The sequence below is a fragment of the Perca flavescens genome, chromosome 8, assembly GCF_004354835.1.
Source record: "Perca flavescens isolate YP-PL-M2 chromosome 8, PFLA_1.0, whole genome shotgun sequence".
Taxonomy (NCBI): domain Eukaryota; kingdom Metazoa; phylum Chordata; class Actinopteri; order Perciformes; family Percidae; genus Perca; species Perca flavescens.
In genome coordinates, this window is record NC_041338.1 from 14934226 (window position 1) to 15066548 (window position 132323).

The 132323-nt window shown below is 42.4% G+C and overlaps 1 protein-coding gene across 1 annotated transcript; it reads right to left on the reverse strand.

The window, feature by feature from the left end:
* Window positions 1-34459: 34459 nt before the first annotated feature.
* On the reverse strand, window positions 34460-115115 carry ldlrad3 (low density lipoprotein receptor class A domain containing 3). Its single transcript, XM_028586372.1, has 6 exons — window positions 114530-115115; window positions 86105-86251; window positions 75718-75843; window positions 73362-73496; window positions 37600-37996; window positions 34460-36754 (listed from the first exon to the last, which is right to left on the reverse strand). The coding sequence occupies exons 1-6, from the start codon at window positions 114582-114584 to the stop codon at window positions 36568-36570; spliced, it is 1047 nt and encodes a 348-aa protein (XP_028442173.1). The 5' UTR covers window positions 114585-115115; the 3' UTR covers window positions 34460-36567.
* Between the last annotated feature and the right edge of the window lie 17208 nt (window positions 115116-132323).

Consider the following 132323-nt stretch of genomic DNA (forward strand, 5'->3'; position numbering starts at 1 on the left):
AAGAGATTGCTAAATAATTCATTTTAACCACATCTTAAAACTAATTGTTTAGACAAATGCCAACTGCATTTACATGTGACTGTAGTGACTGAGATGATGAGTTCTGTGTGAGCACTTATCCCCATGTTGAGGGCAGCCTCTGTGAGCCGTGACATGCTGTGATTGACAGGTAACCTGCAGGGGAGAGGGCCAGGTATGCACACGGCTCTTCCCTCCATCTCCACATGTGTGAACACCTGATAGCTAGTGACAGGCAAACCACACAGCCCAAACTGAGTTCTTTGTGTGTGTGTGTGTGTGTGTGTGTGCGTGTGAGTGTGTGTAGGTGAAGACCAACAACAACCACCACAGCAGCAGATATCTGTCTTTTTTCAGTCATCTTAACTTTTACTATATGTAGGAACACAGTGATCAGTTGGAGCCTCTGGAAGTGTCTTCATTGGTTTAGCTAATGATTTGTCATTATGGCAAGAATAGCTGTGGGCCTTGTAATCCTGACATCCCGTTACAAGCCATTACCTCTTACATGCCAATCTCCAAGACAACGTGAAAAAGTTCACACACACACACACACACACACACACACACACACACACACACACACACACACACACACACTCACCATTTGACATAGGGAGCATGAGAGTGAGCAACAATGAGTGTGTGAGACAGTGTGTGTATAATTTACTGTTTGCCTCCCTGTGTTGACAGGGTATTTTGTGTTGACAGATGGATGTCTCTAAGTCTGTTTATGTTACAAACAAGTGTGCGTGTGCACACAACAACACACACACTACTACTGCCGTTAACAGCTTTACTTTAAGTGTGTGCTTACAGGCACTGAAGGAATGGGAGGCAGTTATAGAGAGAAACAACAGGGAAGGAGGAAAGATGATGACAGGTATAAAGAAAGTTCAAGCCTGGCTCTTTCGTGTGTGAATGTGTGTGTGTGTGTGTGTGTGTGTGTGTGTGTGTGTGTGTGTGTGTGTGTGTGTGTGTGAATGAGAGTCACGTTGACTGTAAAGCAGAAAGAAAAAAAAACACATCAGAATTAACTCTCCTCTCTGTTATTTCTGTTTCACCTAAATCATTCACATTTCCTGTATTCCCATGGTATTGTGCTATTTTAGTATATTCGAGATTAGACATGGGACACATGTGTCTTTACCTCTTTGTGCAGACCCAGACAGATGAGTAAGACTTTAACAAGACAAAGACAACAGATATGTGGCTATATTGTGATTTTTGTGCTTTTCTGCTTAAAAATGACATAGATCCATATTGAGTCAATATCTGAAAACAGAGTTAGAATATCTCAGCTGCAATACTTTAGTGTGTTTGTCTGTGTGTGTGTGTGTGTGTGTGTGTGTGTGTGTGTGTGTGTGTGTGTGTGTGTGTGTGTGTGTGTGTGTGTGTGTGAGTGTGTTTGTGTTTAGTGTGTGTGTGTGTGTGTGTGTGTGTGTGTGTGTGTGTGTGTGTGTGTGTGTGTGTTGTACCCAATAATTCAATTATGCTATAAAGGGGACATTGTGAATTGAATGACAGACAGCAGTAATGTATAATTTTGCACATAGATCACAGAGCTGTGAGAATGAGCTAAGTGAAGTTTGTTTGGGAAGAACAGTCTTTCTGAGCTCCTCCCTGAGGGGTGAATCTGCTGCACAGCTCAGTGTTTTTAAACCCCAGAGAAAGGGAGGCTTTATTAGTTTTTTGTCTGCCTTGCACTTTGTAAGGTTGGTTTCTCCAGAAACAAAAAAGTAAAGTAAAAGAGTTTGGGAAACATTTACTCTTTGAAATATTGCTCACTATGTTCTAACAAGCAGAATACTTGCTCCCTATCCCGAGCCATACAATATATAATGAAGACAAGATCACTGTAAAAAGAAAAGTACATTTTTCAGGGGATGAATGACCTTTTTCATAGCAGACGTTGTGGCACGTTGCAGTAGGAAAAGCACAGGTGTAAATACTACAACTTACAGTTATGATGGCTGTATTCCATTCAGCTGCTTCAGTGTCAGGGTGCTGGCATTGTGCATGCTGACTCACTGTGTTTTTTCCTACAATGATGTCTGCTTTGAAAAGGGCCAGTGAGGTGACAAATGTGTACATATGGAGAAGTTCCAAATGAATTATGGGGTACAGTGATCGAATTATGAGGAGACAAACCCCATATGACATGGAAAACAATATTGCAACTAGGCTACTGGCTAATTAATAGAGGGCTCATCACATCTTCACAGTATCATGGAGGTTTAAGCCTCCTGTATATGTATGTAATTGGGGTATTAGGTATGCAACCCTGTCTGTATATTAAAATTGTCCACCCTATGACATGAAGCAGGGTTTGGACTTTCTCACAGCAGTTCTGGGGTCGATGCTAATGATGCCCCACCCAAAATACAGGTACATCGACTGTTAAACAGCGTTTTTCTAAACTTTCTGTTAGGGATGTGCAGATCAGGTCAAGTCAGGCATACATACTAAATTATGATTGGATGTCTGTTACAGTAACTTTTCTACAATATAAAAACAACAATAAAACAATGTGAGTTAGAGGTTAAACCGAAAGCAACACATGCTGTCTTATTGTTTCTTTGATGTTCATGCACCTTCGGGTGTTATTTATGACTGTGGTGTACATAATAGGGATTCAATTCCCTTAATGAATTGTTCTTTTGAATGACTCAGTCCTCAGGTGTCCTACTTCAATACTGTGCCCACGCTGCTTTTTTCTCACAGAGGGTCTGAGTTTGTGAATATGTGAAAATATGATCCGCAGATGTATTAAGTGTGTCAAATGGATTCTACTGAGATTGCAAATACGTGAATAAGGTCTACTTAGAATGCATAAGATCGTTATAAATTATTCATATCTATACACTACATCAGCTATATTTTCAGCATGTAAGGTAAAACATTATAGAGGGATTCTCTCAAGCAAATAAGATAACAGGACTTAATCGCAGAGTTACTCAATTCTAAGGTGGACTTCAGTTGAAATGTGATTTTTATGGGTTTCCCCTCCACTCTGTGTGCCATATTAACTTTTCCCGCTGCTTCTTATCTCTTGTTTCCGTTTTGTTTGTGAGGCCACAGTTGTCTGACCTCAGGCAAAACTCTTTTTTACTGCAGCATTATTAGGTCACACACCACAATGGCTAACCTCTAACCACACAGTTGTTGACTTTTAAAATGTTGTGGACCATTGTGATACAGAGTGGTTTTCCCCTAACGGAGACTTTGATACCCTGCCAACTTCAGTTGGTTTGAAGCAGATAAAAAAAAAAATGCCAGCCACTCCTTAGAAACACAGGCTCCATTTCTAAGATGTAGGCAAATGAGATGACGGGAAGAAGAACACACCTTTTCATTTCGCTGTAGATGCTCCTCGGTCGGTGAATAGATTGAGCCACTTTGAACTTTCATTAAGGAGGATGTGTAAGAAGCAGACTGTGACAGATGATTACACACATTAAGAGATGTTGTTAATGCTTCTGAACCCAGACATGCCCCAAGAAGAATATAATTACTGTAGCACAGGTTATATAACAGTGATTCATCACCATTAATTTCAAACGGATCACTTGTATGTGCATGGTGTCGACATGAGGTACATTAGCATGTCCATATTCTCTCTCTTCATCTCTCTAACTTTGCTCTCTCGCTCTCTGTGGTTGATGGAGGTGATGTGAAAGTAGACAGATGGGGTTGGCAGCCAGACAACAGGCTGTTGTCCTCTGCCTCTGTTACTGGGCTCTCTTTCCTCGCTCCAGTGTATCCCATGTGCCCCCTCTCCCACACCTCCTCATAGCCTTGTTCTCTCTTTGCGTCTGTTTGAAACCTTTTCTCACCAACATTGCTCAACCTACCTACCCTTTTAAACGTTTTACCATTCCAATGACAACATGTTTCCCCATATTTCTTCCTATCCCTCTATGTCACCCCCGTCCCCCTGTCTCCATTCTTTTACCCAGTGCCATTATGGCCCCACGCTAACGGAGGCCTTCATTAAATGTCAATTATACACCAGAGACCACACAGTGGAAGGAGAGGACACAATGATTTCTGACCCCAAAAGGTCGACATGCTTATGGGCATTCAGCTCTTGTTGAAGAACAGTCTGTTTACTCTGAGATCTTAGTAGACCCCAAACCCAACTATCCAATATGTTAAAAAAAAGTTTGCTGTTTGGGAAATACTTCATTACACTAATATTTATATATATTATACACAATGAACACATCCATCCATCCATCCATCTTCGTCCGCTTATCCGGTATCGGGTCGCAGGGGGAGCAGCTCCAGCAGGGGATCCCAAACTTCCCTTTCCCGAGCAACATTAACCAGCTCTGATTGGGGGATCCCGAGGCGTTCCCAGGCCAGTTTGGAGATATAATCCCTCTCCACCTAGTCCTGGGTCACAATGAACACATGCTGATAAAAATAGAAACTTCATAACAGCAAAAGGGGCTGGGTTTTTAAGTGCCAATTTCCTACCAAAAATTATAAAAATCCCAGCGTCTCCATTTGTGCACGAGCATGGGAATATTTTGATCACACATCTGTGCAGTCCCTAGCGTGCTGCTGAGCGTGGGGTCTCATACAGCGAAGAGGACTAGGCCAGATGGTGGGGGGGGGGGGAGAGAGTGGGGAACGCCACATGTTGTGAGTCTCCATTCAGACAAGCTGTGTAGTGTGGACATGTCCCCAGCTCTAAATAAACCTGTGGCAGCACCTAGGGTGGAGCCTATAGCACAGAGAGCCGTTGGTAGGAGTGTGAGATGGAGGATAAAGTGTGTGAAGGGATTTCACCGGGAAACGCATAACAAGAGCACTGTTTGTTGTTTTGGTTGCATACTGTGCACCGTCACATATTTTGTCCTGAGCTCCACGTCAGGCTTTGTATAGCGTTTACCCTAACTGTACATGACGCAGCTCTACATGGACTGGACTTCTACATAACTGACCCCGTGTGAACCAAATTGTCTGTTATGCATCCAAATGACTTATATTGATTATTTGCACAAAACTTTATGTGTGTGTGAGACAGAGACATGAGGGATAATGGTGTGCATTTGCAGGAACAGACTGTGAGACAATAAATGTGAGGGAGCGATAGATAGATAGATAGATAGATAGATAGATAGATAGATAGATAGATAGATAGATAGATAGATAGATAGATAGAGAGCTATATGGCAATTTTTAGCTGGCTGCTATTAAAAAAAAGGGGGGCATTCGGAAGGATATTGTGCCTTAGTTTCTGCCAGAGCAGGCTGTATATAGATAAGAGCACCTCTATCACAGGAAAGATGTACCATTGGGAGATTTGTGGAGAAATTTCCTGGGGCACATGCAAACCCACCGGCACAGCAGTTTTTATCTTTTTCCCTTCTTTCCAGGGATGTACTCCCAGATTACTAATGCATCTCCCTGTCAGCAAGGGCTGAAAATAGGTGAGCGCTGACCCATTTAATCAGACTTGTACTGACCCCTAACTAAGGTGATAGCAAACGTTTGGTCAGGAGCTCCAGGAGCGGCTCAGATCATGCGCACCCTGCGGTCTTTCATCTGAAATTAAAGTGAGTTGAGAATTACAGGTAATGGAGCTGGTTGACTTTGGGATAATCTAATGTTTCAACACAGAGGTCATGGTATCCCTGTTGCAACACTTTCCCACCCTCCCTTTTACGTTTAAAGGTAAGATACCCAACTCTGGATCACAGATTGTTTGTCCAGCTAACTGGTTTAGTGCTTTCTGAAAGGTGGAAAGAAGTGACAGAGGGTAGATTCTCGTGGGAGACTGATGGTTAAGTTCAGCTAGCTCGTTGACCCACGTCCACCCTCTTTATCTTTCTCTCTGTCCTTTTAGTTGCCCTTTTGTGGACCCTGGTCACCACCTCTGGTCCTGTGGCCCCTGACGTCCACCCCCAGTGTGCTCTTGTCCACCCACTGCGCCCCCTCAAAAAGACCCGGGGTCAAAGCAGCAGCGGTGAAGGTGAAAATGCATCTCTTCCCTGGCCCGTCTGTTCAAGGCTGCCATTATGCTTATGTGTGATCAAGCAACCAAGTTCAGCTCCAAGATAAACCGACCCCCCCTTTCACCCTCTCCTCGCTCTGTATCCGTAGGGAGATGTACCCCGAGGCAGAGTGTCTTCTCTCTTTCATTGCACCCCATCTCTGGCAGAGGACCTGCTCCCTGTTTATCCTCTTTTCAATACCCCCTCTTTTGTATCCTCCTTCTTTTTGGTCTTTCACTATCACGCTTGTGCTCGACTCTTTCTCATAACCCTTACCCATTTTTTAATTCTTCTTCCTCCACTTTCCCTCTTCTTGCTCCCTACTTTTATTTCGGCATTGCCTCTTTATTCCCATCTCATCTTTTCCCCTCTCTTTTATCTTTAATCTTCTGTCTCTCCATCTCCTCTCTGATCTTCTTTCCTCCTTCCATCTCTCTTTCAGTGTGGCCTAGACACCCTGTAGTCTGGAAACTGGCCCATCCCGGCCCTGCCCCTAAGGCCCTCCGCACAGCCCCGTGGGTAATGGGCATTGTGTATTCCCACTGATCCCTGACGGGGCCATATTGTGCCTCGGCGGGATGTCAGGAGCACAAAGCCAACCGGCCTGCCACATTGTCTCACACTCCAAATGAAGAAGTTCCTCCTCTGGCTCCCAACACAGCCTTGAAATGTCAGCAGAGAGGGAGGAGGTGTAGGGGTGTGTGTGTGTGTGTGTGTGTGTGTGTGTGTGTGTGTGTGTGTGTGTGTGTGTGTGTGTGTGTGTGTGTGTGTGTGTGTGTGTGTGTGTGTGTGTGTGGTTGTTAGGATTGGGGTGTTTTTCTGGGTTTTTTTTAAGATAATGGATGTGTGTGTTGGGAGTTATTGTTGGAGATGAGGGTTGTGTGTTACTCATTAATGCATCACCACTCCACTCATTTGGATCTAAATCCCACAGGCAACGCCACACACACACACACACACACACACACACACACACACACACACACACACACACACACACATGTTGGGCTTGGATTCCAGCTGGGAAAAACAAATTTATGAATGGGAGCTGTTTTGCTTTGGAAATGTTCTTGTTTCCACCAGCAATCAAAATAACATAAATGTCAGAGCCAACAGTCACAATACAATGCTGCATTATCTTCCACACAGGCCTTCCTTTGAACTTGATCACAAGTTCACTGGCAGTATATCTTCTCAGTCATGTCGCACTTACACACCATTACTATCAAAGGTATAATTCAGATGCTGCTGATGTGCAGCTAGATAAATAAAGATAAGGAGCTTCACAGGCAGGTCTTTACCTTCACAGCTATCACAAGGCAGGAGTGATGGTTAAGAGACGTGCCGTTTAGAGCTCTCTGTCTGCCCCTGTCTGTCTCATAGAAGTCAATATTAACTGTCTGGAGATAAACTTCAACACGGCCCCAGCTTCTAATTTCCTGTAGCATTTTATATACGTCTGTCGGTTTGACCTTGAATTGATTGATTTGAAATTTCTTGTTGCTTTACCTCTATAGCTAAGTGTGGCAGTATTTCTTTTTTTTACTTTGATAAACAGACTTTATGGTAAGCAGTATTTCTTTGATCACTAAAGGGCTGGTGATTAAATGTCGCCATTATTACCTGGGGTGAAGGGATGGGTGTACAAAGAGGGGAGACTGTGGTTCATGGCAATCGGTCCCTAATTTTCAACTAATTTTAGTACATTAACCACAAGAGTAGTACATCACGACTTGTTGGGTTATTTATAACTGTTGTGGATCGGTGTCTGTCTCCCTGTCCCTGCCTGTTTTCCTGTTCCCCTTTCCCTTGTGTGTGTGTGTGTTGTCTGTGTTTGTCTCCACCGGCTGTTACATGTCACTCAAGAGGATCTAGGTCTAGGGGCGTGGCCACTCTCACCTGCTCTGCTCCAGCCAGCTGCAGATCATTCCAGTACTCAACCAACAGCCAGCTGCAGCTCATTCCAGTACCAACCAACAGTCATCAACCCGGGCTGTTCACCTCTTCAGCGCCAGTTTGTTGCAACCATTCTCGTGGTAACGTGGCTCTACTCTGAGCTCGAGAGAATTATTCCTGTTTTCTCTGTTTCCAGTTTGGTTGTTGCCTCATTTGTACTCTGGCTCACGCATTCCTTCTCTGCTCAGATTCTGCCTCTGGACCCGCTGCTCATCAGCTTTCATCTGCCTCCTCGCTGACTACTCACCTCGCCGCTCTGCTCTCAACCAGCCATTCCACCCAGCCATCATCTTCGCTGCCTGGCCGGCTTTGACCCTACCTGGAGCAGCTATCCTGGCCACCTCCCTCCTCCACTATCAAACATTGTTTCTAATAAACACTGTAAACTGCTCATCTGTGTTCGTGTGCCTGTGTCTCAGTTCCGGGTCTGACTGGAGCCTAACGATAACAGGAATGCTCATTTAGTGGTATCGAGATCATGTAAAGTAGACTGGGTAAACCCAGTAGATGTCCGGAGACATCCACCACTTACTGTCTCATGATATATGGACACTTTTGGGTTGGTCTAGCAATATTTTAGCATTAGCATCCATCTATAAATGTTCTTGCAGTGTTATGGCTGGGATTAGTTAAAGAAGAACATGTCAAAATCTGTCTAAAATACAAGTCAAATTCATTGATTTAAAAAAAAATTATTTTGATGTTATCTATTTTCATCCCATTTTATCTTATATATTGTAGGTTATGTAGATTATGACATAAACCTCTGAGTTGCTAGCTTAAATCCCTATATTTTGCTTCCTGTCTCAGACATATATGGTTCACTGCCATTTAAATTCCATGCATTATTAGAGAGGGAGGATTAACCTGTGAATGGAGCTTCATTTGGTTTACTTTCTCTAAGTGCAAAAACAGCAAAGCAGCCACTTAATCAAATTATCCCTGTCTGCTTACATTGCACTCTGCACTGGAATGTTGATCTCACTCAAACATACTTACTGCCATCACATTCCATTAATTTGAATTTGTCAGTTAACAAGGATGGTATTTGTGTTACACTTACATTTCTGTGTGTACATACGTTCCTTGTGTAAGTTTACTCAAGCCTTACAGAAATCCCAGTAGTAGTTGAATGTGAATGAATGAATGAATGCGTGTTTTTATTTACGTTGCGCTTCCTCTACAAACCGCTTCCACCACAGTATTTTAAGAAGCCTAATGAAGTGGTGTTTGGGACCTGCCAGCTGGAACAGCAGGTCAACAGGACGTCTGAGGGTATAGGCTGCAGGTTGAGCAAACTGCCCCCTGTGAATTCAATGTATGAGCTGTTGACACTGAGCACAGTTAGATTGGCTGTGGCTATAATACAGACATGGCCTGGGTATAAGGGGCTTGGCTAGGGGTCGATCCCCGCTCTGCCCAGTTGTACAGACGCCTCGGAGAGAGGCTGTCTGCATGCCTAAGCTGAAGAGTGCTAATCCTTGTAGCACCGGCACCGGCAGGGCCCACTCAAAAATGTCCAAATTGTAAAGTGACGGCGAAATGTCTTTTCTTCCTTCTGTGTTTCTCTGCTCACTTCTTGGATCCTGTATGTTTTTTTCTATCATGGTAATGACACTTCTGTCTCCTTTCATATAAGTCCTCTGTGAGAATTTGCACTTATTGTTTAGAAAGGTTTACTTTTAATCAGTAGCGTACCGTGGGCTTTCAGTCAGGGCCTTCCGTAACGACTGTTTGGCCTCTAGCTGCGCTCGGCTGTCCCGCGGCATCCTTGGTCTTCTCATAGATGGCATCAAATTTTCCACGCTCACCTTCAAGACTCTGGCAAAAATCCCCAATTCTGGCGAGACTGAACTGCACGTCTAAGCTCTTATTTTGCAGTATTCTGAAGAGCACATCAGCAAAGTCAAAAATTCCGATGAAAGCAAAGAGAAAAAAACAGAACTCAAAGCTTTTCAACTGTGACAAGTGTCCTGATGCACAATGTACCGTTTCACGGTCAAAATCCTCCGCGTGATCGAGGATGTGGTGGAAAAGCTCGACCAGCTCAGCTCTTTTGTCGTGGACCGTGCCCACCAACCTGGAGTTGAAGTTCCATCTCACCTGAGAGACCCGCGGCAGCCGCCTCTCGCAAAACTCATCCAGCAGTTTTGTTCGCTTGGGAGAACGTGTAAAAAATGCAGACAATCCTCCCAGATTCGCAAAAAAAATCTTGCAGTCTTTTATTTTTGATGCTCCCTGAGACATCACCAGATTTAATGTTTGTGCGTAACAGTGCACAAACAGAGCCTGAGGGATTTCTTCTTTTACACACGCCTGTACGCCATTAAGTCCCGATGCCATTACAGCGGCTCCGTCATAACACTGTGCCACTAACTTTGTTTTGCAATCGTAGCTGCCCAACACTTCAAGTACTGAAGCTGCTAGATCATGAGCTCGTTTTCTTTCTGTGACATCCTCAAACTTTAAAAATCTCTCTTTTACTCCGGTGTCAGGAACGTACCGAAGTACAAATGACAGCTGTGCAGTGTTGCTGAAATCTGTGGTCTCATCTAACATAACTGCGACAAACTTGGGGTTGTTGATCTCTTTTTTGATGGCATCATTTAGCACCTCAGCAACAGCATTTATGATGTCATTTTGAATTTTCCCAGATGTTCCCGTAAAAACGGTGGCCGTGGCAAGGTGGTGTCGCAAGTCAGCATCATATTCTGATAGCAGAGATAATAGCTCCAAATAATTACCTCAATTCAGGGACTCTTTCCCCTCGTCATGTGCCCTGAAAGACAATTCTTGCTGTCCCAAAAAGATGACACAATCAACGAGGCGCTTCAGTATGTCCCGGTTTTTTCTCACTCTCTCATTGTGCAGTCTTGTCTCTCGTCTCCGCTGCTCATCCAGCTGCAAATCCACCCTGGACTCACCAAAGGTCTTCAAATGTACCACCGCTGTGAGGTGTCGCTCAGATGCCTGATGTTTGATAGCTGCCTTGGTGAAGCTATTAAGGCTGTTAAAACCTGTGGTGTTCCATGTTCCCTCACTGGTATTAAAAAGTAAACACGGCCAGCAAAATAGCTTGTTCCGCTCGGTGCTAGCTGCCAGTCATAGCGGTCGTAGTTACCCTCAGTGAAGTGCCGCACAAAACCTTTGCCAGCCTTGGTCAGCCCATCCAGCTTAGGTGTAGGTCTTCCTCTTAAAATTATTTCTTTCTTCTCTCCAAACGATCGCCTTGAAAAAGGCACATGAAGGAGATCGGAAACAGGATTGTTAGGAGATATGAAGGCAGCGGCCATAGTTAACTCCTGGTTCACTCACAACCCCCTAAAAGGTTCAAACTTTGTTGATGACATCAGCGAGGGCTAGCGTCGACACAACGCTGGGCCCCTGGGGCGTTCTGTCACTACACATCAAAATTTGATTGGCTGAAGACACACGTCAGTCAAAGTTATAATCTAATTGGAAATGGCAGTTTCAACGAAAGGCTAGCAATGCTACTAGTGCTGGTCCACAGAGCTGTGATGCATTTAGATGACATGGAAAATCCAGTTACTCAGAAAAAATAACCTATTGTTTCTGGAAATATAGTAACGTAATGAAAAAGTAATTGATTTTTAGACACACATTAATTTAATTATGAAAAAAATATATTTTTGATTTTGACAGGGCCAGCAGAGAAGGCCCTGATGGCCCTGACAGCCCACCACTGCTTTTAATCAAATACACAGATGATATTGAAGGATAATTTCTATTACAACATGGATCATATATCTTTTGTAGTTTTGACCATCATTTCTTTTGGTTATGATCACATTTTACAAACCAAAGTAATTGCTGAGAATTTGAAACATAATGACATCACTACAACAGCTAATGGAACTGTTTTGGATGTAATACTGAAAATGAGCACACCTGAAATATCGTTATTAACAAGCAGTGGGGGAAAAAATCGATACAGCGATATAGTATCGCAATATTTTCCATGGTAATATTGTATCGATACAAAGTTTCCTTTTGGGGACATAATTTGAAATTGGGAAAATCTTAAATTGGAAAAAAGGTAATAAATTGCAATATCGCAGAATATTACAATATGTTTAAAAACGCAATAATATCGTGTCGTAGTAGTAGTAGTTTATTTGAACATGTAAAAAATAAAAAATTAAAAATAAAAAAATATATATATATACATACATAAATATATAAAATTAAAATGACAGATAAATAAGGACATGTACTTCTCAGCACAATCTACCAAAATTATTATAAGTAATTCAAATAAGAAATTCAAAAAGGAGTAGGAAGAAGTTCATAAACAAACTTTTCTAGTCCTAGCCCAATCTCTATTTTTATCCTTTAGTTAAATACAAAACAATTCAACACAATTCTTCTTTACATACACGTACACTGTATATCTACCTAACATAACTATCGTGATGATATCATATCGTGAGGCTTCTGGTGATTCCTACCCCTGGTAATAACCCCCTCTGCCCACCCAGTCTTCAAGAAATGACATTTTTACACAGCTAGTTTGCAAATGTAAATACATTTTGGATGTATGGATGGCCCGCCATCGTACAGTACAGCGTAGAATACATACATGTAGCAATTCCCACACTAAAAAAATTGCCAGGGAACATAATCCAGGATCCGTTTCCTCAAAACGTTATTGGAAAAAAAGAAAGTAAAATTTTGAGGATTCAGACTCATTGTTGCACAGAAAAACTAGGCGTGCAAACTACTTTACATAATGGTAGTTTTATTCAGAAAGCTATTCTGTAGTCTTGTGAGTGCAATATGAGTGGTATCAATTTATTCAGTGGAATATTACACAATGTGCTGTAAGACTTTCCTGCTTATTTCCACTCCTTGCTCAAGTCACTGACCGTCAGTACCCACCAGGTACCCACCCTCTTCTGGCAGTCTGTACTTATACACCTCTTCAGTCAAATTCACACCATCTCTCTGTATCGCATTTCAACTGTCCCTGTACTCTCTGTCTCTCTGACCCTTCTGTCCCTCTCCCTCTCTCCCCCTCCTCTCTTCCCTTCTCCTTTCTCTGACTTATCTTTCCATTCTGCAGTAATGAGCGTGCTGTAACTGCAGGCCTGTCTGTGCTCTGTGTTAATCCTTCCTTTCAGCTGGAGGGCCATTTAGAGCACAAGCACCCAGAGCCTGTTCCAGAATTTAATTAAACATTCTTGGTGTCGCTGTGTTACCTTGCGCTCGCTGTCTTTCTCTCTTTCAGACATGCACGCTCACGCACACGCATACACACACCTACACTTTTTGTTTTTTAAACTCAAGACAATCCCCACTCCCCAACTTTTTGTGAAGGCATTAGGTCTCTCCCATGTCAGTGTGTACTCTTTACCCCCAGCAGCCAACTGGTGGAATAATGCACAATATGTTTACCCTCTAACCTGGCTGTGGCTGTGCTTCATACCTGTCTGCATGGTTGATAAATTCCATCATCCATCAAACTCAACTGTTTAAAGGAACACGCCGACTTATTGGAGCCAGTTACCTCCAGGATCTGTGCTAAGCTAGGCTAGCGGTGGGTGCGTCAGACAGAGTTACGACATGCTCGGAGATGAGAAGGGTATGTATGGACTTATCTAACTCTGGGGGTTACGGTGAATAAGCTAAAGTCCCAATAAGTTGGCGTGTTCCTTTAAATTTTGATGACATAGAAAATATTAATTCAAAATCAAATGAACTGGCAAAGCAGCAACAGTCAGTGATGCAGATCAGGTCATGAGAATATGTGCGAGTCATTCACTCACTTGTTGTTTTACTGTTCTCTGAGTGACACCTTACAGGTGCAATTGAAAGAGCTTCACCTTATGACTCAATTCAGACAAGATAAAGCATTGCAAAATGTCTGTGTTATTCTTCTACTTAGAGATTAGAGCAGGGTATCTTACAATTTATTTGACTGCGAGGAATTTGCTTCAGGCGCCTCTGCAACCTCATACTGTATGGCTGATAAAATCTGAAATCCATAAATCAAATCAGCCACCATCAAAACACCTCAACCTTCGTTCCCCTCTTGTATTGTGTGCTACGAAACAACCCGCGTGCACACACGTTTGTGTACACATGTCGGACACGACCACAAAACAATTTTCTCCAGTAATGGAAATTGCTCTGAGTGGCATTTTAGTTGTTGCCATTCAGTTTTGGTGATTTGGCTTCTGTGTATGTGTTGTTTGTGGCTTGGCTCTGGCTCCTCTGTCTTTCTGCAAGCCTGGTTCAAGTCTGGCAGGTTGTCATGGCTTAATGACCAAACTCTCTGAGCTCTAAACCTAATCAGGAGGTAGCAGAGGGCTTTTCATTTCTGTCACACATACACATATAAGGATGCATACACGTATGTATGCAGGCTCGGTGCACATAAAAACACACCATTAAAGCGTCTACAATGGCACCATGAAACGGTTGGACAGGTGTACAACAGTCTCCGGTCAGTTATGCTTATCTGTCAATCAGGACAGCGAGTCGGTCAAGATAAATCATTTCTCGCCAATCAGATGTTGAGGAGGGCCAGAATAAACAGCGCTACTTCCCCCTCACTATGAGGAGTGAGTGTGTGTTATCTTCCCTGGACTAACAGAGGCCCTCATTCATACTCAGGTCTTTATAACTGGCCAAAGAAAGACTAATTTGGGTGGAGGTTTTTTTGGCGGAGGGGGCAGTATGGGGGAGCTGTATTGTTTGCCTAATCCGCAGTGACTGGGAAGTTGTACGCTGTGCAAATAGCGCATATTTGAGCAGCTCTGCTCCGAAGTAAAGCCCCTTCTGCCCCAAACGTTGAGATAAGCATTGGGCTTGGTTTTATTCAGGGAGCAATGTCTTAACGGTCAATTTTTTTGGCTCTCTCTCAAGCCAATTTGTTTTCCATCAGAGCTGCATAACACCTCAAATAACATTGGGTATACTGGCATCGGGAATTATTAGAATGCTGTTGCAGCGACAATTGTGGAATTCTTATCTTACAGCAATTTAGCTTATCGGCACCTTTATCTGCAGAGAGATAGGGTGGGAAGAGTTATGACATTTCTTCTTTTATTGGAAGGAAATTTGAAGACAGTTAGTGACAGAAGAGATGCTGTAGAATGATGGAAAACACTGGCTGCAGTCCCTTTTGAAATGTCTTCCCCTCTCTCTTTGTACCTTTTTCTCCTTCCCCTCTACCCAAGCTACATGTTTGAGAGAATCGTTCGGATGAAAGTTCAGAAAAGCACTCCTCTGATTAATTTAGTGTCCCCAAAATGTCCTGTGTGGTTACATGCGGGATGCTTTGATTTATAACTTAAATCTGAAGACCATCTGTGAACAGAGTAGTCAGTCAGCAAGTCAGCAAATCAGCATGTCATCCATCCATCGTTGCATTAAAACCAAACCAACCAACAGGCCAGTTACTCACCAGGTCATCCAGACCAGTCAGCTAAACAACCTGCTAACATGTCAGGTAAACAACCAACTAGTCTGTTGTGCTTGAGCAATATATCCATGAGTATATCCATGAGTTTAATTGCTTATCAAATGACAAAACACTGCCGTTTATAATACTCTAGATACTCTAGATACTGACACTAGATATTACAACTCTGGAAAGGAGAGACAGTGGTTTATTCTCTGACAGTAAAAGGAACTACACCGAATGCACCAAATCCAGGATTCGGGTTTGGATTTGGCCGAATATTGGGCTTTTTGACGGGGTTCGGTTTCTGCTGAACCTTAACGTAAGGTGTTTACATAGGTGGACTGTTCAATGCGCAGCAACCCCAGGTACGGCAAAGGAAGGACAGTCACAGCTAAAAACTTGTGTTAACCAGACAGTGTGTCTCCCGGGCTGTCAGCTGTTCTCTCGGCAAATGAGTCTCCCTACAGTGGGAGCGTAGCAACCAAACGGCCGGCTGCTGCTCGTTAGCTAACGCTAACGAGGTAGCTTTCTAATTTCACCCACCCAGCATGCCTTCATCATACACTGGTTAGCGAAAATTTTACCCTAACAAAATTGTCACTCATCTGGTGATAGCGATGTGCTTTCCTACGGTGTGAAAAGAGCGTGTGAATTCAAAATTAAGTTGTTAACTATTTTAGAGGCTGTGGACATTGTTTACTTCATTAATGTGTTTACTGTGTTAATGGTCTGAGGATGGGAGTAGGATTCAGTATTCGGTTTCGGATTCAGCAGAATCATAAATGTCCCATGGCATGAAAATTTCACTTTGTGAGGTTCTTTAACATTAGCCTGCCTATGGTCCCCCAGTGGCTAGAAATGGCGATAGGTGTAAACCGAGCTCTGGGTATCCTGCTCTGCCTTTGAGACCTTTGAGAGAGGGCCGATCTGGAATCTCTTCCTTAGACCGGTTACACACTGCCTGCGTGGCTTGAGCGTGGCGTTTCTGCTGCGTGGATTTTTTACTAGTGTCTTTACACACTAGAAATGTGTCTGACGCGGTGCTGCTGCTGCTAGCCTTGTCTGGACACATGTATGTTTCCCATTGATAAAATGAAATACCATGTTAAACATAAATATATACTGATGTGATTACAGCAAAGACAACGTCGGCAGTATTGACGGCAAAATAGGCTACAGAATATTTCATTCTGTATTGACAGGTGCATTACATTTATATATGCATTTATATCAAAACCTAGAGACTTTCAAACATCAACATGTAATTTATTAATATGTATTCGTGTGTAAACGACATATGAACATCTTTTCCTATTCTATTTTGCCTGGAAACGCTTCCAACAAGCTTGCGTGTCACGTGAAAAATAGGCGTCGGTTATATTTCTAGCAGGCGCATGTCACGCAGGCAGTGTGTAAGCTCTAACCTGTTAACATGGGAGCCAAAATATAAACGGACACGCCACGCAGCTGACATGCTCGCGCAACGCATCCAGTGTGTAACCGGCCTTATGAGGTCATAAGGAGCAAGGTTACCTCCCCTTTCTCTGCTTTGCCCGCCCAGAGAATTTGGCCCACCCATGAGAAAGAGAGAGGCATCATGGCTTGCAAACAAGCAAAGTGGCAGTTGGTCAAGGCCACATTCCCACCCTCCACCTTGCCCCCCCTCTTTCATCTTCAATAGCATTTAGAGCTACAGACACAGAAATGGCACATTCTAAGGAAAGCTCATTGTGGGACTGGCTCTAGTGGCTGTAATTCTGCACTAAGGCTGAATTTCAGGGAAAGAGACTTAAGATACAGTATAAGGGGACCACTAAGGCCTATATAAAATCATCCAAAAAGCAGCATGTCATAGAACCTTTAACCAGTGGATTTGGTATTCGGCCGAACCCCAAAAATCTGGATTCAGTGCATCCCTAAAAGGAACACATGGGCTCTGCACTGTGCGTGTGTGTGTATGAGTGGGACAGTCATGTGTTTGTGTGTGTGACAGTTAGTTAGCATGGTCAGGCCTCGGTGAAATGTTTCACCTTGTTTGATGTGGAGCAGCCAGTCTTGTACCAGAGCCCGGGGCTGCATGTGGAGTGTTTTGACGATGCGTCAGTGTAAATCAAACTACCTGACACACTGCTTTCCCCACAACTTCAGTTTCTTTTCACACGGCCCAAGGCTGACTTTACTATCCTGCCCACTATTTGACTTTCAAATCAGTCAATCTATTACATTACCATAGCGCTGGTTTTCAAACACTGCAGTGTTCTGGCTTGGAGCACATAAGTCAAACAGAGTGCACCGAAAGGTTTGATAAGGAGTATGGGCCCAACAGCTAAATCCGCTGTTTATTCTATAGCGTTTCAAGGCTCAATAAATTCAGACAGCTGCAGCAGTTAGTTCCATTGTGTTACCTTTTGAATTATTGTGATAGATCTCTGTATCAGAACTTTGAAGGCCTTGTGTAGTCCAGGCCTTTCCTAATCTCCCGTCATCTGCATAGAACTGCATAAAACTACCGCTCACAATGGCAGCACAGATCAACACCAACAAGGCGAACTTGTCCAACAAAGTGCTGCTTTATTTCAGCCACCCTTTAAAACACACAAGCTATAATCTATGAGGGGAGTGTTTGGATTTGAGGCCTGAATCTCTCAAAAGCAGTGCTGCCCTTTCTTCCCTTTTTGCTGTAGTTAGGAATTCCCTTATCTTGCCCCACCAGTGGCGCAGCACAGAAAAGAGCAGGCCGCTCTATTGTCAGACCCTTAGAGTTCCAGTCTTGTTTGATAGTGTTTTCTGCGGGTCACTTGACACCCCCCTCCTTCTTTTTCCAACACCTCCCTCATGCCCCCTCATTGTTGGCCTCTTCTATTATTCCCGTAACCAGATTCAGAGTGGGGATGGGTGGATATTGAGAGGTGGATGAAGGGAGGATAGGGAAGTTTGTCATCGAGTTTGAAACAGTGAAAGGCCTCAGTCTGCTAGCAGCCAGTCAGGGTGAACCAAAAAGCCATGGAACCATATGGAGCCTCCAGACAATCAAATTACTTTTTTTCTCCTCTCTTCTCCCCCCCACCCCATTGTCTTTCTTTCTTTCCATTTCTTAAATAAATTATCGCAGACCTTTGCATTTGCAACCCCAAGGAAGGCATGGCATAAGTGGAAGATGTGACCAAATTCCACCGCTCCAAATAAGTTAATGAAATAATGAGATTGTCCCTTGTCAATCACGCCTGAAAGAATTCTGGGGGAAATTCCTTGCTCTAAAGGTGAAGACCATTGGGGGGTCACATAATCAAGACCTCCATATAAAAACTTGAATATAATATATTATATATCTATATGAAAACTAATTTCAAATTAAATGAAGCACATTCAAGTAAAATTGCCTGCACTGCATGGGTATTTTCAGTTAAAGCTGCTGACAGAATTATAGCTGATGTGAAGGACGACTATTTTTACACCTGTGGCAAAATTATTTCCCCATCTCCTCTTGGAGTTGCTTCCATTTGCCATGGTAACAAGCTTCACCCCCCCAATCATTTAAATGGCAAGGTGAGTGGAGAATAGCCAGGGTGTATTTCATGGGACCGAGGGACATGCACGTGTTTTGGGGTAGAACTCAAGCCAGAGTCAATGCCTGGGTGGCCAATTAGCAAAAAGGATAAGAAAAGACCCTGTGCCATCAACCAATGACGGCTGGGGGAGCAGAGAAGGGGGACGTTTTTTGTGTGTGTCTGTTTTCCTCTCATTTTCCTCCCTCCCTCTGTTCCTCTTTTACTCTCTCACTCTGTCTGTCTACTTGGTGTCCACAGCAAAACTCCGTCAGAATACGCAATGAGGATTACTAGACTGGAAGCAGTGGGATTTCTAGAGTTGTATGCATTTGTGTGTGGTTATGTATGTATGCGTCGCTGTGTGTGTGTGTGTGTGTGTGTGTGTGTGTGTGTGTGTGTTACTTGTTTGTGGAACAAAAATGTCCTAGTGTGTCCCTAGACAGACATTTGGCTGTGTCCCATTGGCTATAGAGGATTACAAACCCTCTCTTTGCCTCTTCACACTGGCCCACAGTGCTCCACTCCCCCTGGCTAATGACCCAGTGAGACACATTCATTCCTTCAAATAGACCTCAGATCTGGGCTCATCCCTGATATTTCCTCTGCATAAAACATTTGAACACCAGAGGCTGATTACCACAAAATCAAGGAAATTCACAAATTACACCCTTGAATTTTTTTTTGCTCTTCCTTATTAATACTTTCCGGACTTTAGACTCAAGTTTAAGTTGCAGAAAGCGGTTGCCTAAAAAAAGGCTTTTGTTGGCTTTGCTGAGCAACGTTCATGTATTCTGAGCAATCCTGTGTAGGATTTCTAAAGCACCACAGAGATGAGACTCTTTTTTTAGTTTTTGTTATCTCGAAAGTTAGTGGCTCGCAGGCTAATGTTGATGCTAAAGGCCTGGACACAGACCACAGAGCTCCAGTTGCTGTTTGGCGCTGTGTGCAACTGGCTGCTCTAATGCTTCAAGAGATCAACAAGGTGGTGGCTTAAGTACTGTTAGCTGCGTTCCTCCCAGGCCTGCTCATTAATGATTCGGGAGTAGATGGAGCGTAAGAGAGACCTGTGGGAGCCTGCTTCAGCCTTCATCTTCTTGCTCTGCCCCTGCAGATATTCCACTGAGTTGATCCTTCCTGACGCTACGCCAAGCCCTGAGCATGTTACTCCCCTTCCAGCGATACAGCCTATTTATACACATCAGGGTTATTGAGAGTGGAACGCTGCCAATGGTGGGAGAAGCTAAGTGCTGCAAAAATGAGTTTTGATCAAAGAAGGATCATTTTAATGTAGACTGTGAATGTTTGGATTTTTTGTATGCATACTTTGAACAAACGATCATTTGTTGGTACTGAAAGAACCCGGAGAGGCTTACTGCTGCATGTTAGTGGTCACGTAATAATATAATGCTGCAAATGATCTCCTATGATGCCTTTTTGTCTTACTGCTGCCTTTTTGTCTTACTGCTGCCTTTTTGTCTTACTGCTGCAAGGCAGTGTTGCTTCGTGGCACAAGTGAATCTAACGTTAGCTGTCTTGCAATATCCCAATTAACTTTTCCTAAATGCATTCAAATGTACTGCTGCTTGTTTTTGGGTATACACAGAGCATGTGCATGTGTGTATGAGAACGAGCGTGCCTGTGCTTTTGAACAAGCAGCATGTTTTAATGACTCCAGGCCTCGCTGTAGAAATTGAGAATAACTAATGAGTGTGTGTCGGTGGGTGTGCACGCATTTCTGTGCAAGCATGCGTTTTTGTGCGCGTCTGCGCGTACGGGTGTGTGTTGAGGAGCGCAGGCCTGGAGTGGGGTGCTGCTACTGCATTTGGGTCTTTGTGGCTCTCTGTGAAGCGGGGTCGACCTTGTGGGGCTCTCCTCTGGGGCCCAGACAATGCCAGTGCAGGATTATCCACCCCGGGACAAAGTGTGTGATTACCATGAGAAAACAGCCAGCTCCAGCCTCATAGCCGAGGACTGCCAGGCCTGCTGGAGAGGTGGGCTGCCACTCATTAGCTGCAGGGAGATGCTGAATGCAGGCGCACACTCACCGCCTTACACGAACACACATGAAACACAATGACACACACGCACATGGTGACATGCATGCTCATACTGATACACGTGCACGTACGCACAAATGCAATTTGTAGCTCATGCGCAGACATACATACAAAATTATTAACCTTTTAGAATTTACGCAAATGTGAGCCTGTTCTAACAGGGAATTGTAATTTTTGTGATAAGTACTAAGAACTGGAGCCAGTTTAGGCTGAATCTGGCCTTTTATACGAAGACAAACGTGCAAAAACTGAAAATGCTGTACCCTAACCATAACCAAAGGTAATCATTTTATCAAACATTAACATAAAAAGTGTGAGCCAAAATTTGACCAAATAGATGTCAGGGCATTTTCACTATTAACTCCATTAATTTACAGATTTGTATTAATGTTATGACGAAATGTGTCACTTTATGAACAATATAATGATAATTTGTGCTTTGTGTACAAAACTATACCGACCAAAATGAGTATATGTCAATTAGGGCTGTGTGGTAATTCTATATTATTGTATATCTACTTGAGTATTCTAAAAGTATACCATTGTATACTGACAATATGATTCAATTGTGTTATTGTTCTACAAAATCCAGTTGTCCAAATCAATGATTCAGATGTAATTGCTCGCAAAAAATGAACAAGATGAATGAATGAATGTATTACTGTATGTTGCAACATATAGGCAGTGTTGCTATGTTAAAGTGTGTATTTGCATCCCTTTGATTCAAGTATGCTGCGCGGTTGTAGCAAGAGTGTGTGCTTCACAATGCACGGACAGAGATTGGTATCCCATCCTGCTGCGATGACCTCAAAGAGAGCCACAGGTCTATTGTAGAGTTTTCATCTTAAGCCCCTGATCAGTGGATTTCCCACCTCTTCACTGAAGAGTCTCTCTGTCTACCCTGGATTAAAGGGATGAGCTGATACTCCTCTATCTCCTCATCCATCCCTCTGTCTCCTCGGAGGAGGATGAGAAGAAGATGCCTTTTGTTGGAGGGAGGCAACCCCACTCGAGTCGAGCTGGAGAGGGTCTGCGATGGAGGAGGTCTGGGGGAGGAGAGGAGCAGACGGGAGGGAGGATGGGAGGCATGATTATTGATGAAGGTGACATTTTTAAAAGACGCCTACCAGGAGGTGTCTCAATCCATAGGCACTCAAAGACAAGCACACACACACACACACACACACACACACACACACACACACACACACACACACACACACACACACAGTGAGAGAGAGGGAGAGATTATGAACGTATTGTTTCAACTGGGTGGCAGCTCTCGGTCATAGGGGAGGTCAAGAGTTCGGCCCTTTGCTACTTTGACCCCCTCACAGTTACAACATCTTTTTTTGTGTGTGAAGGCACTCTTTTATATTTCTTTGTCTTTTACAACTCTGTGCTATTTTACGATCTCTTTGTTTCCTCTTTGTTGGGAGCGGTAGAAGTAGCAGTGGACAGGATGGATTAAACTGGTGGGGAAATGTTTGCCGCAGACACATGTTACTTCTCTTGGTTTTGTTTGACACTATCATTGTTTTTTTCACTATTATCTGATCATGTCCAATCTTTTTTTTTTCTTTCTCTTCTTCACTGTCATTTATTCTTATGAGGCACTTCTCCTCCACACTTATTTCCCTCTTTCAATTAATCTCTTCTCCCTTCCTGTTCCTTCTTTCCCTCTCCAGGGTGGGAGACAGGTCACAGCTGTAGGGGGACGGCGAGCCTGTCACGTGTTGCTTTGTCTCAGCCTTCACCAAAACATACCGCCACAAGGTACCCTGGCAACTGCCTTTCCTTTTAACCACCCTACTGTAGTTTGGAGGAAATGGCAGCTTTCCTCCTCCGGACAGTATTCTCCAGTGACTCCCAGAAAGGTCACTTTGACTTTTAATTTCCCTCCTCTGGGTATGATTCATGATTTCCTCTCTTATATAGGCCAGTTGGTGTTAATATTTGACTTCTAGAAGAGCTAAAATAAATTCAGATCTGATTGGACACTCAGCTATTTATCTACCTGGAGATGGCTGCCAAAACGCTATTCGCTGAAGCAGGAGTTAGTGAAATGCCACGGGAGAGAAATGAATCCTGGTGTGTAGCTCTATAAATATTTGACTCTCCTTCCTCGAGCCCTCACCGTGAGAAGAGGCTCTGCCTATTCCTGCTCTCCTTACCAGAGGGAACAGGGTGGCAAGTCGTCTGATTAATTGACTTAAAGAGAACATAGATCATGTTTTTTGGGAGACCTAGAAAAAGTTTGGGCCTATCCTCTGTATCCTACAGAATATCTTATTCAGCAATAAATTTGAGCCTGTTATCAGTGAAACATTACGCTGCTAAAGCCTGCCCTGCTTCTTCCCACATTCCTTTGGATTCTCTGTATGGCTGTAAAAACACATTCTCTCTCACTGTATTCCCACCTCTCTGTCTCTTTTCTATTTATAGCTAGTACTAGTTCAAAGGAAATTTGGGTATTTTTCAACTTGGGTCTCAACTTTGTTCTGACTGTGTGGGTCATGCTAAGCATCCCTGTGCTGTTAGCTACAATAGCTAATGCACAAGGCTGTGTTCTGTGTTTACTGTCGTAAAGATTGAGGAAACACAATCCAGACAAAACAGTGTGATTCAGAGAATGTGGGGTGAGCCTCCCAAAGCTTTCCAAATAAACTTAGATTTTACATAAATCACTTCAAACTCGGAGTCGGACTAAAAATAAACAGAAAGCAAGATTAGCAATTGTAGCTTACTGTCAGGACAACTTGTCGGCTAACCAATCTAGTCACGTATTCTCGGATCCCTATAACAGAGGTGGTGAGTGCAAAGTTAGCATGAACAATAATCTGAATTGCCACAATAATGTGAATAAGACTTTAGACAGGTTGAAAAATATCCAAAATGTCCTAAAAACAGAGACTCCAATTTAGAAAGTAGGTTGTCAGATTTCTTGGAGTTTTGGCACCACTGTCACATATAGTTGGGAAATCTGTGAATATATTGCTTGTCCTTGCACTGTGGTGTCCCAGGGGGATAGATTTCATTTGAGTGCGAGTGCGTGTGTGTTTTAGGCATGCACACCATGAGATCATATGTGAGTATCACAGATGGCCTGGGGTCCCTTTGCCGACATTACTCTCATTTATAACCATCAGGGGTGGATGCTGCAGCCTTGCCTCTTCTCTACCAAGCTCATTCTCCTTCTCCCTCTGTCTGTTAGACACACACACACACACACACACACACACACACACACACACACACACACACACACACACACACACAAACTATGGACTAGTGCACTCTACCTAGCAACGCTCGGCACTGAATGGCATCACACTGCTCCGTGGTCCATCTCTATAGTCAGCGGAATCAATAGACGGCTGATGTTTGAGGATCTGGCTGCTGTCCACAAGAGGGACTGTTTGTCTTTGCTGCTCTATCATCCCAAAGTTGCATAATTCATTATCTTTAAACTGTAATCTGTACATTTTTGTTTTGGCATTAAATGCATAAAAAATTGAGACCAAATAGAATATTCTTTTGGAAACTGATCCTTTTCTCTAATCAACAGTTACTATGAATTTTTGAATTCCCCAAGTAAGGGAACTCAACAAGCTGTTACACATACCCCCCCGCCTTCCTATCAATCCACACAGCAACCAGTGCTCATTGAAGAAAAAGCTCCTTCTGGTGTGTTCCCTCGGCCCGTTTAGCATAGGTCCCCACCCTGGGGCCTTTGGGCATGGCTCTGTGCCCTGACACCGGAGTCTGGGGGAATGCACACCCTGCTGAATGCTTTCTAATGGCTTAGAATGGTCTTAATGAGCTTGAAGATGCAGTGTGCCGTATGGCGTTGTTCACCTGGGAAAATCACAATCTGTGCACCCGAGGACCGGACACCGGCCAACGTATATACACACACACACACACAGACATATAGATGGTCGGCCCATACACACACACAGAAACACACATTCAACTGGCTTTTTGCAGCCTCAGCACACTATTGTCCTTTTAGTGAATAGAGTTGGAACGTGGTCAGTCACGGCTCCATTAGGGTCCATTAGGAACTGATGTGTGCTTATGCGTGTGTGTGTGTGTGTGTGTGTGTGTGTGTGTGTGTGTTGTTTTTGTGTTACTACGACTACTGTTGTGCTTGTCTTCTCCAGTCTTGCAGTTATTCCCTATTATTCTGTCTAACATCTTCAAAGAATAAATAGTGTATGTATTTAATTACTAATATTGTCAATAATAGAAAAACATAGAATATATAAGATGCAATGGCCCCCACCTCTCTTCATGCTGGTGCTCGGTGCTAATTAACAATAGTGGTGCCACATATAACCCCATTTGTTCCCTCTCTCCACCCCTCCAGCCCCCTCTCATTCCACCAGTCCTACTATCTGCCTCACAAGTCTCTGGGGTCCTATAAACTAGCACACGGAATCTGGACAATCCAAACACGGGCTTTGTTTCCCCCCAACCGAGGTTTCTCCTCATTAACAATTTCCCTGTTTTATAACCTTTGCATAAACCTTTTCCTCGACAGTTTTCAAGGTTTGCTTCAGTTGTTCTTAATATATTTACAGTTTTTTCCGATTGCTAAACGACAGTGGGCACAACTGGAGTCACATGTGCAAAGCTCTAACTACAGTCTCCACAGCAGCAGTTCATGTGGACCAAACTCTAGTTTGTTTTTCATTGCTTGAACACAGTTTTCAAAACTCTACACACTTATCCCATGACTTTAACCACAATGTGCACAACACTGTAGATTTACAGCACTTTGTTCAAATGCTAACACACTGCTGTCAAAACTGTTAACCACACATTCAAAACAGAATAGATTTCAGTCTGGTGCCTATCAAACACTGCTGATTGCAATTTTAGCTGAAAGCCTAAGCAAGTGTCTTATTTTAGACTAGTTAGTTCACATATATGGTATTTATACAGAGAAAGCTTAGAAAGTCTTTTTTTGTATACAAACACCAAATACAGTTTTTTCCGATTGCTAAACGACAGTGGGCACAACTGGAGTCACGTGCAAAACTCAAAATACAGTCTGCACTACCAACAGTCACCTGAGCTAAACAGTTCACATCACCTGCAAAACAGGCTCAGTGCAGCCAAACACTATGCACAAGCCTCACTGAGATAACACACACTGTCACTCAGAACACACTGAGGGTAAAAACAGTAGCATCAAACACCAATACAGAAACAACAACAACAACAATTTGAGTGACTTGACACTACTCAACAGTTTATTTAAGGAAAAAATATAGATTGTATAGCATACCAATTTTTACATAAGGTAAACAAGAAGGAATGAAAATCAGCAGTTTTCTTCAATAAAGTATTTTGTCTCTAGTAATTTATGGAATTACTGGGGGAAAAAAACTAAAGGTACATACGCAACAGTAACAAAGAATAGTGTGACTAATCCTGCCTCTCTCCAGCATCATGTGGCAAGTTTTCTTCATCACATTGGATGTCTGCATCATCTCTAAATAAAAATGAATGTGGTGTTTCTATTGCTTTCACCGCCATTACTTTCTGAAAAACAGTAAGAACACAGTTTTACTGTTTTTCACTTTTTTTTATAGCTGTGTACATAACCTCAGACATCTTACCTGGACATATTGGTATCTTTGATATTTTACCTGTTTCTCTCAAACGGTACAGTGTATAATTGTTTCATTCTTATTTGGTGTTTGTATACAAAAAAAGGCTTTCTGAGCTTTCTCTGTATAAATACCATATATGTATATAACAGTTTTGACAGCAGTGTGTTAGCATTTGAACAAAGTGCTGTAAATCTACAGTGTTGTGAACGTTGTGGTTAAAGTCATGGGATAAGTGTGTAGAGTTTTGAAAACTGTGTTCCAGCAATGAAAAACAAACTAGAGTTTGGTCCACATGAACTGCTGCTGTGGAGACTGTAGTTAGAGTTTTGCACATGTGAGTTGTGCCCACTGTCGTTTAGCAATTGGAAAAAAACTGTAAGAATGAAACAATTCTACACTGTACTGTTTGAGAGAAACGGGTAAAAGAGCAAAGATACCAACATGTCCAGGTAAGATGTCTGAGGTTATGTACACCACTATAAAAAAAGTGAAAAACACTATATCTTTACAATAGTAAAACTGCGTTCTTACTGTTTTTCAGAAAGTAATGGAGGTGAAAGCAATAGAAACACCACATTCATTAGTATTTAGAGATGATGCAGACCTCCAATGTGATGAAGAAAACTTGCCACATGATGCTGGAGAGAGGCAGGATTAGTCAGACTATTCTTTGGTACTGTTACGTACTTTTTTTTCCCAGTAATTCCATAAATTACTAGAGACAAAATACTTTATTGAAGAAAACTGCTGATTTTCATTCCTTCTTGTTTACCTTGTTTATGTAAAAATTGGTATGCTATACAATCTATATTTTTTCCTTAAATAAACTGTTGAGTAGTGTCAAGTCACTCAAATTGTTCAAACTTTAAAGATGAGAAAGTTTGTAATTTCTGTATTGGTGTTTGATGCTAGTGTTTTTACCCTCAGTGTGTTCTGAGTGACGGTGTGTGTTATCTCAGTGAGGCTTGTGCATAGTGTTTGAGACGTGTGTTAAGAGTTGTGTTGATTTGAATGAGTTTTGCAGGTGATGTGAACTGTTTAGCCCAGGTGACTGTTGGTAGTGCAGACTGTAGTTTGAGTTTTGCACATGTGACTCCAGTTGTGCCCACTGTCGTTTAGCAATCGGAAAAAACGGTAAACTGTTCTATGTGTTTTATTCCACTCCTGTCCTTTATTCCTCTATAATAATATAAATCAAGGATGTTTAGTGTTTTTTTTTTTTAACTTGTCTTCTTTTGACTTTCTTGCCTTCTTCATCCTCTTCTTAAATCCATCTTTTATACTCTGTTTTTGTGTCTGCTCCTGTCCCATCTCTCTCTGCCTCACTGTCCGTCTCTCTCCTGTCACCTCCATTTGTTTCCATGACCAGCAGTGAGAGGTGCTCGATCAGGAGAGGGTGTGAACGTGACCAAGCGGGAACTTCCCTCTCTTCCTTGGGCCACAAAGGCAGGATGGTCTGCAACACAACATCAGCACAAACAGAAAGGCACCCGCTTTTGTTTGCACTTAATGGACGCTGCCCATTCACTTATACACTCCCCTCCTCAATCTCAGCTCTTTTTATTCTTTCTTTCTTTCTTTCTTTCTTTCTTTCTTTCTTTCTTTCTTTCTTTTTGTGCTATCAGAAAGCAAATCTGTGCTCCATTAGCATTATTGAGTACGCACATCACACAAAAGTCAAAGGTGTCTTGTATGTAAATCTCCTACTTTATCCATCTTTCTTTAAAGGATCCTTACAGATGTGCACTCAGCCCCCCTCCACACCTGAGTTTTACTGTTCCACTTCACAGAGCATCAGTGGTCAGTTCAGCAGAGCACGGTGAGCCTCGGCCGGCGGGCCCCTGAGTCAGAAGTTCTGGGCCCCTACTGCCCCCCAGAGGGAGTGCCCGTGGACGCAAGGGGAGGGCCAGGGCGGCCCTGTTTGACAGCTCAACACACAGGGTCTGCTGGTGACCAAGGGGCCATCGAGGGGGCCAAACTATACTGCTTTGGTTAGCACCACACCCCGGTTCCATCCCCCAAGCCTCCGGGCCGTTGTTCCCTCGGAGAAGAGGGTGTGTTTGCAGGAGAGACCAGGCGAGGAGAGGCAGGGCCCGGGACAAAAGACGCTCCTCCGGCCAGCACTGTTCTGCATGGTAGCGGCTGTATTCTTCTCCCCTTTTTTTTGCCTTTTCTTTTCTTTGGGTTTGCTGCCTTTGTGGGGACGTGATGGAGACCGGGGGGCAGATATGATGGATGGAACTGGGGGGCATAGAGAAGTTGGGGGGGGCCCACAGGGACGGTGATGGAGCGGCCCAGTGTCGTGCTCCCTGTCTGAGAGGAACGTGCGAGGCATGGGGTGGCCCTGGGTGGGAGGCGGACTTTGGGCCTGCGGGGTGGGGGGTGGGTGGTTCTATGTTGTGTGTATTTCATTTTCAAGGAGTGTGGATGGAAATGGGGGGTGCAAGCCTTGGTGAAAAGGAGTGCAGGGGTCCATGCAGTATCTATAGATGAGGACATATGAGTGAAGAAGGATGTTGCTGCGGACGGGGAATTGTTGGGGTTAGGTTATGCTGAAAAATAAGAATATCGTATTAGCATTGTGGGGGATCCAGGAAAGTCCACCACCAGTTGATAAATATTGGCCACTATTGCAAAAATGATGTCTATGATGCACAATTAAACATCTTCATGATATATAATTTTCTTCAGATTAGCATACATGTGAAAGGTGTACGCTGCATGTTTAATACAGTCAATACTTGATATATTTAATAGGGAGAGAGTAGAGACTGCCTGAATGTGTGTGTGTGTGTGTGTGTGTGTGTGTGTGTTTTGTGTGTGTGTGTGTGTGTGTGTGTGTGTGTGTGTGTGTGTGTGTGTGTGTGTGTGTGCGTGTGTGCATGCAGGCATGTGTGCCCGTAGTGTATGGGTGCTGAAATATGTGGAGCTCAGTTCTCTGGGGGGGTGAAAAGACAGATGAGGGTACAGAGTTGGGATGAGCGTACAATATTTCATCATAGACAGTACAGAACCAGGCCTGGATAAATTGTTTAAAATAATCATCATGTGTCTATCCGTTGGCCAACAACATATAATACCACACACATCGCACAAGATGTTGTTATCGATTTTGGAGCGTCACCCTGCTCTTCTGTGCTCGTGTATCTTGTGTAATCCACAAAGCATCTTCTTTTTTCTTTTCGTCCGGTCATAAGGATTAGGGATAGTAGGATAACCCTCCTCCTATGCCCTCCTTACTGCACCTTGCGCCGTGGAATGTCCCCTCAGCAAATCAATGACAGCCAGCTTCTCGAACCGCTTCCCTCTCCCGCTGTCCACCTTGCAGTGTGGAATGCTCTAATCCATAGATATACATGAACAAGAGTTTACAACCACAGGAACACTTTTTAGTAATTTGCATAAAATGAAACTGCCATTCCTGAACGCATGACTCATGACTGATGACTCCATTCAAATTCAGAACGTCTTGTCATTTGACAAGTAATTGCAAAAACTACATTTAATGTCAAGGACCGCTTTTTATCGAGAGCAGAATCTGCTGTTGCTGCTCCTTTAGCTCGTAAACCTGAGTATTTGTTTTCAAAACTTGTTTGAAATGCTTCAGGTTGCTCTAAGACAAAAGTAGCAACCTCATACCACTCCCTCTGTACTCTATCAGATTGAGTGGAGGTTCTTTGTTGACACATACAGACCACCTGCTGCATGACAATATGCCCTTACACCACACTTTCACTTTCCTCGCATCAAGGAAGATAGCAAACCTCCTCCTGGTGCATTACTGACAGGAAACACACAAAAAGAAACCAGGACAGACGCCAATCTTCCGGCCATCAGATACCAATCAGGGCCCGGCAACCTGCTGGCATCCCTCTGGAGGACTGAGATCAGTATCTGGCAACATGCTGGTTGTCCAGTAGCCGGCAGCCTGGTGGCTGTCACCCGGTGCCCAGAGAGAGACATCCTCCTAGGGCTGGGACAAAGGTGGCCGGTCCTCAGGGATTACCCATTAGCATGCTAGTCTGTGTGTTTAATACTGGCCTGAATGGAAAGGACAAGAGCCAGCACCTTGGTCTATTCTTAAGCAGGGAAGTGTTACTGTTTCAGCTGCTGATGCCAGTCTGACTTATGCATATATAGGCATACATGCATATATATGAGAGGGATTTCTGTTTCTATCGGTATGCTGACTGACGTAATGACAGCTCTACTGTTTGAGGTGAAATTTGACACGGTTGGCGCCCAGATAGCTCAGTTGGTAGAGCGGGCGGCCATGTGTAGAGGTTTACACCTCGACGCAGCGGACCCGGGTTCGATTCCAGCCTGCGGACCTTTGCTGCATGTCATTCCCCCTCTCTCTCCCCTTTCACTTCTTCAGCTGTCCTATAATTAAAGGCCTAAAATGCCCAAAAAAATAATCTTAAAAAAAAAAAAAAAAAAAAAAAAGAAATTTGACGCGGTTAAAGTAGCATTGCAAAAATAATATAACTCACTATTTATTTAATAACCAGTTATTTTCTCCATTATTCCCTAAACAAATGAAGTTTTTTAAGTCATGTATTAGGCTTTAAAGCTTAAATTTCATGAACCTTTCCGTGACTTCCTCTTAACAATGTGGTTGGCTGGCCTTTTGAACTTGTATTGGTCCTTTCGTGGTTATCAGACTGTGTCATTCACTGAGCAAAATACATTTTGTTTGTTGTCAGATGTGCAGAATCAGTGTGATTGGTGCCTTTATGGTGTCAAAGAACGGCACGAATTGCATAGAGAGGCCAGATGAATCGCAGAGAGAGGCCGGATGAATGCATCTGTCCCATTTTGGGATTCTTGCTAAAGTTTGAACATGGACAACACAAGGAAGTTGAAACCAGGTGGTAGCTGAAATTATTGCTGACTTATTTATTCAGTGAATTTCTCAATGGTTATTTAGCTATCTGTGTGTTGGGGTGACCATAGTCTTTCATTTTCTCTCTCTGTGTGTGCGTGTTAGCCTAATGATGTGTAAAGACGCCTGTATGGAAATGTGTATTTGTAAATCTTTGTGACTGTGTGTATGTGTGTCCGCGATTGTGTGAAATGCTTCTCTTTTCGTGCTGCTGTGTGTGTGATTATGTGCTCAGACTTGCTGGCTGGTGGCTGATAATGACACAAGAGGCTGTGTGTTTGTGGATCTCTTAGCTGAGGAGATTCCCACCGTGCTCAGCGTGTCTAGGCTCTGTGTGTTTTTGAGGTTGCACGCGTGACTCCGCCAGCTGTTCTATTCTCCTGTTGGCCCCTCAACCCTACCGAGCCCTCATCCCTCGTCCCTTGCCGACCCCTCCTTCCCCCAGAGGCCTGCTCTTCATCTGATAAGGGTCGCGCTGGCCAAACCCTCAGCAGAGCTCCTCAGTGCTGCTCCATGTTAACAATGCACCCTCCTTCCCGTCCACGCTCACTCCATTTACATGTGAAAACACTTGGTCTTATCTCCAGCTCACTGGAGCTCTGGCACTGGCCAAGTGAGCGTGCAAGCTCGTATATGTGTGAGCAGAAGTGGCCTTAAGAGAGACCTGCATGAGTGTAAGCAAGTGAACACTTATGCGGCTAAATCTATATTTATAGCCCTACTTGAGCTTTATATCTCTTCCTTTTGCCAGTAGAGAAACATTATCAGAAACTGAATGAGAATATTAAATATACAGTAACCTCAAGAGTCTCATTTAGCACTAGTTAAAATAAGGTCTTTATTGTCAGTGGGATATTAGGCAGCTTTATCGCACTTGCGCTGTATCCAATAATGCCAAATGAAAGACCCCCAAGAGAGGAAAAGTAGTCTGTCTCTTCTCCGTCACCTTGGAATATTGCCATGGTGTCTGTTAACAATAATCCTCATCTGCATGAACATGAAAACCACCACTTTCCTCACTACTACCTCATCCTTATTGTCATTATTTGCGTCATCGTTACTGATCTCTGCATCATTGCCCACTGAGGGTCCATTGACTTAAGAATAATGGGGTTCTATGTTGTGTGTATTTCATTTTCAAGGAGTGTGGATGGAAACGGGGGGATGCAAGACTTGGTGAAAAGGAGTGCAAGGGTCTATGCAGTATCCTAGATGAGGACATATGAGTGAAGAAGGATGTTGCTGCGGACGGGGAATTGTTGGGGTTCGGGTGCATGCTGAAAAATAAGAATAGCCTATTAGCAACGTGGGGGATCCAGCTTCCCTGATGAATCTGCAAGGAAAGTCCACCACAAGCAGATCTGTTCTCAAGTTGATAAATATTGGCCACTACTGCAAAAATGATGTCTATGATCCACTTATTGCCATTATTTGCGTCATCTTTACTGTTCTCTGCATCATTGCCCACTGAGGGTCCAGTGACTTAAGAGTAATGGGGCTTGGTCTCATCTCCTGTGGGGCATAACTCAGGGTACAGCATACTCTGGTCCAGCAGCATACTATTTTACAGCATATTATGCTGCCAATTCACCAGCTGCCGGGCAGCCAGAGACAGAACAGACAGCAAAAGACAAGCGTGCAGGCTTTTAATTAAAGTCTGTGTAGTTAAGGGCTCGGGCTAAGCAAACATGGGCCTCCGCCATCAGAGTTTAAGATGAGGTAAAGGAGAGCGGGGCGATGAGAGAAAAGTTCCTAACATTGGAGGAGGGGCGAAGGGAGTGAAAATGAGAGATGTATGAGTGCGGGCAGATAAAAGATGAGCAGGACTATCAGGAAGCAAGGGGCAGGTAGAGCAGTGGGAAGGACAGGAGAGGGGGATTGGTGTGTGCTGTCAGAGATGGTATCACGTTATCTGATTTCTCATAATGTGATGTGGATATTGGGGTGGGAGAGGCAAGATGAGATGCAGGGTTTTTGGGGGACATTACAATGAAAATAGGGGGCGACTGTTGAGATAATATTCATAATATTCATGTATTCAGTGAACTTGGTGTCAGAAGAGATGTAGATAGTTGCCATGAATCTAAGATTTATGCAAATCTGAGCTTAAACATTTGTAAGTGTCAATAGCTTCTTTGAAAGAAGCTACATTTGACATATTAGATTACAACAATGTAGCAGGACAGAGATGAAGAGTTTCGGTTTTGCACATTGGACGATTCTGCGCTGAGCTTCGTCCATTATGGTGACACGGTGACCTCTGTTGGTGGAAGTGTAGAACTGCAGGGCTCGGTCCAGCTGCCACTATAATAAAACAATGACGCATGGAGGGAAAATATGGATACTAGAGGCCGGACTCAAGAGCTTCCCAGCTAAATGATAATTTTGTTTTTTTCACTTGAGCACAATTGTGAGGTACTTGTTTGAGCATTTCTATTTTATGCTACTTAATGCTTGTACTCCACTGCAGTTCAGAGATCAACATTGTACTGTTTGCTCCACTATATTTATTTGACAGCTAGTGTAACTACTTAGCAGATTAAGATTTTAGATACAAAAGCATAAAAGCTTATAAAATACAACACATTTTTAAAGATTGAAATGGATTCCAAACTCTATGACTTGTGACCCCTTGCAAGAAAACACAGTGATTTAATTTGAGTATTTTTACATTATGGTATGGTACGTTTGCTTTAGTAAGGGATGTGAATGCTTCCACCAGTTTCATTCTTTCCGCCTACAGTGTACATTTGATAGCATTCCTGCTACCAAATCTTTATTATTTGGGGAACTGAACTACGATCTAAGGTTTGTCTGTCTCGGAGCACAGGCTGGCGGTAAAGCGCCAGACTTTGCAATAAACACATTTTGACAATACATTAAGTTGCTAAGGAAATGTAATATTAGAGCTCCAGGAAGACCCACACACACACAATATCTGAACCAGAATTTCATATTACTTTCAATACACAGAATACAAGGGATAAAAAGATCATGATGGGCAACATCACACATACGTAAATAAATCTCATAAGATCAAATCAGAACAAAAAAAGGAATTTGATCTTAAACATTCCTAGATATAAACAACAGACAGACTGGTATCAATTTAGTCCTGAGAAATATTTTCCAGTTTTACAGCAAATAACAGGAATTCTGTTTTACTAAATAAGCCTTTGCACATTTTAATATAATAAATGTACAAACAGCTGTGACACATAATCATTCCTTTGGAGGGTAATATCCTTGGGTTAAGGTTAATAATGATTCTCTTTGGTTTGATTGTTTTTCTTGTGCCTGCATTATCAGTGCTGGCTCTGCAGGAAAAGAAAGATGCAAAGGACGACATTTACACAATCATCTCGCACTTTACACTCTACTTTTAAATATATTTCTATGCTTCCCCTATCTCCTATGTACAGTGTTGAACACTAAGTTTGACATGAACGAACAAAGGTCAAAAGACAATAGTACAATTATAAACACAGATCCTTCAGATATGGATTTCATCAGTCATTGTCGAATACTACTGAGGATGATTCTCTAGAATGACACAGAGTTATATACATTAAACAATCTCAAGCAAAATTTGAACAATCTGATCTAAAGCATGATATTCTTAAATGTGTGTGTCATCATGTGAGCTTATCACGCGGCTGTTTTTAGAGGTACTAAATAGGCCATTTGTGCCCACAAACATATCACATACAAAGGCACTAAGGGCCAAACTGGCACCCAATAAGGCCTCAACAAAATCATTTGGATTTATTTTGTGTCTACATAAAAACATTATTGGTCTTCAAACAGAACTGTAATTAAAAACAAAAAGTTATCTTTGCCAACAGAGGTGATTTTTCTGCTTACAGGAATGATTTATGAAACTCAATTGGTAAGGATATATACTTAGCATTATTTAAAAAAAGAAATCTCTATGGTCCTCTTCACATTTTTTACCTTGAATTTAAACAAATAACAAGACATATTGTGGAAAATACTGTGAAAAAGGCACAAGACCTCAAGTGCTCATCTAGAAATATATCTGAACTTCTTCTCAACACTTCACTGATCTGGGTTTAGTTTTAAGTACCACTACAGAAGTTACAAAATGTTATTTCTTTTTTTACTTTAACCAGTCCACTGTAGCCATATAATCAGGTCCTTGTTCATATCAACACTATCAAAACTGATTTTTTTTTAGTACCTCTGTAAGAGCTGCTCTTGTATATCACAACTGTATGTGTTTCTGTTAAACTATTAAAAATTACACATCACTACTGTTTCCTCTTCATTTATCGACTTAAAAGTGTTTCGACTTCAGTAAGAATTAAGGCATCAACATGTCATTGCTAAAACTGATATAAGTACTGTAAGTCATCAAATGTAGCAGTAATCATCAACAGTACAGAATTTGATCTAGCGTTCGGGTATTTCACAATTTGAACACAATACAGATTTCTTATACACCCCATCCTTTAAAATGTAGGTGTGAAATGTGAAATACAGTGAGGAGTACTGCCTCATGGGGCATGACTTTGACTCAATGCTGTCAAAGTGTTACACAAAGAAGAATAACATCACTCTATCATGATTATACAATAACACAATGAACATTTCAGGTGCCACATTTTGCTATCATCAAGATATGTTAATGCATATGTTAATGAACGTATGTTAACGTCTCTGGAGATGCAGGTTGTGGTCACTGTTAGGTATCGTGTACAGTATTTATTCAAAGGAAGCACAGTTCAACTGAACTTAGCTTGTTGTAAAATGAATGAATGTGTAACTGATTAAGGTGTAGTGCAGCCATGGCCCCAGCAGGGGGAGCCAGCATACAAGATCAGTCTAGCAGGAAGAGCTCGTCAGTAGGCCAGTGAGTAGGCAGCAGGTTTAGGACATTGTTACGTCTACAGTCCCTTAGTCCCTGGTGGCTCTCCTCGGCAGGTCTTTGCTGTGGACTGTCCTGGCTTCACATGGCCCTGCAGCCTGGTCCTTCGGTCCTGCAGTCTCTTTGAGTTCTAACTAGTTCTACTACGAGAGAGAGGCTACAGCTGGTCCGACTCCTCTCTGGAGCTTGGACTCGGCTGCGTGCCTAAGGCCACAGTTCTGGGTGTGGCGGGTGGAGAGGGATGCGCTGTCGGGGGGCTCAAAGGGTCTTGGGGGCCCTCGTATTGAGGCAGCTCCCCATCTGAGAGGTATGGGGGAGGAGGGAGATCAAACCAGGGAGGCCGACTAGAGGAAATAAACAAAAGAAACAGACAGAGGAAGAATGTAATGTCAGGGCCATGAGCTATTACATAAGGACTGTACAATAAACATGTCTTGACTGGGAGCAGCAGCTAGCAGAGACTCAGTATGAACACCCCTGTCTGAGAAATGAATGTTATTATGTTAGAACCTGTCATTATTTAAGGACACCTTTGAGATTCTCATTCCCATATTATGATTTTTTCCCCCATTTATTTTGACCAACTGGAAAAAAAAAAGTTGCACATAATGATGAAAAAGGAATGAATTAAATCTTTATTTTTCGAAAGAATGATTAAAAAGAATAAAATACAAAATGTATCATTCTGGAGCTGGTAACAGCGAGCAAAGGGATGTTTTTAATCACAATAACATTCTCTACATCAATGTTCACTATATTTTATTGGAGTTATTTATGATCCGATTTGTAAACAGCACTAATCCTCTATTAAATGTTTTTTATATAATGAAATAAATAATATATAATAGTAAATGAGTTAAGAGTTAATTGATTGTGCATTTAAAAGCACATACAAGCACCACTGGGACAGATGCTAACAGATATTTCTGATAGCATCCTTTACAACGGATGTGTTGGAAATTGACTGTATGAGAAGAATTAGCGAACGAGTAAATCAAATTGCAGTTTTATTATGTTGCACTAAAATTATACACTAAATTAGATTTGACTGTGCTGGAGAGACAACTTTGAGCGCCACTATTTCTGCTTTTTGGTTCAGGCATGGATTGCAGTGCAAAGCTAGCTTTATGGATACAGACAATCCGATTATTAACTTCCATACAGCTGTTAGAATCACTCTTCCTCTCACCTGACATCCAGAACAGCTTGTGAGTATGATGGAGGGGAGTCCATGGAGAGTCCAGAGGGATACAGGGTCCCAGAGAGCAGCTGCAGTGCCTGAGGAGTTGAGCTGTACGGGCCCGCTGTGGTGGGAGAGCCGGGGGAGAGACCCTGACCGCCGGGGTGGACGTGGCCCCGGTCCAAAATGACCAGACGGGACAGCAGCAGGGGCTGGTGGTGGTGGTGCGAGCTCCCTCTTACGCCTCTGGGCAGCAGGACACTCCGCTTCCTCTGGTGATGGAGCACCAAGGCCAGCAACGCAACCACCAGGACGAAGATAACGGCGCTGCCGATGACGGCGTAGGTGATGCTCGGGTAGTAGCGCAGACGATAGTCCAGTGTCACAAAGTCTTGCCCCGGCGCTTCTGTGGGGGAGAGGGACGGAGATAAAGGGCAAATTGAGGTTGGGGGACAAGGGAAGATGAGTGGTGGCGAGGGAGACAAAGAGGGTAATAGAGGAAATAGTGATGGAGAGGGAAACTATTTAAGGGTAGGTGTTTAAAGTGTAACTCTCGCCAAAATGCAACCTAGGGTCTTTTTGTGAATGTACCTGAGTCAAACGTTCGTTTAAAAGCATATTTAGGATGGAATCGCCACTTTTAAGATTTACCGTATTTTCGTTTTTCGGTCAAATGGCCTTTTGAATGGGAGTGCTAGGGGCACTTTTACGCTAGCCTCAAAACAGCTATTTTTAAAATACTAAGAAGGCTCAACACAACATGAAACTTTGCTATTATTATTATATATTTGCTAGTATCAACAGGGGCTCTACACCTTAACGAAAGCGTTGACAACACTGTTTGTGTACCCAGAGTTTACTAAAAAGAAAGGTTTTGAACAACTCACATGAAAGTTTGACTCGGGTACATTCACAAAAAGACCCTAGGTTGCATTTTGGCGAGAGTTACGCTTTAAGGAGACAAGAGGATAAGTGGCGGAGTTGCAGACAGGAAAACGGAGCAGGGAGTGAGGGAGACGGACATGAATATGAAGCAGGACATTGTTTTCAGGTTCATTCTGAAATGAGTTCTGTGTGATTCGATAGAGGCCGCCTCTCTTGGAGATCAAGAGAGCGTTGCATAATAAGCACAACAGCAGTCAAAGCTTCAAGAGACGAGGAGAACAAATGGAGCAGTATGTTCAGAGGTCAGGTTTGAGCCCACTGTACACAAGTAGGGACCTCGTTCATGATTGTGAAGAAAGAGAAAGAACAGAGAGGCTAAATAATGCTTTGTGAGGACAAAACCGCTTACAGCAGTTTTAGATAAAAACACGACTCGAGTTGCTCGGCACGGAAGATGAGAGAAGGCAGAGGAACACGAGTGGCCGTCACACATTAACGTGTTTATCACAGGGAAAGGGGGCGTCTGAAAACTACTCAGGAGTCCAAGGGAACTTAACGTTTGTGATGAGAGCCGTGGCCAGTGGTAAGATATGCAGAGCAGCCAACTTGCTGCCTGAAATGAGTAGAGGGAGCACTGTAATGCCAGCGAGCACTGCAGCTTATTATTCCAGATGGGATGAGGGAATAGCACTTAAACGTTTCCGCTGACTGATATTACAGTGTGAGAATTTCAATCAGGCACTCGGGGTGAGGCTCATGTAAATGGTGCTTCTGCTGCTTACCGGCAGACAGTACTGTTGAACTAAGGGGAGAGGTATGGAGAGTGGAAGGAATCCTATTTATTACGGAGCTGCAGTACGGCTACGCTAATGACAAATGAGCTCCATAAAATTATTTTACAGTTGCTGTTTCGGTTCAAATTACACTAATGCCTCAGGGGGCTGTAAACATCAAACCTCCATGTGCCTCATAAAAAGTTCAAAACAGCCTTTGGAATACTTTCTCTGCTCTGTGTTCGAGGTTTCTGTGTTGCTGCTTAACAGATTGTGTGTATTGACGCCCAATGTACACTTAAAAGTGACTCACATCTCTGTCCGCTAGCCATCATGCCGACAGTTGAGGATGCTTCCCAGAGAGCTTGCCAGGAAATGACCATTGCAAGATCTCTCAAGGTTGAATCAATAGTCCAAAAATGCTTTTATCTGTGAGGAGCAACTGCAAAGCAGGCACTCTGGGCTTATATAGACTTACAGGCTCTCTGGAGATATTGTATTTAGCACAGGGTAAAGATTCCCTACACATGTACAAGCTGGAGCTACAGGGCCTCAGATCATTCAATACAATGTGCAGAACTCCATAAAAAGTCAACCAGTGTGAATAGTTCCACATTTTGGGTAATATGCTCTTTTGCTTTCTTGCCCAGTTAGGTGAGAAGATTGATACGGCTCTGTACAGCAGGCCTACGTATATACAAAGCTACAGTCAGCAGCCGGCTAGCTTAGCTTAGCATAGAGAATGTAAACAGGACAGGGGGAAACAGCTAGTCTGGCTCTTTGTTGAATCTGTACAGAAAAAACAACATCAAAACAAGTTTTGCCTTCACTTTTGGGGGTTATGTGCCATTTCTTGACTGGGCACAGGGACTTCCTGGAGTCTCTACCGGTTGCCTGGCAACCTTGCAACGACGACAAGACTCCAAGAATTGACTGTGCCTTTCCAAGGAATAGAGGGGCACATATTCCCCGTAATATTACAATGTGTTTTTATACTTTTTTTTTTGTTTTGTACAAATTTAACAAACAAGATACATTGTGTTAATGAGTGAGCTTTAGAGGTCCTCATATGTTACCGTCTGACAGATCAAGGCTAGCTGTTTCCCCCTGTTTCCAGTCTTTATGCTTCACTAGGTTTACGGCTGCTGGCTTCGTATTTAACTGGCAGATATGAAAACTAACTCTCTGCAAGAAAGCGAGTAAGTGGATTTCCCAAAATGTCAAACTATTCCTTTAAGAAAAAGGTGCATTTGGGTTGGAGAGACTATCAAAGCTCAATATTTGTCAGAGCATTTGTGTGGACAAAGCTATCATCAGAAGAGTTTTTTGAGCTTGTTTTCTCATTCGAGACATCATGCTGCATGTTTCCTCTGTCTACCTGACCTTGAAGGCCTGAGGGAGCCTTCAGCAGCGTGTGTGTGTGTGTGTGTGTGTGTGTGTGTGTGTGTGTGTGTGTGTGTGTGTGTGTGTGTGTGTGTTTGTGCACACATGTTGTTAAATTCCCAACAACAACCAGCCTGGCATACAGCCTATTTATGTACCAGTGTGTAGTCAGGGGCCCCATGCCTTAATTAAATCTAATCTAATTCAGATGCTCCCCCCGCCCCCTGCCCCAACCAGGCACCAGCCAATAAAACAAGCCCCCTCGACCCCTCCCTTGTGATTTAAAATTGGCCAGTCTTTCACGCTACCAATTAATTATGAACTGGACTCTCAGCAGAGAAAGGCCAAAACAAAGAAGAATTATTTCCATAATTACCTAGTAAAGAAAAAACACAAATAAAGAGATCCCACCGCTGCCGCCCTATGCTGCCTATCAGGTTTCAGTGCAGTCCTCTGGGAGCAAGGAGAAACACACACAAAAGGAACTCATAATGCTGTAACATTAACAATGGGAGCCTTTTCGGTACATTAGTGATAGAGGCCTGAAGGGCTGTTTCAAATCACACAGGAGATGAAAAGACATAGAGAAAAAGAAAGAGAGACTGAAGCAAGTCCCCCCCCCTACTGTGTGCGTGATTGAGCTCTGCATTCTGTGTTTCACCATTTTGAGTAGTTAGTTGTAGTAACTGTACAAAGAAGGTGTGATTACCACATTAAAAGATAGGTGTGTGTGTGTGTGTGTGTGTGTGTGTGTGTGTGTGGGGGAGGTGAATCACAATAACAATGCTAATTCAGATTCAAATGAAAAGAGTCCTTATCCCACACTGGTACCTAACGATCACATGTACACACTTTATGTCCCGTGATGGCAGAAATTTCATTTCTATGACGTATGGATCAAAGTCCTGCATAGCTGAACCAGGGCCAGATGTTGCGTTTAAGGTACATCAAAGGAAAAAGGCACACACTCACGACTAAATCTTTACATTTTTAATTCTGTGGATGAACATTTCTGAACATATTGTTTTCTTTCAGATAAATTATAATATAATATTAGGTTCCAAACAGGTACATTCAAATCAATGAACTTCATTGTGTTTTACTGGATCTCAAACTTTTACAGTCACCCAAATGTTTTGTGATTGGTGTGCTCACTACTCGTACTTCCTGGTCCTGCTAGTCTCTCTGACAGCGCTACTTTGTACCAAGATTATTCAAGTTGAACATCAAAGTTCACTACGGGCTTTCCTGTCTCGTCTCGTCAAACTTGACATGAAAGTCTCAATAGGCTCCATCTGTGCTGTCGACCAACGGCAAAGCTGCTTGGACACTGACACGAGGGTCCAAAGTTAAAGAAGCTGTCCTTTTAGCTCAGTCAATTTCATACATAGACTCAGATAAACCGTTGAAATAGTTGGCTTAAAGTAAGGAATGATTATAAATAAACAGTTTAACATTCAGTTGCTTTCATCTTTCATCATTAGGAATTTCATCCTGAACATTATCCAACCTCAGGAACATTTTGGAGCATTTCTGAGTGGAGCTGCGTGTTTAAAGGTGGCTGCATATAGATGTACTTGTGTTCCACATAAGTAACCTCCCTCTGCAGCTCTCCCTGGGACATTGGCACCTCTAACAGTGCCTCTATACTGTATTCATAAACCTTCCATATGTGGAGGCTTGGGGAGGGGGCACTTACCCACTTTAATTACATCAGAGTGCCTTCTCTCCCCTCCCCTGTCCTCTCCTCCCCTTTGCCTCCTCTTTCCCACTCATCGTGCCTTTTGTTTCCCCCTCTTGCTTCTCCTCTATTGCCTCCCTCAGCTTTGTGCTTTCCATAGCTCCCTCCTCTCCTCTGTACCCGCTACTCCCCTCTTGTTGGTAATTTACGGTCATGGAGATGACATGTATCTTGCCTTTATGATATACAACAACTGTACTCAGCCTGGATTATGCACTCAATGGAATGCTTACCAACAGCAAAAACCTGTCAAATCTCGATTTTCAATCTCTCTCCACTTTCTCTTCCTTTCCCTTTACACTCTCAGCTGTGTTCCTGCTTTCACTGCCTTTTCTCTCTCCAATAGACTTTTTTTCACGGCAGACATGTTGACATGCCATTGTAGGAAAAGCACAAGTGTATTCAAAACCATAAATGATGGCTGCATTTCACTTAGGAGAGGCCCTGGTATTGTGCATGCTGACTCACTGAAATGGCTTACTGGGACACTTAATGGAATTGAGCCATTGTTAAGGTTATCAATTTCAGCTGTGCTTTTTCCTACTATGACAAGTCAAAATATCTGCTGTGAAAAAGGTCTGTAGTCTACCACTTTGTTTTGTTCTTTTGCATTTCATTATTTCCTGCCTGCATCAATCTTATTACCTCTGCATGAGAGGAGAGATTTATACTAGTGACATGGAGATGTCACAACAGTGGACAGAGGAGAAGAGCCGAAAGAGGACAGAGCTAGAAGGGAGAGGGAGGAGAAGTATCATGAACACACATATCATCTCCTCTACCACCGACTAAGAAAACTGAACTCCACACACTCTGCTCCAAACTAGCCTTACATCTATTACAAGAGACAGAGTCACACAGACCCCCTGCTGTATCCCTTTGGTACCAGGAACACACTCTTTTTGCCTGGATCACTTTTAGTGTTGCTCGCCTCTACATTTTTGTGCCATCATTTCTAAAGCTGGCTAACAAGCCTCATTCGACAGTGTCCTTATTTTTCATCTTTTGTGTGGAAACTAGCATTGGCATTATCACAGATTCAGGCTTGACTCAGTGTAGTCATGCAAGGTAAAAACTAAAGACCGACTGATATAATGGCGTGGCCTATTTTTAGCTTATCATATGTACCATATATATTGGAGTATATAATGGTGGTTAAGTAACACAAAGTGCCAAATACATGTTTCAGGTCATTTACAAACAGTGTTGCAATTACATGCTGTAGTTTGTCCAGCAAAAAGCACATACAAGGTTATCTTTCAACTGTAAAATGTCTCACTGTGTAAATAGCTTTGTCTTAAGGTCACAGTGAAATGGAAGTTAGAGCGTGTTTATCTTTAGTAATGTAATGTGGCATTTTACAGAGTGAAATGGGTATAGTTAAAAGAGGGATTTAAATCGAATCCTTCAGATTTGTTGGACCACTCAAAAGTATGTATGGCTGAGTGAATACAGTGCATTATGGAGCTGTAGTGAGATACAGACATATTTTAAAATGTTTTTGCAGACTGAGATCCAAACACACACTTCTTATGATTTCACTCTGCTAGCTTCAACAACTAACAAGCTAACAGTCACGTGTGGTTTGTATAATGAGCAGGGTTAGCTAGTTGTCCCCAAATCACATCATATGTATATGACCCCCAATTCACAATGAGTCATCAAAATATTTTAACAATTTACAAGAAGAGAAAAGAGAGCTTTTGATAAAAAATTCCCAAAAAATGATTTTTGACACATATTTAGCATATAACACAGGGACACAGGATTATAGCTTGGGATGTGTATGTTTAATTTCATTGTCTTAAAATAACCACATTGAAGAGATCCTTATCAAAATAGTTTACTTATGTATGGTTATGGTATACACTACGCGCCATAAAACCAATATCTACAGATATATCGTTATCAGGTTTCTTTTCAACTCTCAAATATCGATATTGGTATTGGCCTAAAAACATACCTGCAAACTCAGAAGGGCTGAAAAAGGTGACACCACCCCCACAATTATATTGTTGGCAGATAACAGCACTTACCTCAAAACTAATGTCAGTGACGTATCACCAAAGATATTTTATTGTGAAGGAGACCGCAGTAGGTTTTTGAAACTCCCGTTTATGGGAAATTGTACCCCCTCGACCCCCCAAGAAAGGAACCTTTCACATCAACAACATATCTTAGTTGAAAAGAAATAAAGACAGAAATCCATTGAGAGGTGCTACAGAACAAGATGAGACAGAATGTTGGTACACACCCACACATTTTGGGCTTGTATGCAGCTACTGAAGCAAAGTGAGGGCCGATGTTAGTGCACAACAGACTATTGAGCAAGCGGTGATTAAAACACGCTCTGAAGCACCCTTTTGTCTTAATCAAATTACTGTATGCAGCAGATCAACAGCAGAGACGCCTGCCACTGAATATGCTAACTAACAACTGTCAGAATACGCTCATCCAAAAATGAGTGAGGAAAAAAAAATTAAAAGAAAACGGGCTAATAAAAGACTCCACATATCTTAATTGCCACACTTAAAACGCCTCTGAATAAAGGGAATGGAGATATTCCCTCCCTCTGGCTCATTCCTGAGGGAAAAGTAGGGCCTGCACAGATGTGCTGTACTTTCCCTATGCACTGAAGACTCATTTCACATTCACAAAGTGCCATCTTTAAAAAGGTTCCAAATTGGGGGGGGGGGTGGGGAGGAAGTAATCATTCCCTTGCTTCAGCATTCCAGAGTTTGCAGCTACGTGTCGAGTATGGCTGTCTTCAGCTGATAGAGGTTGGTTACAGCAGTGCCTTCCCTTATTGCAGAGTCACTCTGTCTGACGCTAATTACAGGTGTGGGGCTTCTGGCTCATTTGGCAGCTCTGTTGCCACAGTTACGGCCACCACGACAGAGTGATAAAATGAGGTGGAGAACCAGTGACAGGTTTGGCCAGCTCTTAGCTCTCAGCACATTAAGCCCAGTATGAGAAGAGAAGAGAAAGATGAAACCACTAGGGGGCAGACAGCTCTCATGTTTACTTAGCAACATGCACATAGATACATAACACTCAAACACACAGTCACACTCCATCCGTTAGTATTGGGCGGGCATGCAGAACGGGGGAGTACATGCAATGGGTTGAGGGGTGTTTTAGGGGGGCATGCCATCCGGCTTCAAACGCCCTCGAACACATGAACACGTGCAATTAGCATAGAGTCCCCACATACAGCGTGCACGCCAACCAGGCGCATACATTAACAAGCAAACCATACAGTAAGTTCGTCAGAAAAACAAGTTCAAACACATCCACGCACCCACACATTCACACATGTTTTCAGATGCTCATACGGGCAAAAACAGCAATACAAACAAAATCCCTGAAATCCTTTCATTCTGGTCCAGAGCAAGCTAACTAAAACCCATGCCACATGGTGGAGAAATGCAAAAAAAAAAAAAAAAATGCAAGGGGGGGCAGGGAAAACTACAAACAGCAAATTGTGGGTTGTTTGGTACACTCTTCAGACTCCACTACCAGCAGAGAGGAATCTGGAGGGTGAAAAACAAACTCTTAAAGTGACTGTGATGGCTATAGTCGCAATAAACTTTGCTAAAAAGGATTATAAAACTGAAACTATCCCGCTTTTACCATCTTTCTGACCCAATTCACACCTGCTATTTAATATAAGTCTGCATTTGGAATACAACACAATCACTCCACTGCATTTACTACTCGCAATTGTTGTCTGCATTCTGCCTGCATTGCAATTCGGTCACATTTTTGATGCCCCCTATGCAAAGCAGGTGAGTAGGTGGGGAGGCAGGAGCTTCACCGACAAAAAACATGAGGGTGAGGTGAGGTTACTGTACACACTGTAGCTTTCGTTTCTCCACAGAAAGCACCCGAAAACCAAAAGTTGGTTTATACAGCAATTGTGTATGCAACAACTGTGAATGTTTCAATGTTATGTTGTTAACTTTGGAGATGATTTATTTTTTTGGTACATTATCTTGGCTAGCAGCAGAGCACAGCCTGTAGTGATTTTATTTCTATCTCATGAGCAGAAAATGCCCAAAGCCATCCAATCACTCTGCAAGCCAGATCAACTCCAGAGGTGGTCTGGCTGATCCAGCCACATGCTGATAGTGTTTGTGTGCCCGACATACAACCTTCTTTATCTAGATAAGACGTCCCAGATACAGATCAAACTTTAATTCCACACGTGAATGGGGTCCATGGCTCACCTCCATCCAAGCTCACATGTTTCAGTGTTTCCCACACATAGACTAATGTGTGGGAAACTATCAACACCGGCCGCTGCACATTGCGTTTTGATATTAATAAAAAAAATGTAAACGCTATTTAAAACACGTTCTTCTGCATTTCCTTTCCCTGCTCTCCTCTGTCTCTCTGTCACTTGTGTCTCGCTCACACAGACACACACAGCTCCTCCCACCGTGCGGTGTTTGGTGTTTTTAGCCCCCAACGTCGTCTTCCAGGCAGCGGGGCAATGGTTATAGTTAGGGTTAAGGTGAGGGTAAGCTGCCTGTAAGGCGACGTTGGAGGCTTAAAACACCATCGTGCCCACTCTCCATGAAGGAGAGAAGACGACTGGCGAAATTCACAAGTTCACAAAAGGTTGGTATCTATCTCGTGAACACCTTTACACAATCACATATTCACAATCACCGACCCGACTCTTAGCAAACAAGCGGTTGTGCCCGCTATAGCAAGTTAACAAGTCGCAAGTTTGCGGTAAAATGCAGTTGGGTCGTCGAGGTCAAAACACTATATAGCAGCTGTGAATCAAATAAACGTATTATAAATAATGTAATTTTTTTACTCTTACACTGAATGTTTGCTGCTTCAATCCAGATCACACGTGTCAAACTCAAGGCCCGCGGGCCAAATCCGGCCCCTTGCAGATTATGATCCAGCCCGCATATAAATTTAGGTTCACAATAGATTTTGGCCCACCTAGTTGTGCACCAAAACCAAAAACAAGATAAAAAGTGTTTTTTTAACTGCAGTTACGCGACACTCAAAGCAGAATTTGGCAGATTTGCCGACTCTGAGACTCAGAAATTCCATATTTAGGCAGAAAGATTGTTGTAAAAAAATTGTTGTTTGCTTGATTTGCTAAATTCTATGATGGCTAAGGAACATTTTTGCTGACTTATGTAGGGCTTTATGTCGTGAAAAATACAACAAAAAGCATGAAAAAATGTCAGAAAAGGCAACAATTTAAACGTTGGGGGGGAATAAAACATACAAAAGTGAGTACAGCGCTACAGCAATGTCAAAAAAAAGTTACGTGCAGTAATACAGTCAAAGATATTTGACATTTTCAATTAAACAAAAGAAAGTCAATAAACTCTCCATGTCTGGCCCTTGAAGTGATTCTCTTTTTCCAGTGTGGCCCTCTGGGAAAATGAGTTTGACACCCCTGATCCAGATGATTATTGAAAAGTATTTTCCGCGACTGAAAAAGGCCCGTGTTGAGGATGAGGACCAGCCTGAACCGGAGCTATCAGTCCAAACAGAGCTCAACAGTCCGACCAGTGGAATTAGTTGTGTTATTAATTTGTTTACAATATTTTCAGGCTTCAGCCAGTGAAAGACAGGGTCAGGGAGAGAAAGAGATAGATTTGTTAGGCATTGAAGTAGGAGAGGAGGACAGCATCCAACAGCGTGTCCGAAAATAAGTATCTCCCCCCACACTGTGACACGGGGCGACACCCCCGCCGCCACAAATTGCTTTCTAATCTGTGGGAAACACTGTGTTTTCACTATTGCACTCGAGATGTATAGTGTTTGTTTGTGTGCTGAACCTTACAGATGAGAAATATCCACTCACGCAACACAGATAAATGGCTTTTGCTACAGACATCCTTGCGAAGACAGTGTGAGACACTAGGGTATATTTCATCCAGCAGAAACCAGGAAACACCTGATGTTCTCACTGCATGCTAGAACAAAGTCTGTACAGGTCCAATGTCCTCAGTGAAAGGACGTAGAATTTTTCATTAGGTTGCTGCTTGACACCATGTACAATATTTGCGGCAAATCAAACACTTTATCGCTCTGACCTGCCAAAGCCTTTTGAGCAGTTGCCTTCATGCAGTCATTTCCGGCTGCCTGCATATTACCGTAAACAATATCCTAAGAGCTATCAGCACACTGGTTGTAAAACCTTTAAGACGTTTTCACTGCTCTCTACCTCACTCTCTGTCTATCTCTCTCAGGGGTTTTGCACCCTTTACCTTACACACTAGTGTGTGATCACCCTCGTTGTCCTCTGTTCTGTGTTATTGTTTTTTATAAACCTCCCTGCCAACAACCCCCCCCGCCCCCTCCCCATGGTGGGACATAAAAGATTGATTGATTGAAAGCTGCTCGCAGCCCGCTGGGAAGCAAAGCATGTTAATTCCTCTGCGACAGAACTGTTCCAGATCCCTTCAGCATCCCAGTATTAATATTCATGTCCCATGCTCTCACCCTATTCCTGCTGCTGTGCCCTGTCATGTACTATATGTCTGTTCTTGTTAGCATGCACAGAAAAAGAAGGAATTAATGGACAGGCTGTGTGTGTGTGGGGGGGTATGTGTGTAGTACACTATGAGTCATCCTGTCATTAAGAACTTCTTTATGTCTTCATGGTTATATTATGGAGGATAGCCTGTGTATTTGTGTTAGCCTGTGTTTTTGTCTGTCTGTCTCCAACTCTGTCCTGCTGTCTGTATATCCCTGTGTGTGTGTGTGTTTGTGCGTGTGTGTGTGTGTGTGCGTTTGCGTGCGTGCGTGTGTTTGAGTGGCGCTTTCGGGAAGGGAGGTTTTCATGCTTCATCGGCCCTCTATTTGCTTGTCCTGTAATAACTTGTCCGCTCCATTGCTTGCCACTATCAGACCCCCCCATAACACTCAGTCACAGCTTACTGTGGGCCACTAGAAGAGTGGAGGAAAGGGGTGTTAGAGTTAATGAATGACTTCAGCATCTGGAGAACATCCACAGAGGAGGAGGAGGAGGAGGATGAGGAGGAGGATGAGGAGGAGGATGAGGAGGAGAGTGGAGCGGTAGATAGGAAGGACAGGACAGGAAGGTTGAAGGGCAAGTGAAAAGAAGACAACTGACTGATACATTTAAGGAGAACCTATTGCAAAAAGGTTAGACGTTGACTGTAAAACAATAGAGAGCAAGGTTTGGGGTTAATAAAAGTAGCACAGCTGATAAATGAAGTGAGTACTCCAGCATTAAGTACTTGTAATAACAGGATGTCAGACTGATTTAATAACCAATAACGATGCAGATTACTGTGACTGCTTTACTATAATGATATCGGTAAGCTAGGCACAGACACAAAGGGGCTACGTATAGTTAATGCCTAATGTTTAACAATGTTGAGTATATTTTCTTCTAATCATTTTATGTATGGTGCATTTGGAATTTGTTAAATTGAGGTGACATACAGTATGTGAACATACTGTATGTGCATATACAGTAAAGTATGTATGTGCTTAGATACATTTCTGTATTATCTACTTGGATGGTGTCTTATAGTTCTAAAAACGGGTTGGTTGTTGTCTTGACACGAAAGTAAATGTAAGGAATAGTTTTGGGAAATGTTAGATGAGAAGAATAATACCACTGTCATGTCTGTATGACATGTTGTGGGTTGTTATGTGCCGGACTATTTCTTAGCTGGACGCAGTGACTTCACGTTGTCTTGCCATCACTGTGAGGTTGCCAGGCAGCCAGTTACAACTCACTGAGATTACTGAAAAGGGTCAAGGTCAATGTTATTTTTCACTTGCCCGGTCTGGTAAGTGGGTGCGAAATCTACTTGCCCAAAGTCAATTTTGACTTGCTCCAGTACAAATTATTAACAACAAAGACTAAAGTTAATTGTCATTTTGAATCTTGATTCAAGTAGCCTAAAAGAGCACACAACGAAATTTAGGAGCACAGTAAAATGATAGCAAAAAATTTTTTTTTCAAGTAACACTGTTCATTACCAAACAATGTATTACCTAAGCTACATATGTGTACATCATATGGATGTATAATAATTAGGTTGTCACAATACCAGCATTTTAAACTTCGATACAATACTAGTATAAAAATGGCAGGGAGGAGGGACTGGACTATTATCGTAAATGATTTTTCCGGTTCCGGCAAATGCGAGTGAAATACTCACACTGTAATGCTAAGGTATAGCAGTTTCCACAGCATTTCAACTGAAAGATTGCTCCACCAATCTGTTTCGATCCAATGTGTTTAATTCTTTTTTTTTTTTTACCAATTGCCTGCTCGAGTTGCTAGGATTAGGGCTGTGCAATTAATTGAATTTCGATTTCAATTTCGGCTCCCAACGATCACCAAAATAGCATAATCGAGAAAAAAATTATTTTGCCATGTTCTGTTTTGCCAGAACATTCTTATTTTGACACGCGCATGCGCAGATCCGCCCCTCCCGAAGCCAGTCAGGGAGGGAAATCGTGTGCATATCATCCGCTGGAATTTAAAAACTCAGTGTGGGTAAAGATGGCAGCAGCGTTTGGTGAGCAAAAAAAGGAAAAACCAACTCAGTTGTCAGCTAACAGCTAACGTTAGCTAACTCTGCGGTCCCTCTGACTTTGCCCCCCCGCTGTAGTAGACGTTGTATTCCCCCCTCAGCATTTAGTTTTGTTGTTAAACTGTATGTAAATGAGCAGGGACGTTAAATCACCTGTTTCACGTAACTAAGGTACCGTCTATGTGCTGGATTTTTCCTAAGGTTAGCTAGCAAATAAGCCCACTGATTATTATTAATATTTTGGCACAATGTTTCGTAATGACAGTAGTAGTGGTCATAGTGAGTGAACATGTGATGTGAGATGCACATTGTGTTATGTCTGTGGAACTGTTCATTAGCTGTGTAAAGTTATGTGTGATATCTGTAAAGCTGAACCAACTCACAGTAGTAAAACAGATCTTATTCTGATCCAAAGACTCTTTCTGTGAGATAAAGGACACTAACAGATTATACCCTGGACACTATCCATTACATCCAAATGTTAATGAGTAATCGTGTTAAATAATCGTGATTTCAATATTGACCAAAATAATCGTGATTATTATTTTTTCCGTAATAGAGCAGCCCTAGCTAGGATACTACCCAGATGTGGTGTTTTACTTGATAATTATTGCTTTAGCTGTGCAGGCTTGTGGTTTCCCCCTGCTTCCAGGCTTTATACTGAGAGGTAGCTTCCTATTTAGTGCGCAGAAAGAGAAAACAAGAACATTTCCACTACTGGATCTACAGTACTGCTACTGATTGGGGAGAACGGGAAAGCACTAAAAGTGGGACAAAAGACCTCTGTCCTGACCTCTGTAGCGCAGTGGAGAAAGACTCCAAGGTATGTTCATGAATAACATGCTTGTGTGTTAGTGAAAAGATGGGCTATGAATATCACTACTGCTTGTGTATCACAGAGAATCAGACTCAGTAAGAGCTTCAAAAACAAAGATGCGACACTCATCGTTCTATTCATAAGAAGCGGGAGTTTCAACTCTTTTTCAGTGGTTGTGAAGAGTAGGCTATTTTTTTTTTTCCTGGAGGAAAAGGAAGAATGGGCAGGGTGAGAGGTTGCTCAGGATCGCTAAAAGGCTTTGACTAAGATCCCCTCCTATCAAACCTAACGGGTACGGTCACCATAGCAACTGTTCTTTGGGGCCGAAAGGTGAGTTAGGAAGGGGAGGAGGAGGCTAGGGTGGGAGTAGACACAAAAAAAACAACGTGCATAGGCCTGACGCATGCGCGCTAACAGATAATGCCCCAGGCCAAGATGTGATGGAACAGAGTGATAAGACTGTAGAGATTAAGAGCCCTATTCAGGCCTGTGTGCATTTGCAGGGATGGGACCAGCATCCTCAGGAGGCGGAGGAGACTATTATAAACTGTAGCCCGGAGCTAGAGCGACAAAACAAAAGGCAGGGAAACATGCAGGAGTCACGGAGGAGACACAGACTAGTCTGACAGCCTTGGTGACAGAGGGCTGATGGGGGATGATTGACTGTTGAGGGGAAGATTGGATTTAGTGACTTATAAAACTTTCATACACAACAGAAGTAGCACCAGTTTGGGGTTGAATGTTGAAGAAGAGCTGTGGCTGACATTCACAGAGAATAAGGATGTTCATTAAGCTCAAATATGAGAATAAAGAATGTGAATATTGTATCAAATGAATGGATATTTTATTCTTCTCTGAAATATAATCCGGCCATGAGAGTGATTTTAAGTATGCCATAATACGTTAATACCAGTGAGAACAGAATTACGTAAGCACAGCAGTGCATTTAAATGCTGTCACATTTATCTACTGTGTGTCCTGGAGGACAGACGAGAGCTACACAAATATTAGGTAAGCACTGTGGATGAGCATCCTTAACCATAAAACAGCTGAAATCAAAGTTAAACACCACATTTTCTCCAGATACAAGGTCAACTGAAAAGGTAAATGGTACCATAGGCAACCTGACCATAAAAAGTTTGATGCAGAGGTGGATGAGGCTGAGTTGATCACATGGTTATTTGGAGAAAAACAACTATTTCAGAGGCACACAGTAAAGGAGAAAGACTATTTAAAACAATGTCCTATTACTGAGAGTCTAGCAGCAGCAGCAGCAGCAGGGTGTTTGTAACAGACTAGTCTTCTAATAAATGGGACGCACAGCAGTGAGGACTGCGTCCCAGAGTTTAATCTATGGTAAGACGTTTTGCTCTGCTCACCACCAATTTAAGTTTTCACTGTCAACTCAAACCTTTGTTTCGTAGCTCTTCGAAGCACTCAGAGGTCTATGTGTTATCAAGAGCTTGAACTGAAAGGACATTAATATTCAACATGAATAATGTGCTCCTGTCCTAAATCAACAACTAAGTATGCACCTCTTCCCAGTTGTGAAAAGCATATTGAGAGCACCTTACTGGTGGTTCTGAATGTTTTAATCTACAACATGCTTACAAAAATGGTAAGCAGTGATGAGTGGTGTGCAGCAAAGGTAAAAAAACTAGTAAAAAAATAAACATTGTTATAGTCCTTTGATAAAACATTTGCTGTAATGTACAAACAATAACTGTCATTCTTGTCACAAGAGCCTTGTGTAATTTCCTGTAGTTAGACTGCGAGTGCGTATCCATCTATCCAAAGGGAGCTATCCCCACATCCACATTTAGTGGCCATCAGGTTAGTGCATGGTTATTGCGGCTTGCTTTAAGTTGAGTGTGCAAGCTGCCAGTGTAGATGTCAGTTTTATTGATCACATAAGTGGCAGTTCAAGCCATCATCGTCTTTGCGAGCTTCCACTCACAGGTTCACCTGCTGAGTTTGTCCCAAAGTGCACTGGTGGCTGGCAGGTCTACAGATGAGATTAAAGCTGGTTAACAGGGTAGCTGTGGTGCAGCTTAATGTATCAATATATACCTGCCATCATGTGACATTATGACACACAAAGTACAGTGTCTGCCTGCTTTTTAAAGTCCTCATCTATAGAGGGGAAGAAGAAAAAAAATGTTTTTCTTTCTGTTTGTGTGAAAAGCTGCACTGGTAGTTAAAATCCAATTATTTTTATATTCTGAGTAAATCAATGTAAACATGTGTCAAAAGCCCAGCATTTAATGTTCCCTTTTCAAATACACAACATAATGTGTAAATTATTATAATGTATATTTAATCAAAACATAAACAGCAGCAACACAGAATAATTAGGACAAACTGTCAAACTGAATTTTTAGGTTAGATTTTTCATAGCATTGCAAGTAAATGCCTGCAGCACTCTGAAGTTTAACTCTAACACAAACTGTGCACTCAAGAAAAAACCCCAACACCACCACCCTAACCCCCCCACACACACACACACACACACACACACACACACACACACACACACACACACACACACACACACACAAAAGAACATGCATGGGCGCATAAGCAATACATTCGTCTTGGTAACATTATCTGCTGAGAGGTGGTGGCAACAGGAGACTTTGTTTCAGTGATTGAAGTTCCAGTTGAAAGCATTTAGTTAAGTTCTCAGAGCAGAGATCATAGTCCCACAGACAGGAAATAATTAAGGTGTGTAGAGACCTCTTTCTTAATTACAATGTATAAAACAGACAGTTGTAGAATAATTCCAGGTATTTTCTAGCTACATTTATTTTCCAACTGATTTGAGTATAAAATTTGCGGGCCAGTCAGTGCTGTTCAAAGCTGAAGGCTCGCCTGCTCAAGGCTTATCTTTTAAAGGTACAGTGACCAGCGGCTCCCCCACCCGCAAAGGGACAGGCCCACTTTATCCTGGCAGGCCACGCTACGATAAGTCCGAGCATAGTGAGGCGAGGGGCGCAGGGAAGTCAGGCCAGGTTCTGGCTTCAGATCAAGAGGGATAAACCCTCTCACTTACACACACACACACGCGCACGCACGCACGCACGCATTCACGCGGCAAAAATGTTATCTGCAAAAAAAACAAGCAGACACACACATGTATGCATGTGCACACGGACGCACCCATCCACACACCCACCCACACACACACCCACACACACACACACACACACACACACACACACTCACACAGAATATCAGTGCCCACATACAATGCCAGTCTTCCCAGGGCTTCAGTTCCTCCCTGTTCTTCTCCTGGTTAAGAAACAGAGCAAGACCCCCTGATGCCCATTCCACCATCTAATCCCCTCTACTTCAACAATAGGCCTGGTCAGGCTGGTGGAAGCGCGAGGAGCCCCTGCGTCTTTTATCAACGTCGAACAACAGAACAACACTGAAGGTTGCTGAAGGTCTATGGCTCCTGTTCATATCTCTGTGTTCAGCTAGAGTGGAATCAATGGCCTCTGTCTGAGTGATAAGAAGTGGAGCATGATGATCAGTTGTGCACTTTGTACACATTTGCTCAGAGTGTGACAGTGTGGGTTGAGGATGCATGGAACGATTGGGGATCAGTGGCTATGGAGAGGCCTGGTACCTGGAGGTCAGAGATAAGGCTGGACCCGCAGCGTTCTCTGAGATAAGTGTTTGAAATGGTGACCTTTAACATATGAGAAGGCAAGGTGGAGCCAGCCAGCGAAGAACGCTGACCATGCATGCTGTGCGGTCCCAACGAACAATGAGGAGCTGTTCTGACGGAAATGAGGACGGGATAGAAAAAGAAAAAAAAAAGCCCAGCGGGAATCTTGGTTTGCCTCATAAGAAGGTATGCTATGTGTGTCACCATCTCTGTATGGTCTTTTGCATACTGCTCCTTGCATGTCTATCTTGTCTCTCATCCTCTTTCTCTCTTTCTGCACATCCATTATTTGCATCTCCATGCACATTGAGTGAAGCCCACAGCTGGAAATAGCTGACTGGCATCTCCTTGAAGACCAAAAAGACTGAAAAGGAGCGTTCGTTAAATTGCGAAGATGTGACAAACAAGATCCTTTGGCACCTCTTCCCCTGGCTATTTACAACACCAAAGCTTCATTAACAAAAATAAAATAAAACCCCCGTTGCTAAAGGGGAAAGACTTTACCACAAAGCAAAAAATTGGGATCAATGATTCTAAAATCAATTATGCATGTACTATAATGTATGTGCTATATGCACAAGAGCCGGTGGCATATTGGCAGAATGGAAGCAGTGGGGCTCAGTGTGTGTGTGAAAGGAAGATTTTTTTCTTCAATGGCATTTGCTCATTCCTTCCCTTGCACACCCGTTTCCCCACTTTAGTTTTCTGTCCATCTTTATCGACAGCATTCTTTTGATCACCAAAAGCTCAATGAATGTTTGTTTTGCTTTCTCCCTCCCAGATGCCTTTGTTTCCCCGGCTTTTATCAAACAATTCAGTTTCTCTATGCCTGTTGGTCCTTTATACGCCTTATTCTCAGCGGAGGCCTCTTTTAATTGGTTAGACAGCTACATTAATGGGTTCCTCTAAATCAATACTGGGCAGCCGCAGTGTATGTTAACGCACACTAACGCTGCCTCATTTCCAACGCAACTGATCCTCGTCCATGCACACACACACACACACACACACACACACACACACACACACACACACACACACACACACACACACACACACACGCGTTTGTTTCGTCTTTGTAATTAATGCTTTTGAGATTGTGCACATTTAGTCATGATCCCATCCATCAGCACCAGGCGCAGGCATGTATGCACATATTCTGTAACACAGAAACACAATCTCTAGCCCACGCAACCACAGATGAGACAGACCACCCATCAAGCCGTGGCATACAGTGCAAGTGAGTCAACTCAACGGCGGTCTAATTTATAATGCAGCTTCCAGCTAAGCATCATCAGTAGCCTGGGGGAGTCGTCTGATACTGTGTTAGGGAGGGTGAGCATGTACTGTAGTTTCTGTGTTGAGGCGCAAATTCCGCACAAAAATCATGAAAACGACTAGAACCGAGAATACTGTTTCTATGCTTCAACTACACAATATAAACAAAAACGTGTCTTCATAGCAATGTGTTTTTCCAGTAAGTGTACTTTTAACTTAGGTACTTCTGTTTTTTTACAAACAGCAAAAATGATTACATTGATAATATTAAATGTGTGCTAACAGGTGTCAGTTTGATACGTTGGAAAGTTAACACCACTTAACAAAGTGTTTTTTCAAATATTTAACACTTGTTCTTTGTGCTTTCCCTGGAGCTGTCTCACCAACATCATGCATTTTTCTTTCCACCAGTAATAGACCTTTTTCACGGCAGACATGTTGTCACGTCATAGTAGGAAAAGCACAGGTGTGTTCAAAACCATTAATGATGGCTGCATTCCACTTAAGAGAGGCCCTGGTATTGGGCATGCTGACTCACTGAAATAGCTTACTGGGACACTTGATGGAATTGAGCCATTGTTAAGGTTATCAATTCCAGCTGTGCTTTTCTACTATGACAAGTCAAAATGTCTACTGTGAAAAAGGTCAATTTTCTCCTCCGTTTCCTTTGTGTAAGCTATGTGGGATCATTTTAAAGCTAAAACCAGGAACTAGTGCTGTCAGTTAAACGCGCTATTAACGGTGTTAACGCAAACCCATTTTAACTTAATTAATTCAATTTTTTTATTGCGAGATTAACGTTCTTTTTGGCCTAGCAAACTTTGTAGTTTTTTTCACATGCTGTTGCAACAACTAGTAACGTTAGAAAAACTACAACACCACACCGGATCTAGATAGACCAGAAACAAAACAGCTTGCGAGCCAGCCAAAGAGTAGTAGGCTAACGTTGCGTTTTGAGTGGATGGCGAGTGAAAGACGCCGAAATGGATGCCAATAAGATTCTGAATGGAAAGTTTACTTTTAAAAAGTTGCCAAATGGTTCCATTGACAAGACCAAAGTGATCTGTGTATTCTGTCGTTGTGAACTGAGCTATCATCGCAGCACGTCCAGTCTGAAATACCGCTTATGGCCAAGCACACAGCTGATGCCAATTCTCCGCCCACTCGTCAAAGCCAGGCGACAAAAGCACAACGCAAGCCGATCCACTTTTCCATGTTGATAAAAGCATTAAAATGAGAAAAAAATAATGGGGCAAAAAGAAATCAAGGGACATTTATAATAGATAAAAATGTGTGATTAATTGCGAGTTAACTATGACAATAATGTGATTAATCGCGATTAAATATTTTAATCGTTTGACAGCACTGCAGGAACACATCCTCAAAAAAATTGTATGGATGAAACTGAGACGCTGCAGAGCATACAAACATGGCTGTAGTGCTTTTTAAACACCAGTAAAAAAAATGTTGGATGGATAAAAACAGTCTAAATTGTCTGACTGGGATTAACTTTGATGTTACACGAATGCTACTTTCTAAAAGGTGAATAACCGACATATATTTAGACCGTTTTTCTTAGAAGCCATAGAGACCATTAAACTTAATAAAAGAAAATGAAAAACAAGTCAAAGAAAATCCCAGCTTTGAGTTGTGATGATATGTTTGATGATATTTCTGTGAATACAAACACAGCTAAAAGGTTTCTCAGTAGACTGGCAGAGCTGCAGGATGTTGCTTTGAGAAACAAGGATAGCAACTATAAAACCTTACTTGAAAGACGTCCCTCAGGAATACACTCGGTTAAATATAAATAAATATAAATTTCTTTATTTGATCAGGGACAATGCACAAAAAACATTAGTCTATAAAAGAAAAGATGTCATGTGCCAGGTTATAGCAGAAAATGCTAATTTCCACCCGCAGTCTGGACAGGTTGATGTTATACTTACAAAAATTCATAAAATATATACACAATAATACATGAAAGCATTACTTCACTCACATCATAGAAACACTCTCCACTTCAGGAATCTATCACTCACTCACTCACAGTTTACATCATTCATATCACAGTCATTCAGTGCGTACAAATTTGCTTTGATAATAACCACTGTTTGGTAAAAGTACTATAATTTGTGCATGAAATAATTTCGTTTGGAAGAGTGTTCCAAAGGCTCGTTGCTTTATAAGAAAACGATTGTTGACCATATGTGGTTCTACGTCTTGGAACGCTGCACTCTCCTCTGACTGTCGACCGTGTGTCTCTAGAGATTCTCTCCGAATTCGATGTTTTACACGCCTGAGACCAACTAGACATGCAATACAGAAGATGTGGAACAATCATAGTATTGAGGTTGGTCTAAACATCCACATCTATAGTGTGTGGTCTACAAGGAAATGCCTATAGCTCAGCGCATGCAAAGCCAAGGCACATAAAGGAGTGTTTCACAATTAAAAGAGTAAATAAATGTACATTATAGCCTGTGTGAGGTGCTTTTACAGGCAATACGAGTCAAACAATAACCCTGATGAAAGAGTTCTCCAACTATGGAGCTACAATGTGTGTGGTTGTATACATTTAAAAGATGGTCATTTTTCCAAATGCAATAATCCTGCAGTTTAAGAAAAAAAGAGAACTGATGTTTGGGTTCAACTTTCATATAAATTACATCTGAGATTCATGTTTGCAATGAGGCTGGTTTTGGGACCCACACATCTGGATGACAGCTTTGACAAGAATTTCTCACAGAGGGCAGTTATTTTACTCTATTTCGGTATTCCCTTGCAGAGCTTGTCACTTGTGCGGTAGGTTCTTTTCACTCAGTAGTATTTATATTGTATAAAATGGTTTTAAAAATGCACTACTGCAGCCCTGCTACTCAATCTACTGACAGACAAACAACTGACAAAAGTCTGGTACATCAATTGCTTAAAAGCACATTTACAATTCCCAATAACGCGAATCAGAGCAAGTAACACTTGAAGTGCCATCCACGTCCCATAACACACCCACACTCCAAAACATGCACACAAACAGAAACACATCAATATCTTACCACATCTACAAGGCCAAAAAGTGTCTGTACACACTCATCAACTGACTCTGATTGTGATGTTGCTGATGGCTCTGCTCCACTGCTGCAAATTAGAATAAAAACATCCAAAACAGTTAGATAAAATGTAGCCTGCCAGAGGTTGGTAGAAAGGCCAAAGTTAATTTGCACATCAGCCAAGGAACGTCAATATCTTTAATCAATTCGGTATCAAACTGCAAACTCAGCCGATAAAACGTAGTAAGTGATCAGAGTGTGTAGTTGTTTAAGAATTCATCCATTAATCGTGTCTAAAATGTCACGCACAACATTTCACAGCTCTCCTTCTGTCATTACAAGCCAGGTTACAGTGCTTCAAACAAGGCAGAACATTTATATTAAAACTACATGCATTGGGGATCTGAGCTTATCTAAGACTTGCAAAAGCTTGCGATGTATTTTTCAGATAAGAAATTGAAGCAGTAAGGCAGATTATTAAAACCCCAGACCAAAATATAACTGCCATGGCATACTGATCAATGATAAGTAATCACTGTTAACCATTGCCTCAAGTGGCACATATATGTTCAGCTTCATGCGAAAACCTACTTTTAGAAGATGAGTCACACCATAATAATGTCAATAACACACACTTGCTGTCTGTTCCGATGTATATTAGACTGGTGAAAAACAGAATACTCATTTAAAAGGGGGACAGATGTACACTGATGGACTACTATATACTGACGATCAATATCACTTTTATAGAGGCTGATGTTGTTTATTATCGTTACATCAATCAACAAAAAACATGTTTTTTTTATAAAGTACTGTTCAATGTAAAACTCTGTACTATTTTCTCTTTCCATCTCTGTCGCAACCGTAATGTGAACTGGTATAGCACAGATGTGTCCACATCTTTGCCGTTTGTCTCCCTGTCCCCCAGCTCTCTCTAGCTCCAGCATGGTTTTAACATGCCTCTAGCATGTGGGTGTCCATATGACAGTATCAAAAACAATGAGAATAAAGAGGAAGAATGGGCGAGGCATAGCATTCACACAGAAAAAGGGATGAGGAGGGTGTTAGAGGGGATGGTGAAAATAAAAACAATAAATAAACTACTGCAGGAACAGAGTCGTATTATCATCTCAGGCATTAGGTTTAAGCCTTGCCCATCTGAACAAAGGGACTGCAGACTGCCAGAGGAAGCTAGAGCAAGAGAACAGAGGCGGGAGGAGAAAGCCCATGGTGAGAGGACACGAGACAGTGGGGCATTAGGAGGTGAAATGGTAAGGAGAAGTGAAAAGGGTGGCAATGAGAGCCAAATGCCAAAACTGAGAAAAAGTAGATGGGAGGTTAATGGTAAATATGTCAGAAAGACGGAGGAGAGAGAGAGCAATATGAGAAAAAATTACCATGAATGAGAGCATTGTTGCATGTAGTCTAAACTGGGCCCCTTCTTCAGTCTCCGAGCTTCAAGTATGACCTCCTTCAAAATCTCATACCCTGTGGTTTTTTCTCTCCTCCCTCCACTCTCCTCTCATCACTCACAGTGCTTTTCTCCATTTTGTTTGCTGTTTTCACCCTGACTCTCTCTCTCTCTCTTCTTTTATCTACCCTCCTTTGTTTCATCCTCACCTGACCACTCTGGCTCGACATCAATCCACTCATCGTCATCACACACTGTTGTTTCCTCATGCAGCGCTCCTCTCTGTTCTATTCTGCTCCTAGCTTTGCTTCCTGCACCTGTCTCGCAGGTTTTCTGCCTGCTTATTCCCATCTCTGTAGATAGCGCATTTCCTGCTTACCTTCTAATCTTTTTCTCCACTCAGTTCCTCTCTTTAGAGGTTTTTCTCTCTCTACCAGCAACCATGACCCCTTCCCCAGCTACCGTTTCCATCTCCCTGTTCTTTGTCCTCCCCCTTGATTCCCTGTCTGTCTACACAATGAATCCAAAAGGTTTTATCGGGGTTTTTTCTCCCCTTGATGGCTTTGCCACTCTCCCTAATCCCTCATCTCCATCAGCTTCCCTCTCGCTTTCTATCACTCTCTCCCTTGTGCTTTCCTTCCTTCTTCCGGTCCATCATCCTCACACTCACATTTTTTACTTTTTTTTTTTCAACCCATTTTCTACTTCCTCAACCCCTCACCCCCACCCCTCACCATCCTCTCACACGATCTGACATGCAATCCCTCTTTCCTCTCTCCAGGGCACTTTTCTTTTTCCTCTGTTCCACTTAAGCCTTCCTTCTTTTCGCATTTCCCTGATGGATACATGCACACCAAACACATATATGGATGCTCACAACTCACAAAACACACACACACACACACACACACACACACACACACACACACACATGTTGCACCCTCACCAAACACACATCTGCATCCTATCACACCACATATAATTGGTGTGGCTCCTTGTCTGTCTATCAACAACCTCAGCTCAACCATATCATGGGTGAATGCACACTAACAGTACTGGCAGAAAACACATTTGCTGAAAATAACCCGGCCCATTATAATGAAAGCTGACTGACACCTAATGCAATCTGTTTACTCCATTGCCACTTTAGTAGATGCATGTGGGGATAATGATGGCTCTTAGTAACATTTAATACTGAATTAGTTACTGTCTGGTAACCATGGAGAAATCATGCATGAAAAGGTAAAACGGTATTGAGCAACGATACGAGAAGATGTGTTTCGTTATTCAAACCCCATGCGATGTGACAGCCAATCAGTGGGAGCGTAAAGAAGTGGCATTTAGGGAGCCTGTTGTTTTTTTCTATAGGAGAACCTGATATCAGTTACTATCATTTTATATTTGTATTTCAGCTTCTGTTATTTGCTTTACAGTAATACACCAGTCTTTCTGCAAAACTGTGATGCAGACTAGAGTTGTAATGCTATTAAGTGACTCTGCTACTTATGGATGCATTGGACATGCCAGAAGAAAAGATAATGTGGTCAAAGAAATTGTGTGGGGGGAAATTAAATTGAGCTTTGGGCACATAACCATCTCTTAAAAGTACTGCATCTAAATTTCCCCGAACATTCATCAAAGCTATCCAAGAGAATGAAATCATATTCGGTGCACCTCTTTGCTCTGGTTTCATAATTTTCTCCATTTTTAACTTAATGCAATTTAAAAAATGCAAAACAGCATTTTTCCTTTCCTTGTAGGATAACAGAGATAAAAAAAATAATATATAAGAATTTATTACATTTTCCTTTTAAGTTCTTTTATTGACTTTATTAAAATAAACTTTTGCAAAGAAGTAGTCAACATACTTTTCAGCTATTGAGGATGACTAATGAGCAGTCAATACGTAGTATTGGTGCAGCAGCCTCAACACCTCTTAGTCTTCCTTTAATGTGATATTGTTCAAGAAGGATAATGGCCTTGTAAGCCTCATTGGAATTGGCACAATGCAGACTAGGCAGGTGCAATTTTGTAAAATAGCCAGTGTACTGTGAAAAGAGTGGAGGTACGGTAAATGACTGAAATGATTTAGATGCAGAGATTGAGAGAAAAGGCTTAGGGAGAGGGAGCCCCATTCGAGCGCCACACACTTTACATGGAGATCTCACCTCCTTTCTGCTGTCAGCCAACCAGTGAGTGTGTACTAAGGGGCCAGAGAGGGGCACGTCTCTCAAGCCAAGTGTCGATGGAGCAGGGACATGCTGAAGTTGAGGCCAGGCTTAACACACTCTAATGAAAATGTGATGCTTGTAGAAAACACAAATCAGTGAGCTAATGAGCTTGTTTTTGTCCTTTTTGAGGTTTTACATTTTAAAGTGCTACTTTATTCAAATTCAGGTTCAAAATCAGATCATTCATCATAATTCAGTGTTTTTGGCTGGTGCATGGCCTTCATGGACCAAGGTAGCGACACTTGTGCTATATTATTACGTAATGGCAAACCTGAACTTTCCTTGGACTCATCCACGCAGCTATTAAGGGGAAACACTACATGCAAAACCATCACTTTGCAATTTCGAGTTTTTGGGCTATTCGGCTTCCATAGCATGTTTTTACCCTATTCAACTGTGATGTCTTGCAAAATGTATAATATTTTATAATCCATATCTTTAAAGGCTGTTTCCTCAAAATGTTTTTTTCTCATACTCTGAGCCAGAAATCTCCACTTCAGTAGCACTTACATGCACCAAACTTTCCAGTTTCATTTCTATCTATATTCTGAAGGGTTTTAGAGAGGGATTTGTTCAGATATCATTCATAGCCTGATTTATGTAACATTTTATACCTAAAACAAAACGTGGCAAAAATGGATTTTTTTTTATGGATGTTGATGCCATTTTCTGATTTATGTTGTGATAAAAAGATCTATCCAAAATTCCCTCTGTAAAAACCTTTGACTCTAATATGTCAACAAAATTTAACAAGAATTTTGAATCTGGCTTTTTCCAATGTTCAGATTTTTGTTCTGGAAATGTATGCAAATTAGCGCATAGTTAGCAAGATAATGCATTTGCATATTTAAACATAAAATGTCAGAAAACTTAGTACCCCCCCTATTCACCTGGGATGTCTCCCCTTAAAGTGTAAGTTCAAGTGTAGGAAGAATGGCAACAAGAAGTGATGGAAAAGAACCAAGCACACATGCACCGACATACATGAACACACACAAACAACAAACACAGCCCCCCCCACACACACACACACACACACACACACACACACTCACACTCACAGTACGGCTCTACCCAATAGCAACAGTAGAGCTATTGTTCGGAGCGAAATTCCTCCACAAGTCTGTGGGTGCAGGTCGTCACTTGACCACCATCACCATGGTGACTGGACGAGGATAGGTTTAGGAGGGAAAGCTTGTTAATTTACAGGAGCCTGAACAGCAACGGCTGACTGGTCCTGATTCAAGGGCGGCATGATTCATGCAGACTCTGGTCCCGGGAGTGACACCCCCACCCCCCCACCCCCCTCCCTGTGTGGCCATAGCTAAGGGCAACGGGGTCCTTAAACAACAGGAGCTCTGAAAAGACTGACACTTACTAGCCTTGGTGAGTGGGGGGGAGGGAGGGAGGGAAGGAGGGAAGGGATGACAATAAATTAAAGAAGAAACAAGTGAGGATGTATTCTCAGATAAAGCACAGAAAACACGCACAACAGATGGGTGGACGAGCATAATCTACGTTATCCATTTTCACATGACAACCCATGGACAACAACAGTGCTGTATAGATGCTAAATGCTTCTGCTAGACTTCCCGATTTAAAATGCACTCTCACTATACTGGAAAACAACTTGATCTACAATTTAAATGACAAGAAATAGGAAGCTGCGCCCCCTCAGCTCAGTTCAACGTTGCCAGCAGCAGCTAACAGCGTCTTGCCAGCTGCTTGGCCTTCGTCTCCTGTGGACCAAACAGCCGAGAGCTCCTCAACGCTTCTTTGTGAACATGCTTTAGTCTAACAAAAGCAAAAACCAGAAACCGACGCAGAGTTCAAATCCATGGGCGGCGACAGTTGCAACCTCCCCTATTTGTGCCTGTCAAGTGTGCGTTGGCTCTGATAAACTGGCACTATTACATTCCACTCCCACACCTCAGTCTACTGCCATTATATTCCCCTACGCCATTTCACGCTCCCTCCCACACCTTTCTCTCTGTGCCAGTGCTCCGAGTGCTACTGACAAAGGTAATGAACAGACCAACATCTCAGTGTCGCACGCGTCTCTACCACAAAAAATTGCACATGGATTAACTTGTCATTTTTAATCTACAGCACCTGTATTATTCAGCCCCAAAGTCTGACAGCAATCAATAGGGGAGGACGTGGCTGTGTGAGAAACTATTAGCACGCTAAAAGGATAGCAAAAGTGAATACATACTGAGGGACTTTAATCACTCTGACATTCCTTATTCTTTCTACAACAGACTGACACTATATATTAATGTCAAATTTACAGGAGAAGCCAATGGTGAGGCAGGAGTTACTGCTGGATGTCACTGTATATACTGGTCCGTCTGAATTACGGGTGTTTATTGGCCCTGTAAATGGCAGGGCTGCGAAGACAGGTTGTTGAATACATAGTGCTTATGCAAAACAGCGGATGCAGTGCTGGTGGATGCATGGAGTAGTTCTTACACAGCCTTAGGAGGATATAACAAATAGAAAGCTGCAGATTACTCTCTGTGGGAAGGAAGCATCCCTGGAGTTTAAAATGAGGGATTTGACTCCACACAGAGCAGCGCTCCACAGACAAACCAGAAGGTTAAAACTATTTATTTTACTGTCGGTGGGAATAGAGAGGGTTTGTGGCTATGTGGCGATGGTGGCCGAAATTAAGCTTACATTAATGTTTTAGTCGGACAGACATTGTTAAAATAAGCCAAAGTCCCTTGACAATCACTGTGAAACGAGTGATCCTCAATGACGGGCTTATCAAAGTGTACAAAAGAAACTGGCAAGTGTAATTACACACAGTCACGTTCCCCGAAGATATCTTGCTGACACTTCATTTAGAAGATCTTGGACCGTGTTCAGTGCATGGCTTAATTTTCATCAAACCAATCAGGGTCAAGGGTGATGTCGACTGCCAATGTTTTGACAGTATACTCGTGTAGCAGACTAATGGTATATTGTCAGCTTGCTGCACAACATCTCACTCTGGCTGGCAGTTCTCTGAGGACCTGTAGGCCAATGATTACTCTGATGGGGTCACTGGAAAAAATATAATTCAACTAAATGTGTTGTGGCAGTTATACTTCCTGGACCATGCAGGATAGTTTGCGTCGGCATTCTTTAGTTTGCTGAAGGACTTACTGCCTGTCTCCAAAAAAACAAAAAGGCAGACCCTTGGGTGTGATTCATTCAGTCATTGCAAGAGTAATACAAGATACTTTCAAGCAGACAGACTATAAATAATTTTGTTTACAATGTATTGTAATTTAAATCACATGTGAATGGATTTATCCAGCAAACAATGTAAATGCATCCCAAGATGTCCTGAATGTCAACATTTCTGAACCATTGTGGTCTGCGCAATTGATGTTACCCCCTTTGTTCGAAGAAGAAGCCTAATTGATGTTTTTCAAAGTGTTTGTGAGCCACAGGCGGGCAGTCTTCATGAGTTAAAGGATTTTATTTGCCTTTAATTTCTCCAATTATGGCATATGGCTGATAGTAAAATAAACAGTCTAGAGGAGACGCAGCAGTGAAAGCATAAATCTTCCTCGTGATTTTGGAAAGCTACAGAACGTATATCATGAAACCTAATGCAGGACTGAAGAGCGTTATTAGCCACTTTCTGACCAGGTAGTTCCGACAGGAACATATTATAGGAAAAGTCCACTTCTAAGCAGTTCTACTAACTACTCTCCCCCAAAACCGTTTTTTCAATTTGTATTCGCACTGGCCAGGTGGCCATAGGGACTATAGGCAAGCACGGCAACGGTCTCTGTAGCGTTAAAATCAGAAAACAAATACACCAAAAAAGTATGAACTACATACTGAATCTAATGTATTTACCATATTTGTCATAATTTAAACAAGTCTCCCGAAACGGGTATCTCTCTCTCCCCCGCCTCTGCCGGCTGTGGTGTGTGTGTGTGTGTGTGTGTGTGTGTGTGTGTGTGTGTGTGTGTGAGACGGCCGGACAGCGAGGTTGTCAAGCCCGCAGGGCACGCTTGTGGAGTTTAACTCCGAAAAGACAGCTAACCACAGGTTTCCGTTAATCTTATGATGGACATGTGTTGTGATATTTAAACAAACAAACTGTCAACGGCCAAATAAAAGCCTCTTATTTACGAGAGCGGTCTGAGAGACCACCAGCTGACAGCAGGGTTTCTGAGCAGGACATGGCCTCACTTCATGGAGCTTCTCACCTCCGAAAACGTTGAAGCAAATTGTCAATTTGGCATCAATTTTCGTAAGACTGCCGATATTCGAAATGTTAACAGTTCATTTCTCTCCTAAAACGTTGTCAGAAGTGAATTTACTGATGAATAAGATGGCGAAAATTGTTAAAATTGTCCCGTTGTTGGTCTGTCTGTACCGGAAACTCGACCCTCGTTCATCTAGGTCCCTATGCTGAAAAGGGAACAGCGAGAAGACCCTGCCCTGAAGTAGGAGCTGAAAGAGTTACAGAAACTGCAGCCAGAGGGACTTAAAAATCCCCAAATTAGTCCAGTCGGAACACAAGAAAAAAAGAGTTCTAGGAATTTTATGTTCTAGGAACTGCAAAAATCCCTCCGGTCGGAAAGCGGCTATTGTCACAGCTTCACGTAGTTCCTATGTACTGGAACATAACAAAATGTGGACATAATGCGTGTGCTGTCGACTAAGAGAACAAATGCACATTGAAACACACACACACACACACACACACACACACACACACACACACACACACAAATGTATTTGATGCTTGTGACTACACAAAGCATACCTTATCTTCCAAAACACACAAAGCCATTGGGAGCTTTTGATGCCCTTAAACCATTCTCTGGCCGTCTGTTCCTACCTTCACATCACTCACACTCCTCCTCCCTCGGTTAACTTGTTCTCTCTCAGAACAACTTTAGTTAAGAAAAAAGGCAAAGATGAAGCTTCTTTGAGGTAGAGGAGATGTGAAAATTAATCACTATCACACTCTCCCTCAGTCACTACACCATCTGATACTATTTTGTCAACTTGTGTTGATGAATGCATAACGAGAGACGCTGATGTGTGCATTTTAAATCAATTACTGTTCTTAACCGACTCTAAGGGGATTCTCAGCCACTTTCAAAAAAGTGTCAACTTCTGTGCTCATCACTTTTGTACCTAGTCTTTAAACTTGTCAGTGCCCGTGGCCTTGAGGAAGTTTCTTCTGGAAGTTGCAGAGTGATTTTTTTGCAATTAAAATATGCAAAACAATATAGTGTCAGATGCACTGTGACTCAGTGTGTGACTGCGTGCGACTGTGTGTGATTGTGCTCATGCTTCCTTGGATGTGCAGAGTGGCTCTCTTGTTCTCAGCGAGGGCTCCCCCAGCATCTGGCCAAGTCCTGTGCTCCCTGCGGCGGTGTTCCAACAACAGTTCGTTGCGGGGGCAAACATGCGCTCCATCATCGCGCTCTCTATCCCCTGCTGGGAGCAGCCCGGCAGACTGGTGAGAGCAATGAGAAGCTCAGCTTTGCTAAACTAGCTTTCATGTCATTTCTGTTTCCAGAGTTACACTGCTCGGCCCGGGGCTCGACTTGAGATAGATTCTGTTCTCATCTTTCCCGGCTTATCGCTGCCCCTCGCTCAGTTCTATCCGAATCCCCGCCTTTCTCTACCAAATCACCTGTCTCTCTTTGCTCGCTTCCATCTTCCTGCACATTGCTATTCATTGCTCCTCACCAGTCCCTTTCTGCTTCACTCTATTATGTTTATGCGGTGTGCTTTCCATTTCTTTATCTATGTTATCCGTTACAGGTTCCCCATCCCACTCCTTCTATCTGACTGTGCGATGATTGCACCAATGCATTTATAGAAGATTGTGGGTTGTTACATTGCACTGTTTGCCACTTTTCCACCTCTCTGCTATTTCAAAAATCAATTACCCATCAAATAAAACGATACACAGTAAGAACGGCCCTGTGCTGCTGTTTGTGTCTTACTGTGCCAAATTGTTTAAAATCACTCTGATGGGAAATAAAAAACTGGAGGCATAAAAAGAAGCTAAGCTTCTGTAGATCTAATTATCTGACACCTCTAAGGCAGGATAACCAAGCGCTACTCTATATATATGCCATGATGATCTCTCACTAGACACTAGACTATTCAAATCAAGGAACCAAATGTGGAGACACTGGAGCAAGTAATTATGGGTAAGGAGAAAGAGGCGTTGAACAGAGGAGGTACAGGGGAGAAAGTGAGGAAGGAGATGCTGTGCTCAGGTGGCTTAGAGCAGATATTGTATGCCTTATCTGTCACCTGCAGGTCTGCGCTTATTACAGTTTTTTTTTCGATTGCTAAACGACAGTGGGCACAACTGGAGTCACATGTGCATAACGCTAACTACAGTCTGCACAGCAGCAGTTCATGTGGACCAAACTCTAGTTTGTTTTTCATTGATTGAACACAGTTTTCAAAACTCTACACACTTATCCCATGACTTTAACCAAAACGTGCACAACACTGTAGATTTACAGCACTTTGTTTAAATGCTAACACACTGCTGTCAAAACTGTTAACCACACATTCAAAACAGAATAGATTTCAGTCTGGTGCCTATCAAACACTGCTGATGGCAATTTTAGCTGAAAGCCTAAGCAGGTGTCTTATTTTAGACTAGTTAGTGAACATATGCTGTATTTATATAGAGAAAGCTCAGAAAGCCTTTTTTATATGCAAACACCAAATACTGTATATGGAGAGGCAGAGTCAGAGCCGAATGTAAGGTGCCTGTGTGTGTGTGTGTGTGTGTGTGTGTGTGTGTGTGTGTGTGTGTGTGTGTGTGTGTGTGTGTGTGTGTGTGTGTGTGTGTGTGTGTGTGTGTTCATACAGGAAAGAAATGCAGAGAGTCATGCCTTCAGTCCCTCTGAAGCACAGAGGCTGATGATAAAAAAAAAGAAATAATAATAAATAAAAAAAACAGCAAAAAAAACAAAACTGAGCTGCTCTTCCTTGAAATGTTCTGAAGGTCACAACAACATGGAGCTTACAACTTCTCAACCACGTGCGGCGCAACACAAGTTTTCAGCAACAAAATAAGCAGGAGAACATTTGGGTCAATTGCGCTTCGTACATACAAATAAGTACTAAAGAATCAGTGCTGACAGGAAGACTTTGGTAATACAACAGTACCACACTCTGGCACTGGTACAGTTCTGTGGAAGCTGAATTGAAAACATGGACACTACTCTGCTAGATAGTACTTGGTACTCTATTATCAGACACCTGAAAACATTTCAGAGATGGTGGCAGTCTGAGAAGCCTCTCAGTCAACCGCAGCAGGCCTTTTAATAAAATCGCTGCAAGGCAGAACACTCTCTTTTTGTAGGGAATGGAGTATAATAATTGTACTCCGGAAATATTATGCATCATAAAGCACTCCTTAGATCTTCACTCAGCCCCTACTGAGGTGCATAAACATTTTATGATATAGTACTATATTCAAGTTGTTTTCTGCCAGGTAATTATTACTGAATGTAATGTCTGCTTTGATTTTCTAGTTGTATATATAACATAAGCAAGATAAGAGATCTTATATTCTCAGACCCCATAACAACACGCAGCTACATTCTGCCAGCACCGGAGTTGGTATTGTTCACTTGTCAACAAGGAAATGGAGTGCATGGGACACAAATATCAATCAATATTTCTGCATCATTATACAGCTCTATTCAGCATTGTGTGGCTCTGCATTCAGTCTGAGGACAGGCTTGAGATGATGGATGAACTCTTCTTTCTTTCTTTCTTTCCTTCATTCCTTCCTTCCTTCTTTCCTTCCTTTCTTTCTTTCTTTCAAACACACAGGTAAACAAAAATAAAAAGATTGATTAATTCTAGCTTATCAAATTTAGATTTGTTAGGTGAAACCTTAGCCTAAATTATAATGAGCAAAAAAGTTTGTCAATGCTGTCAGATCAGAGCCATTTTTCATAGCCGAGGAAAGAAATGAACAGTTGCATTTTATTTCAGAGAATAAATGGCGTTGAAAGGTTTCACCAGCATTCACTGTGTTCATATTCTAAAGTTTAATGTGCAACTGCCACAGAACTCCTTTCCTGTTCATCAGACATATTTTGTTCAATCAAGTTTCTGCTGACTTTGCCTATCTCAGAGTTGGTAATAACATTACTGTCTGTGTGTTACAGATACTGACTTATTATCTTGTACTCTGCACGTAGCCTGTATTTTGTTTTCTTTTTCTGACAGACATTTTTTTATTTACTATAGAATAAATCAATGCGACAGCAGCACCTAGACAGAAGGATGGGAATACACAGGATCTTTTTTTGAACAGAAAAGAAAACAGTGACACTGGTCCACATTTGGTTGCCTGGGGCTATATGCACATCAGGGTTGGACTGCTGGCAGAAAACATGTCGGCGTGCCACTGCAAGTACACCTGAAGTGTTGACAGAAGGCGACTGGTGTGCCATAGTGACAGCAGCTGCCTTTGAGACGTGAAGCTGCCAGTGGAATAAGAATGGCATGCCATATGTAAGTGGTACCTGCCAGTATACTCTATACCAGCAGACGCCAGACTCGCTCTCAGGGATGATACTACTTCTATTTATGTTACAGTAAAATGCAACGTCATCAATAGAATTCAATTTCACATTACGCTAAGGATGCCTTGGTGTGTTTTTGTGTGTTAAACACACATAGTGAGGAATGATCACATCATGTCTTCTTTGGCAGAAAGTTGAATCTGTCAGTGGCTTCCCTGTATCTTTATGAAATGCCTGCAGTGATGAAACCCTAACCCTATAAAGATCACAAATGATGTGACATATTGAGTGACGGAATCTTACAACTCTATCGGCATTTTATCCAGTTTGATAGAAAAGCTGTAAATACTGTATCTACAAGCTTCCATCTGTTCTGAAATCTGCTGCAAAGTTCGTTGCCAATATTTCCAACAATTATGGCCTGATTCATCTATCAGGTTCTATATCTATTATCTATTCTAATTTGTCAAAACGGATGAACGTGGCTAGACATTTTTACATTCAGTCCTACAGTTCCGCAAGCAAACTATTCTGTCTCACAAGCTTGTTTCATGCAGTAACTTGCGCATATCTTCGCACAACCTTCACATTTGTATAATATACTCCTTCAAAAAGTGTAGTTTATCTAAGAGATAATGACATCAAGACACACATATTGTTTTAGTAGTACATGTTATTTGTAGTACTTGTGTTCCCTCCATCCAATGTTATGAAGTAGACAACCTCTAATTGAAATCTAAATTTTCACATCTTCTTTGCACAAATGATCTACTTCTGTAGAGTAAATGTATATTTCACTTTTTATTATATAGCATTGTGTTGCATGTTATGTGGTGGTCTACAAAGTTTTAAGGATGTCCTGCCTCTTAGACTGTAAACCTAGTTTATCTATGGCTACCGATACCTGAACCTGAACCTGAGCATTTATACCACATGCAAATGTCTTTTTGCTTTCTGACACAGAGCTCTCTATATAACTCAGAAACATTGTGTCATGAATTATGGCATTCACATACTGCCAATTTTTTGGCATTAATTCATTTTAGTCCCACTGCTACTTTTGCTTCTATCAAGCACATCCTTCCAACTAAAAAAAAGTAATACTTTACATGTTCTGGTTGTAGCTTTGAGATGGAATTTTCTGTATCCTTTCACAATTTGCATCTGCAGCAGTTCAATGTGCTCACAGGAGTAATTCAAGTTTCTTAGTATTTTATCGCCTATTGCCTTTTTTCTGCTCTTTAAATGTTGGTGAAATGTGTCAGTTAACCAACAAAACCCCCAATAAAAACTGTTTGAAATGTGTGAGTTAGAGGCTAATCAGATGGAACAAGAGCATCTTTCAAATCATGCTCAGCCTGCTCCTGTGTCCGACTCTCAGTTCCTGGATAGCTTTTTCATTTCCTCTTTCTTTTCTGCACACATCGACCATCTGACCTGCTGTAGTGAGGCAGAGCTCCTCGTCGCTGTTGTCCTGACAGTTGTCCTGGCCGTTGCACAAGAAGCTCCGGTCTACACAGTGGCCGTTTCGACACTTGAAGCGAGCCTCCGAGCACACCAATGGGTTGCCTGCTGTGGTTAGTAAAGGGCAGAGGGTCAAGGGTCAAGTGTTGGCTCAAACAGGGTTCCAGTGAGAGACTTCAGAGCATGAACGCATTATTTAAAAGCAAGTTGAATTGGTATTCTGTAGTGGTGCAACTTGTTAGAAGTTGTTTTTGTGTGCTTGAGCCCCACGTCTACAGCACTTTGATTTGATGAAAAAACACGGGGGTTACATTTTCATGGGGATTTTCGGAGAAGAAATGAAACATTAAAAACAGTGTGAGTTACAGCAGTAAAGCGTCTGATCTGGGGAGTATGAGATAAATATCATACTGACAAAAAGAAAATGTAAAAAACATTCAAAATCCTGCCCAGCACTATCACTTCCTTTCAGCACATGTTCTGGTTTTGTCTTTAGCTTCTGCAAGATGAGGCCGAATTATCTTGTGAGAAGATCCGGACAATTACACAGTGGTGACGCAGTATGTACTGGGAGCGTGCAGCAAAGCTCCATTCAAATAGCTAGATTAGATTTGTGAGCGTGGTGCCCTGCAGGCGAGGAACACTGCCTCCGACAATGGTGAGTGATCGGCTTGATGCACGCGCCCCACTGGGAAAGCAGGGATGGGGTCATGTTAGGACAAAGTATATGCCCAATAATACAGGCTACACCTGGGTCCTTTATTTCTATACAACATGTGTAATAAACTGTGTAAAAGGCAAAGCTAGGCTCAGGAGTTACAAGCGATTCAAACAAATAAAGATGACTCAAACCTTTTTGAAAAGGGAATAGAATTTGCTACGTTCACCATTCATACCTTGTCGCCACTATTATTATCTGCTCTAAATGCAGGATTTCATAGTGAGTGGAGGGGACAGCAACAGCTCAGACATTGCATTCTTTATAGAACAACATCTCTTTCATTTTCCTTTGAAAGGAAGGGACGTGCAGAATACCTGCTTCACACTTTAGAAAGCATGAGCAATACTGCTTTGGCATTACACGAATTAAAGCAGAGCAAAAGTACCAAGGTTGAATTTTTCTTTTTCTCATGACAATCTCTGAGACAAACCCATAATCAAATCAAAAAAAAAAAAAAGGCAACTGTTACATGAAATTGTGTTCTGTGCCTCTGGAAAAACCCAAAGATCTTTGCTTTTAAAAATGAATAGTTCAACCTCCAGTTTAGTTTTTTATAACAGTAGAACACGATGCAGGGTTCAACAATAAGGGTTTCCTGATGGCCCGGGGCAAGGAAAACGGCAAGTAAATATAACAACCCACTTGCCCTTAAAAAAAAGTTTCATTTATTTTTTCCGATCATCTTTGGATCATAAATTACATTATTGTTCTCTATTGCCCTACAATGTTTTGCGAAGTTTGCCGCAAGTTTGAGTCCAGGGCAAATGAAATTGGATCATTTTTCATTCAGAAAACAAATGCTGGAGTTGCATTATAAAAGCAAGCAGCATCTCACTGCCAACAACCCATCCTGCGGTGCCTTGCCGGTTCTGTTACGTAAACTGAACGCTGATGCAACGTTATTTGATAACCACTAAAAAAAAGAAGAAATTGTAAAGGGGCCTGTCAATTTTGACTTCGGGCATGCAGAATTTTTCTTTTTACATGCCCGACCGGGCATATAATAAAAAACAACCTTAATGTTGAACTCTGCAATGAAACATTTAGATAGGAGAATGAAGTGTGGCGATTGTTATCTTAATTGGATATCTTTATTTGTCCAACTACCTTTGCTGCTCCTAAATTAAATGAATAAAAGCAACACCAAGTGTTGTTGTTACAAATTTTTTTGCACTGGCCCATTAAAACCTTTTTTTTTTCATTCATTGATGAGGCATATTTCAAGCTTAAGAAGAGTATTCCCGTGGTGTAGTATTGCACTAACATTCATTTTTTCCCTCAGAGTTAAAAAAGCTCCTCCAGAGCCACAGACTACACTACAGTCATAGTAGTAGTAGTGGTAGTAGGAATAGTACATGATGAGGAGACTGCTGGACTGACCCTTTAATACTTTCCTCAGATTTTACAGGAATAATTGTATTTGAGTAAAGTACATGTTCAGTACTCAACCCCCCACTGGCTATATATATGACCAGTGCAGTAGCTGCAGTGTAAACTGTTATGAGTGAGGGGCAGTACAACAACACAGACGAACAGACCGTGACTTCTGGTGGACATGGCATGAGACGCTATTGCTATTCCAGTAATTGGTTGTCGTGCGAGACTCACTGCAGTTCTCCTCGTCGCTCCCGTCAGGACAGTCGCTGAAGCCGTTACAGCGGAAGCGTCCGATGATGCAGTGGACGCCATTGGCGCAGCCGAAGAATGAAGGGGCGCACTTTGACTTGACCTTAGCTAAAAAAAAACAGAAGAAGGGTTGAGGGGGAAGTGTTGGAAAGAAAAAAAAATGATCTATTAACAATCGTACAATTTCAAACAGTTTTTTTTTTTTTTTTTTTAAAGAGACCAATTACTCTGCTCATTTTTTGTTCTGTAATGCTTATCTTCACGTTCTCGGGAGTATAACAAGTAAAGGGTAAGATACTGAGCACAAAGTGCTGATAGGAGAAGAAAACAAGTTAATGACAAAGACAAAGAGGGCAAATGGTGTGGGAGAGTGTTTGTATGGATTCTCCCATTGATCAGCCTAAGCAGGCCACGGGTCTTATCTCCCAGGACCGGCCGGAATGAGACTGAGTGACGAGCCCGCAGAACATCAATGCCTGGCATCCCCCGTTTAGCACTAGCCCCAAGTTTTAACTCAAACACATTGATCTTCCCTGGCAGAAGGAGAAAAACAAGATTGCAGGTAGATGAAGGTAAAGACATCAGAAAACTAAAGACCTCACTTTCACCGCGAAGATAGAATTTTAAAGCCTGATGGCAAAAAAAAAAAAAAGACATTGCACTACAGCGATACATATTTACAGTTTATAATAACAGACCTATCTCTGACCAGCTCTACTCTGACCTTTGTTAAACTCGTCATGGATTATTCCCTACCAGTAGTTTGCATTATAATACAAAAGCTTAAAGTTTGTGTGAGCACTACTCTTTTTTTGTTGGAGACAGAGGAATGAAAAGCTACTGATTACAGCTAAGACATTATTATGATACTAGTCTAAAAAAAAGACTAGAAGTTGATGGCAGCGAGGAACAACATTATAAACATTTTAAACAGTACAGAACAATAAAAGAAGGGAACAACCCACACACTCAAACACACAGGGCGGAGGAAAGTGAGTAGGCATACTAGACATCTCGAAGCAAGCCACCAAACAGTCTTTCAGGGTTGTTTTTTTCTCTCCAGTGAACACAAAGGGTAGACTTGTCTTGCTTATAGGTTGGCATTGTGCCGTCTCAAATGCCAGGGGCGCACATTTTTCCCTCTACTATATATTGTGGTAGGCTGATTTATGAGCTCTTTCAAGCTGCTGCGATTATGTTTAGCGAGGGGGGGGCTAACAACCACGAGGGATGGAGCGCCCGTCTCCAGGATGAAATGTAATCCGCTAAACGCGGGGAGGAAGCTGGGATAGCGCCCGATCTCTGTGTCTGTAGTCTGTGAAGCCTTTGTTTACCTGGACAACAGAAGCACAAACCACCCAAAGCTCATTTTGCACTGTATATCACATTCATTAAAGTCCAGGGAGAGAAAAAAAAGACTTGGCTTCAAGCTGTAGCAAAACAGAAAAGATAATTTTTTTTTTTTTTTTTTAAACATGCTGCTGTGGAGGCATGAATTGAAATTCATTCAGCTACAAACAAATGCAACAAATTAATGTTAATAATAATAATACTCTCTATTTCTATTTATTTTACATGTCTTAGATGTTGCTTCTATTTCTGGATTCTTCTGTTGTGTACCTATTGTGAGATATAAAGGAAGCATGTTTTGGTCCCGTGGAGAAATATTAAGTTACCTTTTTGGAAAACACACCTTCTATCTTCTTCTCTGCATGGACATGGATCCGCTTGTCAGGCTTGGCTTATTAGGACAGCGCTGTTATTGCTCTGAGATTCCTCATTTGCTCCCTCCCTCATCCCAATCCTCATTACCCCTTCTACTGCTGGCAGGATTCGTCTGACCCAGTGTTTGTGTTCCAAATTAGCTCAAATGCCACATGAAGGGAAAGCTCATGAAGGCTGAGTCGTGGGTGGGAGAGACAGCACTGGTTGGAAGGATAGAGCGGGTGTGCTCAGCTGTATTTTGGGGACTCATGGTTCTTTATAGCGTGAGTTATATCTGAGTTTTCAGAGCAAGGGAGAGCACAAATTAATTAAAAGGAAGGAAGTTGAAGGTGGAAGAAATGGTAAAAACACAAACTTAATATTATGCTTCCCCTATGAAGATCCTGTGAAGTTGTCTTCAAATTCAGGTAATGCTGATGTATTTCAGCACCTCCGACTCTGCAACATATAACCATCCATCTTATCCGGTCTTCATCCCTCCTGTCATCGCTCTGTTTCTAGGTTTGCACTGCATCGGTAACCTGCCAACTTTTCTTTCTCTTCTCTGAGCCTTTGTAGAAGGTGTTTACGAAAAGCGGGCAGGGTGTTGGGTGGCTTCCAAACTTAGTTGCAATGTTCAGCCGAGCAGCACAAATGAAAATGAATGAGGTTAGCAGTCAAGCTCCATTCCTTGAGGTGAGACTATCTCTAGCGGAAAAGAAACATGGTTGGATCACACCGAAACGCACAGCTGGAGGACACACAAACAAAGTCGCAAAAAAACACACATATAAACAGGCACATCCCCCCCCCTCTCTCTCTCATTTGTTTTATTTTCATGAATTTTGAAAAAAATAAAATAAAAATCTTCCAAAAGGAAAAACAAAGTTCAAATCTAGGACAGGGAGTGTAGCACCAAGGCATATGGGTTTAAGGGGAAATCATTTGCTCTAAAATAAAGTTAACATTGATACTTCTTCCTTGTCTTGATCTCTCTTGTGGCATTCACTCTGCTGAATCTGACAGCAGAACTCCTGTTGCAGATAGTGTGCTTTGCTCTTCCCCAAATATGCACCTCACATGCCCCTCTCTACACTTCTCCCCTTTTCTCCCTCTCCTCAGTTCCCCAGAGAAAAGAACAACTTGTTCGGCACAGGTAGGCTTGGTCGTGATGGGCATGCATGATTGATAGAGTGAAGAGAATGACTGGAGGAAGAGACTCACAAGAAAGAAAAAAAGGAGAGAGAGTGGAAGAGAATAGAGGTCGGGAAAGAGTGGAGACAGCTTAGGACTTCAAAGGTTTCTGTGACCGTGTTGAGCATTTCTTAGGGGAGGAAATCAATAGGTAATGGAGTTAGGGTGTAAGCAAGAAGGGCATAGGGAAGTTTCAGTCTAGAGGGCTTGGGGATCAAAATAATCATTCCGTACGTTTCACTGTCTAAGCCCTGCGCACTAGTTGTACAATACAATAACCTTCCGTGTACAGGAAGAGGCATTGCAACATTATCGAGCTGCCTTCATCTCAAGGGCCAAGCGTTTACGGGCCACTGGCGTTCTGCAAAGCCATCAAACTTCGTGCAAGATGAGGAAGCAAGTGCGGCTCGTATACCATACTGCGGGCGCATGTGCAAAAGTATCAGAAATATTTCAACAACTCCCGATAAAAGGGGAAGGAAGCAAGGGCAAATAGCGAGAAAGTGGAGAGTGATCTGTCAGATAATAGCCCTGCTGCAATATTCATCATAGAAAGCAACATACTGCTAAAACTGCATTGTTTGAACTGGTATGGCCCAACATTCTATTGTAAAATGACAAGGCTGCGGTTCTTATTCCTTTGAAGATTTCAAAGCAATCCTTTTGCTTAATTTGTGACTATCGATTGGACAAGGATAACTTTCAATCTAAAAGATCAAACTGGAAGAGGAAAAAAAGATAGCAGGAGGCCATATCAGAGTAAGAGACTGCATGCAAGACCCTAATCAATATTTCATCCCTGTTCCTTGGTATTAATTACAGCAGCTCATTGATCAGTCAGCCATTAAGCACATGGGATGCACCAGACTCAGTCCCATTAAACCTTCCTCTGCTTTTCTAACTATTCAGGCTATTAGTGCTCCATATTCTCCTCATTGTCTTCTCTTCTCGTTTTGCTCTCTTGGCAGTTTTTGTTCTTCTGAGCTGGGTTAAAACAGCTCACACCAACCGAGACATGCTCCAGTCTTATGCCGCGTTCTATTTACCTCGGAACTCGGAAGCCGCAACTGGGAATGACGTCATACCTGAGTTGAATGCGTTCTATTTAAAAGTCGGATTTTCATTGTTTTCATTAACTCTAGCCCGGTTAGCTATTGTTAGCAACCAGTTGATAACAACGCATTACGCTGTTTTTTGTGCATGCAAACAGCGTAACAACATGTCCACAGATAGAAGTTGGACATGCCTGTGTGAATGACTGATTTAGTGAGACACAAATGAGACAGAAGTGCTTATAACTTTATGTTACTGCAGCTTTCACAACTTTTGATACAGCGGGCAGCCATGTTGGATTTTGAACTCGGGCTACTGCGAGGTTGTACGAGTTCCGAGCTCGTAAATACGAGGTCAGGGGGCGTGTTTCCAACTTTGACCTCGTAAAAAATGAGTTGCGAGGTAAATAGAAAGCGGCATTAGTCCCCCAAACTCCTACAATCCTCCTAAATGTCCACACCCACACAGAGAAAAAAAATACAAACACACTCTCGGGGCAAAGAACACATTCACAATGAAGTACAGTGTAAAAGAAGACAACAGAAGAACAAAGACATATCTGTAAGCAGTATATGGCTCTTTGTGCTTGAGTCAGTGCATTGGTCACTGTTCTTATCACATAAACACACACTCCTAATCTTAGCAACCCCTTCCCTACACATGGAATGGAACTGGCAGAGTGTGAGCCTCATTATCTAAATCATAACCAGTCTTTTTTAGCTATTTCAGCCCCCTACTGTCAAGAAGAACTTTGTTGTTGATAAGCATTTACCGGTTCTTTTGAACTCGATATCTCGTGGCCATTTTGTGATGTCAGTACACAGAAAACAAAAAAGCACCATTCATGTTGCTCCAGGCTTTGGCTGTGTTATGACTGCGGAAAGCAATAATGTGACAATATTCCAGTAATCAAATGACCTGAATTCATGTAGCTTCTGAATGTTGTGAAGAGCTAACAGGATCAATAAACAGTGCATTGGGTAATGAAAACTAACAAATGGTTATATCCCTAATTGTTATCAAGTATTAATAGACTTTTTAAACTAACTTACAAAACATCAGCCTGCTTGTGTAGGCCTCTAATTGGCTGGCTATCCTGTGTGTCTCCCAGTGATAAAATAAAGCAGAGTTGCTACTGGCCTGTGCATTTCACATAATGTACAAAATAGGTGAAGTTGCAGCAAATCTTATTGCATAAGGAAAGTCTGCTTAGTGGCACAGATCACAGGTTTAATATCTCATTTTTTGGAGATTTTCTCTTTATTACAGCCACTAGAGCCAGTCCCACAATGAGCTTTCCTTAGTATGTGCCATTTCTGTGTCTGTAGCTATTGAGGAGGAGAAAGGGGGGGCAAGGTGGAGGGTGGGGGTGTGGCCTTGACCAACTGCCACTTTGCTCGTTTGAAAGCCATGATGTCTCTCTCTCACGGGTGGGCCAAATTCTCTGGGCGGGCAAAGCAGAGAAAGGGGAGGTAACCAGATCGGCCCATCTGAGCTTTCATTTTCTCAAAGGCAGAGCAGGATACCCAGGGCTCGGTTTACACCTATCACCATTTCTAGCCACTGGGGGACCATTGGCAGGCTGGTGGAACGCATATTAATGTTAAAAAGCCTCATAAAGTGACATTTTCATGCCATGGGACCTTAACAAAAAAGGGGGCTCAACCAGCAACATCCTGTTTGTGACTGAAAACCCAGTATTACTGTATGTCATGTAATGTCATTTAGATATTGAGCAAGTAGCAAGACATGTTGAGCTGAATATAAGGAGATGAGCAGCCATTCTGGGAAGTTGATGTTCTCTGATGGTTGTTCTTTAATACAGTAAGAGCCACTGGCCCCGCTGATGGCCCTTGTAGTTAAAAGCAGAGTAAAAGTTGAACTTGCACAGCCGTTTGCAAGTGTAGAACTCTGAATACCTAAATTCCTCCACACAGAGAGATCACGGCCTCAGCCTGCAGGAGCGCTACTTTACAGTCATTTCTTTTAAATGAGCTACTCTGTCTTTTCTCTTTCTCTCCCTTCCAACTGCACGTCTGTCCCCATGTCTTTGATTCCCCACTTCTTGCTTTATACATCATGTCCACTCACTCTTTCGGCCCCACTACACATTTCTCCTCTCTCCACTGCTCATGCCCTGCCCAGACAAGGGCAAAGAGGCTAATCCTGGCTCTGAGGCCCAGTAAGCTCAGTCAGCTCTCCTCCTTCTCTCCTCTGTCAGGATCCATTTGGTCTAACACTCTCCCAGGCTGTCGTTATGGACACCAGAGAGCAGGGTGGTACTTTTGACCTCTTTGTGTGAGGAATTAGTCAGCAGCCTGTCTCTGAATCATTTCTTTATGCCTGCCTACCTGCCAACACATACAACAACCTACATACAAGCACACCCACGTAGAGCATCTGCTCAAAAATTAAGATACTATTAAAACCACCGATATGGCTTTTTTAAATCTAAAATCCAGTTGTGCGGTGCAAGATGAGGGTACACAAAAAATTGACTTGATTAAAACGATCTGTAGGGGGGTCCTGGCATCGCGCAGCAGGACAGTAATACAATAAGCTGCATCTTTAATGCAATAAGACTCAGGCTGGAGATACTGTCTCTTCTCTCAGCCCAGACTGTTATTTAAGAGCCAGCAAAAAGTATTTACATGACTCAAGTTGACCCTTGTGCTAGAGGGGACTGGAAGAACAAACAAACAAGAGAGGCGCAGGAAGGGAGAAGCCTGCCTTTTCTAGGTGAATAAACATTCCCTTGACCACTCGAGAGACAATTCCTGTCCTATGAGGCGTAGCAGACTGGGACACATCTACAGTAAGTAAATAAAAAAAAAAGGACAGAGGCAAACAAATGCAGACCAGCTTTGCATTATTCGATTCTGAACTTTTTAACCCACTGACAGCACTGCAATACAAATATAGTCAGGTCAACGAAGAAGGCAGAAAGAAGTTTATTTCTGCTGCTGAAAACTGAAAAGACAGTGTCATCGTAAGTTCACGTGTGGGTGGGTGGTTGGGTCTTGCGAATGTGCAAGTGAGTGTGCTTTGCAGAACTGTGCTCAAGTTTTACGAAATGTCATACAGATTCAAAAGAAAATTGATCCGTCCATGTTTCACCAAGTAATTTGCAAGTCCAAACTGATTTGTTCCTCTTTGTGTTTCCCCACTAGCTACATGGTTTCCAAAAAAACTAAATTCTCATTAATTAGACACCAGGGAGATGTCTCCACATACAGTATGACCTTTACCTCAGGCTCTGCGATAGTATTCCTTGGATCATCAGAGACACCCACATCAGCACAATGTGCTGGCTGAACAGCGTGGGCTTACAGGGGATCTACTCTCCAACTACAGCTGTCTTCTGGTGCAAATGGATGTGGTAAAAATAGAGTTTTATAGGTTCACACACACATAAAGTTATAGTTTATATATATATATATATATATATATATATATATATATATATATATATATATATATATATATATATAAAATATGTGTTTAATCATCTGGTCTCATCCTTGGCCTCTTGAAAAAAAAAAGTGTTATAAACAGCTACAAACATACATATTGTTGGAGAATTAAAACAAATGTTCTCGAAAACCTCCTGAAAAGAGGCCACCTGCTCACATTACAGACGGGAGGACATGTTATATCATGTGGTGGTCAACACGGCTCTGCCTCCATGGTAATGACTGTGATTGAAAAGGACAGTGGCCAGACATCATCAAATGTAACACTGTGTAATTTCCTACTTGGTTATATACAGTAAAGGTAAACTAAAAGTCAGTGTCATAGCAACATTTCACCAAATAAATATATTTTTTACTATATTCTGAGGAGTCTGCATTAAAACACACTATCCTTCATGTAGCTCAATGACAGAGGGAGAAAAAGTTAAGTCAACAAACTGTCTTTCAAGTTAGTAAGTTTACCATCTCCCTCTGTTAAATATATATATATAATAATAATAATAATAAATATATAACCGAGTGTGTGTGTGTTTTTTTATAGGGGGTGTCTAATTATGATTCTACTTGCAGAGAATAAAGTACTGCAGTCTCAAAGCTTCCAGGCATTGTGTTCTCCTCAGATAATAGACAAACAGACAGAACTCTTACTTTAGCAACCATAATGAGTCCTCCTTTCTTTCGTCTCTTCTTCCCTAGTCTCGCATTGCCAGACCTTAAGGCCCTGACACACCAACCCGACGGCCGACCCTCAGCAGAAAAGGCGGTCGGACTGACTGCCTCCCCGTTGGTTAAAAAAGTGCCTCGGAACACACTGAAACAACACAGACTTGAGTGTAGGTTCTGTGCGTCTGTGAGACATAATACGTCTCCATAACAGCAGGCGGCGCTAATTTGTATTGTCGCCCAAAACATGAAAACTGGCAGCTGATTGGACGAACGCGTCACGTGGGTCTAGCTTCTCCCGAATTTGAAAACTGACCTTAATGGCGGCTCGTTCGGAAAATGATCTCGTATTTTTTACGAAGATAGTTCACCGAAACGTGTTTCTGAAAACATTTTAAGCGAGAAATAGGCCATGCAGTTACTGAATCTCTCTTCATTTCAGATCGACAAAGGTCTAAAAGATTTTCATCATGATTTTGAGAGCTGTTCGTCACGCTCATCCCACTCGTCGTTTCCGGGTTAGCGCTCCACCAATCAGATCGGTCACTGAGTCCGACTGCCCGCTGAACGCCGACGAGTCACCGACCTCGCCAGACTGTCCGATGGCCGATAATCGGGTTGGTGTGTCAGCGCCTTTAAAGGAATCGTCGTTGATACAGACTGTATCCTTCCCTGACTCTCTTGTCTCCCCCTCCCTGCGCCTGTCTGTCTGTCCCTACAGAGCCCCTAACGGACCCAGAGGTTTGTCTGGGAATTTTTGTTGAAGCATTCGCCGGAGATATCGACTGACAACTACCCATCTATTTGAGGATAATAAGGCCCACTTATGCCAGAGCAGATAATGTAGATGTCGACAACAAACACACAAATAGTCCTCCGACAACCGGAGAGGCAGGCTGAGTGTAATGCTTTATGATAACTTTTTTTTTTTTATCTTTGGCTGGTATAGCATGTAGTGTCATTAACAGACAAAAAAGTCTTGCTTGTCTGTAGGTTCAAAGTGAAAGTACTCAATGTTAATGTGAGTGTAACAAAGTGACACACAGACAGCGTGATTAAATTAATCAGGAGCACTTAATGATTGTAGTTCTGAAGCAATTAGTCTCAATGCACCGGAATATTCTTTTTCCAGGTCTGACACTTGCTGACAGTATAAGGCCATTGAGTGAGGAGAATCTGGGGCACAGAACCCATCCATCTAAGTAGTGTAAGACTTTCTTAAAGTCACAGGGATGTCAGTAGTAAAGGTTTACTAAAGAACACAGTCTGGGACATCTCTTGAAATTGTCCTATGTATATATAACTTAAGATGGCAAAGGCGTTACAAACTAAGAAGATTGATGACAGCAAAGTTTGGCTATGTGGGCTGTGTGTGTGTGTGTGTGTGTGTGTGTGTGTGTGCATGTGCTGGCATGCCATGGGACACAACTTTGTCAAGAGTAGTCTGCCTGTTCCCCGAGCTGCCAACTCTTGAGAACAGTGAGAGAAGTGACTGCTGGAGGAAGAGAGGAGGAGAAAGAAGAAAATGAGAGACAAACCATTAGGGCTTTTTTTTTTTTTTTTGGCAGGGAATTACCTGGGTTAAAAAAAAAAAAATACTCTGCAAAAGGAGGGTTATGCTTTTCTAATTGGAAACAAGCCTCTGTGAAGCAAATTACAAGCCAAAAGCCAAAAATTATCACATATCATAGGCGCAGAGAGGAGTGAAAACGTGAGCGCGAGACAGTTATAGAGATTAATACATGGGGAGATGGGGTTTTTCCATTCACTGTGGTGGGGCCTCAAAGTCAACCTTCATCAGCAATACCATATTTGTGTGAAGCTGTGGCTGAGACGGGAGGGGGAAGGGGAGGAGCAGCAGACCAGATAGATCAAAGCCAACTAAAAGTGAGGATCAAACTGAACTATTACTGTAGCCTAACAGTAGAATTATGCATGCGCTACTATTCCTGCGCGCACAAGTAATCGGCCTTTGCTTTGATGGTATTTAGTTTTGCCCTGGTGCTAAACTGGGGCCGTGGGTCTGGCAGGGAAGAGGAGGGATGCACGCTGTGGGGTAGAGGATAGGATTGAGGGAAGAAGTTAATTTAAGTTGGTGGAGAATTAGGTTTAAATGGCCCTTATGGCTCATGGGTAGGGATGGGAGAATGTTGGCTAGCGAGAGGAGTTCAGGAGTTGAGAAGACATGACGTGACTCTAAATAGGCTGTCTGGCTTCATTGCTTTAAGGCACAGCTAAAGGCTGGGGGAGAGATTTGATAATGGAGTCTGAACTGGACTTACGACAGCCTTTCTCGTCGCTCTTGTCAAAGCAGTCGGGCAATCCGTCGCACTGCCACCCACCTGGGACACACTTCCCATCCCCACACATGAAGATTCCAGGGATGTTGCACTCTGTGGTGAAGTTATTCCCCGGGAGCAGCTGGCTCTCTGATTGATAAACAGATAGAATGACAAAGGGAGAAAAAGAGAGAGGAGAACAAGAAAGAGAACAGACAATTACACATTTGAAGAAGATATTCATTAACACAGTCAAAATAAAAGACCGTTATTGTCTCCATTCTCTAAAGATAGAAAAATAATAAAGGCAGTGTTTCTCTTTAAAACGCTATATAAATGTCCGGGCAAATAAACAGAGGACGATCTCATGAATACAAAAGCAGAGGAGGTCATTCAGTGTTAACAGCATAGTGGGTGTAAGCGTCACGTTTAGAGCTGGGCAGTATCATAATCAGGCAGATGAGGAAACAAACACCAAAGAACGCTCACATACAAACAAAGCACATATTTATGTCTTGGACACAGATGCACAGATACGCACACACAGTCCAGAAATAACCGCATTCAGGAGAAACAATGTGCCCTGAGCTCATTCGGGGCACTTCTAGTTGACGCAGTGCAGCTGCGGTATAATGGGCTGGAATGTGAAACATGGCCTTTTGGCTCAGGTTTGACACTATGCGGTGAACAGTTTAGCTCGTAAACAAAACTATAGGGCGGTAATGAGGAGTTCAGGACAGACCGGGTAAAACATTTTCATGCTGCAGTGCAAGAACTGGGTTCAGCTGGTATGGGCCACTTCATTACACTTGAGAGCAGGACGCAGGAGGTGTACCTGCTGCCAGGAGGTATGGACCTTTAAGCCTTAAGTGACGGTGTTGTTAACCAGTAATGTGACTGATTGGGTCACACTATATATCTCTCTTTCTTACACGACTCCAATCGGGAAGAGCAGTGCTGTGAAAACGATACTAGGGTGCTCAACTGAACAGTTAACTGAACATTTAACACACACACACACACACACACACACATACATATATATATATATATATATATATATATATATATATATATATATATATATATATCATATTTCATAAGGATGCAAAGAGATTAAATATATTCTATTATAATGCTGTTTCAAGAAAGTATGCTGCTTCTGTTCTTCCAATATTTTAAAATAAATGAATCAGATAAATTAATTGACTTTGTGCAGGGCTTGTTTTCTCTGTGTAATCATTACATTCTCGCCAAGGCAGCATTCATTGCTGAGGGATCCAGTGTACTACGGTACAAATCGGAAACCTTGACCTTTGAGTGTTTCTGAATTCATAACTAGAGCTCACAGGTTCACAATTCAGTTAATATCCACGTCGTAGACGTAGCCAGTTCCCAGAGCTACAGCTGAGTAACTGACACATAGAAATCATGTTCTTACATCATCCCTCTCCTGCTTTTACCGCAGCAGGTTTCGGAAACCATGTATAGATCCTCTTTTAAATGAGACAGCACAACCCTTCTGATCCTCTGTGGGGATGATGCAACCCCTTCTTTTGTCTCTTGCAATATGGAGAAGAGGAAGTGAAAGATAAATAGGAAATGCTCTTGTAATTTCAGAGGATTGGAAAACATTGTAATCATAATTTTATTTATTAATTTTATTTAATTTACAAGGTGTCGCAGAGAATATTTCTTTTAGACAGCAATTTAGAGTGAGCCTCGTGGATATAAACAGCCAACCAAATGGCAACTTTTTTGTTATCTATCTGAGAAAACACTACCCTCTTCACACAATCTCCCCTGGCTCGTCCCCTCCTGTCCATGTTTGTCCGGCTCTTCTATTGACAAAGGGACCAACACAGAGATGAAGACTTTGGCGAGAAATAGAGGGAGAGGAAGAACGACAAGTTCAGGTCACACATAAAAGGTAAATAGTGCCAATCCGAAACTACACTCTTGTTTACCATCTGATTTGTTCTTCATAATATATATACTTGTCTCACTTTGTTTGCTATACAGTAGATTCCTTAGCAGCCAGCAGCCTTCATGAAGGTTTACAGACTGACAAACTTACACACAGATACATGTGATTAGTCCACATAACAACTAAACACAATACTATGTAAATGTCCATTTTAGAGCCCGACCGATACAGTATATAGGCGTGCCGATATTATCGGCCGATAGTAGGCATTTTCCAAACTACCGGTATCGGCATTTATAATGGCCGATAAATAAATATTTTAAAAATTAAATAAAAACGGACAAAACACCCTTCGACCATGTTATGAGTGTTGGCGTTGTATAGTTTCTCCACCAGAGGGCGCACTACAACCTCCCTGTTGGCGACACTCTTTGATTTTTGTTGTTGTTATTGTGTTTTTGTTCAAAGGACTTTTAGTTTCATATCTTAAGTTTGTATTTTTATACATTTAATTTATCAGAACTTTAATATATTTTGATGCTCCTCTGTTCTGTTGTGACATAAATCAAACAAGTTTATTTTTAAACTGCATTATCATATTATTTTAGTGAGAACTCATAAATAACTACAAATAACTAATGTTAGGGGAAATTTGTTTATGTTTTGTTGCGCGTTTCTGGATTATTTTTTAAATATATATCGGCCGATATATCGGAATATCGGATTTTTAAATCACCAAATATTTGTATCGATATCGGCCTTAAAAAATCCTTTATCGGTCGGGCTCTAGTCCATTCAGACCAACACAGAACAGGCGTAGGAGGAAGCCAGGTAAAGTGACTTCAACGAGCTGGCAGTTCGAGAGGCATCAGGTTAATTGGAGAGCTGCTTTGAGAGCATGGGAGAGACCGAGAGAGAGCACAGAAAGAGGACTGGATGTGTTGTGTGTTTGGCCCAAAAGAGTGAATGAAGAAGGTTAACAAGCAGCCCATCTTTTCCCATAAGTCTCTGACACTGCAAATAGCAAACCTTTGCAGCACTTCTTGCATCCATGTTGTCAGTTCCTCTTTTAGCACACACACCCTATAGATATACCCGTCATCGATAGAGTGCAGCGGTTTAACGTCGAGGTAGCGAACATGCCCACCTCATTACCAAAGTAAGTGTGGCTACACAGTTCATTACAGACTGCTCTATGAGCTTGTTAAGAGAATAATAATAATAATAATAACGCCGTTGTTCACCGTGGGCACTCCAACACTCCTAAGGTCACCTGGAGAACTTTAGTGGACGTGATGCTGTCCATGAACAGTGGCTCACTCATTCATCTTATATGCTTTTAACCATTATGTTGTGGATATTTTCTGCACAGCTGCACAACCCCGCTGTGTGCAACTGTGGTCACACAGTGGGTGTGTGAGGGAGAAGGGGAGGAGATAAGGCAGGGATGATGCTGGACGTCTGTGTATCTTGCTGGGGAAGTGTTGGGTAAATATTGACTATACTATCCTTGCCTCTGCACACCTATTCTCAGCCTCCCAGCCTTTCCCACCCTCCACAATGCCTGTGTCCATTTAGACGGTTAAACCATAGAGTGTCGAAGCTTTCCGGCATCAGACGGATACTTTTTTAATTAGCATTTCTATTTGCGCTACTTCCAAGAAGTTTCACCGGTTCACCCAGGGTGAAATTGTCCCTCTCCATGTTTTTGCACAGCTGCTGTTGCTGCTACTGTATATAGAGTTCACCTCTCTTACCTCAATTATAATTTGAATCAAAAATGAACTCCCAGCATAAACACAAGTCTAATTTCCCAGTGGTTCTGAAAAATAATGAAATCACATTTGGACTATTTTTTTTTTTTTTTTTTTGGCAATATTTTCTAAAGGCAAAATCATGCCTAATGCAATCTTTCCTTGTTTTATGTTGAGTCATAAGTGCATGCAATATGAGCATGACTGCTGAGCTGTGTTACGTTTATATTCAGAACATGAGGGCACTAATGAAAGAAAACATCTTTTACATACAATTAAAATATCCTTTTATATTTTTTAAGACCCATCAAAAATAATAATAAAAAAGAATCTTTACGCTATGGTTTTCCCCCAAAACGTTCAAGTACCTTGTTCAAAATTCTAAAAATGACATGTACTCCTTCTCCCTCAGAAATCCAGATCTATGAATATGCAAATATGTCAAAAGTGTAATTGCAAAACAAACACCCCAAGTGAAGGAGTTCTACCTTGGGGTTTTAAGTGAGGGGACAATAGCAGCGGGTGCGGTATTGCATTCAATCTATCTTGTGACGAAAAGAGAGCTGAGCCAGAAGGCAAAGCTCTCGATCTTCAGTTTTCGTTCCTACCCTCACCTATGGTCATGAAGGCTGGGTCATGACCGAAAGAACGAGATCCAGGGTACAAAGCGGCGAAATGGGTTTCCTCAGGAGGGTGGCTGGCGTCTCCCTTAGAGATAGGGGTGAGAAGCTCAGTCATCCGTGAGGAGCTCGGAGTAGAGCCACTGCTCCTTTGCGTCGAAAGGAGCCAGTTGAGGTGGTTCGGGCATCTGGTAAGGATGCCCCTGGGCGCCTCCCTAGGGAGGTGTTCCAGGCACGTCCAGCTGGGAGGAGGCCTCGGGAAGACCCAGGACTAGGTGGAGGGATTATATCTCCAACCTGGCCTGGGAACGCTCGGGATCCCCAGTCGGAGCTGGTTAATGTTGCTCGGGAAAGGGAAGTTTGGGGTCCCCTGCTGGAGCTGCTCCCCCCGCGACCCGACACCGGATAAGCGGACGAAGATGGATGGATGGATGGATGGATTTCTCCTACTTCACTAGAAAGTGCATTCTCAGTCTTTGTGCACTCCACAATTTTTCGCATCACACTACTATAACGTGCATATTGAACCATGATTGGCTTCCATACTACAGTAGTTATGATCTCACAAAATCCTGCTTGTGTGTTATTAGATTTAAGGTGAGCACAGCGAAACTTTCCTCCCTCAGTAGAATGTAAAAAGAAAAACAGCCTTCTAGTGTCAAACCCTGCACAAACATTATTCTGCACAGTAAAGGTCAAACATCCAAGGGAAGTAATACAAAGCAAAGTACATTTATAAAGGTACCCTCTGCAGTTTTTGACCACTAGCAATGTTTTTACCAGAGGGGATTTGTTTGTGCATGCACACATGGGTAGTACAACACATTCTCACTCCCAGCGCATCAAAAAAACTGTCTAGCCCTTCGGCGTCATATTTGGACACGCTTGGTCAGGACGTATGTTTAACTGACATGTGGCACAAGAACAAGACAGTTAGGTTTAGGAAAAGCTTGTAGGTAAACCTAAGTTATCTTACAGCGCCGCGGTCGAGCTGCTGCTATGCCCGGTACTTTCCATACAGACGTTAAAGAGCGATTTCTGCTTCGGTATCTGATGACGGACCAAGTGTCAGTATTTCAACAGTTGGGAGTGAGAACAGGTTGAGTGGTACACTTGTACGCTTCTAGTTTCAAGCTATTCTTCTGCTTACAGTAACTGTTGGTGGTGGGAATGCACAAGGAGGCATAGTATATGTGCCTGCAAAGGCAAGGAAGAAGAAGAAGACTGGAAGCTAGCAAACATAGATGTAAACAATCCAGGATTTAAAATATTAAAAAAAATTGGCTTTGCTAAATGTTTTGAGGAAGCTGTTCATTACATTTGTCAGGTGAGTAACAACAACAAAAATTGTTTATCAAAACAGGCATTTTGGGGTTAAAGCGAGGAATATATTCTAACTCATCCAATGTTAAAATAAAGTCATAAAATTAAAATGTTAGGGACAAGTCTGTTTCTTGATGTTTAAGTATCTCCTGAGTATATGATTTTTATTTCAAAAGGTGATTACTTTTTTGAAAAAGTGGCATTGGAAAGCTCTGTGTAGCCACAATCTCTTAAAAGGGTTGTCAATAATTCAATATCTTTGACCACTGTTGCCCATTTGAACATATGCAAATCAAGTCAATGGTTAAATGGCAAGCTTCCAACTGTTATTTCATGATTTTCCATGGGTAGCCTACACTTCATACATGATGATTCTGGAAATGGCAGCCTGGGGACTTCAGTACACACCAAGCAATTTTCTGAATATGAAAACACTGGGATGTGCAAGGCAGCCTATGGTCCAGCCACCCCACATGAATATTTTCATACCAAATGTCAGCATGCTGCCCCAACACTGGCTTTTCGTATAAGTCTCTTCTGGGTATGTCTGGACGTAACTGCTGCTACAATACTCAACAGGAAGACAGAGAATAGTACTGCGTGGTGGGAGGGGAGAACAAAAAAAGATGCAATGAGGAGTTAATACAACAGTATGTAAGGAAAACATGATGAAAGATTGAAACCTCACTGAGGAAAAGGAAAGGTAAAGATGAGTAGATGAAGTGGAACAAGTATAGAAGAAAAAGGTAGAGGAGTAGTAAAAAAGAAACAGAGAGGTGGACAGTAACGGCATTTTCTACTGTCTGATTCCTAGTAATAGCTGCCCTAAGCAAGTTCTATTCCCTCTGCTCTGCGCATGAAAGGTCAGTGATATAAACCCATGTGTGGGATGACTATTGGCTTGGCTGTTAGTGCTTTAACCCCATCTTCCTCAGCAGGCTTAGATATCTGACCTGCATTGATCAGACCTGGGTGAAAGGTTGAGCCTCGGATTGAAACAGCACCAGAAAATTGATTGAGCAGCTTTTGTCCTACTGTACGTTTTTAGCTCCAGTAGAAGTGAAAGTAATACTAAGGCTATAGGAGAAGTGTCGCAATAGCATCTTCATAGATGGCAGATGTTCTCCAACGGAAGGTTTCTGTCCTCAGAAATAATCCCACATTCGCATCACCATTGCCATCATGTAACCTAGGCGTTTTGTCCTAAATAATACACCATATTGCGTAAAATAGTCTCAAAAGAGCAAGTCAAGTCCACATTACAGCCTGATAATGCCAATAACAACATGGACGGCACGGTCTGCTTGTGTTGGAGGATAAGGGAGGAGTGAATCGATAAGGCCCAGCTCTGAAAAAAAAAAAACTATTTTTTTCAGGTTCAAGGATAAAAAATTATTATACACCACTCTTCATGGTCTTAGTATACAAGCAGGCTCTGAGGCGCAGGGGGGGTAGAGGTGATTTGACTCTTCCATTGTGTGTGTGTGTGTGCGTGACAGAGAGACAGAAAGGAAAATATTCTCCATCCTGTTCCTTCAGCTCACTGAAGCATCCAGTGTAAATAATGCAAATAAGTGTAAAGAACCTGGTCTGCATCATTTAAAGACAGATAGACACACAGGCAGGGCAGCACAAGCACAGAGCAACATGGCAAGCAGAGCCTTAATGGGGAGAGATGGAGTCATGCATGAAAAAAGACAGTAAAACCTGAATAATACTAGCCACATTTAGGCCTGTGCCTTTTTCAGCCTCTAACAGCCACATATAGGGTTGGGTTTTGTTTGGGTTTTTTCCGATACCCGTGCTAAAGCGATACTTTTAAAACGGTGCCTGAACCGATACTTTTTAATAAAAAAAAAAAAAAAGAAGGGTACTAAACAACAGTCAGCGACATTAAAGAACGGCTTGTTTATTGCTAAAGCCGTATGGTCAAAATTTAAGATTTAATAATAATGTAATAACTATAACTTATGACAAAAATGTATTTCACAAGTAAATTGCTGTTGAACAACAAAAACAAGGGTATTTTACAATAACTTTGAATGCACCACAAGGCTACCTGTTTCAAGTGAACGCACCATCTGTGTTATTTTTCCGACAACGGCAGCTGCAGAGCAGACTGTTACGTCCCGGTGTTGGAATCCTCTACAGTGAAATACAGTCACACTTTACACTGTTTAACGTTAGCTGTCAGCATTTTAACCATGTTTAATCCAGCTGCTAGCTAAAGGTAGGCTTACGTTACCTACTGTCGAGTGTAGTGTAAAGTCAGGCACCGAAATTTTCTCGTTACTACCATTTACGTCGGCACCGGTGCCCTATTGGCACCACATTTCGGTACCCAATCCTAGCCACGTAGAAAGTGAAAAACTATGTTCTGTAAATCTGTGTGTTAGAGGGGAAGGGCCCACAGGCTCCATCACCTGCTACGTAGTTACTTTATTTGTAGTGTCAACTCTGCACAGTTATGGAAACTGAGTTTTTTCCAATTTCCTGCCATTAAAATGACAACTTACTGCAATGGAATCTAGCCTCAAGCTAAAATAATTATTTACAATAGGGCCCTTTATAATTTTAGACAAATGTGTAGCACACTCAAAAAATAAGACTTCCCCAACCAGAGAAACATAGGGAGGGGTTGATGTGAGTCAGCCTTTGTTGTTCCAGAGTAGAGGATTGTGAGAGGCCGAGACAGCGGACGTCTTCCCTGCTCCATATCCTTCTGATGCACGTCTGGCATCAACATGCCAACACAACACAAGCCCTAACCACAACTTCATTATTAAAGCATTCTTGTACATTTTAATTCCATTTTCTAGTCTTTTTTTAACTTTGCATTTATAACACTTTTCATTGTTTTGACCATCCGGTCTACAGGCCAGCGTCACTGACACAGCTAAGGACAAAGCAGCACTTGTCCCAACAAGGCGACCAACACAAGTAATCCTACTACCAGACAGGTTTAAACAAATCCCAGATTTACCTGGTTGTATAAACCATAATATCTGGAGGTGAAAACAAAAAAAGCACATGCACTTGCACTTGTAACAACTCTAACTTTCACCTTCATTTTCACTTCCAAATGAAGTGCTTTATATAATATTGTTGAACTGTTGACTTGTTTAAAACCATCACTGTACAAGAGCCCAGTAATAAAACTGGTTGTGAACAGTAGGAATGATGGCCAACACTGTGAAGACCACCATTGGTCATCCTACCAATCTAAAAGTAACGAGACCCTTTGCCTCTGCTACACTAGATAGACACCGTCATCAGCAGTGACAGCTGTGAGCATAACGTTTGTTATGTAATCCTGATCAGCAATATCCTAAAAGTGAGAAAATGAGAATGTGATACTGTTCCAAGGCAGCATGGTCTGTCATTTTTTAAGCACGTCATATACGCTGCAGGCTTTTTTAGGGGATCAGAAATAGAGACATATTGATCTATCATCGGGTTATCATCCCTTGTGTTTACTAAGGAAGTAAAAAGAAGTCAGTCAGTTAGACAAACAGCTGAAGTTAATTGTGTTCTTAATTACTAGAATTTTTCGACGGATGAGGATTCAGATTTTGTTTATGATTTATCAGTTAGGATTTAATAGGCAGGTCACAGAGCGAAGACAAACAACAACCATTAGATATCTAAACCTTAATGACTGAAGACAGATGAGCCCATTAAGTGCTTGGTTCTATCTTACAACATGGTGTATCTCAGACTTTCAAAATCAGCTTTAATGCATAAATTACTGTAATCTATGCTATGTAATCAACTCAATGCACTGTGTGCAGCTATATCCAGTGAGTATACAGATATATAGACTTAGGCGTGACAATTTTGATAGGCTTACATAATACAATATGGATGTTTATGCAATAAGAGTGCAACAGTGCCAATGAAGAAAACTAACAACAATTATGTTTTATTAATTATCCATCATTTTTCTTGCAGTTGGAACACCCAATTCCATATGCACGGCCATACCAGCTGACCATACTGTTGGCCTGGAGAGGGCTGCACACCTGTGACACATCCATGAAACATGGTGGTGCTCCGCTTATTTAAACTTCCAATGCACTGATACAATGTATGGAAATCAAAACTGTACTGTTCTCTCTCTCTCTCTCTCTCTCTCTCTCTCTCTGTTTTTGTCTCTATAGAGTGTTCTCTGTCTTTTTGTCTAAACTAAGCAGGGGCACACTGTAGGTATAGACACATAGGTAATGGTTTGTGTGTGTGTGTGTGTGTGTGTGTGTGTGTGTGTGTGTGTGTGTGTGTGTGTGTGTGTGTGTGTGTGTGTGTGTGTGTGTGTGTGTGTGTAACCCATACTTCATAGGTGGATCTGATTATGTTTATTGGTACAATATCAGTAATATCAGTTTAATTATTATTTTCTCTTCTGTTTGACAGAGAAGTAGAGTTTCACGTAAAATGAAAATTGTTACATTCATACATTTTTCATACATTTTTCCATATTTATTTCTATCGGGGTACCATAGCCAGAGAGATGCAGAGGAGGAGGCATACTGAGCAAGAAAGTTAAACAAAAGCAGCTGCTAAAAAGAACAAAATAATGTTTTAAGAATGTTGAACATGCTGGAAAAACTGACGTTGATAAAAAAGCGACTTTCTAAACCCACCTAACTTGCTGAGTTTAATGCTAAACAATCACAGACCACATGCAACACATGCTTAGAAGTTAAACTTCATCTTTGAAGTCTTGTTACACATGTTTACATGTATTAAAAGGACTATGGAGTGGATCTTAACCAAGTAGATAAGTTGGTCTCTTCTTAGGGCTGGGCGATATGGAGAAAATCAAATATATTTTTTACCAAATACCTTAATATTGATATTGCAAAAGATATTGAAGGGTTGACCATTGGTGCTTTCGCAAGATCTTTTACAATGAGATTTTTGTCAATAATCTTAGTAATGTACTTTTTTTGCACTATCCCTTGCTGCTGTAACATTGGGAATGTCTCCGTTGTGGGATTAATGAAGGATTTTGAATCTTTTAATCTTGAATGGTTAAGTGGGTAAACAATCTGGTAAGTTAAGAAAACTACATTCTTTACTATATTTACTTTACTGTAATGCAGCCTTTAAACCCAGAAAAGTATCTATATAATAATATATATATAATTATATCAATATATTGCCCCGCCACATCCCTTCTCCATGTCTAGTCCAAGTTCGAAACTGTTACAAAAGGAAAGAAAATTAGACTTGAGCTGACTTCACCACCCTGGGAAAAGGAATTAGAGTCCAAGGACATCCACCCACTGTCAGACCAAATCTGAAAAGTCTTTGGCAGCAACCTCACAAGGAGAGAGTGGTTAATTGTCAACAGGATCGGCCACAGGACTGGTCAGCTCTCACAGGTGGGGCCCAATCCTCCTGTGTGCATCTGGAGAGGAACAAACAATAAACCACAAGCTAGCTAGGCCAAAGCAGGATTAGTAACCATCCATGCAGCTCGACAAAGAGGCAATTGTTTGTCTTCGGGACTTAGCATTTGCTGTTTAATGAAATAAGGACACTGGCTCCCAAGGCAGAAAGTCAGAATAAATTCCTCGTGGAAGAAGGTCAGAATAAAAGCCTAGTGATGTGCAAAACATTCTCTTCTATAGCATCTCACTATAGTTTGTTTCTATTGTAATCAAAAGATGCAGAAGACAATACAAGTAATTTTACATAAACTCACAACATATTGCAACCAACAAGCGTGAAGTTTTATAAAATGTTCCAACAAAAATGGCAACCCATGTACAGTATGTTAACTATGAAGTACATTTAAACTAAAAAGGACAAAACGGTTGTGAGTTTTGGCAACAGACACATTGCTTTGATGGCCTAAAAAATGTCACTGGCTTTTCGTTCTTCATGTTCTGATTTTCAGAAAACGAGGATGATGTGGCAACATCCCAACATAAACATTATCTCCAAGGGAACGTTATACAGAAGTTACTTCAGTTTATTTTCATTGGATCTACTCTTTTTGACTCACATCAAACACAGTGCTGTGCCTGAATACGTGGAAGTTTTCTAACCTCGTATGGCTTATGGCATTATCACAGACATTGAGGGATAACCATGATTTCAGACAGTATTACTCAGAAAACAAACAGTCTTTATTTCCTCAAACACCCCCCCCGTAACTAATCCGAACACACATACACACACACGCTCTCCACACAGAGTTAAGCAGGCTGCACCACATGGGTTTGCCTGAAGATAGTTTGCTTACAGAGCAGCATGAGGCTGTGTGGGGTTTGCAATGCCTTCCAAGCCTTCCATTGTCTGCCTAGAAATGCAAACCAACAAAGTATGTTCAAGTAGAATATGAACTTCATAATGTAATACAGTGGCTGTTTCCTTCTTGCTTTTGCTACCATTTCATTTTTGCCTCCAGCTATGCAGTCAGTGCTCAGTTCTTTACTTCCCCAGTGAGACGGTGACCTCTTGCCCTGCCAGCATTAAGTGCTTTCCAGCATTTGCGAGGTTCAGAAGAAAAGCCTTGGTAACAATATAAATTATGTATAAAATGTCTGTTAAATCAAAGATTTTTTCCAATGGGATGTGGCCACCCAGCGACTAGCAGGCATCTGGAAGGGAGGGGCACTGACAAACCTTCTTAAAAGCCTCAGCCTTGTTAAAAAGGCAGCATTATTGATAGTGCATCTGTGGGCTGTAATAGCACCAGAGCCAGACGCAGAGAAACAGTGTAGAGAGAGAGAGAGAGAAGGGGGTACCAGTTTGAAGAGACAAAATGTCAGAGAGAGAAAATGGGATTTTGAACAAAAACGGGATTTATAGATGTGTATTCACACACAATAGAAACATATCTAATAAAGCAAAGTTAATGACTCCGATAATCTGTACACATACAAAAAGCAATTTCTATCCAAACTTAAAATATTTATAACATATAATACTATTATTAAGGAAAGTGCCAATATCAACTACATCGGTACGTTTAGATTGAATGTTTACTACATTTAAAACTTAAATTAAATTGCACTGCTAAGGGATTTAAAAAATGTCCCAATTAAGCATGCACGCATACTACACTCTAAGGTAAAGGTTGTAGCAAAGTGAAATGTAAACTCATGCAGGGTAATGGGATGGTAGGTAGAGCAGGGCAATATATCAATATTATATCGATATCGTGATATCAGACTAGATAACGTCTTAGATTTTGGATATCGTAATATCATAATATGGCATAAGTGGTGTCTTTTCCTGTTTTTAAAGGCTGCATTACAGTAGAGTGATGTCATTTTCTGAACTTACCAGACTGTTGTAACTGTTCTATTATTTGCCTTTACCCACTTAGTCATTATATCCATATTACTGATGATTATTTATCTAAAATCTCATTTTGTAAATTGTGTGAAAGCACCAATAGGCAACCCTACAATATCGTTGCGGTATTGATATCAAGGTATTTGGTAAAAAATATCGGGATATTTGATTTTCTCCATATTGCCCAGCCTTAATGGTAGGGGGAAAAATAAGAGAGTGTTTCTCTTCTCTGAATGGAGCTGCAGAAAATAGTGGCTGTATATAATAATAATATGTTAGTATAATATACAAATTACAGAGGTCTGTTCAATCCCCTGCAACTGATTCCCTGGAGCTACCTCTGTGTTCAGTGGACAGATAAAGGTTAATGGAAACATAAAAATGCATACTTTGCAAACAAACAAGCTCTTTGGCAACATGAGCACAACACTGATTGTGTCATTGGCCTCTGTCTTATTATTATGTATTCATTTAGCAGGCTCTCCTTCACCTCGCAATGATGGCAATACTGATTTTGGATTTTTGGAATGGACAAACTAGCCTGCTTGATTTAACAAGGCCATATTAATCACACGCTTGTCTCCCATTAATCTGGGATTACAATGAGCCTATAATCCTATACCATTGGTTTATTTTGGATGTTTGTGAGTAAATCAGAATATAAATGCATTACAATGCAAGCTCAATATTGAGGACATAGAATCCAGGCGGTTACATTATGGTACAACAAAACACATACTCTCACACTTGCGCTAGGCTGTAGGGCACTTTCAGAAAAGTTGTTTTGTTGCAGTTTTCTTTTAACCACTTGGCTTGGGTTTCAGCAATTGTCCATCTAATCCTCTAAGAGATGACAGTGGGATTTTCAACAGCATCCCAGCCTATTAACATCACCTTGGGCTTACCTTCACAGAGAGGAGGAGCTGATGGAGACAGAGGGGAGGAAGGATGAGGAGTAAAACGATGACAAAAATTAGATTTGCGGGACACACAGACATACAAAAATAGACATAAGATAAGAATGCACACATAGTACGACCACAGAGTACACACAAGTACACACATGGCCAGTCAGACAAATATCTTCTAATGGGCTTGAATTCATCATCAATCCCAAGGAGGAAGCTTCTCCTGTCAAACAAACACATCTCTTCCATTCATTCTGATTCCCCACACTGGAGCGTCACCGGCACAAAACTAAATGTCAACACCCCCCCGCGTCTCTTTCATTATGCAGTCGACTGTCGCAGAACACACTGGTAAACGGCGCACACCCTTCATCCGCTGCTACGCCGCGAGACCCCTTACTGAGCAAACTGGCATTTCCGCAGAGCCAGCCAGATAGTAAGAAATGATGCAGAGTGACACAGAGGGAAGCTGCCAGGGCTGACCTTGTGTTACACCTGTGAGACTTGTGTCTTGCTTCTAGTCACACTGAGCTCTGAACGCGACATAAGGAAAAACATCTGCAATTAAATTCTTAAAAAAAGACATGGCTCACCTTGGGCAAACAACATTTATAAAGCAGTTATAAAGCATAACCAGCTTTATATGTGTTGAATGAGCTAGAAAATGACATGCAGAAACTCAAATGTCATAGGTATATGAGTCAAGAGTACATTTAATTTTATAGAAACAATGCTTGAGAGATGGAAATTAAACTATTAATTCTTCTAAGCACACGCAGGCTCATTATGCACTGTGGAGAAGATGTAGTGTAGCAGAGGGTTTGATGAGAGGAGTGGGAAGAAGGAGTAAGAGAAGTTGCACCCTTTTACTTAAAACGTGCCTTGGGAGAGAGAGGGAGAGATAACGTGATGGAAGCAGGGAGCGCTTGAGAAAAAAGGAATTGGCTGCCTTTGTCTGTCTTCTAGTCTGTGTATTAGCAAGTAATGAGCTCCTAATTGTGTAGCCAGACCATGGAGCCACTGCAGGGGTTAAAAAAGCAGTGTGAACTATATCTGTCAAAAAACGGTGGGGCAAAGAGCGCGTTGGAGGAACAGAAAGAGAGAGCACAAGGTGAGTGGGAGAAGAAATAAAGGGACGTGAGATAGAGACACCAGATGAAGACTGACTGAGGCATTACAATGGAAAAGTTTATTTCAACAGAATGCAGATGAGGGAAAGAAGTGCCAGTGGCCGTTGCCTGCGCTCTCTGTCTTTATATCTGTCTCCTCTCTCTTTTTCTCTGTATAATATAATATCTAATCAACTGAATGGTAATGAGCCAAATGGAGGGCCTTAGTTTAAAAGGTAGAGGGTGTGTGAATAGTTCTCACTTTGGCAGCTGATGTTGTAACTAAAGGTCAGTCTAATAAGATTTCAGTCTATGTGCCGTCTGTAAAAGGCCAACTTAGACATCGAAGCAACGTGACAGGAAAAGACATGAATGGTGATGAGAAAGGTCACGAGAGTACTAGGTGACCAACTTTTCCCAACTGGTAATTACAGCCGGGCCAATGAGTTCACAGCTTAGGGGTGTCTTATTTTCTCATGCTCTCTCTGAAGCATTTCTCTCTCCGCTGTGTGATAGAAAGTGGATGCGCCACGGGAGACGTTTGTGGGTTTCACTTCCCCTCTGAGAGATCAGCTGCATTAAGGCTCTTATACACTGGACGCAGCCCAGCTGGCGCGTGCAAATGTGACATCATGGGATCGCCGTGACTATTTATCTATTACCGCGCTGGTGCTCGCGACACTAGTTGCAGTCTTCTCCTGAACAGAGGTGGCGCTAACGAGCAAAGGCTACAGACGCTGCTCTTTCTACGGACTAGAAGAAGAAGAAAAAGGTAAACAATGGCAGAACTGGCAGCAGCGTTGCCGTCAATGCTTCGATTCGATTCGATGACCTACTTCGTCTGATCGAGCCTTTCATTCACCATAAAAGAACTCATCTTAACCCAGTAAGTTTACATGAGAGACTTGCAGTCACTCTGATAGTCCTGGCATCCGGTTGTCGGCGAACTCGTTCAGGCCTTTCCGCTTTGTCGCGCGCTGCTGGAAAAAAAAGAGCCATGCATGACCTCTGCTCGCGCGCCATAAATCGGGCGCGCTGGCAGGATATTACGTCATTTTGACGTCACGGTGGCGCGCGCCACCTTGGATGCGTCTAGTATAATTCACGTGTTACTCAGACCACTCACACACAGAGCCCCAGACCTCTATGTTGTCATGGTATTGGCTAAAAGGTACTCTCACACTTCATTGAGGAAAAAAGCTTCATGCGCTCATAGGCTTACGAAGGCTTACGAAGGCCAACCATTATCTTTCTCGCTGCAAAACATAGCAGTGCTCAATATCACAGGCAGACTCACGCTCAGAGCTGCAGCACCTCGACACATCTATAGCTTCTGCTGGGTCGACATCACTCTACCATTCGCCCACTTGCTATTGTTTCTGATGCCTTTTAAAGCTAAAAAAAAAAATACTAAAGGGTTTTGCAAGTCAACTCTTACTCTGTCCTGTGTTCTGAATGGAGAGAAAAAAAAGCTCAAATGGGAAAAGTATTAGAGGGAAATTTCACAGTTCAAGGTGTTTTCACTGTTGATTTGTTTAACTTTTTTTTCTCAAATTCAATAATTACAACGTCCATTTCCAAAAGTCAATGAGTAATTGTGTAAAATAACCTTGATTTCGATATTGCCCCAAATAATCGTGACTATGATTCTTTCCATGATCGAGCAGCCCTAATTTCTCTTCACTGCAGCTACACCAGTGCTCTCTGTGGTAATGGAACGAGGTCGGGGGGTGGGGGAGGTAGCTGGTCTGACAGAGACACACCGCTTAAAGTGCTCTGCACGGCACCGGTAAAGACACCAAACCAAATGAAAATAAATGGCCTTCCTCTGAACAGCTCCCATTCTTTGGGCTTGGTTTTAGAGGGGTTTTTTTTTGTTCTCTTTTTTTTCCCAGTGAGTTTATTTGCTTTCATGTGAATTTGTGGTGAGTTAATTGGGTTTGGTTCAAGACTCTCACTGGTGCTGATCTGAGCTAACCTGAAAGAGGGCCAGTTACAAGATGGGGTGGCTGTGGCTCAGGTGGCAATCAGAAGGTTGGGGGTTCGATCCCTGGCCCTGCAGTCCCACGTTGAAGTGACCTTGAGCAAGATACTGAACCCAGAATTCCTGTGTGTGTGTGTGTGTGTGTGTGTGTGTGTGTGTGTGTGTGTGTGAATGTTTATCTGATGAGCAAGTGGCACCTTGTATGGCAGCCTCGGCCAATGTGTGTGAATGGTGCCCGTAATACGTAAAAGTGCACTTAGTAGTCGTTAAGACTAGAAAAGCGCTATATAAATACAGTCCATTTACAAGCAACGCTGCATGGCACTGTGTGGTTTTATGTATGTTAATGTTACTTAACTTACAATGTGTATGTGTGTCATGTGTGGCTGACTGTATGTCCTGTTTGTCTGTCCTTGGATGAATGTGCCTTCATTCCGCCTCCCTGTGTCTTTGTAAGTGTGCACACAATAGTTATGTGTGTGTTTACACTTCTCTGTGTCCATACATGTGTGTGTGTGTGTGTGTGTGTGTGTGTGTGTGTGTGTGTGTGTGTGGCTGGCTGCAGAGGTCACTCAAGGAGGAATCTATCATAATCCATCATAATCAGCTGCTGCGCTGTTCCTTCGCGACAGATGAGCTCCTGACCCATGGCGTACGCGGTGGAGATGAGAATCACATGAGGGTGAAATGTGATGTTTACCAGCTTCACTGGTTTCTGTAGAAGACATTTTCAACTCCACCGGGGGCGGGGCTGCGTACAACGTTCCGACAACGTGAGCAGGTCAAGGCATCGACAAAAGCCTGGGGTTATTGAGGCAGCATTTTTTTGTCCACTGGACTTACGCTTATCATTTTGGAAATGTCACTCGGGAAATGTAGCTGCTTCAGAAAGATCAGATCAGCTGTTTGATGTTGTACTGATGGAATGATGGACATGCCATTGTCTGTGTACAGGGGCATATAATATGTGCCTTTAGCAATTTCGTTTTAGTTTAATTCCCTTTTAACATTTTGCTCAAAGTTATTCTTATTTGCCTCAAACAAACAAGTCTTAGATTTGGAGGAAGATTATGTTGTTTTGCTGGTTGCAAAGTTTTATGCAGAGACTGTCCGTTACATCTTTAAAAAGTGAAAGGCTAGTTGGTCTGGCATCTTGTCTTCATTTAATTAGAAATATATGACATAGTAAATGATGAGTAAATCATCATTTCCTGACCTGTCATGGAACAGGTCAGGAATCTTTAAGATATTTACTTGAAATACACGCATAAATATTACAAATATATACAATACACACTGCTTGTGACCCTTGGCACATCAAAAGCCTTGGAATATCATTACACAAGTCTCCAGAGTGCACTAACTGTTGAAGTGCACTAATACAATGCTCCATCAGAGTCTTTGGAAATCCCACCAATCCTTCATTAAGTATCTGCAGTCATTAGGCACAGGACGGCCGGGCTGACATATCGTCCTGGGCATAGAAGAAATTAGTCAAATCTAAAGCCTGCAGCTTCTCATTAGAGAAGGCTGCACAGAGACGGACTCAATTACCATCTCTGACACAGTAGACCCTGGCAAGACTAATGGCTCTGGCCCAATAATGATGGAAGCCAGGCTTGAACCTTCTGCCCTCTCCCCCACTACAAACCGAACCCACCTCCACTTTGGTTTGCCCTCCCATACCTCTCCTCTGCTCTCCGCTGTTCAAAATATCAGTAGGTAAAAAAAATGGGTTTCTGCTTTTCATTCCTGAGGAGCAGGGGCCCCCTTTCGTCTTTGGTGTTCACTGAACAAGTGAAAAGAATTCATTTTGTTGCCTAGGGCTTCTGCCGAGCCACGGTTGACAGGGAAGCAGCATTAAGACAATTAACATGGGTTTTGCATTTGATTTTGGCTGGCGAGACTGCCTCTGTAAACAGCAGGCGGGACCAGGTGATTAGCTCCTGTGAAGATGAGCGCCTCGCCTCCCCTGGTCCCTGTCCAAGAAAGGATTACCCTTTGTATACACTGCACATACACACAGCACCTTACACATATACACAAGCACACACTGCTGCACATTGACTCTGCTAGAGAAGAAAGAGAGCACGCACGGGGAATCAAAGAGAGTGCACACCTGAAGCAAGGGGCTGACAGCTCCAGGGGTTAAGTCATGTTTGTGACTTGACAGGGGTGGAGTCATGTGTCCTCCACACATTAACTCCCTCCTTCTGCATCACTTCACCTCTCCTCCTTCAAATAGACAGGGGAAATTATCCCTGCCTGCCTTGACCCTTTTATCATCCATTTAACACAGGGACTAATTCTTTGAATGCGGCTCCATTTAATGAGCGGGTTTAAGGTTTGTAATAATGGGAAATTCAATATCAATATCATGGGGTCTTGAGTCAAAGCTCTGAAATTAATTGTGACAAATAGGCAATTATTTCAAGTCAGCCAAATTGAGATTGATCTTATTTGTTCATTTATCCACTCGCCTGGAGGAGTAGCCTCGAGTGCAAAATAGCTTTTCCATCTCGAGATTGGAATTTCACCTGAGAGGTTGCTAAATGAGACGTGTGTCCGTGTGAGTGAGCACGCGTTAACAGGTGAAGAGAATTCCACTGGCGCTGTCAACTAAATGTCAATCTGGTGCGAGGAGAAGGGCGGGTCCCATCAATCCCTTGTACTTTTCCACATGGATAGGGGTGGATATCAGAGGAGCTGAGGGTTGAGCTGTCTTCTACTATCGCTCCGTCATGCCTGGCCAAATACCTTGGCTTACTGAAATACGAAAAAATGAAATGAAATAATTTGGCACGCAATCTTCACACTTAAATCTGTCAGATTACTATCAATAAGACATACGGCTATATAACGTTCGGAGGGGGAAAGAAAAATTCAGTGCAGTCTGCATATCACTGAAATTTCACACTCGACGGCACCTCAATTGTAATTGTGACTTTCACTTCGGCAAATGGCTTGTTTGATGAGCCAGCGTCTCTCGCGTGCGAGTCTCGGACTTGGAGTTTACCCCTGACCTATTAATAAGCGATCCCAAATCATTGTGTTGTGTAAGAGAAGGAGAAAAAGAGTTCCACAAAAGGTCTCTATAATCCTGAAGTTTAATCTAAACCTGCAGATGAATGCATTAGCAGCAACCCTGTGCCTCTAAAACAGGGCTCACCTGCAACGCTATTAAGACAATTTGCACATTTATCACACAGGACAATTGAATTCTCACGTAATCACACTCGGCACGCAAAAGAGAGAAACAGGGAAAACAAATGTCTGTGTGATTGCAATCAAAAATCTATGTCTAGTCCAAATAACCTTTTTACCTATGATTAGATGTTTGGAAAATTGCAACTAATTACAGCATCCAAAGCTAGTGGATAGAGTTGGGCCACTTACTGGAATGATGAAACTGTCGGAGCTGTATCACAATAACAAAACAATTATGCATGAGGCCAAAGGTACTGTATATATCGGCACGAAAGTTCAGTGCCGCATAATCATCACCGCAGGCGTTCGGCAGCTGAGATGTACAAACTCCTTACGCAGACGATAAAGCATTGGGCGGCAATGAAAATAAACACACTAAAAAGCACACAGATGTTCTGTAGACGTACAACATTTTAAGGACACATTTTGGGCAGCATCTCATATTTATTAGTCAGCAAACATTACAAATCTTTCTATTACTTTCCCTTAATCGAGACCTTTATCCTTAGTGTCTGATATATCAATGAGAGATCATTTATTTTGCCTGAATTAAAATTGAAGTGATTCTTTGAGTTGAATAAAAATATTGAGTACATTTTCAGGGCCATAGTTATCACAGTATCTCAAATCAAATTCAAGTCATAATGCAGATTTATAAAACACACTCAAATCACGTATATTTCCACACCGGTCGACAAACACACAGGGGATCAGCGTTTCTCTCTGGGGTTTTTGTTGACCTTTAAGGTAGCGTTTGTTTGGTTTGACAGAGGGATGCTGGAATTTCAGTCCAAAATAGCCTGTCAGAGTCCACACTGGCTGCCACGGTGGCTGTTAGACTGTTAGAAATGACTGCTGATCACGGGGGACAGCAGGAGAGCCAGCTGTCAGCCTGCCAGGGTCCGTTCCCTGTCTGACAGCAGGCAAAGCAACACAGGGGACACATACAGCGGCTCGTTCTCCTCTCAGAGGGGGCACCGGGGATGATGATAAAAGTGGGGAATCCAAGGTGACTGGCCAGGACTAAAATGAGCAAATGTGCTGTGTAAGCTCTAAACAAAACATAACTCTAGCCGGGTCCCAATGCAGGTCTGCATTTCTAGACTGAATACATCTTACCATTTCAACAACTTTAAGGTCAAACATTAATAAAGACTGACAGAAAGTCAGCCTGCTGCTGCTGACTCGGACTCCGCCAAGCCGTCTTTTCTTTTGAACTCGGGACAAAGTCCATAGAATCAGGTCCGGACGTTGTCCAGAGTCTCCCCTTTTCACACATGTAGCTCACAGCAGGACATTGTCCGTGTCAGACTTGTTCCCACTTACTGGAAATACTCCCGTTTCGGTTTAGGCGTGGAGTTGGCTCCAGGGTAGAGCGTGCAGGAGGCCGGACATGACGCAGATTACAGAGCGACTACATAGCCAGGTTCGTAATTTGGTCATAAACAATTGAGTCTTTTGCCGTTCCTTGAATCTGTCTGGCAATTTCTGCGTCGGCACGTAAGCCCCCAAATCTCGTCGTCTCTCAAGTTAGACATTTTTGTTGGCGTCTTTCGTAAAAATGGCCCTTTTTCTTTACCCTCAGGTGTTTGTATTCTTCCGGTTTCTCGAGAGCCGCGTAATAAGGCTCTAGACTCTGCTTTAGTTTCAAGTACTCAACATCAAACCAACATCATCAGCTAGCAAGACTATGTGTAATTACAGTCCACTGTGAGAGTCTTGGGCTAAGAGCTGCAAATCAACCTTAGGTTTGATGGGTTTCTCCCAGCTATAAAATGCAACAACATAATAAACAATTAAGTGTTCAATTGCTATGTTATTTTATAGGCAGAACCTGAGTATATCCAAAAGCTCAACTGCCCCTCTGGTGCATAAATAAAAACTTCTGTCCATTACAGTGATAGAATAAACATGCTAGTAGCAGAACATCCTCTGCACTTGTCAGGACCAGTTCATTTAACTTCTAAACTAAAGAAGAGTGGGTGTAGCAAGTACCAATCCGGTTTATCATGGTCTTTCTGTGGATACAGCTCCTGAGTTGGAACATATCTTATATGTCTGTTCAGTATCTGAAGTATTTGAAAGTACATAAAGTTTGTTATTGTTATTTAATTCATATTAAAACCACATGTTGGTGTTGCACATTACATAGTGAGGACATATAAGGGGTGCATGATATATCGACTCAATATTGTTATCGCGACATCACGTTGCGACATCACGTTATATCGAAAGTGTCGCAATAAGTGTTATCAATCTATTTTGATGCGTTTTCCCCATAACTTTTGTAATTTTACATATGTTTAAAAATATCAAAATTAATATCGATATAGCAATATTCATAATTGATATGGCAATATCACATTTTGTTAATATCGTGCAACCCTAGGACATGTACAATGAGGACACACACCAAATGTGGCCAAGCTATCAGGCTGCTGATACATCTCACAAACCTTCACTTGTGGGCAGATACATTGCGCAGTTTAGGCCTACTGCTTGCTTCCATGGTTGAGGTCAGAAAATCTCCATAACATTGCTGAATTTTCACAAATGACACCGATCAGTGCAGAACCTGCATTTGAAACTACCTCATTTCATCAGTACAATTACTCAATTTACATACAACATGCACAAAAGATCTCAGATGCGATTGGTTACCACATTGCAATTTCTCATCTCTTTCACTCACAGTTCATTTAAATGAACTTTTTCCTTCATCGTGCCTTGCTGTTTCGAGTGAGTGGTTCGCTGCTTGGCAAAGACAATGAATGGGATGCTGCAGCTCCACTATCTTGGCATGTACAGGGAGTCAATTATTCTACACTGTAAAACAATGGGATATCAGTTAAGGACAGAGAAGCTGTTTAAATTGATAGGAGGGGCAGAGCGATGGAAGTTCCAAAAAAAGAAAGAAGTGTTTTTAAGTTCCATCTCTTCTCCAGTGAAACTGAAGAGAGTTTACAATTTCCCTAGCTTACAGTCCACTGTAAAACTTGAAGGTGATAGGTAAATCTCATGTCCTCTTTTGGGCTGCTCTGCTTATCATACAGTATGTGTGCAGTGTGTGTGTATGTGCATGTGTTTGTGTAAAAATACAATGAGAGATGGCAGCAATCTTAAAAATGCTCCAAAAAACATTCTCTGCTTGGGCTTTACTTAAGAACAAACGTTTTAGCACATCTCAAGTTACCTTTCAGGTCTGGCACTGTAGACAGCTCGAACCAATGTCTAGCACAAACTGTCCTCTCAGTTCCCTCTACTGGGAATAACTATAGCTAGTATACAACGTGCTGGGTAGAAGTACCGAGTAAACACTATTTGGTAAACAGCAAGAGTGTCACATATCACCAAGTGTCCAAAATGCAAAAGCCTAATGGCTTTTCTCAAAACAACTCTCCTCAGTAATCAAGCATATTCGTCCAAGACTGACTTTTGTTCTTGGCATCCAAGGACGTGGTGGATCAATATAAGGCAACCGTCAGGAATTAACAAAGCTTGTGCATCACTGCATGGCAAATTAGTTAGGATCGATCCAAAATCAATATGTAATGAGCTGTCTTCTAACTTATTCCACTACATTTTACTCCTCTCGGTGTGTCTCTGTGTCTCTCTGTCTCCTTCGATTCCTTTATTCCAGGGTTCATGTAACATTTAGCTTCATGACTTATAGATCAGACGTGCTCAAAGAGAATGGACACCGAACACATATGCTTTACTGGTCATGAAACAGAATCGACACAATAGTGCTACAGCACTTAACGCTGCACCGTTATCATCAGTCTGAAACGTGACTCGTCATGTGGCTTTGTTTAACGACCATAGGACCTAAAGCCACGCCGGCCCTCCTTAATCCCTCGCCTTCTCTGTGCGACTATGGCTGGAAGCGTATCAGCCATGTCAGCCAGCACAAAAAAAACAACATCGCTTTCTCTTTCTCTCTCTCTCTCTTTCCTGTTCCAAAGATATGCAGCGATAAGCACAGACACAGAGGTTTATTAGGCCAACTGGCCAGTCTCTGGGAAATCACAGTGCAGAAATACAAAGCATAATAAGCAATGAGACAATGCAATTCTGTCTCGCTGTTCAGTGGGTGAAATATCCTGCATAGTCTGTCTTTAGTTATGAATAAAAATATCCGACCACCTGGCTTGCGTGTGTGGCCTGGTAAAGGAGCAGGTATGGAGCGCACATTTATGTTGCTTGAGAAGATACTTAAGTGTGGCGATGTCCGTTGGCTAACTGAGCCATTTAAGAGACGAGAGTGTGCACGGGATGGTCTCTTTACATACAAGACAACGCTGATATTAGCTTTGACAGTTGTTATGCAGATTGTGCTGTACAGTTGTGGTGGGCGAGCGGGTGAATTAATCCCTGAACTGTTCCGCTTGGTGAGCATAACAGCAACATGTAAAGCATCAAGGTTTCTCTTCAAATTCCTCATGAAAGCCAGAAATGGGCTTTAAGAGCTCTGTGAGATTACTTATTCAAAACGAATGGTGAAGAAGTAATTTTATGGAAACAAGGTAAAACACACTCCTGTGTTTCATTGGTGCGTTTAAATCAAAGGGAAATGGTCACATTGGCTGTCGTTAACACTATGTATTCATACGCACACATACATGCACAAAATAGCAGGCAAGAACATGCACTTTCAAATTTGGTTTGATTTCAAGGCTTATAAACTGTGGGGTTGCAGCGAGCAAGGATTTGAAATATGTCAACTAGTAAATTGTTTTAAAAACAAAACTGTCGATATAGTATTTGAACATCACACAAATATCAGTAGAATACCTCTGAACTAAAGTCTATTTGACACAGGCAGCCCTGGGTGTTAGAGCAATATAATCAACCATTTATAAGGTTGGCATACATATATATATATATATATATATATATACATATATCACAATGATGATCCTTAACAAGCAATAAACATCATTGGGTGTAGAGGGAAATAACTGAAGCAAAGCTAATTCCTCTTTCTGACGTACCTACATTCATTTCAATATTCCCCCTGGTGCATGGCCTAGCAGACCAGCTTAAATATGACTTCAGGCTGCAGACCACAATACCATGAACTTGCTTTGTTTGTAACTGCATTGCAACATTCCATGGTCAGTGGGTTGTGTGGCTAAATCTCATATTACATAATAGCACTGGTTTACCTCTTGCAGCGTTGAGAGTGAGTGCAGGGCAACAAGGCTGCAAGGCTAGGACTCCAGACCAGTACAATTTACGGTCAGCATCCTCTTAACATGAGTACAGAGAGTGGTCTGTTTTAGAAATGATATCGTCAGAAAAGCACACAGATGAAAAGTTCTAAAAGAAGTGAAACAAGGAGCGCCACTTGCTGAGATGACAAATTGGGAACTTTCTGAGGCTGTGCAAAAGATACTTGTGGCAAATTTAGTATAGATTTATTGAGATTGAGTTGAGCCAGCTGATACATGATCCTGTGTACTGTATGGCTAGTGTATGTAAAACAGAAGCTACAAAATATCTACATCTTGTTGAGTATCACATATAGGGCCCTATTTTAACCATCTAAGCGCACGGCGTGAACCGCATGGCGCAGGTGCGTTTAGGGCGTGTCCTAATCCACTTTTGTTAGTTTGACGGTGGAAAAAAGGGTCGCATGGTTCAAAAGGGTTGTACTTAGTGTCTTCATTAACTTTTGGGCGTAACATGCAATAAACCAATCAGTGTCATCTCCCATTCCCTTTAAAATGCAGGCGTGTTTGTACCTTGGCGCATTGCTATTATGATGGCGGATTTGCACCGTAATATTTTTATTTGTAATCTTTTGCATGTTTGTGTGCTGCTGCGCTTCCCTGTGCGTGTGTAACAAGCATAGTGTGCGTGCGCTGTGCATAAAGGCGCTGACACACCAACCCGATTATTGGCAGTCGGACAGTCTGGCGAGGTCAGTGACTCAATGACCAATCTGATTGGTGGAGTGCTAGCCCTTGACTAGCGAATCAGTGCACTTATGTTAAAACACTTACCGGAAATGACGAGCGGGATGAGCGTGACGAACGCCTCTCAAAATCTGACGAAAGTCTTTCGAACTGAAACTTTGTCGATCAAAAAAACAGACTGCATGGCCTATTTCTCGCTTAAAATTTCCGGTTTTCATACTTTTGGAGCGACAATACAGATAAGCGCCACCTGCTCTTATGGAGACGGAAATTAACTGCACACACATCTGCAACATTCACAGCTGCAATTATGTGTAGGTAGCAAAATATTTAGAATCTTCAGTGCACAAAAAAAAAAAAAAACTCTGACATTTGTGCACAAAGCATACGGACCACACAAATTCTACTCCAGTGATACATATTTATGTCCCTTATTATTTTTTAGCACAGACTTTGTGTGGGGTGGGAAATTCTGCCAATGTAATTTTCGGTTACCATATCTTCAAATGTCAATATTGAGATTATTATGTTAATAAGTACTGCAGCCAAGACCCAAATAGATTTTTAAATGTATTATACCTTTATTAATGTCAAAATGTCAAATCAAATGCAAAATATTGTGCACCCAATATAAGCCTAATATTATTGGTTTCTATGTAAACTAGAATATTAACCAATAGCAATGGCGTGGGCGCACACACACACACACACACACACACAGTCTAGCTCATATTATTATTACCCTGGTCAGGCCATGAGCTAATAAAAGGCTGAAGCACAATTTGTTTATTCAGGGCTGACAAGACATAAGCAATACTGAAGAAAACAAACTACCGTAATATTCTGGGAGAAAATGTCTGACATCAATCATGTGTACATGCTCCTTTGCTCCAATACAGCTAGGGTGGGGTTTGGCAGCCAACACTAAATCTCTGTTTCACATAATATAATGATATTTACACTTCACTCGCAGTGACACTGACAAAAACATATTCATATGCACATGCCTGCCATGTGGAAGAATATATGCACTAACTATTTCCAGTGTTCAATAGCAAGTGTTAAATTAATGAACTAGCCTAAAGGTGGCATAAATAAAGAGTTTTAGTGTTTGTTTACATTGAGTGCCTTTTAAAGCAATAGGCCTTGTTTTAATTAGCATGACATACTTGACATAGCAGGAAAAGCACAGGTGTTACTCTCATTGAAGAGTCCCAGTAAGCAATGACAGTGTGACAGTGTGAGCCAGCATGCACAATATCAGGACCCTGGAACCAACGCAGCATCAACCATCATTATTTTGTAATGCTTACACCTGTGCCTTTCCTACTTTGACATGTCAAAATGTCTTCCAGATATGACGATATCACGATGGACGTTTTTTTTATTACACTCCATCAAAGGTCTCATAAGACAATAAAAGTGCCACTAACATGTTAGATTAAAGGCATGTTCTCTATCTGATGAATTAGCTCTTAACAGTAGATGGATTACATTAAGTTTACTGTACATGAATGTGTACAGTGGGCATAGAGCCTTTTTATTCCTGTGCAGATAACTTTATCTTAAGGGGAAAATAAGAACAATGCATTTTCGCCATAGGCCTATTATAGGCTACATGTAGTTCATTACCTTATTGTCATGATCACACACACTTTGAGGTTGTTTACCCATGAATCACTGACTATCACGTGTTTCACATTTAGTAGAACCATTCACTGCAGGCCATCGCTGAAATGGACCGTTTTCAGCACACTATAATAACTAGTGGATAGCCTATGTCACTGATTGGAATACCAGCTAGGCTACAGCTGCATGGTTAAATATACTGTCTATGGGTTAAAGGGAGTAAAGTGCAAACTGGGTGTCCTTTGAATAAACTCTACTGGGCCCCAGCTGCCATGGCGGGGCTGGCGAACAGATTGCCTCGTCAACGGCGTCCTGTCAACACGGTCGCGGTCATCATAACCTAACCCGGAGGAGACTATATAACCCTATCTCAGTAAAACATACAGTAGCCTAGCCTAACGTCGGACGGATATGGCATGGAGGGCTGTCTGCAGCAAAAAATATTCTCACTCAGAAGTAAAGGGGACATGCACAAAAAACTCTGAACTTCCAGACCGAAAAAAAAAACGTTCAACCGATGGAAATGAAAAGTCGGAAAACTCTATGCTTAGCATAGAATCATATTGGTCGAAGTAAAAAAAAAACAATCGAACAGTAACAATATAGCTGCAGGCTAACCCTTCCACAACATTTTTACCACACACTTTAACATTGCCCCCCTATACTGAAGCGTGTCGGCGCCGTGACAACAACGTTAGTTTCCGTGTACTTTAAAAAAAATAAATAAATAAAACTTACCAACAGTTCTTAAGCCTGACCCCGAACCAAGCAGAAAGTACCAGATCCACATCATACGGTCTCCTTTCTCTCCCCCCCCCCACCCCCTCCCTGGCCAGCCCTTGCGGTCCTGCCTCACCGCGGGGCCGAAAACTGGGGGGCGAAGAACTTATCCGATAGCACAGCTACAACTTTAACTTCCTATTGTACTTTTCAAGTTGGAGTCTCTTTTTTTTTCGTTTTTCTTCCGGCAAAACTAGGAGTACATTTGGCGTGAGTGTGGTGGGTTCGCGTGGCACAGGAGTAGTATGGAGTCCGGTTTGTGGGTTGGCGAAGGCATACAGGCAGGAGCGGGAGGGGGCTGCGGTGTGGCGGCAGCCAGGCTGGCTGGGGTTCGGTCGCTCGTGTGTTGGTGCTGAGAGAGAGAGGAGGAGTCGGAGGAGAAGAGCCGGAGAGCAGAGGTCGGCCAGTCCGGGACAGCGGTTCTCAAACTGCGGGCTAGGGACCGCTAACGGTCCACCCCGGTAGTAGCAGTAGCTAGTTGTTTAATTGCACCGTTACTCCGGACACAGCAACGTTAGTTAACAGCTGTGTGCTGTGCTGTTATTGTAGCCTACCTACAGATTAATGCAGAGACGGCTCACACAGGCGGAACATTAGGCTGCTACATACAAGTGGGGACAGTTAGCGAGGACAAAAACCTCCAGCTAAAATGAAGGTCAATATACTGATATGGTTTTGGTTGATATAAAAGAAAAATATGGAGGCCTAAGGGGAAGCCTTGGCGAGGACCATTTACAAACTTATTTTCCAAGATACCTGATAAAACTTTGCTTGGGATTATTGTTTCAAAAGCTAAAACACTCTAATAAAAATGTAAAGGATAACCCTAAAAGGCAACATATATCAGCATTAACATTATGTGAAAACCATGCCGGCGATGGCTCTTATAGCAAATAGGCCTAAAAGTAGGCCTACAAATGGTCTAGTATGTAATAACCAAATACTTTGCTTAAGAAATAGTATGCAAACATATAGTATCTGGGACGCTATAGTCTTATTCTTTTAAGACCACAGTCATTCTTATATTCAGTCTCAACTACATGATGGGGCAAACCACTGTCATTTTCATTTTAAAATTCTCCATCATCATTTAATCCCCCTCCTTAATGGCTTGTATGAGGAAATATTTACACATTAAACATATATTTACAGATCACCAGAATGTGGCACAAAAAAAAACGATATTGCTGAGGTGAAATAAGGTTGAAAATAGTTTTTTGAAACTGTAAAAAAACTAGATATGGAGGCAACAGATGGCACAGGGGGAAACTATTTGGAGCAATCTTTTAACAGATGGTTTGCCTTGATGCAAGTTAAAAGAAGCAAATACTTATAGATTTTGCAATAGATTTTTAGTGTTAGCACAGAAAGTGAGAGATAGATGGACAGAAGAAGACTTCTTCTACTTCCCCAATTGTATTTCTGGTGCTCAGCTCTAGTAACTTCCACACAGTGAGGAATTTAATATTTAACAATCAAGATAGAGATAGAAAGTATTGTCATGCTTTATATTGCTTTTTTCACTGCAATTTCAGTTGAATTGAATTAGAGGGAGTCAGAGAAAGAGGGATGGAAGGACAGGAGACTTCACCTATCAAACCTCTCTCCTCTTTATCATAGAACTGCAGCTGTGTGCAGACAGACAGCCTCCCCCCCCCCCGCTCCCCCCTTCAAACAAACCCCTCCTTTTGATAGCATGCTAACCTGGAGGCATATGATTGGGATGAGTCCCAATATCAGACTCCTCCAGCTCACTTTATATTCATCCACACACTGCCTTATCAAGCCAAAGCCTCGTGCAGACTCAAACTACAGGGTAGGGTCTTGGCATGTCGGTCAGATCTGTTAAAACTTCGTCAACGATTCCAGCTTGATAGCTTCTGCAAGGGCCTGTTGTCCTCATACCCCCCATTGTTGCCTGTAGGGCCTTATGTATTTCAGTCTGTTATGATGAGTCCTGATGCTATGACTGTGCGTGTGTGCTGCATAACCACTGTGGAAAACGTCTACAGTTGGCAGATATGATATTTGAATGAGCTAACAAAAGCAGACATAAGTCTCCTCAACACAATTCCTGAATATAATAAACACTAATACAACTCAATGCTTGCTGAGGAGGAAGAAGATTTGTCAGTCAATGTTAAATGGATTTCATTCGGCTCCCCTGGAGTTATCATTAATGTTAATGCCGAGCTGTTTCACAAATTATACAGCCTGATCCATGAACCAGAACAGTATAATCTGTTTTTGGGGGGCTCTGGGCTGCAAGCTAAAAGCAGAAATGGGCTCAACTATATTACTGATTGACACACAGCGTTTCACTAATGCCCATCAATTAGTTTAGGCTATCTATAAACAGCTCAGACCTAATTAGCCGGTGGCCAACAAATGGACTCATTAGGGGACATTAAACTCTAATATGAAGGTTGTTATTGACTCAATCGCAGGAGAAACCCAATTAGTGGCCAAATTTGGAAAATGACTCTGAGGTAGTGAGACGATCTGATTGGCGAAGAGTGGGTGTAGCAACCTGGGATGACTTTGCCTGTGGGTGAGTGGTGGCATTGAGAGAAAGAGAGAGAGAGATTCAGCCAGAGATCTAGCGAGAGGTAAGAGAATGTGTACCAGGGGCAACACAAAGGGAGTCTGTCTGTCTGTGTGTGTGTGTGTGTGTGTGTGTGTGTGGGTGGGGGTGGGTGGGTGTTTGGAGATAGAAAACAACACACAGAGCAGTAGGGAAGGAGAATGAGTAAGGAAGCCGGCGGCAAGAAAAAGTATCAGGAGGTGGATGAGGAAAGCGAGAGATGAAGAAGGTGTGAGAATACAGTAAAGAAGAGAGAATCGGGGGAGATATTGTAATAGAAAGAGATAGCAAATGAGAGGAGAAACAAATTTGAATAAAATCTCATGGAAATATTACATGCAAGCTGTAGGGGTATTACTAAATGTAGATCTACTGCAGTGGTTCTCAACCTTTTTTGTGCCAGCGCCCCCCTATCCATTATCCAGGTCCCTAATGCCCCCCATCAAATATTATGTAGGCTAAATGCCCTGAATATTAATGATTATGCCCTAAAATAGGCCTATTATTGTTGTTACTATTGTTATCAAAAATAATCAAAAAATCAAATCATTGAATGACAAACAACACATGTATTAGTTTCCCAGGTATCAAAAACGCCATGTGAATAGAAATTATATGTTTACAGGTTTTAAAAAAAAATGCAACCATTTGACATTCAAATTAAATAACAGCAGCCAATCAGAACGACTATGTAACATTCAAACTATAAATAGGTATTATCAAAAGACCTGCTGCATGGTGTGAACCTCAGCACCTTTATAAGATGACTATAATTTGAATGTCCTTTTTTGTTTGTGAAGTGACCTGGGTGTCATGAAATGCGCTTTAAATAAAATGTATTATGCTTATTATTATTATTATTATTACAAACACAGTAGCCAATCAGAAACAGCTAGCAATTTAACATTCAAATCTATTTTTCATTCAAATCTAAAATTGAATTGTTCCAACGGAAAACAAGCTGGCACTTATCAAGGGGTAAAAGCAGAAGGATTACACACACACACCAAAGTATTTTGGTGTTGACAAACGACTTGAAGAACGACACCTACTGCCGAATGGAAATAAGTTTACAACCTTTGAAAGTTAGTGAGAGACGTTTTTTAATGCTTAGAAGAGTCTAGATAGGTTTGCTATCGCCTGTCTTGGGAGTAAATAGAAAAAAAACGTTTGGAGAAAACACAACCCCACATCGCGCTGTGTTTTGTGGAGGTGTGTGAGAGTCCCGTACAGTAAACGGTAACATCACTGCCTCTATTGCTTCCATAAGAAAGTTTTAAAACACCAAACACAAGCCCTGAACTGCCCGCGAGTTTATGGAACAGCTAAATGTTTGCCAAACAACAAAGCACAGTCGATATATCTCGCACGTCTCTTTTCTTTCTCTCTTTCTCCGTGAAATGAAGCTGCATTCAGGTACAGTATGAAACGTTGTGTTTAATAAACCATCTGACGAAAAACTGTTACTGTGAAATATAAAGTCTACTTGTGCTACATTGGGGGGGTTAAAGAATACAACAGGAAGTCGCGGCGATTGCTTTTTTTTCTTATCTGGACGCAGCTTCACGTAGTACAGAGCTCATTTAAGACGATGCTCTGACGTCCCGTTTCAATGAAGGCAGCACGGAGCTGCGCCAAACAAAGCTGACAGTAGCACAGAAAAGTTAGGATACCCGTCTCGTCCAATCGCAGTGCTGTAAACTGGCAGCTTTTAATTTGCAGACTACTTATTCTTTAGTAGTTTAAGTGTAAACATGTATTGTTATTGTGAATCTTTGGTTTAAACTAGCTTTCTAACAAACGCCCCCCAAGGGCACCTCAACGCCCCCCTTTCCAAAATATTGCTTCCAACGCCCCCCATCATCTTCTGAACGCCCCCTGGGGGGCGGTACCGCCCCCGTTGAGAAACACTGATCTACTGTAACTTTGCCAACAAGACCAGCTGAGTCCACCGTCAGCAAGAGCTATGCTAATACATCACAATATCTACGGGGAGTGTGAAATGAGGGTGAGAGAGTAGTAATACAACTCATGAGAGCTTGAGGATGACATGTCCTTGTCGTGTCAGACTGCCATCGAGGTAGCTGCAAAATGCCAAGGGCCCTTTAGGACTGGCTCATTCTCTGGTGTGAGTCTCTTGACATTCATCTTGCATTTAATAACCAGCGTACTGATGTGAAGGACATCTTTTTTTTTTTCTATTTATTTTTAATTTTCACACCAAATGACATACAACAGAGGCCATGGCAAACAAAACATTGTCACAACAGTATGTCAATTCTCCTCAATTAATTCCCTACCCCACCCGCAAACCAACCCAGTTCAGGTCCAAAACAGACAACACAGACCCATGCACACAGACAAACACACACCAGTAAGGACATACAACATCCAAGAGATAAAATCAAAAAGATAAACCAATTACAAAAAAAAAAGAAAAGCGGAGCAGTCCAGAAGGAGCTCAGTCCTCCATGTCAGGGGATACACTGAGGGAGTCAACAAGTTCTAGGAAAGGGTTCCATGTCTCTAGGAATGTCGCGATAGAGCCTTTCAAGTTAAAAGCTTCAAGTTGTCGAGCACCTCTTTAATCCAACGGTTGTGTGTGTGTGTGTGTGTGTGTGTGGGGGGGGGGGGGGGGGGGGGAGCCTCCAGTTGAACAAGATCAGTCTCCGGGCTAGCAGAGATGTAAACACCAGGGCCCGCCTCAGTGCAACAGGGAGGTCAGCGTCAGGGGAAATGCCAAAAATGGCTGACAGTGAGGGGGGATAGTGTGGTCATAGGCTCTGCTCATGGTGTCAAAAATGCTCATCCAAAAGGTTGTTCATTTAGATTTAGGGCAAGACCAGAACATATGAGTATGGTTGGCAGGAGACTGGTTACACCCGTTACAGGCGTCCCGGGACAGTGGAGTATATTTTAGACAGTTTTGCGTTTGTATAGTGGACTTTATGAAGGACCTTGCATTGGATTAAGCCATGACGAGCATATATGGAGGATGAGTGAACCATAGCCAGAGCAAGGTCCCATTGCTGGTCCCTAATAGTCATAATCAGATTGCCCTCCCACGCAGCTTTTATCAAAGTACGAGGGGTGAAGGACATCTTTGTGTGTTTGTGAGTGAGTGTGTGAGTCAGAAAGCAATAGATAAAGGAAAAACAGTGAGGGCATATTAGGGAACAATGTGCTTATGATTTCAGCAAATGTTTCAGTTGGCCCATTACAAAGTTGACTTTAGTTGCCAATATTCAGAGCAAAACACACCTAAAGAACACCACACACACACACACACACACATGCAGGCTTACAGTATTTGACCAATCATATTAAAGCAGACGCAAGGGCGCACATGGTTATATGTACATTCTCGCATACTTGCAGAATTTTGCCCACACTCCTGCTCACCCAGAGTCTCCTTCATGCTCCTCCAAATGCATTTATTACATTAACATTCAATTATGTGACCAATACCTTATTAGTTAGCAAAGCTGATGTCTGGTGGCGCTGCAGGGGCACCAGATAGGTATCAACAAACGAATCAGAGGGTAGTAGAGTAGTAGTGTGTGTGTGTGTGTGTGTGTGTGTGTGTGTGTGTGTGTGTGTGTGTGTGTGTGTGTGTGTGTGTGCGACTGTCAATCTATAAGTCCCGGGCTGAGAATCAAATAAGGAACATATATTGATTTGGGATTTCAGAGGCAGGGGCCAATAACAATTTGAGTGAGAAATGCCTGAAGCATCAACAATTACTTACTTAATTAAACGAGACAAAATGATGTGCAGATTGAAATCGGTTACACAGCAAATTGCAAAACACAAGGGTGATAATAAGTATAACAAATATAGCGTTAGCATAACATTATTGTTGTGACTATTAAAGAATAAGATCAATCCCTGGACTATTTTAGTAAATGTTAATAGCTGGTAGCTTCCATTACTATGTATGTCAATGGGAAATTCACCCACTATACACCATACACCCATTCACCCCACCCAGTAAAGGTAATAATGGACCTTAATTAGACCACGCTGAAAGCAATACTAAGTTATCAATTAAATGTAATGAAAACAGTAAAACATGAACAGGAACCAGGACTATGCACGGCCATTTAACCGGACACAAGCCAGCAGTTGTTTCTCACGGATAAAGAGCCACACGAGTCGAAGCATAAAGCTGGAAGAGGCTGGATTTACTCTGTGTGCTGTACCAGCTCTCAAGGCAGCAGTCGTCCATGATCACATCTGGTCTGCAAACAACAGGCAGTGGCATTTCTAAATAACAGCCTCAAACAGGGTCAAGTGGTCCAGCTGGGCAATGGCCAATCTTCTCTGACTTACGCATAATTAGTAGACATCGGTTAACTGAGCACTCATCAAGGTTTCATCCCTCGGATTGAGTCCCTCTCTTTAGGCAAAATAGAAACTAAACCGTTGCTTGTACAATCTTAGATGTCACTCTAAATGGTGAAATGACCGTAAATTGAGTTCAAGCGATGGCTGATTAGAGAGAGCTGTGCACCAGGGGCGGTGTGTCGGAATGAATTTTTCGGCATAGAGGTGCATTGAGCGTCATGCAACAAGTACAGCCGAGGCTGATGGGAATGCCATTCCTTTTGCAGGTATGAGGTCATAAACCATAGTATTGGACAAAGTGAAATCCTGACTTGATGATGGCATGAAATTAAAAGTCAGGGGATCACAGAGTTATCTCATATCATCATGTTGGGGAGCATACATGTCTGCACCAAATTTCTTGGCAATCCGTCTAGTGAGACATTTCACTCTGAACTACAAATGTCAACTTGCTGGTGCCGCTATATGAAAAGTCAGGGGAGCAAGGCATAGGATTCATCTTCTGGGGAACCTGAATATATGTAGCAATGCAGTTCAACCGTCCCATTCAACCATACTATTTAACAGCTGTGGAGCAAGCAGCAGAACTCATGACACATGACACTGTCATGACATAGTCATGACACATGAACCCTAACCCTAACCGAATAACACTTACTAAAAGAAGCGTTATGTCATAAACGTTCATGACAGTGTCATGTCACGCTTATGTGGATACCTTCAAGTAAAGTGTAACCAAAATAAACTAAGCATTATAAAAATATGTCTTATAAAGTAAATCAAGCATTCTCATTCGTTCCATCCATACAATTCATCTTTTTTTTGTTTTTAACATTGCCTGCTTCTTTGCTGCAAAATGTCAACCTCCTTAATTCCTTTCTTTCTTCCTCTGCTAGGTGTTGCTAGTGTCATCTTGCAAAAAAGGGTGTTCACATTGAAGTCAATTACTCTGGTTATCAAAGGTAACATTATAGTTAATTTGGCTCGGGATTAAACTGAATTTAAAGAACTCACCCCATTCACTCCCGATTGTGCATTCATCTGGGCGGGCTTGACCAACTTTACAGACAAAATCTAATCAAATGTTGAAGAATAGAAGAAGATCACGAGAGTAAACGAGAGAGAGAGGTGGAAATCAGGAGGAGAGAGGAGAGCATCGGGGCCAGAAGGTCATGTGATGGAGTGAGGCCGGGATGAAAAGAGGCACCAGCGCTCCCAGCAGGCTTGGCCTGTTTTATAGCAATCATTTTGGCTTGGCCCATTGCTCACACCCGCAGGCTGCCTTCGTTTAGTGGACCACCAACTGTCGCAGGTGTTTTTTCACGGGCCAAAGTGGGCCACTCATTTCGTGCCTCCCTGCCATGCCCTGGCCATATTCTGCATTTTGTATCAGAGTTCTTGGTGCTCCCGGGCTGTATTTGTGTTAGATACGAGCGCCTGGATTTGCAGGAGGGTAACATTGAGAGTAACCTTGAGAATATTACAGCAGCGCTGTATGTCTACGGGACGAACAAAATATGCAAAGCGCCGGCGAGTGAGTGACACGTTTGAGCTATTGCAGTGTGAATTAGAATAGAAGGAGCCGCAGACAACTGTTGAGAACAAAAGAAAGTTGGAGCAAACAGGCAAGAAAGAATTGGTAATACATAAGATTCAGCAGTCGAGTGCAGGAATATAGATGGGTGTGTGAAAAGGGGGTTAGGAGGGAGGGAAGCATGACATATCTTAACTAAACTGAAAGTTATGGGCGCTAAGAGAGGTTTCGTCAAGGGCGTGATAGAGTGGATCATGTGTGGAGTTCAAAACTGTTGAAAGACGAAACACAGGGGAGGCAAGAGGTGGCAGCACTGCCTAAAGCTTTTCTACACTGAAAGAGATTGTTGGAGTCTGTTTGCAGCTAGAGCATGAAGATTGACCATAACAGGAGGAAGTTGGGTTTGAACGGTCAGCACAGTGAGGTTTTACCAGTCGGGTGGGACCAGTAGAATCTGCTAGACTCGGGGATAATATGCAGCACCACCACAGGGTTACAACTCACGCCTGGATTGCTCTGAGCTCTGATTGGAGCAGAGAGGAGAGAGGAGAGAAGGGAAAATAAGGGGAACGGCGAGAGGGTGGTAGGGGGGCTTGCTGAGAAACAGGCCTTTGATCACAGAGGGAAGAATTACCAGCTCAGTGCCCAATGCTGTTGGGCCCCAACCCCAAAGCACCATGGGAACTGTTCATATTCAAAAATCAACCCCTTTCTCGCTACACAGCTCTGATTCATTTATTGGCAGAAATACACACACGTAGGCCACACACTGACAGACAAACACAAACTTATAAATGTCTTTGTTATGTTGCCTTGCCTTGGGTGAACTCTTGTTGGACTCACTGCTGAGGAGCTATGGGACTGTGACACACACAGTGACGTAGGGGACACCAGTCTGCACACACACACACACACACACACACACACACACACACACACACACACACAATAACAGTGGAAATGTGAAACATAGTTGCATAAAATAGAACATCTTTTGAAGCGTGAAACGGAGGGAGACATTCAAATTCAAAACAGAGTGGAAAATGTTGTGAAGCGACGCGATTCACCTTTAAATGAATCCACTGAAACATACAGGACATAGCAGTAAAAACCCACCGTAACATCATGAGAATGAATGTGCAGGTAATAGAGAGATTCTAAGCTGTAAATACCTCCCTGCCCTCTCGAGCATGCCTGAAGCCTACCCTGCTCGCTGATACAGAGGGGTGTGTGTGTGTGTGTGTGTGTGTGTGTGTGTGGGCTGATGGGGGTTTCCCACCTGCTGTGGAGGGAGGGAGGAAATATGAGCGTGGAATGAGCATAGCTTTGATCGTTTCTAATCCTCAAAGGAGAGGGAGGGGGCACCTTATCACGTCGGCAGGGAAGGCCAAATCCAGCGTGTAGGGGGGGGGGGTTGAGTGTCGGTGTATGTTGTGTGCAACAGCTTAACTACGCACACTTACGATGATGATTTACGTGTTTGCGACGGCGCTGTTTTTGGAAGAAGAAGGTGAAGAGCGATCCGTCCTCCATAACATTTGATGGGGCGACAAACTGCCTTCTATTGCTAAAGTGCCCTTAGGACCCAGCATGCTCTGTAAATGTCAGTTGGGAGCAGATAGCGCTGGCTTCCGTCTTTGTTTCCCTGTGGATAATTTAATTGAGAAAGTCTCATTAAATACCAGTGCTAGTGGCGCCTGGGCTTAGACACATGCCGAGCCTGACCTTTCCTCATAAGAACAATTAACATGACTGGATGCTCGTTTAATCAGACGGCCATTATTTTATCATTATCTTAATGGCTACCCATATTTCATGGTTAAAGTCAAACCCTGTTACTCAAGTTGTGGCCTTGGGTGCGGTAAGAGGTACACAGGGTTAAACGAGCATTCTGATTGACTACGGCAACGAGAGGCTTTAGCACATCTCGAAAGCGACCACAGAAGACGGAAAGTAGATGTTAAATAAGAGGGAGAGAAGAAAAGTTTTACTGTATCCACTCATTAATCCACTCAGTCATAGACAAAGCTTTTTCATGAGGATTCAGAGCAACGATGACTCGAGTGCAGTGTGTATAAACAGATACTTCCACTCAGAAACAAGATTATTTTCCTCTGAGTTATCACGTAGGGCTTTAAGAAGTGAGTGGGTTTGCATGCAAATTGTTGCCATCATTTTGCCCATTATCGGCCATGCAGGCCCATGGTAATGGGGATAGAGTGGCCACCTTTGAAGTGATTACATACATTTTCAGAGACTGACCTTTGAAGATGCAGTGCTCTCAGGGGATATGTGTGTGTGTGTGTGTGTGTGTGTGTGTGTGCACATGAGAGAGGAAGCACAAAGCAGATCGAAAGAGGGAAAGAGTTGTCTGTGCAAATACGTATATGAAATCGTACGAGCACACAGATGCGCATTTGGTATTCCACCCACAGGTAGAGATTGCAAGGCCATGCTAAAACAGGCCTTGGGACAGCTCCAGCTCTCACTTCACAGTCCTCCTGTACACAGCGAGACACTGCTGGGCACTCAGAGGGGTGGTTCAAATTGGAACACATTCATCTCAATCCCCTGCCTGCCAACACTAATGGGTGTTAGCCCGTTTTGGAGAGACAATGAAATCAAAGAAACGCTCCTGTGGTGTATGTGGACAGGAGTGAAAAAAACATAAACACATTTGATTTAATCCCTTTGTGCTACCGTGTGTATTATGCATGATTTGAATTCAACAGCAGCCTCTTTTTTAGCCTTGAAAGCAAAGCTCACTTCCCACCGTTGTTTCATAGTAGCCCCGACGTGTCAGTTCACTGCAATCAGTTTGGAGAACAGAATTACTTTTCATTCTGCTCCATCTCCACACGGGCTGCCCTTTGTTATAAGCCCCATGTCCAATTCCCCCTACTACAAATAAAGGATGCATCATAAATGCAAAAAGGATGACTGAACAGACTCCTCGGCTACCTACTGCAAAGTAGCTGCCTAGCTGGAAATGGCAAAAAAAAAAAACGGATTCTAAACCTCCTTGAATGCAACATAAGCTACCTCATGCCCAGTTTACAGTTTTTATTCCTCTGCTTTTTCAAACGGCAGTTGACACACTATTTATTATGCTTCTCTCTCCCCTCTGTCTTTTTCTGCAGAAAAATATCACCCCCTCGAGACCACACCTTTATTCTCTCCCTTTAAAAAAAAAGAGAACGTAAATCACAAACATACGTAACGGACTGAAATAACTACCCTGCCAATATGCCGCTCCAGTTTAGGAGAAATCCATCAAAAACTTTCAATTCTTCTTTTATTTCTTCTCTTGTGGCGTATACTTTAAAAAAATGTAGTGCACGGATGTCTGCTGGGAGTTTGTGGGCTACAGTACTAGCCATCCAGAAATGCTATCTAATATTATAGTGTATTGATTGTAGTCTCTCAGCAGCAGTATCGAGAGCAATGTCTGGACTTCAGTGCAGAGGAAGTGTTTGTGATTCTGCACAGACAGAAAGTTCAGCCTTTCCCCCGTGCTCAACAGAGACCATTAACACATCTGTGATAACTGTTGGTTCTATATGTGTAGTTGCCTCAGAGTACAAGCGTAGTCGCACCAAAGAGGTGACAGACACATCAACAGGAAACTGAGAGGTGTTAGTGGCTATGACAGAGACGAGGACGAACAGTTTTAAAATGAATTCATGTTTGTTTCATTTTTCTTTTATAATCGGTTTTTAAGAAACTTCCGGTTGAGAGGAGATTTGAGTTCAGAGAAAGACTTTTTTTTTTTGAAAATACAAAAGAGCCCGTGTTTCGTTAACGTCTTATCATCACTGAATCCAATTAGGACCTGGTCTTTAAGCCGCTCGTCATCTTGATTAAGCAGTCACCACAGGGAGTCCGCTGAAAAAAAACAAAAAAAAACGTGTATAGGCGGGAAGTACAAGGACGGACAGTAATACATCACGACAGTAAAGAACTAAATGGACAAAGTCCCGTTTACTGTGCAAATTGTTACTGACATTGACATTCCTGTATCTACATTTTCTTTATAGTTCTTCCATTTCCCTATCTAAACCGTTTCTTTGTTTCTTCCAACAAAGAAAGTCAGTATTCTGTTTTGATTGTATCTGTTTTTATCGTGTAGCCCACATTAAAGGGATTCACCAGATTTCGTAGAAAAAAGGGTTACAATGTATGTATTTTTCTCTCTCTAGGCGGTACAGGCAGCAGAGGAAGATGCTTGGGAGGGGGGGGCGGTAAACAGCAGAATGTGAAATAGAACAGATTTTTTTCTTTCTGAGCTGAAAATGGTTGGGACAGAGAACGATACTCCAAAACAATAGCTTCCTACATCGCTTACCAGAATGTATTTTTTATGACCATCTTTGAGCCCACTACTCTACTGTAAAACTACTCCTGGCAGCAACTCATACGACCCTGAAGACGAAAACACCTGTTATGGTATACTTCATCAGACGCTGAGGACATGTGTCCTCTGTATTTGACCCATTTAGCAACAGTGGGCAGTTGTGTTGCAGCCCCAAGGAACCAATGGCGCTTTTCCATTACATGGTACCTACTCGCCTCGACTCTACTCGCCTTTTTTGGTTTTCCATTACGAAAAAAAGTACCTGGTACCTGCTAACAGGTACCTTTTTTAGTACCTCCTCAGTCGAGGTTCCAAGCGAGCTGAGGCGAGCCGTGAAGGTGACGTGAAACCCTGCAGGCTACTGATTGGTCGGAAAGAATCGTCACTGATCACTGCATTGCTAGCGACAAGACGGCATTCTTAAATAGTTTAGCCAACGGCGTTTTTTTTTGCTGCCGGAGGCTCAAAGCAGAGCTTTCTCCGTAGCATACAAGTGGCCTGATGGTTATGTGCGCTGGTGTGTGTGTCGAGTTGCCGTGTGTGTGTGTGTGTGTGTGGGGAGCTGGTGAGCGAGGGATCAGTGAGAGAGTGCCGGCGATTAGCTCCGCAGCGAGTAGTGACTCTAGAGTCCTAGTGAGAAAAAACAAAGTGTCACCCCGGTTCTTTCTGACCACGGTGGGAAATCTGGAGCAGGAAAAGTGAACTATCTTGTTGATTTCATGTTGTTTATGGAGAAGGAGAACCAGGAAATGAGTCGGGGGAACTGCAACGCCACCAAGCCACGCCTACGGCAGTCGCTATGACGACCAGCCACGCTGAGGCTGTACAAAAATCTGCAATGGAAAAGGGACGCACAGTGCGCCGAGTCGAGTCGAGCAGGTACCATGTAATGGAAAAACGCCATAAGTCAAGGTCTGAGGCCAGTCCGTTAGTCAAGGGTAATGTGTGCATTCCCAATACATTACATGACAGCGTATTTTGCGGTGGGAGGAAAACTCCATTAACAAAGCCCCCAGCTGGGGTTTGAAGCCAGGACCTACTTGCCTCCACTTAGCCAACTTGCCAGGTTTTGGCCTGTTAATTGGATTCAATTCTTGTGCCTTGATTAGTCGTCTTTAGGATCGCCTCCCTTCTCCACTGATCTTGCAAGTGAGGGAAATTGTGCCAGAGCCCCAACTCGACCACAACCATACCACACACCATATTTATACTGTATGCCGTATCTGTAGTCTAATCAGGCAAACCCAACGACGACAGCAGCACAAGTTTGATGTTCGACTCCGTCCCTGATAGAACTGCTAATGCTATCCGTCTCATCAAACATGGAGGCGCGTATCTCATCTTGTAGCCTTGGGGCAGACCTGGGGGCCAGACGGCTGCACCCGTCCTCACCTCGGGCCGGGCCAGAGCAATTACTACTGCTGCTTCACACACAGACCTGTGTCACCGACGCAATTAACAAGCTCCGGAGGAGCCTGGGCAACCAGAAAAGGGACAGACTGTGTACACAGCATGAATGATGAGAGGCATGAGCAAGGATGGGGGAGTGAGGAAGAGATGGAGGGGAAAACAAGCCGGGCTGCCAGGTTTTTGTGAACAGTTAGTGTGTAGGCGGGTGTCAAACTCTGCGAAAAGAAAACCATCCTAAATACACACCATTTTTAGAATATTTTGTTTTGATATTACAATACAGACGTACTGTATGTTATTTCCTCTTCCGCGTACCTTTGGGCAGAGATTTTGGAGAGTGAGCCTGCAATTGCTATAGTTCGCCTCCTACTTTTCCACATTCTAGGTTCATCCTTGTTGCGAGGATGATTCATCACAGCTGTGACAAAGAGAGCATAATGTGTTACAGCTCCCAGAAGGAAGAGCCCTAGGTGTTATCTAGGCGGGATGTTTATTTTATTCAGAGGCACGTTCCATTATCAGCTGGAGGAAACCAAGCATCCCTCCTTTCCACTGCATCAACGCCTTGTGACCAGTTCTATGTCTCCCCATTGCAAGCTTGATTCCAAAACTCTAATCCTCATTCTAAACCCTGGTATGAGCCTGCTCATCTGCTGTCCTTTTGATCACAATATCCCCTTCAGTCTCATTGCCCTTCCTACTAGAGATGCACCGATAGACCGGCCGCTGACCGGAATTGGCCGGTTTTCACGTGCTCGGCCATGACCGACGACCGGCAGCTCAGTCTGACATATGCCGATTTCCTGCCGGCCTCTTTTTTTCCCCTCTTCCTCTCCTCGTGAATTAACCTGCAACATGTCAACGGTTTGGAAATTCGTCAGCGTGTGTGCAGAAGATAACAAGTTTGCAATATGCAACACCTGCAAGGAAAAAGTAGGGCGCGGAGGGACGACACCAAAAACCAAAAACTTTAGATGTGTGTGAAATGTATATAGTTCTATTTTATAGTGATCCATTAGCTGTTCAAAAGATGTTCTATGTTCTGTGCAAAATGTTCTATTAAAGAAAAGATAGAAAATAAATATTTGCGTGTGCTGTAAAGTGGTTGGGAAAAAATGAAATCGGAATCGGCTAAAATCGGCGTTGGCTGGCCTAACTCAAAGAAAATCGGAATCGGCCTCGAAAGTTGTAATCGGTGCATCTCTACGATTCATTCACTTGTCCAAGAAGGATGCTCAGACAGGTAGAGATTGCGCAAAAGGTTAGAGACAGAAGCCCTGCGGTGTCTTTACTGACTCGGGGACGGAAGAGTGATGGGAGCTGTCGAGAGGAGAGATGGATTCCCCGGTCATCTCGTCTCCACCCGGTCATTGTTCATGAGCTATGGCTGCCAGACAGCTGTCGGTACCTGCCCCGTCTGACAGATGCCTGCTGCCAGTCAGTCCGGGAATGGTCCACAATCTGCGTCACCTTCTCGCTGGCTGGATCTCACTGTGAGCCAAAAATCAACGACTGGGAAGAGATTGATTTATTCCCCGTTAGCATTTCTCAGAGGTGCTTCAGCCATTTGTTGAACACATTACATTAAAAAGGTGCCGTGGGTAGGATTGGGAAGATCCAGGACTTAGCCCAAAAATGTGAACATCAACAACTTCTCAGTCCCCTCCCCCTTCCTGCTAAAGCCCAAAACGGTCTCCTAAGCCCCTCCCCCCACAAGGGAGAATGAATGTATGTGCATGAGCAGAGGTGTAAGTGAGAGTTGGGACTAAGAAATATGAAACCAAAAACATAGAGAGCACTTCCCTGCAGAAAGAAATGTCACTTATTTGGTTATGTGCATCTTATGTGCGCCACGTTCTTTAGCCAATATGACAATTCTGTCTGTTCTCCACCTCCAACTTATATCAAAAAAATGCATAGTAACCACATTAGGGACGCAAATGTTAAACTCAACAGGCTTTTACAACACCACGAGTGGGGTCATGTGTAGTAATAGTCATATCTGGTTTCAGTGGGTGGTTGAACCAAAAGCAAACGGTGGAAAATGTAAAAATCCGGGCTAGCATCGCCTGACTGATGCCTATTTCCTTGTTTTTGTGCGTTTGTGTGTGTGTGTGTGTCAAGAGGCCGGGGGGGCGGGCGGTGTACTGTGAGACTAGCAATAGATTCTCTTGATACAAGAATACAATCTCTTTTGGTACAAGAGGTGTGGGTCTCTGCAAATAAACTGTCATTTTTCACAGGCTAATGCGCATCCTCACAAATACTTAACCGCACACACACACGTGCAGTGGGCACACGCATACATCTCAGGGCCATGTGTGGTCTGTTATTTAGAGACGTTTCCTATTGCTCTTACAGCTCTCGTATGCTAATAAACAGAATCATTAAGTCATGGCGGGTGGTGGCTGGTGGAGCTGATCCATTACCGTCTTTTAAAAAAATATGATGGCAGAGAGAAATAGGATCTATTAAAAGGCGGCAATCAAAGCGGCATCACCACTTGCAAGCGTGTCACGTAGCCCATTCAATCTCACAACCCATGAAGCAATTAATTCATGTCAATACAAATACACAAATAGTTTCCTTTTGCTCATCAGGGCCCCGCGCAGGTCCTACGGCTGCGCTTGTGTTTATTTGCGTCTTGGTGCCTCTGCGTGAACATGCTCAGTGAGGTGAACCTGGAAGAGCAGGTGTAATTGGGTGTGGGGGGGAAAAAAAAGGGAACCTCGTCGTCTCCCTGGCTAAATTAAATCAGACAATCTTCTCCTCTCCATTTCCTCCCCAAGACAACAGGCACATTGTCTCCCCTCAGGTTTGTTATTATTTCTCTGATCAGGTTGGACGGAGGGTGACGCAGATGACGGGATAATGATTATTCTCTGAAAACAGCCTCCCTTTGAAAGCACAAGGGGGTGGGGTGGGGGGGGGGGGGGGGGGGGGGGAAAGCCTGTATCTGGCTATGCCTCCTCCCAGCTAACTTCAATTAATTTAACCGCAGAAACACTAAAAACACACCCAAGAAAGAACAAAATTAAATCTCTAAAAGGGTGTGAGTGCTCTGGCACCTGGTCAGTCAGCATTGGATTAGTGAATGTGGAGGATCAATGCCTCATGTGGTAAATCATTATTTCTGTAAAAGGAAAACTCCCAAGAGAATGCCAACCCAGATGTGTTGCCGCCCAGACAGCAACGAGCAACGGCTAAACGAGTTTCTTCGAGTCAATATCTCAATGCGGAGGGATCCGACCTGCTGAGAAAGCATTCTCGGCTTGATGGAGCCGCTCCGATAGAAAGCAGCTGTGAAGCCACATGGTGCGATTCCGAGGAGGTGAGAGAAGTAAAGTGTGGGGGGGGGAATTGAGCAGCGGGAGAGACAAAAGGCTTTCTGATTGTGGCTGCGAGTTGATGAAAGTGGGTTCTGGCTTGTCTCGATTCGTAGGAATGAAACCAGTCTGCATTTAAATGCATCTGTGGAGCAGCACTGCTCCATCACACGCCTTTGTTTCCAAAGCTACTATTC

Coding starts and splice junctions, on each gene's coding strand:
- ldlrad3 (XM_028586372.1), bottom strand. CDS start 114,584: ATGATGTGGATCTGGTACTTTCTGCTTGGTTCGGGGTCAGGCTTAAGA. Junction 75,844..86,104: donor GAGCGACGAGAAAGGCTGTC/GTAAGTCCAGTT, acceptor GTTTTTTTTTAG/CTAAGGTCAAGTCAAAGTGC. Junction 37,997..73,361: donor GCTCTGCCTCACTACAGCAG/GTCAGATGGTCG, acceptor TCTCCCCCACAG/AAGCGCCGGGGCAAGACTTT.